Genomic DNA, 137,719 nt, shown 5'->3' on the forward strand with positions numbered 1-137,719 from the left:
CCAGCATTGCTGTAGTCAACAGGTCATGCAGAATTTCTAGGTCTCTCTTCCAGCTCCCTTGAAGAAGGGGGAATGTTCATCTCTACTACTCTGGCATTCCTCTAAGGAAGGAACACCAAGAGAATTTCTTTTCCACACTAATGGCCTTCAGCTTGGTTTCAATACTTAGGTGTCAGATATGGCAAAACCCAGCCACTTGTACTGCTTTCCTGCCTAAGGTTTAAGCAAAAGCAAATCTTGCTTCCTTCCCAGCCTGCATGTTACACCCACACCAGCCACCTGCTGGGAAAACATATGGAATGAGGCCCACTGCAATGCAGATACTTTGTAGGCTCCAGATCCCACCTGCACTGGCTCCAGCAGGCAAGGGCAAGCTTTGGTCGCTTCCCAGAAGCAGCCTGGCCATTCCCCCCTGCCTCGCCCCCTCGCCATCCTCCACAGCCCCTGCTGCCAAAGCCTTGCTAGGCAGAGCCATTTGCTGGGCTCGGTAAAAGAGTGACTTGGATTCTTCTTTGGCGCAAATACCAAAGCTGTGAGAAGTGAGAGGATCAGGTTCACAGCCGCTCTGCTTTAGCTAAGGACATTACTGGAGGCTCAGAGCCTGGTCCTTTAAAGAGAAACTGAATCTGAACTCCTGGTGTCTTTGTGGTACATGTGGATATTTCTTTTCTAGAATCAGAGAGGTTAGAAAAGTCCTCCAAGGTGCTCAAGTCCATCTGTCCCCCAAAATGAAACAAAGTTATGTTGCTGGGCAACAAAATGGCCTCAACCCACTACTTTTATCCCAGCAAGTACAGTGAGACAAGGGCACTCCTTTAGATCCAATGCACTGAATTCAGCAAAGCCTCCCCAGCCACTCCCAGCTGAGATGTTCAGGACTCAAAGCAGGAAGCTCCACCATGATTTCATTGGCAGTAATGGGGACACGCCTCTGGAAGTGCTGCCAGCTGAGCCAGGGGCTGGGCCTGGGGGGGACTCCTGTGCCCCCATTGCTCTCTCAGGGCAAATGCCGTGTGTGCAACACCAAGGAAATGTAAGGAATACTGCCTCCAGGAATTTAATACAGACAAGAAGGCAAAATGGAACAAACTTTGGTTTAATGATATAGACAGATCGTGCCTCAACAAAGACAAAAAGGGGAAAGTTGAAGCATAACAAACACCAAACCTTTTACATTTATTGCTAAATCTAACACTACTAATACATCTTTAAAATACTAATGTATCTTAACTAATAAACAGAGAGATTCCTAACAGGTAAACTAAAAGAAGAATAAAGAATCCTAAAAACTTGAAAAACAATCTTATTTCTATCTAGTCCTCTTGACGCCTGACTCTTGCTAGCCTGGGGCAAATGCAGGGCTAATTTGGCCTTTTCTTCTTGGGGAGAGGCTGTGCATCCTTGCGTGGGCGATGTCTTCTCCTGTGCTTGTTCTTTTCCTTGATGGTTTCAAACTCCCTGGAAGACAGGAAACAAACCATGCATTGTTAACTTCACACACACCATTAAGCCAAGCGCCGAGATCTCCCTTTTTGGATGAATTTCCATCTTTTCAGGCTGTTACGTGTTTATTAAATTGATCAGCACCATGAGTCTGATCTTTCTGGTTTCAATTCTTTGAAATGTCTTCCTCCTTTTGCTTGATCCTAGGTTTAATTGGATCAGCAGCATCAAAGCAAGCTTTGATGCATGTGTTCCTGCTTGTACGAACTGTGTCTTGTTGGGGCATGGCAAGGTTTCACTGGGAATGCTGGGTTTGAACGAAGCTGTTTGGGTTCCAAGTGGGCTGTAAGCTTGAGCAGGGCTGCCAGGGGCGATCCTGCAAGTGGCCTCAGCTTGCCCTGTGGTGCCTTTGGAAAGGGTCAGCGTGCTTTAGGCCAAAGGGGCAGCTGGGAGCAGAAGGAGGAGGCGCTTGCGCACCGTTGGCACTGCCCGCACGGAAAGGGGCCTCCCGCCGGCTGGGGCGGCTGGCGCGGTTGGCAGCAGGGACACTCCGCGCTGCCAGCCCGCTTGCGGCTTCTCTTCCCGGTCTCCCCTGTCTCCTTCCTGGGAGGGCTTTTCCTCCTCTTCCGTTTGCCCGCAGTCTGGAAATCAAAGAATCCTTATCAGTGCTTCCTTCCTCTCAGAAAGCTGAGACGCTCACAGCGTCCACCCCAAAAATCTATCGGCCTAAGCAATTTCTTCCAAACCCCGAAGAGCTGAGAAAAGGGCTGGATATGGCAGTGGGCTGCGGCAGGCTGCCAACCCAGCACTTGGAGGAAAATACTCCCCTTTCCTACAGCTCTAAGGGGGTGGGATAAATACGTGCCTATCTCTGGTTCTACATGTCTTATTTCTACCTCTCTGCCTAACATCTATTTATCTCTGGTTTTCCTTCCCACATGTCTAGGGCATGGATTGTACATTCAAACACACTAGTGAAGACACATGATTACCCATTTTCTGCTACCCAAAATAATCTCTCTCTCTCCCTCTCTCTGTCTCTCTCTGTGAAGCAAATTGCTGTTTGCTGGTAAGGAAAGTATTAAAGGTGCCATAGCACCAGCAGCTCCTTCTTGAGGATACGCTGGGGTGCTACAAAAGATCTCTAAAATTTGGCAGCATCTCCATGAAGGCAGACCAGATGGCTGATGTTAGCAAGCAGTGGGGAATGAAGGGTCTGATAGGAATCTGAGGGTGCCAGCCCTTGAGAAACCGATTTGTAGAGAGTCGAAGCCCATTTTGGTGGCGGTGCTGCTTTGTTGGGTCAAGGTTATGCTCCACAATTCTGTATTTCAGGGCAGCAGCACAAGCAAGCCCCGGGCAGCACCTGCTGTGCCTCTCCTGCTGCGTGGGACCAAGGGAGCCAGGCAAAGCGGTGTCTGGCATGGCTTGCCGCAGGGTTTGTGCCCTTCTGCCAGTTTCTTGACCCTGCTGGCATGTCTGGATTTTCTTCCCACTCACCTGAGCAAGAGTGCTGCTGGCAAGTTTCTGCTCTTTTTTCCAGCAGTAGTAGTACTCCACACACTGTGCCACGGTCTTACTTGGGATCTGTTGTGAAAAGCAAAAGAAGGAATCTGAAATGGCCATCCTGTAGGGTGCATTGGAGAACAATGAGAATACAGAGTAAAGTAGGAATTAAAGTCATGGAGAAAATTGAGGAGGGTGTAAAATGAAATCAATATGCAGGAGTCAGAGAGGCATTATGCAATGTAATAAACTGAGTCTTATGCTACGTGGTAACACATATAATGCACAGATCAACACCAAGTCCCCCTAGCAGAGTTCTTCTTTGCCCTGTTCACTGCGGTTATCCCAGCACAAGGTGTTGGGGAAGCAACAGCACACCTGGGAGACAAGTCTGACAGAACAGAGCTTTGTCTTCCAAAAGAGCCTGGAGAGAAGGGCTGCAGAGGCAGGATCACCATTTTCACGCAGGCCTTCCATGTCCTGTTCTGTGACTACTTTAACAGTTTTGGTACTTGAGAAGAGAGGGACATAGGTGCAGTATTTGGTACCAGCAATAATCAACATGTCCCTTCTGATGATCTGCCAAGGTGAGGTATGTCCTGTGGCTTTACCTGCTTCTGGATGAGATGGAAATCCTTGCCGTAGGTGTGGAAAGCCTTTTGGAAGGCCTCCTTCTCCTCAGCTGTCCATCTATCAGAGCCTGGCAAGAAAAAGCAGCAGCTGAATTGATCCCTCTAGCCACTTGAAGCAGATCCCACTGGCTGCTGAAAGCAAGCTGGCACCAGCCATCATTCACGTGTGTGCATGTCTGCTCCCTCAGAAGGTGATGAAGACGAGAGCAGGCATTCCCCAGGGAAAAAAGCATGGAAAACGAGTCAAGCTGAAGGAGTAGATGCTGGTGCTTTCCCCATCCCCAGAGAAGGCGAGATCTTGTGCTGGTTCAAAGCACAACTAATTGAAGCAGAAATGCTTGACACGGCCATTAAGGGCACGGCAGCATGTGTCAGTGAAGGAAGAAGCTGGGCTTAGGTTACCTGCATAATGATAATCAGCCAAGGGATGGTCTTGAGCTGTTGGAGGCCCCCCCGAGAGCAACATCTCCAGAGCCTCCTGCAAGATGCAAGGGAAAAAGGCTTGAGCTGCCCCACAACACAAAAAAGGAGCCAAACCCCACCCATGCTGCTTTCAGCCGCTTTGCCTCTTCAGCTGAGGATTCAGGCCACTGCCTCTCATATGGGTCAAAGATTGTGCTTTGCTCCCAGTCCCTCGTTTCTGCTGCCCAGCCCTTGGCTCCTGCTCCCCAAGGGTAGCATTTTCCTCTCCAACTCCATGATTTTGCTCCTCCTGCACCCCAAATTGCCTCAGCTGACTGCGGCTTCTGGGAATTGTCCCTCAAAATGTCTTAGAGAACACAGATCTCCAGGAGGTTTTCAAGGCAGCAGGCTGCAGGACCCTGTGCCACTGCCTCCAGGAGAGATCTTGTCCCTGCTGGAGCCATTTGGGCTCAGCCCTGCCGCAGCTGGACGAGACACAGCAGGCAGCGAGTGCTCTGCTGCTTGTGAACTCCCTTCTTCAAGGAGCAGCCAAGAAAGGCTGTCCCGCTGCCCGGGCCTTATCAATTCCCTGCCCACTCTTGCCCGCGCCCAAACAGCCGCTTCCTACCGGAACGCTGCCGCGAGCCTGGTGCAGGCAGTGCAGGGCGAGCTCCAGCTGAGCTGCTGCCCCGGGAAGGCCACGGGAGCTGGCCATGTCCAACAGTTCTCTGACTGCAAGCACAAGAAAAACCCACCCAAAGTCAGTCTTGAGCCAGCAAAGTGGAAGGCTTTCCATACAAGGCAGAAGGAAAGCACAAGAGCTAAAGCCTGCAGCTTGGAGAGCACGAAAGGGAGAGCAAAGCAAGGGGCAGCTGAAGCAAGCGCCCACCTAGTGCTGCCTCTCCCTTCCAAGCAGTTTTTGTCATAAGGAGTGGGGGCCAATCTCCCCTCTTCCAGTGGCACATGCCTCTGAACCATTTCGATAGCAGCACAGTTGCTCTTTTTCCTGCTCGGCTGCAGAAGCAGAGCATTGTCCTTACGCCTACCACTTCCACAAGGGAAGATGGGCATGACAAGGAGAGAAGCAGAGCCTGCCAAAAGCTGCCTTTTTACCCAAAAACCAGCATTTTCCATGCCTGACTATCTCAGGAGTGGAAGGAAAGCTAGACAGCTACCTCTGTCCGGTTTTTCCAGGTCAGGGTCGTCTTCCTCCAAGGGCTTCCAGACCAGGGTTGCAGGCTCTTCATCCTCACTTGGCGGCCCGGTCTGCAGCTCAGGGAGCTCGGCCTGAAAGTCACTGCCAACATTGATGTGTCTAGAGGAAGAAGGAGGTGGACGTAAGAAAGGCAAGTGGTCAAGAGACACCTGGTGTGCAACCACGGCCTTGGACCAATCCCACCCTGACTCTGAAAGAGCAGTTGTCCTGCTCGCCGTTCCTCAGGTTTGCTGTCCTTTAACCCTAGGCCAAAACTCACGGCTTAGTGTGGGCTCTTGCTTTCCTTTTCATTGTGCCTCTCCTTTCCACCTGAAATAGATCAAAACAACGCTCCAGATGAAACTCATTCTGACAAGATGTGTCGGTAGCCTTGCTTCTCATCCTCACCACTGAAAACCCCAAGCTCCTCTGTCCCAGCTCCTCTCCATTAGGTGTCATTGCTGTGTTTTTCACTTGGAATTTCTGAGGCAGGCCCCTCTAGCAGTCTGCAGCTTCCTGAAGAAGGAAAGCTGAAGGGCAGGCACTAGAGTGCCTTGAGTCTTGGGGCCAGTGAGAAGAGCCAAGAGAAAGGCATGGAAGATGCACTACTGCAGGCTTGGGTTGGATGGAAGGAAAAGGTTCTTCAGCCAGAGGCGGCTTGGGCACTGGAACTGCCTCCCCAGGGAAGGGCTCCCAGCACCAAGGCTGAGAGAGCTCCAAAAGTCTTTGGACACTGCTCTTGGGCACAGGCTGGGATTCTTAAGGCTGTCCTGAGCAGGCCCAGGTGCTGGGCTCCATGATCTTTGGGAGTCCCTTCCAGCCCAGAAAATGCTGTGATACTGTGATTGTGTTCCTGAGAAGCACCACTCAAGAGGGCATCTCACAGCTGCCTCTGACCGTGAGGCAGAGCCAGCCCTACACACATTGAACAACACAGACAAATCTATGGCAATATCTCTCTGGAAAAGAGATGCAAGGCAGGTGGAAAAAAATCAAAAAAGCTATGAAAATAGAATATTGTTCCAGTGTCTGGAAGTGATGTAAGTATGTGAGTACAAAAGAATTGCTGCAACCAGATCATTTTGGAGGATGAAAGCCAGTATTGCAGGACAAGCCCAGCAAACTCCTTGCATGCTCTGATGGGCAGGCATCCCAGAGGAGAAGTCCCATCCTTCTGGTTTTTGAAGCTTTGCAGCAGGTGTGACCAGAGTGAGGGCGTAACAGGATTTGTGGACACTGAACCCCTGAATTCCTTCGGAATGACCAGTTGGTTTTGGGGTCACCACAACGTAGTTTTAGGACTTAAATGGGTGCCACGAACTTCTAATCAGGCGATCAGTAAACGAGAATCTACAAGTGCACCGTGACAGCTCCCTACGTCCTCTATGGAAAGGTCTGTATTTCCCCTGGAGGCAGCATTATTCCTGGAGAAGTTGCAGCCTGCTTTCATGTGCAACCTCGTCTGGAGAAAGTGACCACACGCCGTGTCTGTGGTGGTTGGTGGCAGAGCCAGCTGGAGCCTCCTGCCGTTCTGTGAGTGCTTTGGGGCCCACGGGGATTTTCTTACCTTGCACAGTGCCAAAGTGCTGTGGGGATGCCTGGCGGCAGACGAGGAGATGAGGATGTCGCTGCAGAGGCCAGCTGTGGCGCCGAGTGCAGAAGGTGGCTGCTGAGGGACAGCCCAGGAGCAGATGCTGCAGCTGCTGCTCCAGCGCTGCTCCACCAGTGTTCCACCAACGGCCGCAGGAGCAGCAGACAAGGGCAGTTGCTATGGGCACAGCCCAAGATTCCATGCAGAACCCCAGGGGAACCATGGGACAGAAACAGGGACAGGCCAACTTTGCCCCTTCTACTTCTTCTGCTGAGAGTTTGCTCTGAGGAGCTCCCCATTGGGGCTTTTCCCCTCAGTCCTCTGGACATGGAAAAGCAGAGCCGGGACAGCTCTGGCTCTCCTCTGTGCTTCTCTGTAAAGTGCCTGCAGCTGAACAGGCACAGGAGGCTGGCTCAGTCCAAGGGCCCATTCCACATTTCCTGCACTGCAGAAACATGTTCTCCTCTGGCTCTGAGAGGAGCTAGAGCTTGCAAATTGTTCCGTGCAGAACCAAGTGCAAAGCTTTCTCTCCAAGTGGCAGCATTCATCCTGCCCCCTTTCTCAATTGTCTGGTGCCCAATAATGTCACTTGATGTTTTCCCTCCTTTGGCCAGCTGAGCTGGTCTCTCACCTCAACACTCCTTCCCTGAAACTTGGAGAAACGGGATGTTTCTCAGGGCAGCTGATGGGGACACACACACTGGGGCAGCGCACCAGTCAGCACGCCATGCAGAATTTCTAGGTCTCTCTTCCAGCTCCCTTGAAGAAGGGAGAATGTTCATCTCCACTACTCTGGCACTCTTCTAAGGAAGGAACACCAAGAGAATTTCTCTTCCACACTAATGGCCTTCACCTTTGTTGGAATACTTAGGTGCCAGATATGGCAAAACCCAGCCACTTGTACTGCTTTCCTGCCTAAGGTTTAAGCAAAAGCAAATCTTGCTTCCTTCCCAGCCTGCATGTTACACCCACACCAGCCACCTGCTGGGAAAACATCTGGAATGAGGCCCACTGCAAGGCAGATACTTTGTAGGCTCCAGATCCCACCTGCACTGGCTCCAGCATGCAAGGGCAAGCTTTGGTCACTTCCCAGAAGCAGCCTGGCCATTCCCCCCTGCCTCGCCCCCTCGCCATCCTCCACAGGCCCTGCTGCCAAAGCCTTGCTAGGCAGAGCCATTTGCTGGGCTTGGTAAAAGAGTGACTTGGATTCTTCTTTGGCGCAAATACCAAAGCTGTGAGAAGTGAGAGGATCAGGTTCACAGCCGCTCTGCTTTAGCTAAGGACATTACTGGAGGCTCAGAGCCTGGTCCTTTAAAGCGAAACTGAATCTGAACTCCTGGTGTCTTTGTGGTGCATGTGGATATTTCTTTTCTAGAATCAGAGAGGTTAGAAAAGTCCTCCAAGGTGCTCAAGTCCATCTGTCCCCCAAAATGAAACAAAGTTATGTTGCTGGGCAACAAAAAGGCCTCAACCCACTACTTTTATCCCAGCAAGTACAGTGAGACAAGAGCACTCCTTTAGATCCTGTGCACTGAATTCAGCAAAGCCTCCCCAGCCACTCCCAGCTGAGATGTTCAGGAATCAAAGGAGGAAGCTCCACCATGATTTCATTGGCAGTAATGGGGACACGCCTCTGGAAGTGCTGCCAGCTGAGCCAGGGGCTGGGCCTGGGGGGGACTCCTGTGCCCCCATTGCTCTCTCAGGGCAAATGCCGTGTTTCCAACACCAAGGAAATGTAAGGAATACTGCCTCCAGGAATTTAATACAGACAAGAAGGCAAAATGGAACAAACTTTGGTTTAATGATATAGACAGATCGTGCCTCAACAAAGACAAAAAGGGGAAAGTTGAAGCATAACAAACACCAAACCTTTTACATTTATTGCTAAATCTAACACTACTAATACATCTTTAAAATACTAATGTATCTTAACTAATAAACAGAGAGATTCCTAACAGGTAAACTAAAAGAAGAATAAAGAATCCTAAAAACTTGAAAAACAGTCTTATTTCTATCTAGTCCTCTTGACGCCTAACTCTTGCTAGCCTGGGGCAAATGCAGGGCTAATTTGGCCTTTTCTTCTTGGGGAGAGGCTGTGCATCCTTGCGTGGGCGATGTCTTCTCCTGTGCTTGTTCCTTTCCTTGATGGTTTCAAACTCCCTGGAAGACAGGAAACAAACCATGCATTGTTAACTTCATACACACCATGAAGCCAAGCGCCGAGATCTCCCTTTTTGGATGAATTTCCATCTTTTCAGGCTGTTACGTATTTATTAAATTGATCAGCACCATGAGTCTGATCTTGCTGGTTTCAATTCTTTGAAATGTCTTCCTCCTTTTGCTTGATCCTAGGTTTAATTGGATCAGCAGCATCAAAGCAAGCTTTGATGCATGTGTTCCTGCTTGTATCAGCTGTGTCTTGTTGGGGCATGGCAAGGTTTCACTGGGAATGCTGGGTTTGAACGAAGCTGTTTGGGTGTCAAGTGGGCTGTAAGCTTGAGCAGGGCTGCCAGGGGCGATCCTGCAAGTGGCCTCAGTTTGCCCTGTGGTGCCTTTGGAAAGGGTCAGCGTGCCTTAGGCCAAAGGGGCAGCTGGGAGCAGAAGGAGGAGGAGCTTGCGCACCGTTGGCACTGCCCGCACGGAAAGGGGCCTCCCGCCGGCTGGGGCGGCTGGCGCGGTTGGCAGCAGGGACACTCCGCGCTGCCAGCCCGCTTGCGGCTTCTCTTCCCGGTCTCCCCAGTCTCCTTCCTGGGAGGGCTTTTCCTCCTCTTCCGTTTGCCTGCAGTCTGGAAATCAAAGAATCCTTATCAGTGCTTCCTTCCTCTCAGAAAGCTTGGATTCGCAGCGTCCACCCCAAAAATCTATTGGCCTAAGCAAATTCTTCCAAACCCAGAAGAGCTGAGAAAAGGGCTGGATATGGCAGTGGGCTGCGGCAGGCTGCCAACCCAGCACTTGGAGGAAAATACTCCCCTTTCCTACAGCCCTAAGGGGGTGGGATAAATACGTGGCTATCTCTAGTTCCTCATGTATTATTTCTACCTCTCTGCCTAACATCTATTTATCTCTGGTTTTCCACCCCACATGTCTAGGGCATGGCTTTTACATTCAGTCACACTAGTGAAGACATGTGATTACCCATTTTCTCCTACCCAAAATAATCTCTCTTTCTCCCTCTCTCTGTCTGTCTCTGTGAAGCAAATTGCTCTTTGCCGGTAAGGAAAGTATTAAAGGTACCATAGCAATGGCAGCTCCTTTTTGGGGATACGCTGGGGTGCTACAAAAGATCTCTAAAATTTGGCAGCATCTCCATGAAGGCAGCCCAGATGGCTGATGTTAGCAAGCAGTGGGGAATGAAAGGTCTGATAGGAATCTGAGGGTGCCAGCCCTTGAGAAACCGATTTGTAGAGAGTCAAAACCCATTTTGGTGGTGCTGCTGCTTTTTTGGGTCAACGTTATGCTCCAGAATTCCTTATTTTAGGGCAGCAGCACAACGAAGCCTTGGGCAGCATCTGCTGCACCTTTCCCAGTACATGGGACTGTGATTGGTGTTACCAGTCACAGCTAGAAGATCTGCCTTCTGATTCCCCAGTGGGAGACAAGCCATACCAACTTGCAGAGCAAGCCAAATAATTGTTGATTAGACACTTCTTTTAGAATGGAGTGTTCTGTCCTTTTAGCTGTCCTGGTAATATAGGCCAAATCAGTTACTAGATTAAAAGGTTGTTGATCTAGATTAAAAGGAATTTTTTTAATGCTCTGACATCAGCAGCCAACTCAGGAATTTGGGGGGTTCCTTCAATGACTTGAACATCCGACTCCCACTTCTGAGTGTTTGGATCCTTCCAAGTGATAACCGATTTGTGTGATTTTCCAGAGCCATCTGTAAAAACTGTGAGGGCTTTAAGAGGAACCTTACCTTTTAGAGAATTTGGGACTAGATGGAATATTTGTTTTAGTAGCTTGTGTTTTGGATAATGAATAGAGACTTGTCCAGGATAGCTGTCTAAAGCAAACTGAAGGTGTTCATTTGTCTGTAATAGGGATTCTAATTTCTGTAGCTGAAATGCTACATAAATGTATGTTGGGTCACACGCTGCAGGGGTTCGGAGGCGGTTCCGGCCCTTAATGATTAATTGAGCTAAAAGCTCTTGAGGGATTGTAATAGTTTTTTTTGGTGTGGCAAAAATACCTATTCTATAATTAACAATTTTTCTGTAGAAGACGGGTCCCACTGAAAAAGCAGTGCCTGGAAATGTGGGGATTTACCAAGAATAGCAAACTGGGAGGTTAGAGAGCGGTCAACGCGGTGTGCTTTTCGAGATGAGATAGCAGGTGCTACCTTTCGCAGTGCGTCGTGGGCATCGGGAGTTAAGATGCGCTGGGAAGTCAGGTCATGGCTCCCCTTCAGTAGGCTGAACAAAGGGCACAGCTCTTCTCTCGTGAGTCCAAGCAGTGGTCGGATCCAGGTGATGGAGCCACACAACTGTTGTATATCCCTTAGCATTTGAGCGTTATCTTTGATGGAGACACTTTGGGGAGTAATGGCTGGCTGACTGATTAGGAATCCAAGGTATTTCCATGGGGAGGTGTACTGGGTTTTTCAGGAGCCATATCAACACCTGCATCTTAACTGCTGTCATAGTCTTTCTGATTGCTGTGTTAAGGTAAGTCTTGTCTTGGGAGAAAATTAAAATGTCGTCCATGTAATGTAGAATTATAGCTTCAGGGAAGGCTTTCCTGATTGGAGATAGAATCCCAGCCACAAACATTTGACATAAAACAGGGGAAGTTTTCATTCCCTGTGTCAATGTGACCTAATGATATCTTTTAAAGGGTTCTTGACAGTTGATGATTGGTATCGAAAATGTGAATTTGGGAGTGCAGGACAGAGAGGGATGTTGAATAAAGTCTTTGGTATCAAGGATTGTGAGCTGCCAGTCCCTGGGAAGCACAGAAGGTGAGGAGAGGCCTGGCCGCAAGGGGCCCATGTCTTCTAAAACATCATTTACTTTCCAAAAGTCTTGTAATAACCTCCATCTGTCTTTGCCAGGATTTTTATAAAAAGACAGGGGTCAGGGACTAGTTGATGGTACAATGTGTCCTTTTAATAATTGTTCTCGCACTAGGGCGTGGAGTGCTTCTAATTTGTCTTTTGGAAAGGCCCAATGATCCACCCACACAGGATCATACCCACAGGGAGGGATCATACCTTTTCCCACAGATGGACAACAGCCATATTGAGTGGTTTAGTTTTAATTTCTTTTTAATTCCCAAGGTTTCTTTTTTTTCAACATTGTAATACAGCATCTCTATTCAAATCATTATACTCTCCTTGGTTAATTAAATATTTATTAATTTATTTTCCCCCCATAATATCAGAATGGGACAAAAGCATAGGAAGAACAACAAGCAATTACAGAAATACAGAATCTTCCCTGAGAATCCCTTGGGAACCATGTTAAAACAATGGGAAGGACATCAGCTTATAAAGACCCACAGCTGAAGATTGTGCATTGCATGTTTGAATGGCCAAAGAAGAAATTAAAACAAGGTCTTCGCTGGCCGAAGCATGGGTCTACCGGGATGCAGATTTGCAAAGTACTTCACAATTATGTCCAAAATAAATTAACTGCAGACACAATTGAATTGCAATATGTGGAGGTCTGGTTTAAATATTGGAACATCAAAAACGAAGTAGAAACAGATAAAACAAACCAAATTCTCTCTGTAACGATCAATGATAAAGACACAACAAGGAAAACCAATCAGCCAAGGTGGGTCCTATTAAATTTCCTCCCCGCTACTGCACCTCCTAACGAACCAGCTGCAGTTGCAGCTGAGTTGTTGGAGGCTTCAAATGAGTCATGTAACTGAGAGGGCTGAAGAAGTTGAAGTAGAGGTGGACATCAGAAGAAACATATAATCTATCATCCTCCTCCAGGCAAATTACAAATTCAGCCATGCAGGAAGTTCCATCCAATCAAGAAGGTCCAGCCTTCTTCACTCGAAGGAGAACCCTGGCAGTACAAAAATGTTCCTCCTGCTTCAGCAGTAAAGATAAAACAAAGGTGCCACCCCTCAGAGAGGTCCCAATGGGGGGTGCACAAGGTGGAATAGGACATGGAAATGCACCCCTCACCTCTTCAGAAGTGAGGCATTTTAAAAAGGAAATGGAGATATCATTCAGTGACCCAGTAGGTTTGTCAGAACAATTTGACCAATTCTTAGGGCCTAGGATTTACCCTTGGGGAGAATTAAATTCAATCATGCAAACCTTTTCTCTCCAGAGAAGAGAAAAGTTATTTAGACTGCAGGGATCAATATATTGTACAGAGAACATAATTTAGGACCAACTGGAGAGAAGAAATTACCATTAACAGATCCAGAATGGAACCCTAACTCAGATGAGGGAAGAAAAAGTATAGCAGAATACAGAACCCGAATTTTAAGGGGAATAAAAGAGGCAGTCCCCAGAGTTAATAACATGAAGAAAGCCTTTGGTGATGAACAAGAAAAAGATGAGAGCCCAACTGACTGTATAATTCGCTTAAGTAATAACATCCAATTATATTTAGAAAGAGATTTAGATAGTGAAGGAGGGAAGACAATGTTCTAGGTCCACTTTGTGTTACATTCTTGGCCTGACATAAAACGGAAATTAGAGAAATTAGATGCATGGCCAGAAAGAAGTTTAGATGAGTTATTAGCTGAAGCACAAGAAGTTTATGCCAGGTGAAATGAAGAGAAAATGAAGACTAAAGCTAAGATGATGGCTGCTGTCCAAATTCCTAAACCAATTAGGCAGGATGGGGAGAATATTAAATTAAAGAAACCTATTTGCTTTTATTGTAAGAAAGAAGACCATATGCAATCCTGCTGTTTTAAGACATTGAGGGACTTAAGAGATTCTCCGAGTGGACAATCAGCCCTCAGAGAATTGAAGGGGTCAGGAGCTTTTCTTCTTGGGGCACAAAATCCATCTTCAAGAGCCCTTGATAAAATCAAGGATAGGACTCCTAGAACAATTAATGGAATTATTAGTAGACACAGGAGCAGAGACAACTTGTGTAATTGAAAAACCAAATGCATGTGCCATAAGCAAAGACACTTCCAATATTTGTGCTGTTAAAGGGGAATCCTTTCCCATTCCCATCATTAAGAATGTCACTATAAAGGGTAACGGACTAACCAGAAAGGGAGATTTGTTTTTCTGCCTCCAGCAGGTAACAACTTACTTGCTCGGGATCTCCAGATACCTTTGAAAGTTGGAGTAGTTCCACAAGAAGGAAGGATGAAGGTCAAATTGTTTACTTTATCCACACAAGATGAACAACTGATTAATCCTACAGTGTAGGCCCGACCAGGTAACTGGGATAAAATGAACTTTACACCCATTGTAATGAATCTCCTTCCAGACATTAAACCAGAAAAGTACCCCAGCACCCCCTTACAAAGACCAAAAGGTATGGGCTAAAACCCATAATAACCCAACTGTGACATGATAACATACTAGAGCCATGTACTTCCACATACAACACCCCATTCTTGCTATTAAAAAGCCTGACAATGGCTACAGGCTAGTTCAAGACCTACGTGAAGTAAATAAAAGAGTGTGAGCTGTGTGCCTGTTAGTACAAAACCCTTACACCTTGTTAAGTTATCACCTACGCACTCTTGGTTCTCAGTAACTGACCTGAAGGATGCATTTTGGTCATGCCCTGTAGATTCTCCTTCTAGACACCTGTTTGCCTTCACCTGGGAAGATCCAGACACTGGAAGGAAACAGCAGCTCACCTGGACCTGGCGGCTGCAAGGGTACATGGAGTCTCCCACACTCTTCAGTCAGGTCTTGGAGAGCCTGTTCATTTCCTTTTCTCCACCCTCAGGAATACAAGTAACACAGTATGTAAATGACATACTACTCTCCAGAGAGCAAGAATCCACTGTAAAATTAGGCACCAATCAATTACTGAACTTCTAGGAGAGAATGGACTAAGAGTATCTAAATCCAAATTACAATTTGATAAACCAAAGTAAAATATTTCAGACATGTAATTGGTCATGGTACCAGAAAATTGAGTACTGAAAGGATAGAAGGAATTTTAAATTTACAACCTCCACAAAAAAAGAGCGAGGTTAGACAATTATTAGGCTTAAGGAGGTATTGTAGAATATGGATTGATGAATACACACAAAGTATCACAATTTTATATGAAAAATTAACTACATCAGAACCTATTAATTGGACCCAAGAGGATAATAAAAACTTAGAAAATTTAAAGCAAAAGATGATTCAGACCCCAGTTCTCTTTCTTCCTTCACTAGAAGAAGATTTTCACCTATACATTAAACCTATATAGGAATTACTTACGGGGTCTTGGCCCAAGAGTGGTCAGGATTCCATAAACCTGTAGCCTACTTGTCCATATTGTTGGTCCCTCTGTCCCAAGGATGGCAAGCATGCATCCAATCAATCGCTGCAGCAGCCACCCTAGTAACAGCCAGCCAAAAACTTATATTTGAGAGAAATCTGATAGAATACATATCACACTCCATCCAAACCATTCTTAAACAACGAGCAGCCAAATGGCTAACAGACTCTCATATTACACAATATGGGAGCACCCTCATCCATTCCACAAATGTAACCCTGAAAACAACCACCCACACCAATCCCGCACAGTTCCTATGTGGAATCCCCAAAAACAAGATCTCATGCACAACTGCATAGTTTTTATAAACCTGCAAACAAAAATTCGAGAAGACCTCCAAGAGAGCCCATTAGATGAAGGAGAAATCCTGTTCATTGACCGATCATCTAGAGTTGTAAATGGAAAGAGGTCCTCTGGATACTCCACCAGAGATGGAAAAGAACTGTACATGACAGAAAAGGAAAACTACCACCTTCCTGGTCTACCCAGGTATGTGAATTAGATGCTTTGGAAAAAGCATTGTACAGACTAGATGGAGGTATTGGAACCATTTATACAGACTCTAAATATGCATATGGAGTAGTCCACACATTCGGGAAAAGCTGGGCTGAAAGAGGGTTTCCCACATCTAAGGGCAAAGACGTTTTACACAAAGAACTTATATTAAAAATTTTAGAGGCACTTAAGTTACCGAAAGAAATTACAATGGTACGTGTTCCAGGTCATCAAAAGGGATCTCTGGAGAAACTAGAGGAAACATCCTAGCAGACCATGCTGCAAAGGAGGCTGCTTTTGAGGGGGAAGTAAAGGTATACAGATTTTATCCAAGACACACACCCGAGAGTACACCAGACAACACTCTTCCCATCCCTATTTTTAAAGATGATGAAAAACAGAAACTCATATCACTAGGTGGAAAGGAAGATTCTGAGGGACAGTGGCATCCTCCTGATGGCCACCAAATGTTAAATAAAGAGCTCACTCGAGAAATTTTACAGAACTTCCACCAATCCACGCACTGGGGATCTAAAGCTTTAGCAGGTCACTTTCTTCAAAATTTTGGATGTCGGGGAATTGATGAATTAGCTAATCAAATTACCATAGGTTGGATAATTTGCCAAAAAGTCAACAGAAAATTAATGAGGAGAACGAGACCTGGAAGAATTGAAATTGCAATTAGACCCTTCCAAAGTATTCAAATTGATTTCACAGAAATGCCCCATGCCCAAAGATGGAAGTATTTCTTAGTGATTGTAGATCACCTTACCAATGGGGTTGAAGCATTTCCAACTGTTAATGCCACTGCTCAAACAGTAAGTAAGGTAATCCTAGAATAGACAGTCCCAAGATATGGAATTATAAATAACATTGATTCAGACCAAAGTACCCATTTTACATCATTAGTATTGCAACAATTGGCTCAACAATTTGGAATAACTTGGAAATTACATACCCCTGGCACCCTCAAAGTTCGGGAAGGGTAGAATGCATGAATCAGACTATTAGAACAACCTGGACCAAACTGATGTTAGAAATGAAGTGGACTTGGATAAAGTGCCTACCCCTTGCCCTTCTCAGAATCCAGAGCCAACCCAGAGCTGACTTAGGTTGTTCCCCATATGAAATGTTATACAGGCTTCCCTATTTAGCCACCCCGCATCAAGTAACTGCCAAAGAGTGAGGAAATAGAAATGTGCAAAGGTATATTCAAATGATTGCCCAGAATCTAAAAGACTTAATGCAGAGAGGTCTTGTACCCCAGAACGTTCCTTTAGACTTCTATTTACATAAGATCTGCCCCGGAGACTAGGTACTTATTAAATGCTGGAAGGAACAATCCCTGACTCCATCGGGGGAAGGTCCTTTCCAAGTTCGATTGACCACAGAGACAGCCATCCAAACACAGGAAAAAGGGTGCACTTCCATCAGCCAAGTAAAAGGTCCAGTAACACCACCGCAAGATAATGAGAAACCTCCATGAACTACTGTCTACAACAGTCCTCCCCAGTGTTATCCCTGAAATTATTATATCAATTGTTATTCTCTCACTGTTTTACAGAAAAGAATCTAATGGATGTTGTAGTTACTATTTAACAAGTTATTACAAATTTTCAATTCCATTTCTCCACCAGTGAAGAGTATCATTTCCCTGAGAAATGACCTTTCCTCTCAATAACTACGTCTTTTTTTTTTTTTTTTTAATTTCCTTAGGAGAAACAACATGAATAGAACCAAGGCCAGTTCGAGGAAGGACTTTCCTGCATTTAGGTCCCTTCCTGCATCCAGGTACACTCCCATGACAACCAAGGGGTTCGAACCCAGGAGAAAAACCAGAGAGCTTGAAAGGTCTGCACCACCTATCAGAGAGTACCACGGCACTTCAATCTTCCCACTGATCCCTGAGCGAGGGAAGGGAAGGTGCGCCCTACTCCTCATACTCTCCCTCTGGATCCTGTAGATCGCCCTTGTCAGAGCCTGCGTCTGCTGCCACCAATGCTAACATACAGTGTACCTGACCAAAGGGAACTCCTACCTCATAAAACACTCATTCCAGGCACATACTTATGTAGATCCCTTTTGTTATAATATGATGACACTGAATACATGCTGAGAATCAGGCAAAAACCAGTGGATTGGTAGAAATATTGGAAATGCAAACCAGAAAAGGAATGGAGAATGTCCTGATCAAGAGAATTGGCTATATGTCAATTTTAATTATATAGCCTAAAAGGAAGATTTTTTTTAAAAAAGAAAAAAGCTTGTGAAGTTGATTTGGTTCGAGAAGTTCTAATAACTGAAAGGGAGAAACAAAAAGAGGACAATCCACTAGCTACCAATAAAAACTTATTTATTGTTTTAGCAGAACAAATTAGTAAAAATCAAAATATAACCAATTGTTGGGTTTGTGGAGGCACCTTCAAATCAGAAGCCTGGCCTCAGCAAGGAGTCAGTACTGGACCCCTCAAATGACTTAAACTAAATTATTTCCCCTCCCAAACTCCAAGAGATCAAGACAATTGGCTATTGAGGGACACAGTTCTTGGAGAAGAATGTATCTGGAGAAAAGGAAAAAGGTACACTGAGGAAGTTGTAGAAACTACCTGTAAAAGATATTTATTAACTGAGGATCACAAGATGTGGTGGATACTGAACGAACCACATACCTTTTAGTCAAAGAAGAAAATCAGAAACAAGAACTGCATATTACATCCCAATGAACAACTTTATCAGTGCTGGGACCCTAAAAGTCAGCCTTATTCAGTATTACCCCAAGTTTCTAAGCATTGGACCTCCACTTTCATCACTCCTTCACATTTTTGGGAGGCCCCCCACGGTTTATACTGGAATTGTGGGCAAAGAGCATATTCTAAACTCCCTTCTCACTGGTGTGGCAATTGTACCTTAGGAGCAATACGACCTAGCCCCTTTCTACTATCAGAAGCAGCTGGAAACCAGCTAGGAGTTCCCCTAGATGATAAATTAAAGAGACAAAAAAGATATGAAATAGGGGGAATGCAACAATGGGGCGAGGAAGAGTGGGCCACCAGAGAGAATTTTAGAAACTTACGGACCTGCCACTTGGGCTCAGGACGGGAGCTGGGGCTATCAAACTCCCATTTACATGCTAAATCACATTATTAGACTACAAGCCCTGATTCAAGTCATATCTAATCAGGCCAAGAGTGCAATTGATTTTTTCAACGCCCAACAGAAGCAAATGAAAACAGCTGTATATCAAAACTCTTTAGCCCTAGATTATTTATTAGCCAAAGAGGGTGGAATATGCGGCAATTTCAACACATCAGACTGTTGCCTGCATATTGATGACCATGGTGAAACTATTACTAAAATTACCCAAAACATCAGAAAGCTTACACGTGTTCCAGTCCGGTTTTCCCTCACTACACCTGAATAGTGGAAAAACATGTTCTCTGGGGAGTGGTGGAAGAAAGCCTTAATTATTTTTGGAGTTTCCTTAGTTAGCCTTCTCTTTCTCCCCTGCTTAATCCCATGTTTCATTCATCTAATTACCTCAGTAGTACAAAGCATGTTCGCTAGTCAAAATCTTCAAACGAGACAACATTCTATGCCTACTGTCAAGAAAATCATAAATTTCAATCCAATCAAAAGCGATAGGAAAACGGGTAAAAAGGCCCAGCAAGTTTAGATTAATTTTAAACAATTAAACGCTATCAGCAAAGAACTTTTACATTTATGTAAATGCAAAAGCCAACGACTAACATAAGAGAAAGAGGGAGGAACTGTCATTTATAAAATCCCTTACATGGCTTTTGCATTTGTGACTGGTTTATATTTGTAACTGTTAATTAGCTTTTGCATTTATAACTGTTTAAAGTTACTAGTTTGATCAAATAAAAGTGTTCAAATTAATGAAGTAAATAATATAAAATCATTATCAAGTTATACTAGCTATTCAGTAGATCCCAACTGAATGTTTAACAGTCCTGTTAAAATAGGTAGCAAAATAAGAACTATATTATTTTTATAATCCTTTGTTCTTAACCTAATTACATTATTTGTAAATTTAATTATCTCTTTTTAGTAGCCTTATACTTTCAAAGGTCCCAGTGCAGTTTCCTCTCACCAACAGCATGCAGCATTTTACAGACAATTTCTAACCCACTCCAGGTTGAACTGGTAACTTGATGCCACAGCAATGGTGCATACTAATGAGAGAGCTTCCCATCAAAAACCTCAGAGAGATCATCCCACCCCAGTGACAGCACACTCTGGGAAAGAAGATCTTACCTCATCATCTACTAGCACCAATCACCTGAGACTATGGGGGCAGAACTGCAAGTACAGACTGAGGGGACCGAGAACATCAAAGGGGCAGCCTGGCCTGAAGAGCTGTCTTTGCTGTCTTTTACTGTTCCTGGGACTGTGACTTAGCTACAGCAGGGGACCCCACACTGCAGATTTCAGTCAGTATCTCTTTTTAGAGACCTTTTTCCAGATTTGAGGGCAGACTAAGTACATTCACTGCAATGCCCTTGGGTTCTGGCCTTGGGGCCAGAGGCCAGTTCAGCTAGAGATTTCCTCAATCCTTGGGCTTGGGACTTTATCCTTTTTTTCTTTCTTTCCTTTCTTCTTTTTCCTTACCTCCCTTTTTGTTTTTCCTCTTTAAATAAACACCCTATTTTTGTTCAAATCGCCAAAGCTGTATCTTTTTACCACATTCAGCAAATTTTCAGACTTCATGCCAGCTCCTCGGAGCAAAGCATGAAATTACTCCACCAAGGCAAGTATGTGTAGTACTCCCTTGTGTTGGCATCAGTTCCCGTGGCAGAACTTGTCTTCCCACTGGACACTCACCTGCACCTGAGCCTGTGGAGAAGCCCGGCTCCCTCCCCCTCTGCCCACAGCAACACAGACGCTCCCAACCTTTCCCAAGAGCTGCAACACAACCACAGGCACAGCAGCATCCCCAGCAGTGACACCACTGCTCTGCTCCATTCTGCCCTGCTCTGCTCCTCTAGTCACAGCTGCAAGCCTGTATCTCCACAAGAGGCTGTGGCCTGGAGGCGAGGAAGGAAAAAGATCTTTGCTCACAAACCGTGCCACAAACCCCATCCATGGGTCTTCCCACATAGCAGAAACACCTGACCATTCAGAAGCAAATTTAGAGCTTATTCACAGGGTGAGAACAAAAGGAAGCTTCCAACACGAAGGGTTTATTTATTTATTATAGTATTTATTCTGACTATCACTCATAACAAACTACAAACTACGAGCTATAAACTACAAACTACAAACTTCAAACAACAAACAACAACAAAGGCCTCTTCCAGGGCTAGTATCTCCTGTTGGTCATGAACTGCTGCGTGGCCATGATCAGAGGTGTCAGGGAGGAGGCTGGCTTGGCTGATGTTACAAACGGATGCTGCCCAAAGAGAAAAAGAAGCAATGAACTTCTACTTTCCCCACAGGCTGAAGCAGGCTTTCTCTGGCTACCAGAAAGATACAGAAAGGAGGGCATTCTGTGCACCTCTCTCTCCACATCCAGGACCTGCCGCCGCTTTGCCTTTACCTGCAGAAGTTCCTGGGCAGACCAGCGCCTGTCCTCGTCCCTCTCCAGGCAGCAGTGCAGAAAGTCTCGCAGCCACGCCGACTGCTGCCTGGGCTTCTGCAGCTTCAGCGGGGGGCCGGTGCTTATCAGCTGTTGAACCTAGAGAAGAAGGAAATGCCACACTCTACCTGTCTCCTTCGCACCCCAAACTGCTCACACAGACCCCACTGGACAAGCTCCACTCTCCAGTGGCACTTTACTCCCTGCCACAGGGTGGCAGATACCTTTCCTAGCCCTACTAAAACAACCCAAAGCCAGAGGCAGCCATAGCCAGTCCAGTATGCAAAGGCTCTTGCCTTGACCCCTGATTTCACTGGATGCTGGAATTAGCAGCAGCTCCATCAGCAAAAGCACACTTTGCTTCTCTGAGCACTGACACCACCTCTACAGGCGTTTTAAAAGAAGGACTTTGGTCTAACTCTACTATTTCCAAGGATTATTCCATAAAATGCAGCTCAGCACTGCTCACTGCTCCCTTAGGCAAAGCTTCTGCCAAGCAAAAGGCATCCTGATTTTTAGGTCCTGTTCATGCACAAAAATGGCAAGGGGATGATCTGGCCAAGAAGCACGAGAGACTGTGCAGCCTGAAACCTATCATTTTCAGTTGTTGGCAAGCTTCCCAGGCAGAAGAATGGGAGCAGATTTTGTTAGGGTGACAGCAGTGTCTGAGAGCAGCTGCAGCGTACCGTGCGGGAGGTTTTCATCAGGTACGGAGGCGCTCCTTCCACCATCTCGATCCCCACGATGCCAAAGGACCAGATGTCCACTTTGGGGCCGTAGGGCTTCCTGGTGAAAATTTCTGGCGCCATCCAGTAAGTCGTTCCAACAGCTGATCTCCGTTTGTTCTGCTCAGCAGTAAGCTGAGTAGCAAGGCCAAAATCAGCTGAGGAGGAAAAACCACTCTGATCAAGCCAGCGTGACTTAGGAAAGCAAACAAAAGAAATCCCCACTGTACCAATGTCCAAGAAGGCAGTGTGGAACCCAGCTGTAAAGGGGCCATGCTGCCATACCTCAGGCCTGCAGCCAAGGAAATACGGAATTGGCCACTTAGCAAAAGCCCCCAGTTTCAGGCAGTGGCTTTTAGTCCCCTGAAGCTATTAGACTGTAACTGCCTTGCTTGGGAAGGGACACACACAACCCAAAGCCACCCCTGACCCCTTTTTCCCAGCAACACCTCCCTGCACCTTGTGGCTGTGCTCTGTGCTTGCAGCAGGGCAGCCTGCACTGTCACAGGCCCCACTGCAGGGAACTGGAGCCACCCAAAGGCAGCCCCACACCGCAGCCCGCCACGGCTGAGACTGGCCAGCAACACCCACCCAACTTGACTGATCCATCCAAGCCCAGGAGAATGTTGTGGCTTTTGATATCTCGGTGGATCACTTGCTTGGAGTGCAGGAAATCCAGGCCTTGCAGGCACTGAGAGAGGAAAAAGAAACACGAGCCTAAGTGGACTTCATCCCACAAGCAGGGAAGTGGCACATCTGCAACACTGACTTCCTGGGGGATGGTGAGCCATGGCAGGACAGGCTGCTGGCAAGGGCAAGAGCCTGCTGCTCCACCACGAGAACAGCAGTGCCTTTCTAAGTGAGGGTGTGTTTGCTTCTGAAAGAGAAAGGGCAATTGTTCCTCTGGCCAGTGCCCTGCAAACACAGGCTGAAGGAGCCCTGCTGCAGTGGCTGTGCTCTCTCCAGCCAGACAGCAGTGGATGCTTTTGCAAACACCACTTTGGGTGCAAGGTTCTCCTTTGAGGCTGAGCTCTGTGACAGTCCTTTGAATATCTCTTCGTCTTTGCCCTTTGCTTTGTCTTTGTGCCACCAGCGCCTTTGCCCTTACAGGGAAGGAATGCAGCACACACAGGCTCCAGGCAAGTGTTTAGAGAGGCAAACACAAACACACTAGAAGAAGGGCAGGGAAACTGGCAGGCACTTCAGATGCTCTTGTTACTGCCAAGGACATAAGAGAAAGGCTTGGAAGATGAAATCTCTCCTCTCCTTTTCACCCATTTGGAAGGACCATCCTGACCAAGCCATGGGAAGCACAAGTGCCATCCCTTACCTCCCGAGAGACAGCTGCTATCTCTCCTTCTGCCATGCGAGTCTCCCTGATGACATCGTGTAAAGAACCTCCATCCATGTATTCCATCACCAGCCAGAGTTCCTCGTCCACCAGGTAGCTGAAAGGAGGAAACAACAGCCTGGAGATGAACGCACGCACTTACACAACCTGATGGATTCTTGTTTCTGTGTCTCTCTCAGAGGAACACAGGAGGAAGTGAGTAGTCATTCACTATGGTCTACAGGGCTTGAACTCTGTGCAGTTTAAAAGACTGCTCGGTATCCACACCAATGCAACAGGCCAAGGGAAATACAATAGACAGTGCTTTGTTAGCACTTCAGACCCATGGAAAAAATCAAACCCCAAACCCAACAAAACAATGTGGAGAGAGGACAGGAACTTGGAGTCTGTTGGCTCAGTAAGATAGGGCCCAGTCCTGTCTTTGAAAGTGCCCTTCACACTAGGTATGCCAGGAAAGATGAATGCAGCCCCAATGCAATCTCCTCCCAAGATGCTGTAAATCAGCCCAGAAACAGGAATTGACAGCTCCATCCTCTTTTGCCAGTGCCCAAAGGAGTGGTAGAACCTCTGGCTTGCAGGATGTGAATGACCTTTCATGGCAGAACAGCAGAACCACTCACCTGTCTACATAGTTCACAAGGTTGGCATTCTTACTGCCACGCATGACCTGGATTTCATTCAGGCACAGCTCACTGCTGCTCTCTTGCAGGAGACTAATTTTCTTGATGGCCACCTAAAACAACATGGAAAGCCATGAACCAAAGAAGTCTGTGGCACAGGTCCACAAGGGGAACATGGAGACAGTGATTATGGGATGACAGTAGCCCCAGCTGGGCTGGGCCAAACTGCCTTGTGACTGGACATCAGACCCCGTGCTTGGGCACCTCCCAGGACAGAGTGACAGATATCCTTTGCCTTGTAAACCTGGGAGAAACACGGTCTAAGCTCTCCACCTCAAAGCTCTAACAACTCACTGTGCCCACTGTCTTCCCCCAGGGCCTTCCTTTATCATTCCCATTGTCATTGACACACCTCTTGCAAGCAGGAAGCCATTTTTGTGCTGGTAAAAATGGAGCAAAACTGCTGGGAAACCTTGGGCACTTCTAGGGGGCTTGATCATTACTCCAGAAACCACTGGCATTCTCCATTGCACAACTACAAAGCAAACTCTTACAGACATGACTGATAAAATGCTGTTTGTCCTAAAATCATCCTGAGGGTTATTCCCCATAAGAAATACAACCCTACATATTTCACGGAAAAAATCCTGTGATGATGAAAACATCATTAAGGACACCTCCAAAAAACACAATCCTAGCACTTCCTCACTTCAGGAATTTGCATTTTATTCCACTAAAATACTTTACTTCACACCACTAATATTAGCAATTACTGCCTGATTGTAAAAAGAAATAAGCCATGCCTTGATCCTCTAGGGATATATCCCAGGCTCTGAGCAGGGCTTAGGCCCTTGACAGACTCCTTGCACACCTCTCTCTCTAAGCACAGATCCCAAGGGCAGCACTGCAGGTGGCTGCAGAACTACCAGCACCATTCCCATGTATTGGCTAACAGCCAGAAATGAGAATTCAGGGACCCTGCAGCCCCAAAGAGCAGTGCCATGCTCTGAGACACCACCTGGGCACTTAGGCCCAGCCCTGTGTCCTCCTCTGAAAGACACCGCTTGGCCTCCTTGCATCCCCTGGGGCAGCTGAGAAGGACAAAACCTGTCCCCACTGTATTTGGCAGGCAGACACTGCTCTGCACTCCATTTGCTTTCGCAGGAAAGCTCTGCTGGCGAGCCAAAGCTCAGCCACAGCTCACAGCAGAGGGGAGGGCACTCGAGAGCTGCAGAAGCTGCGGCGCTGCTTGAGGCTTACCTCTTCTCCTGTGGCAGTCTCCACTGCCATGCACACAGTGCCGAAACCCCTAGAAACAAAACAGCAGTGGAGAAATAAATCCTTTAGTCCCTGCAAGTGCAAAACACTGCAGCCCAACAGGAAAAAAGTCCTGGGGAAAACAGTAAATGGAACACCACAGATTCTTCTCTGGGTTTTTTCTCCCTTTTCTCTTTCTCTAGCTGTGCATGTGTCTGATTCTTCCAGGAATTTGCTGGTTGGGTCTCCTTACACCTCTCCTTGGAGTCTGTCTGCCAAACTCAAGCAGACACAGATCCCTTTTCCAGCTTGCAAGGACAATAGTGTCCAGGCACAGCCAGAGCAGGCAAAGCCTTCCATTGCTGCACACACAAATGGAGAAGTCCTCAAAACACAGGATCCTTAGGCAGCTGTGTTCTGGGTCCAGAGCCATTGGCAGCTGCTTCTCTTCTGTGCACCAGACACTGGAAGGACTCCACTTTTCTGGTGACTTCTTGTACATTTGGCTTCTGTTCTGGGGTGATGTTATGATGCTTGTACCCCCAGTCACCTGTTCTGTTTATACTGGATGTTATATTCTGTGCCTCCAAGACTGGATCAGACAGTAGGTGTCAGGAGAAGAGGGAGCACAGAGTTTTGTTATCAGCTGCACTCTCCCCCGCAGTCTGCTGGAACACAGAACTCCAGTGTTGTTGTCTGGGCACAGATGGGGCCACACACCACACTCCTTTTGCTTTTTAGTTAGTTTAGCTAGCTAAGGCAGTCTGAGTTTTCCCTTTACTGTTTTTCTTTCCCTTTTCTTGGAACCATTCAAACCTGCTCCAGACTGGGACCCGGCAAAACACCGAGAGTTCACACTTTGTAGCCCACCAGGGCCTACTCTGCAGCCTTTACCAGCACTGGAGAATGACAACCCCCAGGAGAGACTTTCTGAACTTGCCATCTCTTCAGAGCAGGAAATGAGTTTTGTCATCCATGATTGTTCATTTTGTATGCTGGGAAGTGCTTTGCCTGTTAAACAAACAACTTCTTTCCACTTCTCTCCAAGGAAATTGTTCCCTAATCGGCTGGGGGCAGTGGCCATGTGGGTTTGCTTTCTGGAGGTTTCCTGCCAAATTTGCCCTGAATCAGGACAGCCTACCCAGAGAAAATGCTGCAAGTCAATCCCATCTACAGTCAGCAGAGCTTGCTTTCAAGGGGAGCAGTTTGGTGGATTCTTTGCAGCAAAGGCCTAAAGCCCACAGGATCCATGAGGGGTCTGCCATCAGGCAGATGATGCCTTTTCCTCTAGAGTGCATTGGCACTGGGCATTCCCCTGAATCTTTGTCTTTTGCCATCTCAGCCACAAAAGACAGCTGCTGCTTTCATTTCTGCTTTTGGCTTCTAGACTAGGTGGTGGTCATCCTGACCACTGAATCTTGTTTTCAGCAAAATACTGGAAAGAAATGTTACTGAGAGCTGTTCCCAGACAGCTGTCAGCTGCTACCTTGACCTTTGAGGCAATGAGGTTTCTCCTCATTTCATTCCCACGTATTCTGTACTGTTTCAAGACACTCAAAAATTATTTCTCCTATGAAAAGCGGCAAACAGGTGCAAACACACTTGAGGGACAGGAGGTCTGCCAGGTGCTGCTCTTTGCCGCAGACAAGACATTGCCAGCATCCAGGTGCCTCTGCTGTGCCTTTGGACCACAGCTATAAATGCTGGCCAGCACTGAGAGATCACCTGGCATCATCTTAACGCAGTGTCTGAACAGCTTTGGAGCTTGCCTGATGTCACTCTGGGGAGATGGGACACCAGCAAAACACACTGCCCCTCCCTTTGAAGAAGGAACTGTGGCTGCACTCACCCTTTGCCAATAGTCTCCAGTTCTGTGTATTTAGCCTCAGGATCTCCCTCGCTCACCAGCATCTCTGTAAAAATCCCAAGGAAAGATGCTCACTTCAAAAGAGATCCCACCCTGCAGCAGGTCACAAAGGCAGCCCCACTCTCCGGGACACTGGGCCCTTTCAACTCAGTCAGTCGGGAAACAACAACACCACCGCACCAGCACCACCTCAAAAACAGCAGCAGCAAGACAAGCAGCCCTGCAGCACAGATGGCCTGCACAAAACTAAAAGTCTGAAGTAAAATCTAAGCACACGGAGAAACAGTCAGAGGAGACAGGGATCAGAAAACTCTAACCAAGAGAAGTGATTGTTGTCTATAAACATTAAGGGCAACAGGAAAAACAAAACCTTCCTGTTCTTGGCAATGAACACTCTGCCACATTCAACACAAGCTTTCATCCTTGCAAACATCAAAGGCATCTTGGGTTCTGGAATCAATTTTTGTCATCAGCTGCCCTCTCCAGAACAGGAATAATATTGCAAAGTGCTTCCAGCAGAGCCCAGATCTCCAGCTTTAAGCAGGACTTTGCCTAAACATTGCCCTTCAGCCTTTCAGGAGCAGCAGCTCATGTTATAAGCTACTGTGATGGCCTCAGGAATGAGGTCCCTCAGCCTTTAGGACAGGCTGAGTGCTGAAGATGACCTTGGCCGTGCCCACAGCAGCTGGGCCCCGCAGGAGCTCCTTGAGGCTTACTCATTCGCGAGGTCACAGCCTCCTGCTCAGCCAGAAACAATCTCTGCCTGGCCTTTTGCCCACAGGGAAGCTCAGGCAAAGCCAAACCAGGCCGAGCTGCTCTCAGAGGCAGGAGCAACACCCCGCTGATCCCTCACCACCTCAGAGCACAACAACAGGGCCTGTGTGGAGGAGGCCTCAGGACCTGGCACTCAGCTGAGCAGGAGCAGGAGGTGGGACAGCTCATGCCGACACACGCACACACAAGGCACTGCTCCGGCACACAAGGATCACAAAGGACCTACTCAGCATGGCCAGGTACTTGTCCTCTGTCCTCTCTTGCTGCTGCTCTCTGCTGCCAGATGAGCTGGTCGTGCTCCAGGTGCACGAGCTGCTCGTGCTTGAGCTTCCAGCCTGGGCACTGGAGCCTTCTCCTGAGCCTTCAGCTGCAGCTCGTGCAGGTGCCAGGACAGAAGAGGTGGAGCTCTGGGACAAGAAATGAATTTGGGTTACAAATGTGGCTGGCAGAGATGCCCCTCCCATCCCATTTCAAATGCAAGCCCCTAGAAAGATGCTGCTGGCCACACCCAGGGCTCTTCACCTCTCAGCTTGCGCACCCGCTTCAACAGCTCAAAGCACAAAATCCAAAGGCTGCTTTTACATGACAGACAAAATGACACCAAAGACGCTGCTACCCAAAGCAGGCACTTACTGGTGTTGTTTGCTCTGGCTGTGGGCTGACAGCAGGGCCAGGTTCATTGGCACCTTCCTCCTCTTCAGCCTCTTCCTCAGGTACAGAGGCTGCCAGAGCAGGTGCTGACGCTGCCCTTGTGCTCTGTGGACAGACAGCAGCATGAGGGACAGGAAAGAACCTGTCATTCACCACCTCACCTATATTCAGCTACAGGCCCCGCTGCAGCTCAGCTCTTCTTTAGCTACTGACTTTAGCTGCTCTGTGGGGAGGGCCAGGTCCCTGCTGGGGACAGTGCCTCCTCATATCCTGTAAGCTTGTGAACTGCATCTTTGCACTGCTCTCCTCACAGGGGACAGGGAGCCTGCACAGCCACTGGCCACCAAGGGCCTCACTTGTACCCCAGGAGCATCCAAAGACATCCTAATGCTACCTCTTGTCTCTTGCTAAGACAAATTCACAGCCCCTTTCAGAACAGTAGGAAGCTGGTGCATAAACAATCCAAGTTCCACTCCTCTTTTCCAGGCCCCACTGACTGGGGGAAGGGCTGGAAAGATTCTGGCCCACAGCATCTTCAGCCAGGCACAGGAGGTGCTGTCTGATCAGAAACTTGCAGCTATGCTTTGCTCCAGCCACAGCACGACCCAGAGCTGCCACTTACTGATGCTGGATGCTCAGGCCCTGCAGTGGCAGCAGGTGCAGTTTGGGGAGCATCTTCCTCTTCTTTGGCCTCTTCTGCAGGAAGACACGCAGCCAGAGGATCCTCCGAGGTTGGTGCTGGGCTCTGCAGACAGACAGCAGTGTGAGGGACAAGTGACCTTTTCTATGTTCAGCTCTAGACCCAGATGCACTAAGGAGAAATCATCTGCAGAGAAATGGGATTCTAAGTTGTTCCCACTGAAGTGAAAAGGCACAATTAGATGGGACTGCACTCTCTTGTGCAGGACAAATTCCATCATGGCTTAAATCACAAAGCAACCCCACTTCCAGCTGCTTAAAAGCTCTGAAAAGGAATTGGAGAAAACAGCCTGGGCTCCTCCTGCTGCTGCTGCTCTTGCTGCAAAGAGCCTGGACTGTAGTTTCATTCATCTAACCAGGCTGGCACTGGACTGCAACAGGCCCAGCTCACAGCTTGCTCCACAATTGTCAAATGCTACCAAGGCCAGAGGCTCCTTTCCCACTCACCCAAAGACTGGATTCTCTCCAGGCACGGGTGATGTGACCTGCAACACACAAGGGAAAAACAACCAGATGCTGTAAGAAAACTGCCTGTGCTGGGCAAGCCCACAAAAAGTCAACCCAAAGACAGAGCATTCTGCTTTCACTACACCACTCCAGCTGCAACCCCTGTGTCACACAGCAAGCAAGGCAACAGCACAAAATACTTCCTTGTCCTCCATGGCCACTCAACCCATAGAAACTTGAGACTCAGAAAGGCCCAGTGGTTCTGTAACAATCATTGCTTCTGCCCCACCCCACCCAGCAGGAGCTACAGCTCCTCCCTTTCCTGTGCTTCAGTTTTCTCAAGAGATTGCATGCAGCAATTGCCATGAGCTCACTGGAGCCTTTCCCCAGAAAAGCTTCACCCAAGTGCCCCTTAACCAGGGTGGCAGCTCTATCGTGACACAGCACAGGAACAGCTCCAGGGTTCGGGAGCATACAAGAACTCCTCTGAAATGTCTATCTCAGAGGCCTTTTCCAAGCTGATTCTGTGACTTCATCACAGAACACATGGCTCTTTTAGTGTGCAGGAAGTGTCAAGGTCCACAGGCACATGCTGGGATGAGGGAATATAGACAAGAAGACTTGAACTGAGGGACTTTCCCTTAGTCCTGGAGAGCAGTGCACAGCTTTTACAAGGACTCCTGACAAGCTCTCCCACTCTTCCTATCCTGGAAGTTGTCTTCCTTGAGCCAGCAAACTGAGGAGACTCTAAACTCCATAGCCACAGGCTGTGCCACGGGAGGAGTGAAGCCCCTGCAGGCCACATTACAAATGCTGCCCACTCCTCACTGGCTAGAGACACCCCCTTCTTGGCTGGAGCTGTTGACAGCGGCTTTACCCAACCAAAGGCCTCTTTGTGGCATTTTGGTTTCCGTATGCTGCAACATCTACTTACGTGCCAGGTGGGTGAGAAAGTACCCAGAATAAGCCACGGAAAAAGCTGTGCAAACTGCAGCACACACTCCCTCCATGGCTCGAGCAGCGCTGCTCAAGTCTGCAGCAGACAACGCCTGTGGGAAAATCAAAAATACTCTGAGTCCTGCTGGCAGAGACCTCATAGATCAGCAGGTTCTGCCCGCAGTGAGCGTGCCACAGAGCTGCTCTGCACACTGAGCCCTTCCGGGCCTCGGCACAGCAACTTTGCCTTGACAACGCCAGGATGCGGCCGCTGACATCACAATAGCAGCCGCCCTAGGCTGGATTGTGAATTCATGCATAGAACCAGACATGCTCTACACCTAATGCAAAAAAAGCCTGCAAAGTTCTCCTCTGCTACAAAGCAACACAAAAAGCCCTCCTAGTCCATCACCTGTTGCTCAAGGCATGTAAGAGTAGAAACACAGTGAGCCCCTAGAGCCCACACTGAGAAGCTGAGCACTGAGAAGGGACCAGGATGTGAGGAACCACATTAGTGGTCTTTGGCCACTATTTCTGCTGAGCAAAAATCAGAAGGCTTGTTCCTTTGTGGTAGAAATCAGAAAACAAGGAGAAGAAGCACTGCTTTAATTACATTTAGAGGTTTCTCCTAGGTACAGAGACATGGTCATGGATCTTTCTCTATATATATTATATATATATATATGTATATGTATGTATGTATATTATATTATTCAATACTATATATTAAAAAAATTTTACATCATAGCCACGGGTGTGATTTCAGCAGGGAAATGCCATGACAGAAAATGCAAGGAGGATCGTTCTGTCTGACTCACTCTAACAGGGAGGCCTTGGGACCAGAGCACCACCACCATTTTTTCCCCCATTTTTCTCCTTCCACAATATTGCTCAGGAGGCGGGGCTGAAATGGGTGGCACGGAAGCGGCAGCTCTGACACACAGCTGAAACCATCAGGGCCAGGGTGGCATGTGGGACTGTTTTTCCACTGCAACAGAACAAGGCAAGCCAGAGTGGTGACACTGATCCCAAGTGAGTCCAGCCAAGCCAAGTGGAGCCCAGCAGGGTGGTAGGAAGAGGCAGCAAAGTGGCAGATCCCATTCCCACACACATGCCCAGTGTGGAAGACTGATGGCAGTGGCAATGCCAAACAGAGCTCTGCAGGGACAGAGAGACACCCATCACCATTGCCACTGCCACCATCCCTGCTGCAGAGAGGGAGCAGGAAACTGCCACTGCACAGCTGCTCCAGGCAGCACCAGCAGCCCCCATCTACCATCAGAACCATTCTGTAAGCCCTCACCATCCTGTCTTTGTTCCAGGGGCCTCATGTGACACTTCACCTTTGTTGCTTAAGCCATTACCCCTTTTGCACAATTTTCTTCTTATTGTTGTGCACTGCTTTTTATTTCCTCACTACATTATAACTCTAATAGTTTTAACCTCTCATTTATTGTTTTCTCCATTGTCCCTTTCTATTGTCATGGAGAAGGAGAGAGAGGAGAGGCTTTACAAGGACTACCTCAAGAAGAGGACATAGAATGGAGGGAAGGCCTTAGAAAGAATAAACAACCCTCATGCTGCCGCTTTTGCAAGGAATAAATGTCCAAGTTACTTAATATCCAGCCACAAATCTGTGGAGTCTTGACAGCCAAGAAGCACAGGAACCTGGACACCTTGTTGTGAGAGACTAGAGGAGATTGCTGGCTCAACACTTTTCAGGGGCTTGTATGTGGGGAAGGGGGCAGATCAAGGCTTGCTCTGGTGAGGCCATGCCCCACTCTGCACGCCCCACACCCCCAAGCCTGTATCCCAGCCCAGCAGCGGCCGCTGATCCCTGGCACACCAGAGGCAATGCTCCACACCTGTGTCTGGAGCCCCTAACCCAGCTCCTAAATGGCCAGGTGAGTGGGAGCCCCATGTGGGGGAGGGACCCAGGAGAGCCAAAGGCTATTTGCCTAGGGATATGTGGCCACCACATGTCTTGACCCTACATCTTCTTGGAATTTCTATCAGCTGAACACCACTGGAACCTGCAGTGATAGCTGTGTTGGTTCCTTTCTGTCATTCTCTTTCTCTTTCTTCTCCCTTTTTCCTGCTCTCAGATTTTTGAGTAATTTAAAATCTTAACAGCCTTAATGATCTAAATCTAACTCAATTAACACATTTTGTTAGGTTGATAGGGCTAAGTTAATGCTTTATAGAATATTCTCTGTTATGTTTAATTTTTTTACCTTTCAAGTTCTTTGATTTTTGAAAGTTGACAGTGAAGGTTTTTTGTTGTTCCAATCTCTTGAGAACATCTCGTCAGTATTTTTCCTGCTTTTCTGTCTCAAGAGTACAGGAACAAGTTTAAGTCGTTTTACAGTATCCCACAGAGCAACGTTTTTGGGGCCTTACATTTTAATTGGCGCAGCAGGCAGGGTACTCTTGAGGTGACTTGGGCCTTTTATACAGCTGTAAGTGCTTGTGCCATAATAAAGGAGAAATAAATGTTCAGTCAAAGCTGCTATTTTCTGGCAGGAAAGTAATGGACTTGCACCCAGAAACTGATCTGAACTGCTCTCCAGTGACGCACTTGCTAAAAGCTTATATAGAAAACTTGTCCAGCCCTAAAGAGAGATGGGGACAGAGAGAAACTAGCACCATCCACAGTTTCTTCTGGAGAAAACATGAACTTTGTTAGAAGAAAATTAAAAACTCCCAGTAAAGGACCATGCCTGGTATCCATATGCATGGAGGTTTGACTCAGAGCTGTATGGTGCCCATCAGCTGGAAAAGGAGCTGCATCAGCTGCAAATTGCTGAGCCTGAAACAATAGCCAGCCTCAGGCCAGAGTAGGAATTGAATGCCAGGATGAAGCCAGCCCCCAAACCATGAAAAACCAGTGAAACACGCTCCTCCAAAGCCAAAGAGCTTTAGAGTTGCAATTTAACACTGCTGGGGAAGGCCTGGAAGCAGTGTTTTCCAGACTCCAGGAACAGCCAGGCCTCCCTGACTGCAAGGTCAGCCCCACAGCCCTTGGGAGGGCTTTAGTGCCTCAAAGTCCAACCCCGCCCCTCACCCTAAACTCTGCCAGCCCCTATAAAATACAGAGGCAGGATGCCCCGAAGATGATGTCACCTTCCTCTGCTCCCTGGAGGAGAGGTTCGGCTCTGCAAAGCCAATCTTCTTCCCTCCTCATCCCAAGCCCTGCTCACTGATAAAGAAGGAATTTGCTTATCAGGATGTAGTGTCTGGCAGTAATACCTCATTCTGCAACAGAAGTGGTTGAACTACACAGGAAAATAAGCAATGATCGCAAAGAAAGGGAAATGGAGAATGTTTTGCGAATTGGATTTGGGGGAATGAAATAGAACTTTTGAAGAAGGAAGCACATGGTGAAAATCCCTGGTCTTTTGCCTGGGGAACAACCTGTGATGTGACAAGTTTGGACCCCTTGCAGGGGAGAGAACCCCAAGCAACGCATGAGAAACAGCTGATGCCTGTTGACCTTCTTCTGTGTTATTGTAAGTTATTTCAACATTTAGGGATCAAACTCAGAAAACAAGATCTCAGCACCACCTCCAAAAAGTTATGGTTGTTGGGAGAGGGTGGTGGATTGAAATATCTGCTCTCTGGAGGCTCTCTGGAAAGAAAATGGGGATTAAATGGGGATTCGGTTTCCCTGGATTCTTAATGAAGCTTTGCAAACTGCTCCTGCCCTGCCTCCTTCTGGCAGCCCTGGCTATTGAGCCTTCTCTGCCACCAAAGGCTGGAAGCCGAAATGCTGCTGCTAGAGCATAACCCTTAGGAGAAAATGCTTTTATCATCGTGCAAGTTTGTTGTTTTGGTCTCACTAATAAGCCTGAATGTTCAAGAATGTTCTCACTAGTCAGGAGACTGGGTGTGCATCCAGACCCAGAAAGGAGAGCCACTTAACCAGAAGTGGAAAGGACTTTTGATCCCATGGCTGTGAGATTTACAGCTGGACACTCCTAAATTATGTGATTAAAGTTAGCTCTGGACACATGGAATTCTATTGGACAGTCCAGTAAATGTAACTCTGCTGCAGATAAAGCTGCAATGGAACATTTCTAAAGTGAAAAACATTAAATGTTTTCTCTTTCTGCCCATTTCCAGAGCAGCGTCCCTGGTATGGCAGCATGGCTGTTTGTTCCTGAATTAGTCAACCATCCTAGCAGGACCGTGTACCTAATGACTACAATAGCAAGTATGGCTTTGAGTGCCAGAGGGGTAAGAGACCAAGAAAGAAAAGAGAGCCATGTCTGTAGGAGTGTGCACCCTAATGGCAGAGTGGCAAAACTAGCCTTTGTCCCCCAGAAAAGGAAAGAAGGCCAGAAGTTTCTCTCAAGGATTAGGTGAAAAGCCACCTCATGGGACCTCAGGGACTTCACCAAATACTTGAGGACATCTAATTGGATAGAAGCCAAAAAGTCCCACTTGATCCATCAGGGAGAAAAAGAAGAGAAGAAAAGAGCTAAGTGCTTTTGTGAGGTGTTTTTACCAGGAGCGGACTGCTGCACCTGGCTCGAGTTTTTCTCTTTGTTATTATACCTTTTATTAAACCTTTTTGTTTCTGACACTGCAGCAGAAGTCATCCTGCTTATTTTATGCCCCCAAAGTAATAGATAAGCTGTCCTTGGGTGTATTATATTTCTTTTGAGGGCTTATGAGACCAGGCTAAGAAAAAGAAACATAATAGAGCAGAGCTGGGCAGCAGCTGGGGGTACTACAGTGCACTCACAGCCACCTGCCAACGCAGCTGGCCAAAACTAAAACAAGCACAACCAAAAACCCAAACACTACAGGTGCTTGGCCTAATAGCCTGGTTACTAATAACATAAGAAAACAACTATTAAAGATGACACCTGGGACACCAGCTGGCCAGAGCCAATTCCCAGCTATCCCATAACTTGCCTTTCTGTGCAAACACAGAGGTTTCAGTTGCCCACCTTTCAGAGAGAGGAGCCTGCCAGACCAGGCTGAACATTCAGCAATGTCTACTTGAATGATCTCAAGCTTTCAGTCCAGAAGCCCAAGCTTATGAAGTGTGATTCTTCTTTTAATTTCCTAGATTCAAAACTGATTATTCAGCTCTACGCATGAGGCAGTTCTCCAGATCTATTGAGGACATGGAATGGTTTGGAAAGCAAACTAAGGAACAAGGCACAGACCCAAATTTTATAGGACCAGGGAGAAAATGCTAAGAGCAAAAAGGGCAATTGTGTTTTTATTCCATTGTTCCTAGCTATATCTTGCAATTGCTGTGGGGTAGTTAAGAGTTTATTCAGGTTGACAACTTGAGTCAAAAGTTTATTTCATTCCTGAAGCTGCAGACTTGAAATGCTTCAAGTTCTTCCATCCCAGGGGAATCCTGTATGCAAAATACTTGAAAACACATTTTTTATCAGAAAGAAAAAGAGATTTAAGCATTGTTGCAAGTGTTTTATATATTCATAGAAATCTCAAACTACTAGGTTAATTCCTGAGACTATTTTTATCTTTTGCTCTTGTGCTTATTGTTGTCTTATTCCATATTCTCTTACTGCTTGTAACCCACACTAATTCTATCTCACTGCATGCAATAATAAAGCAAAGAATTACCTAAGGGATGAGAAGAACACATTCCTCACTATCTTGCATAAGGATGAAAACGGAACATTTCAGGGACTTCAACAACTCATTTCTCTGAATAGGACCAAAGAAATAAAAGGCAGCCAGCTTTAACCACTCCACAAATTCCAGCTCAAGTAAGCAGCTCACAAAGGGCACTAAGGCAGGGAGACATGTGGACACATGCACACCATCACTTCATCTGACAAAAATGAACCTGTTTCACAGCACCAGGCAGTTCATGGAGCCAAACTCCTTCCCCAGCCCCATGGGAAAGCAGTGTCAAGGCGCAGGAACCGGGAAGTGTCCCAGGGGGCAGAGATAATGCTGGCAGCATTTGAGCCAGCAGCACTGGCTCAGACACACTGAAGTTCAGCTGTTGCTGTGCAGCAGTTTCTTCACACTGCTAAGTTTCATGGGGCTGGCTGTATTTTTCACAACAGCCACTTCAGTACAGGACTGGTGTAGTGAAAAGTTCTGGAATTCTGTTTTCTCTCTTGTAAATTCCTATTTCTCTTCTTCTTTAGGACACCCACAACTTGAGACACCTCAGGAGGCAACACTGAATTGCAAGCAGTTCCCAAAGCAAGATTGTAAAATATGCTCTATGTTTAGATTATGTAATATGGGGATTTCAAAACTCTCTATTTCCAAAAACTGTTATTTTTCCGGTTAAGAATGCCTGTCAATTAAAAAGCTTAAACTTGGCCAGTTTTAACTACAGAGGAGAATACTCTCTGTCCCAGACTACCATCCAAACACACCTTTGCTTGGATACAGCTCTTGGACCTTTTAGGTAGCTTGACTACAGAACTCAAACATCCAAGAACAGGGGTACAAATACAAACCCTTATGTAAACGTCTGGAAGCAGCTAGGAAGTTGCTGGGTTGTTCTCATTCTGTAGGAAGAATTAACACAGCAGTAATAGAAATCACCCTTCTCCAGAAGCAGCTCTCACAGCTAGCGCACTCAAGACTGCAGCACAAGCAGTTCCTAGGTGTGGAATCTAGTTGTTACGTGCCACCAATAGCATGTGGAACTGCTGCAGGAAAACACCACAGACACTTTTTCTTCTCTTTTTCTTTCAGTTCCGAAGAGAGTCATAAAACCTGGCTGGCTGCCTGGGTAGCTATGTTAACACTAAAAACACGGACCAGCAGAAATTGCAATCACACCACTACAATGTTCCACAGAGGAGGGCAATCCTACAGATCAGAGTATGGTCAAATTGGCCCCGAATTCTCATTGTGTCCATCTACTCTGGATACCCTTACTTGGCATTTTTGTTTCTCAGCCCTCACAGAACTGACAGCTGAGAAAAAGAGAAAAAAAAATGAACAGTCCTTGGGTAAGTGCAATACTGGACTGTCAGGAACTAAAAATAGTTGATAGCATCTGTATCAGGCATTGTTTTTTTACTCTCTACCAGTGTCCATTTCAGGTATCCTGATAGCATGATTTAGGATTTTGCAGCTAAATACAATGGGCTGCAATTTGAGACGCCTACAAAAAATAAAACCTTATTAGACTTGGTTTTCCCCCAAATGACAGTTGCAAATTAGAAAATGAAAGAGTCTAGAAATAATTTTAGAAAAATATAGTATTTGCATCAAATTCCAAGGGGATAGAGATATTGGAGCAGCAAGGAAATGCTCCCAGAAATGTTTGTCTAGCCTGAAGAGACCAGCTAGCCACAGGAACAGGAGAGAGCCACTTCTTTTTAAAATGTGCACATTACTGAATGCAAGATCCATTGGCCCTTTCAGCTTCTGTTTGCAACAAAAAGGAAGATATTAACTTGTGTTTGTGAAGACTATAATTGGACTTCAATGTTTTTGAGACACTCTCTGAGCAAAACACAAAGAAACTACATTCCATGTTAGTAAATGCAGCATTTAGAGTAGCAACTAAATAGTCCTATCTCAGAGTTAAATGTTCAGTTCTTCATAAATGCAGTACCTAAACCAGTTAACTCCCACCTACACCCCAGACATCCACCTATACCTGCTTGTGTAAATAGTATTTTCCACTCCACTCCACTCCCTATTCCTTCTCTCAGCACAGTCCTCAAGCCCTCAACCAGGCACAAGCCAACTTCTCAATTACCAAGCAGCTGTTGGCAATTACCTGAGCACCTGCCCCACCCACAGCAGCTGTGCAGGTCCGCAGACCCCACCCACCACCACAGAAAAAAAAAAAAAAAAAAATAATTCTTACACCCTTGACTAGTAAAAGATCAGGACATAGAGAGACTTGTTTATTCCCTTCAGACCAATCAAGACAAATTTTATATCCTTCTCTGTAAAGGGAAGTCACGGCTTTTTTTTGAAGCAGAAGCATGTTTTATCCTCCCAGTTTCCTTCCTCATTTGTCCCTGCTCCCCACGAGGCCACTCACTAGGCATATATAGACATACCTGTGTCTGAAAACACATCTACATGAGTGCATGACTTGCACTGCAGCAGTTGAAGGTATTGTTTTTATTGCACAAAGATCAGAAACCTCTTCTAGAAGAACTGTAGAGTTCTTACTATGGAGCTGTAAGAACCCTGCCAGCACATCTGCTGCTAAAGCAACAATTCCAGCTTTGCAGTGGCTTAAGCGGGCTGAGACAGAAGTGTTGCTCCATCAATGCATAAACCACAACAAAGCAGTGGGGACAAGCCTTTGTTCCAAGCGTGACTGAAGCTTTGGGAAGCAGGTTTGCCTGCAGAGGGCACACAGAAGCAGGACACCTTTGCCTGCTGTGCACCTACAATTTCTACACCATCATTGTCACTGCTCGGGTGACTGAGCAAGCTGACAGTGTGTGACAGATTGTCTGTCGTGTACAGAAAGTCACAGACAGAAAAAGGGAGGGAGAAAACACAGAAGATGACAATGCAAAAGATGTTGAAGGAGTGTGGCAAGGATTGAGGATTAAGAGACAGAATAAAAAGAGACCATACCCCTAAACTGTCAAGTGCTGAGGGGAAACTGCAAGTACTTGCATATTTGAGCTCACCACTTGGGCTTGCATGCCTTGTCCACATTACCATAATTTCAATAATTTTGCTTCCTGGACAAGCTGCCAGGTCCCCAGTACCAGTCCTGCCTCCCTTCCAGCAGTCTCTCTCTGGGCAGAGTCGAAAATAGATCAGGGATTACCTTTTACTCCATAAGCATTCAAGACAGCCAGAGAGCTTCCAGGAAAAAGGCCATAGTGAGTGCCCAGGACAAAGAGATTGTAAGCAAGTGGAAGAAGGGGGTATTGATTGAGGATCACAGTTACGTTGAGGTTTAACCTTTCAAAGGTTTGCTTCTTTTGAAAGAGAGATTTTTGGAGCTCCCTTGAGTTAGCAATATGAATTAAGCATTTAAATTTTAGCTTGCAGAATTATGTGTTGAATTTTAACCTTTTACTTAAGAAACCTCTGTCATAGTACAAAAAAGAATAGAAAAATGCAAATTTCAGAAGCTTTTTGCATAAAGAACAATACTGGGAGAAGACCAAGGATGCAGAAACCCAGATAAAGGGGCTCCTCTGTCTCCAAGCACATCAAGACCAACAGACGTACTCAGATAAGCACCAAGATACCAAAGCACACGCGCAAAGGAGAAAAGTTGAAAAGTTCAGCCATTAGGATGACCACAATCTTCGGCCTCAGAGACCACCAAAGACTCCTATGTAACCCCCACCATGAACAAGGCATGCTCAGAAGGGCATGGATCTAATTATCATGCCAGGCGAGGACAGGCGGGGCCAGGGGTTGAATATGCATGAAAAGGTTGAGCAATGTCATCTATATGGAGCACCTTTGTGAATAAAAGATGGGGCTCAGACCAGGGCTCAAGGCACAAGTTTCCAGGAGAACTATCTCGCTTGTGCCGGGTGCTGACAATACAGACCCACTTCATAACTACATCAGGTTGTGGAGTCTATTTATTCCACCTATGGCTTCACTTTTCTACTGAAAACTGCAGGTGAGAAAGCCAGGCTGAAAAGGGAAGGAGAAGCCATGTAAACAAACCCATAGCTCTATACAAGGACAGAAGCAGATTTCATCTTCACTAGGCTGAAGAGACTTCAATTTGCTCTGGCATTCTTCACATTCATTCTCCTGTGGAAGAGCACGGGGCTCCCCTTACCTGAGAGGAAACGTGCTCTGCTCCTGGCCCAGGCACGGGCTGTACAACCTGCGGCCAGTCCCGTGCTGGTGTGGCTGGAACAGCTGCGCCGCGCTGTGAGCTCAGGAGAATGGAGCTGTAGCTGCTGCCACCCTTGGCTGTGTTTGGGAAGCAGAAGGTAGGAACATCAGTCATCTGCTGTGTTTGACTTTATTGTTATTTAAGATTGTAGTAAGTACTGAGCATGAGCTGGGGTGCAGATTGTAATTGCACCTACCTCACTGGGGGCTGCTGGGGAAGCAGTTGCCTTGAGAATCAAGCTCCTCTCCTCCAAAGACACTTCCCCAAATGTCTGCATTTCCCAGGGAACACCAACACACACTTCAGAAACCCTGGCAAGGCTGAATTCCTTCTGCTCCTTGCAGCACAGGCACTCCAGCTCGAGCTCATCTTCCTTCCCCCAGGTCTGTGTCACTTCCTTCCCCACACCCACGTGTCGCTTTGGGCGCGCAGCCCCGGGCCCCTACAAAGACGAGCTGCCCGCTGCCTCTGCACGTGCCTGAACTCCTGCCTGCGCTCACGGCAGCAAAACCAGGCTGTTCCCAGCCAGGGAGCGGAGCCCTGTTCCCGCAGGAGGCTCTGGTCAGCCCCTTGCAGGATGCTCCGCTGTGCACGCAGCACTTCTCCTGCCCGCCCAGAACGCTCCTGGCACAGCAGAGCACAAGCTGGCCAGCTCTGGGCTCAGCACACCCCAAACACGGGCACAGGACGCAGCGGCTGTTTTGCAGCCATGTCCAAGACAGCTGGGAAGGGTTCCCTGCCTCTGGTCTCACTTGGTTGGCTTTCTGAGTGGGCCTGAGGCAGGGACTGCGATTCCTCACTTGTGGGGAGAGCAGAGCTGCCAGAAGCGCACCCAGCCTGCAGGCACTGCCTGACAGCGCTGCGGCCACTGGGACGCTCGCGCCTCTGAGTCACAGCCACTGCACTGCTGCTGCTGCTGCTGCTTTATTTGCTTTGAGGCACACCCAGAGCTCACTGTTAGGCCACCATGGTGTCTGGTTCTGCCCTCTTCCTGTCCCTGTGTATGCATGGAAAATTGCTGTGCTTTCAGGAAGCTCTTGGGGAGAACTTCCAGCATGGCAAGCTCCTCTGCCCTTGGTGGATGTTTGCCATGGAAGAGCATACTCAAGCTGGCTTTCCTAAAACCCAGGATCCTTGTTCCCTTCAGTGTGCTCAACACAATCTTCAATTCCACGGTGCTGTGCAACTGGAGCAGCAGGACAGGGACCTTTGCAGCCTGAGCTGCCCTTGTTCCTCTCTGCCTGTGCACAGACGATGGCATGGAAGAGAATGGCAGCAGGGCCCTGCGTGTCCCCAGGCTCAGGATTTCTGCTGCTTCAGCTCCATGGACAGATCCACGAGTCAAATGAAAAAGACAAACTGTTTAATGAGGGAAGGCAAAGTGAAGGGGTGAACTGGGAGGGAAAAACGTGGATGGGCAGGGCCTGGGGTCTGGAGGGAGAGAGCTGCCAACAGGGAGGGAGATGGCAGGAGCTCCTGGAGCTTGCCACAAGCTCAGCTGTGAGCAGCAAGAGCTGGGCCTGGAGCTGCAGCTGGTCCCCTCTGCTCTGCAGGTGGTCCCATCTTCAGTGGGAACTGGGGGTGGCCAGAGGACACCAGTTCTTCTGATCCTGCAGATGAAGTTTGGCAGATCTCCTGGACAGGGACAGCAGATGGGACATGTGGGAAGCAAAGGGAACACTGAGTCAGTATGGGGACGTTTCCCTTGGCAGCAGCTGCACTTCCATCAGGGAAGAGGAAATGTCAGAGCCTCCCCAGGAGGGTCAGAAAGAGAAAGCAGCCGAGTGGGCCGGGCTGTGGTGAGCACCCACGCCAGCCTCAGCCCCACCCTGCCTCCCCGGCCCTGGGGCCTCACCCGGGCTCTCTCCAGGCTGGCAGCAGCAGGGCCCCGCTCACTGCTCCTGCTGCTGGCACTCAGCTTCTCCCTGCTGGCTCCTGGCAGTCTCTGGCTCTCCTCGTGGTCTTCATTACAGCTGTGGCCAAAGTGGAGGTTCTGGAATTGGTTCCAAGGCCTGGCAGAGCTGCAGTCGCGGAGCCCTCTGTGCTCCCTGCTGGCCCCTCCATCCCCTCAGCCCCGCCATGCTCTCGCCAAACCCCCAGCCCCCTTCAGCTTCTTCAGCCCCTCACAGTCCTCTCCCCCCCGTCAGTCCCTTCTGACCCATCCCGTCCCCTTAGACCCGCCACCCCCTCAGCCTGTGCCACTTGCCTGTCACCTCAGTGCCACCATGGCCCTGGGCTGCCCCACAGCCCTCAGCCCCAGCAGCAGCTCAGGGTCACCGTCCCTTCAGCGCCACCGCCCCCTCAGCCCCCTCAGCCCCCTCAGTCTCACCGTCCTTCAGCAGCTCCTCAGGGGACAGTGCCTGGGGCCACCGGCAGCTCCCAGCGCTCCAGGGACACTCGGGGCTGGAACTGCTGCTGCGCCCGGCCCGGCCGCCAGCTCGGACCCAGCCCAGGGAGAGGGGACACAGGGGGCACAGGGGGAAAAGCAAGAGGTGAGCGAGGAAGTAGAACAGGGCAAGAGGTTAAAAAGAGGTGTATATAAATACCAATCTATTTGTCTAAACCCCCATATACAAATATAAATATGCATTTACAAATGTATATATGTAAATGTAACTAACGACACAATTATAAAAGCAACTGGGCACATCTATAACCACAACAATACATCTAAAGCTATAACAATATATATCTAAAATAAAAAAATAATTAACTGTACAGCTCTCTAACAATAATTACATGAATCTATAAATACCACTACCTAAATAAACTATACACATCTATAAATATAACTAGAGACAGAGGAATTCTACCTGCCTGATGGTCACAGGCTCTCCCTCTGTCCCTTCCTGCCACATAGGGCAGCCCTTCTGGAGAGGTCGGTCACACGGGATCTGGGAAGCAAAGGGAACACTGAATCAATATTGGCCCTTGTGCAAATGTTCCTGGAGCACCAATTGTCCTTCTATCAGGGACTGTAAAAGATGGCCCGAAAGGCAAACTCTCACTTAGCAATTTGAAGCCTGCTCTTTAAAGAACAGGGATCCTTCCAAGTGTTCAAAACTTAACTGTGTGAAGTGTTTAAGTATCCTGATAAAGCCTCAGCAAGTCTCAAGCTCAGTGACAGAGAGACCCCAGTCCTCACTGAAGTGGCTGAAGCTGAAGGCTGCTGGGAGCTGAGTTATGAACCAAACTGGGACACCCAGCTTGGTGACACAACTGCCCCAAGGTCAGATTTATTCCCTGCTCTCTTGCCACAGCAGAGGACTCAGTGTCAGAGCCTCTGGAGAAGCGTGGAGGGCAGGGCTCGGGGAGGTGCCAGTGCAGGATTTGAACTAAAGGCACCAGGCAGCACCAGCCCTGCAGACAGGAACTCAGCTCTGCTCATCTCCCTTGCTGCCAGAGGCAGGCTCAGAGCAGCCATCTCACACCTTCTAAACCAAGGGGGGCTCTGTCCTTACCAGGCTCCTCAGGCTCTGGGGAACTGCTCCTGCAGCTCTCGGTGCCAGATGAAGTTTCCTCTGCTGCAGCTCTGTCCACAGCCTCCCCTCCTGAAGATTCAGGGGCAACACCAATATTGTCCTGAGCAGAAGCACAGAAAGAAGGGAACCCAAAGATCACTCACTATTTTGCTGGAATCACATCAGGGATACAATAACTCTCCTTCTCCACTCCCAAAGGACATGGAGCACAGGGGGAACACTGCCCACATGGTTTACATGACAAGCCTCTTAAACTCAGAATTTGGGTGACCAAGGTGAAACTGAAGCTCTTACAAAATGATCTCTGGGACAAAATATGAACACAGAAAACCAGAAGACACCAAGTGAGGGGATGTGGGGGAGGTGCCCTCACTCTCTGACCCTGGCTTATCTCAGGAGCTGTGAGAAACCAGCCAGCAGAAAGCCAGGGGCTCTCCTGGCTGCCAGCACAGCTGTCAGCAAGGGCAGAGCTCGCTCCCAGCCCTGCCCTGTGCTGCAAACCCACAAGCAAGGCACACATTTCTGCCTGGGAGTCCCACCAGCCCCACCCAGCCGCTCAGACAACCCATCACACCGTGGTGCTTTTTGGAGCCCTCTGCTGCTGCCCCATGTGTATGATCCAGGCAAGCATTTATGCAGCTAGGCTACTTCCAGGATCACATTCATGACCAGTGGCAAAAATGTGTAAATCAGGAGAGCAGGAAAAAAACAACCCAAAAGACAGGAAAAGCCAAACAACCAAGCAGTGTTCCTATTCCACTGAGGAAGTCAATGTCCACAATGAAGCACCTGCAAATTACCTTTGGGCAGAAAGATATTCTCACTAGGACCAGTTCCAAAATATTCATCTCTTCTGCGATTCTGATTCCATCAGAATCCTAAAGATACTAAAGATGGTTGCGAGCCTGCAATGTTTCCTTTTGTTATGGAATAAAATGCTTCTGAAAGCTGCTATGTGTGAGTTTACAGAAGAAAAAAGACAAGCTACTTGAGAATATGATATTGGGAAATCCAAAAAATCCCACTCCCCTCCTTGAGTCTGCCCTGCCTCGATCATGAATGTACTGCAGGCACTGGGTCAGCACATGAATAGAAAGAGAGACATTCTTTGGCCAACACACATAATAATCTGCACAAGGACAGAGAGCTGCAGCTCCAGCCCAGCCCCACACACGGCTCTGGGAGCGCCCACACGCCCAGCAGGGCTCACACAGCAGCAGCAGCTGCAGCTCAGCCCTCGCTACAAATGCCCCTGTAGGAAGGATTCTTCCCAGGAAAAGGAGCACTCAAACTTGGCCAACACAGGCTCACAATGCTCATCCTCACTAAGGGGGGGGGAAGACTTTAAAAAATTATTTCTTTACTAAGATTAATTAAATGATTAATTAATACTGAAATGAGTTCAATTAAAGAAGCTTTTGCTTCTGAGCCATGTAACAATGATCAAAAGCTCCCAGCCCCTTTGGTTCCCATCCAAGGGAGTTACCTGAGCAGAGGGAGATCTTTCAGACATGGACCTCCTGATCTCCCGAATCATTTTCTCTACTGCAAGGCCCAGATCTGCTGGTGGCCGTTGCTCTTCCTCAGGTGCGCTCTGTGATGACCTGGAGGCCATTGGTGCTGCACAACCTGCACGGCCAAGTGGAGCACTGGGTGCTGAAGTGCCTGGGGTGGCTGCAAGAATCCAAACAGAATGATCACACTCCACAATGTGGCTCTGGGACACAGAGTTCTATGGGTGCTATAGATCAAACATCACAGGAAGGAAGCAGGAAAAAAAAAAGGCAGAGAATTTTTTGGCCTCTTAAGTGCCCCCTCTTAATAGGCTTGACAATTGCTGGCTGAGAATGACAGAGCCTTGTGGAAAAATACTTCAAACAGCCACTTTTAATTACATTTTAGAAAAACAAGGCTACAACTGTTTTCCTACCTCGTGGGTCGAAAGCCGGGGGCTGGGGCTGCTGCTCCCTGTGCAGCTGCTAGAAGCTGCAGGGCTGGAGCCGGAGCACCTCCCGGTCGAGCAGAGGCAGCTGCCCCCCGTAGAGCTCCTGCAAGCGGCTGGGGGGCCCCTCCTGCCCGAGCGGCAGCGGCCGCTCCCCGTGGAGCCCGAGCAAGCGGCAGGGCGGCATCCCAAGCACCTCCCGCTCGGCGGGCGGCGGCCGCTCCCCGTAGAGCTCCTGGAAGCGGCTCGGCCCCTCCCGCCGGGCCGGCAGCGGCCGCTCCCGGTGCAGCAGGTGGAAGCCGCAGGGCGGGCGCCGGGCGAGCAGCGGCCGCTCCCCGGGGCGCTGCTGGAGGCGGCCGGGCCGGGGGCTGCGCAGCTCCCGCCCGTCCGGCAGCGTCCGCTCCCGCTGCAGCAGCAGGAAGCCGCTGGGCGGGCGCCCGGGCGGCAGCGGCGGCCGCTCCCGGGGCAGCGGCTGGAAGCGGCCGCGCCCGTGCCGCCCGTCCGGCAGCGGCCGCGCCCCGGGGAGCTGCCGGGAGCCGCGGGGCGGGCGCCTGCGGCGCTCCCGGCCCGCCGCCGGCCGCCGCCTGTCGGCCGCGCTCCGCCGCCTGAGGCGCAGCAGGAGGTCGGGGCGGTCGCGGCGGAAGCAGGGGCTGCTGTAGTGCAGCCAGCCCCCGGCATCGCCCGGCGCAGCCGCGCCCAGCCAGCCCGGCACCTTGCGGAAGCCGTAGCGGTAGAGCTGCCGGACGAAGCTGGGGAACTGCGTGGCCCTGAAGGGGCGCGGCACCGGCCCCGCCCCAGCGCCACCGCCCCCGCGGGCGGGGCCCGGGCTGAGCAGCTCCCGCTCGAAGAGGCAGCGGTCGACGAGCAGCCCCCAGGCCCGGCTGTCCCAGCGCACGGAGCAGACGCGGGGGCTGTTCAGCAGGCGCCACAGCTTGGCGGGGAAGGCGCTGGCGCTGAGCCCGGCGGGCAGCGGCAGCTCCGCCATGGCTCCGATCGCCGCCTGTGGCTCCAACGCCCGCGGCGCAACGGCCGCGGCTGCGCCGGCGGCGCGCGGCCTGAGGGGGGCGCTGCGCTGGCGCCCGGCGCGGCCCCGTCGCGGGCCGGACTTGGCGGGGACGAGCGCGGCAGAGCCGGGGCTGCGGGCACAGCGCGGGCGGGCGGCTCCCGGCGCTGGCCGGGCTCCGCACGGCACGGCACGGCACGGCAGGACTCGGCGGGCAAGGCAGGCAGGCAAGGGCAGGGCAGGGCACTGAGAGCAGCGGCGGGCTCTGTCCCTATGCTGCATCCCGTGCCTGGGTCACCATCGGTGGCAGGGAGGAAGGACATTGCTCTGTCTGGACTGGGGAAAGGATGAAAAGGGGGCATTAGAAAACATTCATTTGGTCTCCTTTTCAGCAGACTGGCTCTTTTTATCTCACCACGTGTGCCAGTCTTTGGCAGAGTTGGCACATTTCTCGTGATTTGGAGTCAGCTACAGCAGCAGGAAGGGGCAGCAATTTTGTCAGCATTGTCATCCAAGCTAAAGTGCTGGCCTGTGGATGGATGTTGCTTTACCCAAGGAATTGTAATGCCTGGGCAAGAAGACAATGTTGCCCCATCACCCTCCCTGGTTTTCCCCCTCCTGCTTTGCTTCCTTTTGGTGCCAAGGCAATGAGGAAATGCTTGAGCTGTGCTAAAAATTGTAGCTGTGCTGAAAGAAGCATTTACTTTGTAACAGGGGATGGGAATGAAGCGCTTTCTTGAAATCAGCAAATTTAGCAGAACAAGCTAACTGCAAATGGTACCACTTGGTGTTTGAGCAGACAATCTTGTAGATTCTGCAGAAATGAGAGGTGAGAAGTTCAAGCCCGAGGAAGCCTTCTGAGCCTTCATCCAAAACGACCAGCAGGAGAGTGATGACCACCTCGTGCAGAAACTGCAGTGTGCCATGAGGGCTTTTTAATCATGTAATTGGAAAATATGCTACAAGATCAAAGTTAGGAAAGTATAATGTGCCCATTAAGTAAAAAAACAGTTTTAAACTAGTACTGTATTAAGAACGGGCGAGTGAGTTTGTGGTGGAGCTTTCCCCTCACTGCTGGTGATGAACAAACCAATACCTGCCCTGTGGGCCCCACACTATGGAGCATTGTTTTATTACCTACTTTTTGGGCATCAAGTAATAGCCTAGAGTTGTGGGGAACTCACGCTGGTATCTTCCCAGATGGTGTTGCATTTTCTTTCCTCAGGAATCACCTCTTCATCCCCCCATCTGGGAAGAGTTCCAATGCAAATGCCTCCTGCAGCCAGCTCTTGTCACTGTAGACTGACAGAGGAGACCTTGCAATGGAGAGAGACTCCCTAGAGCTGCTGTGGAGAGCTGAAGGGGGAAGCTTTGTCCCTCAGCCTTGAAGTCTTGTTGGGGAGCTGCTTGTGCTCTGGGGGACGCACACCAATGATGTTTATCCAAGTCCTGCAGATTCATTCCTGAGCTTCCTGACTCGCCACAGAGACTTTGGAGCTGTCCTGATGGGGCACAAATTTCAGTCTGGGAACTTCTTGAAATGCTTCAATTATTCTGGTTTTTGGTTTTTTTTGTTTGTTTGTTTGTTTTGTTTTGTTTTGTTTTGTTTGTTTTTTTGGGGTTTTGTTTGTTTGTTTTTTGTGGGGGTTTTTTTTTTTTTTTGGTTTTTTTTTTTTTGGTTTTTTTTTTTTTTTTGGTTTGGTTTTTTTTCCCTGCAGAATTATTGCCATAATCTTTTGCTTCCAGAGAATCTTTTCCATGTCTTTAGGAAAATTCCCTCTGCTGGGCTCCCAGATTAGGCCAATTCCCAGGTTCCTTCCCAGAATGAGGTGTAGCCCATGGTCTCCACTCTCCAGCTGGAACAGAAGAAAGCAGAGAGTTTGCTGTTGTGGGAGAGCAGCTTCTCTTTCCTGCCAGCTTTCCCTTTGGGACAGGTCGGTGTGTGCTCATTAGATAAAGGCAGGTTTAAACTCTGGAGGAGTTGTGTTCCAAACTGCTCCCTCCTGGAGCTCTTCTGTGGGCATCCTTAGACAAAAGGCCTCTTGGTGGGAGCTCCCAGTGGCAGGTTAAGGAAGGAGGTTGACATTTCAGGGCTGTGACTGCTGAAAGCAGCTGGTTTCCAGAGGTGTCCAGAGCTGGGAGTGGCTCCTTTTCTCAGCTGCCTGCAGAAAAGGAAGTTGCCAAGTGGGAATTTCATTTGCAGAGATGGCCATCAGGGGTGTTTTCCAAGAGATTGGCTGGCAGAGAGGCAGGTCTGGTGCTAAAGTGGCTGTGTGTTTGTTTTGGTGGTGGGGAGGGTCAGAGATGCAGACACAGACACCAGCTGGAGGAATAGTGGCATTTACTGTAATGCAAAAGTGCAAGAAAGAGTCAGAAAAGGAGAAGCCAAGCAATGCACCCCAGCATTATTACAAAAGGTTGCCTCTAGTGGTTAAGAAAGATAGATCAGCAGATATCCCAATGCTTTCCCCTTCATCCAGAGCGGCACATCAGCTGGGGGAAGCTGTCCCAGCCAAGCCCTGGAGAGCCACGGCCGGGAACTGGGAAATCCTGCGGAGCCTCCACCTTTGGTGGCCACGAGGCTTCCGAGTGCACTGTGAGAGCAGCCCGGCTTTGACAGTGCTGGACAGGCAACGTGACAGAGCTTCTGCTGGGGGACAGCTGATTTCATTCTCCTCTTGATTTTCTCCCCAAGCCTGCCCAGGGCTCAAGGAGGAGCCAGGGCCAGGTGGCCTTGTCCATTTTCCTAATGCAGAAAGGTGCAGACGTGTTTCTCCAGTGAATGGATGCATTGATCCTTTTGATAGCAATACTTGGTTAAGAGCAGATACACAGCACATTTGGTTGGAAGGGTCACCTAGAGGGCAGCTTTGGCTCAGGTCCTGTTGTTGAGGCTTCAGCCAGAGTCTGAAGTTCAGCCTTCAGTCCTTCAGTATTTTGTGGTGCAAATCAATGCTGTGCAGAGCTGGAAACAAACAAGTCTGTCTTTAGCACATTTGAGACAGGGAAGAGGATTAGGCCTGCAAGGCCAGGCTAGGGCCCAGAGCAGAAGGCCAGCAGCCTGCATTTGCCCCCAGGGAGCCGTCCAGAGCAAGAAGCCACTCCTGGCCAGGGGCTGAGGTGCCCGAAGCTGCCTCCCCGCTGTGCAGCTCTGCAGAGCCCGCGCAGCGCCGGGTCCTGGGCAGCTGGGACAGCCCGGCTGCCCTGGAGCACAAGGAGTGTCCCAGAGAGAAGCTGCTGCCCTTTGCTTTGCAACTGTTTCACAGATCCTGTCATTAATCCACAGAGTCTGATATGTTTTCCTTTTGTCTCCCAAATTTAACCCAGCTTTTTGAGAAAATTGACTGATGTAGCTTCTGCTGGTGGTGGTGCTTTTGTCTGCAGGTGAGGGCAGGTGATTTGAGCTAAGGGCAGAGTCCACTGTTAACATCCCGGCTTTGCCACGTCAAGGAAACCACTCACAATTGGCCTGCTGGTACTGAGCAGTTTTCCTAGTTTTTGGAAAGCTTTGACCTTAAGAAACCCAACAGATTTTTCTCCATGAGGATCGTAGCAATAGCATGATGCCAATTTTTTCCACCTCTTCTCTGTGTCTTTGGTGCTTTTGAGAGTTCCTCAGTTCCCAGCAGTAATGAAAAGAGCTGTGATGATGTGATTTGAGAGCTCTGTATTGTTCCTTGCCACATGAGTGTACATGGCAAGCTGGACACCTCACTCGTGGCTCTGTTGAGTTAAATTCATCCCAGTTCTGTGCAAACAGCAGCCCCGAGGTGCTGAGGAGAGCAAGGACAGTGGGTGGGTGTGCATGCACACAGCCGGGGCTGACTGCTGTGTGGGCAGAAGGTTTTGGACTGCTGTACAACTTCACTCTCCCAGGCTGGAGGAATATATCAGATCTATACAAAATAAAAATATTTATCAAAATATATCAAAATGTATCACACAACACATATGAATTTATTATATATGTAATTTGTCATCTGTAGACTACATACTATGTATTTTAATATAGATACTGTAATAAATAGAAGATATAAAATATAGACTTGATCTTTTTCTCAGCCATTGCCTGTGGGTCATACAGACAATCTCTTCCTAAAGAGCTGCCCGTGGAATGGGGGGTGGATTTGTCCTCCCCAGGTGGTTCCTGCTTGGAGTTCTGCTCTCAGTGGAGTCCCGGAGTTTTCTCAGCAGGCCTTGGCAGTGAGTTCTGAGCCAACGTGTGGCTCTGCTGCCATCCCAAATCTGCGCTGCCCTTGCCCAGCCTGAGTGCAGGTGGGGCCTGTGCTGGGCATGGCCGGGGATTTCCATGGCCCAGATCCTGCAGGATTTCCATCTGCTCCTGGCTTTGGGTAGCACAAACCTACACTTCCTTCAATTGAATCATTGCATTTATTGCAGATAGCTACACCTGCACTAGTAATGTACAAATATGCAAAAAACCCTTTAGTTTAAAAATCAAATTTGTTTTATATTGCTACACTTGTGCTGCCAATGTATAAACATGCCAATATCAATTTAAGATCCAATTTTTTGTGAGAATCGTGCTTTGTAAATATATACAAATATCAACTTCAGTTTAAAAAATTAGTTTATTGCAACTCTACAACTCACTATACACAAATATGAAGTTTGACAATTAAATTTTTTGCACATTACTACCATGTTACAGTCCATATACAAATACAGGAATATCAATATCCCTCTCTAAAGAATCTCAGATCCAGAACTAAATAAATACAATTGTAGAACTATGCAGCTCCATATATATTTAAGTAGAAGTAAATACATATATATCCATAACAATATATAGATGTAAATATGTATTACATATTCCATTACATATATGACATATAATACACACATAACAAACATAAATGTACAAATATCAATGGACCATTAAAAAATCCATACAACCCCAGCAATAGAACTACACAGCTCCACAAATGTACAAGTATGTAAATATAACTACAGATGTAAGCAGATCAATATACCTGCAACAATATAACAATATACATACATAGATACCTACACAAATATCAGTCAATGTATGTAAATATCCCTACACTTGTAACTATCCAAGTCTAACTCTACCCATCCATAAACAGAACCAGATCAGGAGGGATTGCAGCCCCCCATGTTCCCAGGCTCTCCCTCGGTCTCCTCCTCCCGTGCAGAGCAGCTCTCCTGGACAGGGACAGCAGATGGGACATGTGGCAAGCAAAGGGAACACTGAGTCAGCATGGGGACGTTTCCCTTGGCAGCAGCTGCACTTCCACCAGGGAAGAGGAAATGTCAGAGCCTCCCCAGGAGGGTCAGAAGGAAAAGCAGCCGAGGGGCCAGGCTGTGGTGAGCTGTTCACTTCTTTCAGGCATCCCAGTTGCTCTGGGGGAACTCCCTCATGTCACGTTATTGAACCACCTCTGCACTTACCAAGACTGTGGCCTCCAGATCAAGCAGTATTTCTGTCTCCAGCTGCTTGCACCAATGACAGGGAACGTCCTCTGACAGCGCTGGGGCACAAAGTTACCTTCCACAGCTCATCTGACAGGGCCTTGTTCTTCCTCTGCTTCCTGTCTTTCTCCTTATTTCCACTTGGAATTTTCACAGGATTTTCTTTTTCTTTCCCTTTGATCAGTGCTAAAATGAATATTTCTCTTCCAAACTTGAGTTAGTTCAGTGATCCTGTCAAGCATTTTCTCAGAAGCTTTTCTCACAGAATTGAGTGTTAATTTCAGCAGTTTTGGTGATTTTCTGTGTGATTTCTGCAAGTCTCCTGTTCATTATTGCACCACTTAGGAAGGTACAAAGAGAAAAAGGATGTTTCTGTATGTCAGTCCACTAGTGGAATATTCATGGGTAGAGAGAGTGATTAGCTGCATTTTACATGTACTCCTAAGCTGAAAGTGCAACAGGTAACTTGGGGAGAAATCAAAGCCAGATCTCTCCTTCTACCAGCCTGTATTCAAATGTAAAGTAAATAGAGCAGGCTGAGAATGTTAGTGCTCCATTAGTGCATCCATAGATTCCTGCTGTGCCTGGGAACCTGATGCTCGGAGTCTTCTGCGTTTAGGGGAACTGCATTTCAGCGAACTGCATTTCAGCAAAGAGAGTCCCTGTGCACAGGCACCAAAGGGAAGAGGGTCCCACGGAGAGTCGGCCGAGGAACGACACTCACAGCCCATGTGGCTACATGCTGCTCCCCTTTGTTAAGCAACTTTGGCACATTTATCCTTCTCTAGACACTGTCTCACGCCACTAATGCTTAATGCTCCTTGGTTCAGTAGCTGCATTCACACATGCATGTTAATTACTGATTGGCTGTCACACCATAAGCATCTTTAGCTAAGGTGTGCCAAATTAGCAGCTCCCACTTGTGTGTGCTTGGCATTTGGTTTCATCTGGGCACAATGCTCCTTCTTCCTTGATGTATCTGTTTGAGGACAGTACATGGTCTGTCTCGTTCTGGGGACAGTACATGGTCTTCAGAGTAACTCTGTAAACTGCAGACCAGATTTTCCAATTCTCACAGGAGAATGCCATGGCCTTGTTCAGCCAGGAACCCTTCTACAGTTTGTGGACCCATTTTCTGTATGGCCAGAGGCTTTTCCTTGCCACAAAAAAACCCCAACAGAAAAACAAAAAAACCCCACAAACTTTCAAATACAAAACCAAAACAAAACAAAGCAAAAACAAACAAACAAACAAACAAAAGACCCAAAACAAAACAAAACAAAACCACCACCCAAAATCAACGATAGCAACAATAGCAAAAACCCAAACAAACAAACAAACAAACAAAAACCCAAAAAACCAAACCAAAACAAAAAGGTAAAAAAAATAAAAATCAAAAAACCAAAAACCAAACCAACTCAAAGAATTACCTCAAGTAATAATAAAAGAAAAACTACTAAGATTAAGATTCATTGATTCCTTTTGGAATGTCATCCATAGAGATTCTCATTTCAGAGCTGAAACTGTACAAAAGTTATGTAAAACACTCCCAGTTAAATGGGACCTACTCAGCCCATGGAGGTCATTCCCAGCAGCAAGGCTGAGTGAACAAATCAGAGTCTAAAACCAGAAATGAATAAAAGTGACCAGGAAAACTCACTGAAGTGGCCACCAGTGCTTCCCCTTGCTCTCTTGAGGTTCAGAATTCCAGTGGCTTCTAAAGAAAAAGTGAGCCCATAGGAAATGCTCTATGGAAGGCACTATAAAGTTGCAATGCTTTCTAGAGAAAATCATATGATAGGAAATGATAATTTCAGTCCCTTATCATCTTCTTGGAAAATGCTCTCATCTTTCCACAAGTCTCTGCTGTGACCAACCCTGGTGACTTTGGATACTCAGGTACATCCTCATCAACCTGGGGACTGTGTCTTGTGTCAGAAAGCACAGCAACAAGCCACCTAAAGAAAAGTGGAAAGGACCATTTGAAGTGTTCCTAAGCACTCCTGCAGCAATAAAAGGGGATGGGATCAGTACATTGATACACCTGCCCCTGAGGGAAGCCAGCCCCAACACATAAGGGACTTGGGGAAGGGAATATAGATAAGAATTTGAAGCCTCAATTTGTTAAAGCATGGAAATAAAACTTTCTAATGCAGTGTAGAGTGAGTTAGAAGAAATCCCATCAAGGGAAAGATATGTCATGAAGGGGTAACCATGAAAAGTCCTCAGTCTCAGCCCAGCCTGGGCAGCAGCACTCTGGCACGCTCTGTCAAGCAGCAGCAGCCAGCAGGCCCAGGGGAGGCAGCCCAGCACAATTCACCCCATGCCCCCCACGGCAGCGTCCCTGGGGCTTCTGCACTGCAGAGCTGGAGGAGCACCCCCTGAGCCAGGCAAAAATGGACCCAAGTCTCAGGGTTTAGGAGGTGACATTTTCTTGAACTTGGCTTGAAGGAGAGCAGAAGGGCAACAACGGCTCAGGTGTTCAATCACAAAACACCCCAAGGGCTCTGAGGTACAGGGACTCAACATCGTTGGCTTGGAGACAATGGAGGAATTTGTAGAATGCTCTGCAAGGAAGAAAGGGGCATTCCCAGCCACCTTTGAGTGTTCCCAAATATTATCCTCCCTCAATCAATTTCATATCCTTTCCCTAAAGACGCTTACAGCCTTGCTGGCAACAGCTCTACCATGTCAGCTGAATGAATACATGGAGGAAACTTAGGAAAAGTCTCAAACATCAAAGTCCCCATAGGTTTGTGCTGGAATCACGATCTGTGTCTCTCTAGAAAGGCTGCTTGAGACAGATTAGTCTTAAAAATGCTAAGAAATTGACAGCATTTCCATAGGGACACTTGAACTGAATTTCCATTTAAAATCCATTGAAGTACCTTGCCTCCAACATTTCTCCAAGTGTTTTAGAAAACTCTTACAGAGATCTGGATCTTCCCTGGCTCACTGACAAGGGGAGGCCATGATCTCCAAGCAGTCCTGAGAGCTGCTTCAGCTGACAGCTTAGAGCAGCCCATGTGCACTCCTCTGCAACCCTCCAAAACAAGGTCATTTGAGGACAGGTTTGTCCAACTTCTAAGCCTTTGCCAACTTTGGCAAAGAGTTTGAATTAACAAGAATGGTCAAAAACCACCCCTACACTTATCATAAAGAATTTCCATCCACTACAATCTTTTCTTAAAATGAGCTCAACTTCATAGTAGAGGTAGTGGGCTTCCACCCTCTATTGATCAATTTCTTTCAGTGGACAAACTTAGGACTTGAAGAAAACAAGTGACCAGAAGAAACCCAATGCAAATGATACAATCAACAAGGAAAGAAGGAATTACCGATAGTGAGATTTCTTTATTGTTAAATTTCAATACTATCATCTTTCAACTTTGACTTAAACTTATTAAACTTCTTTGAACTAATCCTACATTTATAAGAAATCACCTACTGCTCAGTGCTAAGATAACCTATTGTTCTGTACTAATTTAAAGAATCCTAAAAAATCTAATCTTCTAGTTGAAATGAAAAATCCTGATTTCAGAGATGTTCCATGCTGAAGCCGATGTCTGGTGCCAGTACTCCACTCACTGCTGCTAAAATTCAGAAATGCAGCTCTGAATATGGGCCAGCTTCTTGTGGAGGTACTGGCACCCACTCTTCATTTCATAATAGCTGGGGCTACTCTGTGAAGGAGAAAGAAAAGAAAATCAGGGCATGCAAACACTTCTGCAGAGCTTAGAATCTGATGTCCTTTGCTATAAAAATGCCTTGAGGCAAACTTAGCAGTTGCCATGGCCCTGCAGGTCTGGTGTCACACGTACCTGTTGTAACTGCTGATAATCTGCTAGGATTCGATAATGCAGCATCTGCAGGAAAAACAAAGAAACAAAAATAACAAATCATGAAGAATGTTTCACTGGCACCATAAAATGCACGCTTTGGTAAAACACTAAAAGTACATTCAGTCTGACTCTATAGAGATTTTCTTCTCTGTGAGCCACCACTCTTCTGGGAGCTCTGCAAAACAAATCTCCACCTCCCAGCATCACCCAAGATCTGTAACTAAGCCTCTCAATAGGCAAGAGAAGCAGCCCATGCTCTAAGACTCTGCTTTGGACACCTCTCACAAACAGCTGTTTCTTCATAGACAGCTCAAACAGGGGCTTTTGGGCAGGGTCTTGCCAAAATCAGACCCAGCCCAAGCAGTGTCTGAGCATATTTGCCAGTTCCACAGTTTCCCTCTTCCACAGCTGCTCCCTCTGAGCAGCTCCAGGGAATCCAAAACACTGCTGTGATGAAGCACAGTCTTCATGGTTTTATCCTTCTTTACCTGATAGGCTTTGGAGCCTGGAGTCAGAGACTTCCATTGTTCCTGAAAATGTCTGAATTTCTTGATGATCTTGTCAATCTTAAAATATAAATTCCAATATTCCTCATAATCTGCATTGAAGGCATCCTTGTAGTGCTGGCGTTGCTCCAAGGAGACAATGGCTCCGTATTTTCTAAAGGAAAAAATGAGACCATTTTTCTCTGAGTGAACTCTAAGAGAACATTTGAGTGTGTTTCAATTCCATAAAACACACATATAATTTGACACCAAGCACAGGGAAATCTCAAACACAGACAACCAAGCTTTGAGTTAGTGGCTCTGGGCCTGACAGTTTTTGCTTTCAAGCTCATGTGCATCAAGAGAATGTAGTCAGGTAATTCTGGGAATCTGCCACATTTCTATGTGGCCCATTTCTAGTTCAAAATCGTTGACATTGTAGAGGTTTCCTTCATGAGCAGGTGGAGCACATTTAGAAATTATGTGCCCTCATTTCAAATGTCAAAGGAAAAACAAACACAGCAGCTTCAGGAAGACAAGACATAACTAAATTATAATCTCTTCCTCTGTAGGAAAAACTTAATTGAGTTACATGTGACTGCGAAAATTCATCTGCAAAATATTTTTGTAAAGGAATGTATTTATGGAGATGAGTGAATTTTTGAGCTACATTCTTTTCTGTCTAATGGTAAAGCAGAGTCAATGATAATATTTGATTCTTCTAGTGGAGAGCAAGTTACATCACTGACCTGGGAACTGAGGCATTTCTAATACACAAAAGGAAACAAAGCCACAAAACCAAACTCTAGTCAAGTCAGAATTTACAAGAAGAAATACCCAAAGCACATCAGCTCCTAAGGAGGGAAAAACTCATTAATGCTTAAAGCCACTGTTGGGAGTCAAACCTTCTTCATTCCCTTCTCCCTCAAATCAGCAGGTCTGAGGTTTATCAAGCTCATGATAAAAATCCAAGATGAAGTGGCAATGAGAGCAATAGATGCCACTTGCTAACACTCTCACACCAATGCTTCTGCTCCTCTGGGCCTGAAGGTCTGGTTCTTATTGGATGACAAAAACTCCTTCGGCGTTGGAATGAATCCTTCATACCACTATGAGATTAATATTTACAAGCAGTAAATTGATAACAAGTTGAAATTCAGTAGTAAGACAGACAACAACTTGTGCCAAGGATGCATGCCAGGCCTGATACACCTGACTAGTATGCAGGATAATTTTGAAAAGAAAACCACAGATGCCTTTCCACATTTGGGAGGTCCCGGAGCAATGTGAGCCGGGGCCCTGCCGCGCCTGCTCCAAAGGCCGCAGCTGCCCCAGAGCCCCAGAGCTGCAGGAGGCCTGGCTGCCCCTGCCAACATCACTGCCCTGACACAAGCTGCGAGCAATTTCCAGGGCTTTATACCACACACACACTTCTCCCTCCTCTCCTGGAAATGCCATGAGGGGATGCAGCAGCACTGCTGCAGCTGAGCCTGTGCAGCTGCACTGCAGGAAGGGAGGGCCCGTCCGGGCCTCACCCACCTCAGTGTTCATCTCTGCTCTGAGCCTTGCAGGCCCAACAAAGCCTGCTCAAACTCATCCTTTCAGCACAGCAAAGAGATGGACACTGCACCCCACTGAGAGTGGCAAGAGTGAATTGCTATTTGACTCACCTCAAGTAGTCTGCTTGGTTGCTTGTTGCAGAGCATGTGGAGGCAATGGAAGGATCTGTTCTTTTTCCTGCAGAAAAGCAGAATTTTGACACTCTTCATCAGGAGATCATTAAAAGATCAAAAGATCCCCATTGGACAGTCTTGAGAAAAGTCCTTCAGACCTTTCTTTTCACAAGAAATTATTCAGAAGAAGCAGTAACATTTATTAATGGGGCACACACAACCTTTTCCACAGTAGCCTGTCCTGGGGTTTAGAAAGAGGGAATGGCCACTTTATCCTACAGGTTGTGCATTCCCACAGTGTTAGCCCCAGCTACATATTTTCTCATCTATAAAACATGAGGTGTCATCTACAGAGCCATTCAATTCTTGCAGCAACAGATGCAGCTTCACAAAAGACAACAGCTTGAGAGAGACCAACATTGATGTTCTAACAAGAAATGAAGAAGGAAGCTGAGTTCTTCTCACACCATGTTTTATCCCCACTTCGCTGCCAGTTCCAGAGGCCCAAAGTTTGGAGAAGTACCTGCACTCTTGTCAGCAGGAAAGCCAATTCCATTCTATTGGGCTTACTGGCACTAAGGCTCTAATGACCTGCAGCCAAAACCGATTAACGTGGCAGGATGGGGTTGGAAACAGCTCTGCACTTGTGAATTGCCCTTTGGCTCTTTCCAAAGGCATTTGGGAAGCATTGCACACATAACCTCAAAGCCCACTTTCCAAAGAAATGTTGAAGAACTACAATGATAATAAAAAGAGCTGCCATAAGGAAAAGACAGCAGAAACAGGAAGGAACACTCAGGATCTTGGAAATCTCTGCTTTCCACTTGAGGTTTTGTGCCAAGCATCAAAGACCCAGAGGATCCTTTATGTTCCTTATGAGCTTCCATTGCCCTTATTTACACAAAGTAATCTTGTTCAAACTCAGCCATTCTTGCCAATCTTTAGGCCACCTAAGCTTTAATTTTTGAGGAAAGAGCTGTCATGTGATGTTCCATTTGCTTTTGTTGATTTCAGTGTTCAAACTATTACATGGTATAGCAGAAATATAAAAAGAAGTGTAAATATAATAATAAAACTGGACAGAAATACCAATAGTCAGAGCATGTTGAATACAACTTGCCTTTGCTGTGAGCATTTCATTTCCAAAAGTGCATTTGCTCTCATGGCTCAGTCCACAAAAAAGCTTCAGCCTGAGCCCCAACTTGAAACACAGAACAGATTTTTCCTTCACCAGCTGGGCAGAATTTTGTTACTGCCTCCTGATAAAAGCTGCTCATGTGTTTATGGATTCAAGCAGAAATCCTTCCAAAGGCATCCCAAGGTTTGCAGGTGCTGTGTGCATGTCCAGAAGAAATGTGGGAAGACCATCTCAAAGCACCTGTCTCTGCAAGCACACCAGCACTTGCAAGAGGCATCTGCACACTCTAAACCTGCCTCCAGGCTAAACCCAGCTTGGAATCTGCAAGATCAACCTCCAGAAGAGACAAGCCACAGATTTAACAAAGCAACTGAACTCTGCCCTACTGCCTGTGTCCCTGTCATCAGAAATCAAGTGTTCTTTATGCCTTTATCTTTAGCTTTTCAACACTGTTTTCAGTCTGTACTACTTCCACAGCTTTTGAAGAAGGAAATTCTGCAGCTGGGATGGAGAGGAACTCACAGCCTCATTCAAAGTAGATCTCCAGGAAACCACACCCCAGGTTTTGGGCTTTTGGTGTTTCCATGAAAAGGCTGAGTTCAGTGAAAAACCATGGCATCACGGAGATTTGACTGTTTCAGTAAACTAGCCTGAAATCAATGTGTGACAGGTTTGTGCATTCAGCATGCAGTCTTGGAAATCTGCTGATGGAAAAAGCGGTGTCTCAGTCAACTGTCAGTTTACTAGAAATCAAATGGAAAGAAATAACCCATTCCCTGTGGTTTTGTAATGCCTGGTTCTTCCTTTTAATCAGCTTCTCCCAACAGCAAGCAATTTCACATTTCTTTGTCCTCGACTGGTTTTTGCATTATTTAGAGGGAGAATTTCTAAAAATTAATGTCATTTTAGACAAGGTTCCAGCAGCACAGGTTCTGGGCTTTGCTGTTGTTGTCTTTTAAAGCAAGAGATACAATCTAATCTAACGGCAGAAAAAAAAAAAAAGATTCTTGATTTTTCATGACCATACAGCAGGGGTAATGGTAGAGCAGTGATGTAGAGCAGTGCCTTTGTGTATCCAGAGCCAGCTTTCAAAGCTCCCTTGTCACAAGGTGCAAGAGCACAATTAACTGTTTCCAAACACTGTCAAAGAAGGATGTTTCCATAAGATGAGCCACCACAAAAGGAATCTGTGCTTCTGAGAGAAGCACAGATGGCATGAAGAAAAGCACTAAGTCTTGGCCTAGCAGAGGTGAAGGTTTGGAATTAGGACACCAGACAGAAACTCCACTGTAGAGAGTGTGGGTAAGGAGAATCACTGCTTCCACGGCTTCTAGCCCAAGATGTGGGGACAGCTGTGACCACCCTGTGGATACCCCAGTCTTGGACAGTAGAAAGGTGGTACCTCCAGAGAGACTTGGGGCCTCCACCACCGAGAAGACAAAGGGTGAGGAAGGACCAGCTGGATGACAGAGGGCCCATGTGGGGATGATATCTTCCTGCTGAATGTCTCTCTCTTCCCCTCACCCTGCCTCTCTTCCCTTATTTCTTTCCATCTGCCTAGTTTGTGTTTACTGTTCAGTAATATTTTTACTGTTGACTGTGGAAATAGGTGCACTTGCACCTTAATTCAGGCAGAAGCTTCACTTAATAACCAAATCTTTACACCACAGTTATGCACACAGGAGTCAGGGAAACCAGCACATTAATACCTTCATCAAAATCCAAGGGATGCAACTGCTTCAGCCTCCCCAATTCATTTTTCTTCCTGTTTGAATTGGGGATCTCCTCTGCACCCTGGCAGGCGCTGGGATGACGGAACACTGAAATTTCTCTGGGTTTTGCACCACATGGGTGCAGGGGGAAATGGAGCCAAAACTTGGAAGCATGTCCAAAAAGCAAAGGGATGTGGAAGGCAGAAAGAAGGAAGAAAAGTGGCCACCAGCTGCTGCCTGGACATGACTGGGCTGGTGACCAATTCTCCTCTTCTTGCTCATCACAGGACTGGTCAAGTCGGAAGCCAGAGGCCGTTTCTGCAACAATAACAAAATAATTAGTTCATGAACTTATGAGTAGGGTCAGCTTTTGCTCCCATTCTGAAAAGGCAGCATTTCTGAACTGGCCAAGGTTGAAAACACATCTTTCTTAACTAAAAAGAGCATTCAAACCGGCAAGTACTGCAGGTAAATACAGGCTCTATCTCATCCCTCCTTTCTCATCTTAGCACTTAGCAAGTCCTACTTCAAGTCTGGAGCTAAAATGCTTTGGGAGAAAGACATTCCCATTCAGGAGCTCCATCAAAGTCTTTCCCAAAAGGGAAGGTCCCGTACATTCACATCACAGCTTTTACATCACCAGCAAGTCTGCTAAAATTTACCATACAGTCCAGAATAGTAAAAATGCACAAAATACCTGAGCAGGTCTTGCTGGAGTGTCTCTCTCAGAAATTCCCAGAGATGTCACTTGGCTGGTGTTGGTGGGGTTCTGAGATGGAGCTGATTTTCTGTATGGATGATCCAATAGTTCATGTTAAAAAGCCTAAATATCAACTGTCATAGTTCTTTCCATGCAAGGAAAACAGACCTTCAGTATCAGGACTCAAAGAAACAGCATGAAGCTGAATTGAGGGAGCTTTAGGCAGGCTATCATGAAAACATTCATGGCCCAGAGGGTGCTTGAGCACTGCAACAGGCTCCCCAGGCCAGTGGTCACTGCAGAAAGAGCTCAAGAAGGATTTGGACAACTCTTTGGGCACAGGGTGTGATTCTCGTGGTGTCTGTGCAGGACCAGGATCCTGGCAGGTCCCTGCTACCTCAGCATATTCTAAGAATCTTGGCTTCATTTCCAGGGCTTTTTTTTTCCCGTTCTCTGAACCACTGAATGTTATCTTCAAATTCTCTCTGTCTATGTCAGTGTAGCCAGGCCAATCAGTCTGAAGGGTTTGAAATAGATGTTCCTTCAGACTGAAGGAATTCTCCTTTGGATTCCACTTGGCTACCTATGGGCAGACATTTCAGAAAACAAATCTTCATTATGGTTGCTGCATGCACACTAGAGAAATATGATTGTTCCTGAATTGGGTGTGAGCACCCAATTTGGACTCAACAATATCTTTTTGCACAGAGCTGAATTATTCCCCTGCCACATGAGTTTTAAGCCATATTAATGGTTCACCAATTGGAAACAACCAAGTATCTCCATTCATATCCAGCAAGAGTTCCTTAAAAAAAAACGCATTTAGTGGTTTAGCCACAATATGTAAGGAGAGGGGGTCATGGTACCCCTGGTGGATGGCACCTTCTTCCCTGAGAGCCAATTCCCTTTGCCCTGCCCCTTGCTACTGACCCTGCACACACCCCTGCTTAAACCTTGTGCAGAGGACATGGCTCATCTTTTGTCTCTGGTTCCCCTTTGCTCTGCTCCAATAAACCTCACTGGAAGTGACCTTATAAAAGGCCTCTCTGTTTCTCTGCAGCTATTACTAGTTGTAAGAAGCAACTCATCTGTACTGCAGAGTCACCAAGGCCTTGGTGTGCTTTCCTAGAGTGCAGGAATCTGTGCAGGGATTGAGGCCAATGCTTAGTATTCCAAGAGTGTTTACCGGCTGGGCATTAGCAGTGACAAAGTGCCTGCTGCTGGAGGAACACGCAGCAGAGGGGCTGCAGGCTTCCTCCTGAGAATTGCCTGCAGGGCAGTTCTATCTGGAAATGCCACATGGATGTGTCTCTTTGATGCATCTCCCTAAGCATACAACTAAAATATCAAACAGGGATTGTAAAAAAATTGTGCTGGTTTTCTTCTTTTGGGGCACTTTGAAAACAACACTTCCTATCTGATACCTCGGGATTGTTCTAACAATGTAATGTTTTAACTTTTAGGGCACATTGAAAAGACCTCTTCCTCTCTTATTTGTGCTATCAAATGATGTTATCTTCCAGGAGGTCAGGCTAACCAAAATGTAGAATTCTTATCAAACCCAAACTGTAGAAGGAACAGTAGAAGTACAAACAGTCATAAAGACAACACCAGCATTAAACCAGTCCCACAGACAAACAAGTTCTGGGAAGTATTTTGTCCCCAATGACTGGTGACAAGTCAGAGGTCTAAAGGGAATCCAGGAAGCCAAGTGTTCTCATCAGTTTGGCCAGACTAGCACACACACCTTCACAGAGTCATTGGCTGGGTTGCAGCCTTCTGCTGCTTGCAAAACAATCCCTGCTTTTGTCTTCACTGCACAGGGAAGCTCAGGCAAAGCCCACCCACTCCCAGCTGCCCTCAAAGGCAAAAGGAATGCGCCAAAGTGCTGCCTGGCTGTCCCCGAGCACAACACTGGCTTCTGAGGGAGTTCACAATGTCTGTCTGACACCAAAGGCAGGAGGAACATGTGCTCCAGGCCATGCTGAGGCACACACACCATGCACTGCTCCATCAGACAAAGAACACACAGGACGTACTCAGCAGCTTCAGGCACCTCCTCACCAGCCTGACAGCCAGCCTGCTCCCACAGCTCCAGCCTGGCTCTGCAGGGAGCTTCCTGGGGGACCTCCCTCCTTCTGAGACACAGCTCTGCCTTTCCCATTCTCTTTGGGCCTGCTGTGCCATTCCTGCCTTCCTCAAACCTGCACTCTGGTAGCCTCTCACCTGGCCAGTCCTTTCCCTCATGGCACAAAGGTCTCTCCAGCACTGTTTACCAAGGGCCAGCATGGAGACAAAGCCACCCAGACAGACAGAGCCCAGAGAAACAGTGCCCATAAGGAGTGCAGAGCAGCCCAAAACAACACACAAGCTCTCTTTTCACACCCTTTGCCTTTTGACTGCCTCTGCTTCGTACCTCTTCTTGGTCAGCTTGCATGGTGGCAACTTCCTGCTTCATCTCAAGCAGCCTTTTCTCCTGCTCCTTCTCTACCTCTGCCAGGAAGTTTGCCCCTTGTGCCAGCAGCTGTTGTGCCTCCAAACGCTGCCCTTCCAGCTCCTGGTGAGGGGAGGAAGACACTTCCAATGAAGTTCCAGCCAAGTTCCCCAAATAATCAGTGGAAGCTTCATGCCTCACACCACCCCCCACCTGAAAATGCACGTCAGTAGTGACTCTGTGCCCTCCAGCAATGCTGTCCAAACCAGAAATTCAGAAGGAGGATCAGCAGGTGGGACAAGAGGAGATGCCACCTTCCTTTCCTGCTCTGATGGCTGCCTCTTTCCCGGCCCCTCTCTCCTCTGGATTCCTACGTGCTCTCAGAGGCTCTGTTCTCCAGTGCTGAAGTGGTCCTTGTCATCTCCTTTGCTTCCTGCATTCCCTTGCTGCAGGGATGGCAGTAATCAGGCTGTCAGAAGACGCTTAAGAGAGGCTCCGCTGATTGCAGAAATGGATGCTGCCCAAAGGGAAAAAGAAACAAAACTAACCAAATTAAAAGAGACAAAGGAAAAAGGAACCATTCTTTTCCAAACTGAGCTCCTAACAGGGTCGAGCTGGATTCCTCCAGCACCCAGAAATACACAGACATGGGACTGAGGGCACCAGCAGCACATCTGCCTTCATGTCCAGCATGCTGCTGTCACAGACAAACACGGCCCAGAACTGCACTAGTCCATTCCTCATGGTGCCGTCACTTGCTGGGATTTTTGTCCTGCTGTCACTGTGGGATTGCTGCTTGCTGTCCTGAGGATTTATTCCTTTCAGGAAAGTCAACAGACTTATTCAGGCACCTCTTTTCTACAGACATGGGCTCTTTGAGTGTCCAGGAGAGATGTGGGGCATAAAGCATCCCTCAAGAGACTCCCAAGAGCTCTGAAAAATGTTGATCCCACGTGTTGATCTCAGGAAAGCTGGACATTCAGGTTTTCAGCAGCAAGCCAGGAGCAAGGACACAAGCAGCAGGGTGCAGATGTGCTCAGCTCTGGCTTGCAGGAAGAGCAGTGTCTGCCTCAGCACACCCCACTCCCTCCTGTGCTGGCTGGCATCTTCCTTCACAGCAGGCACAGCCAAGGAAGTGGCCCGGTCACCAGCTCCTTGTCTGCCACCAAACCTGGCAGCAAAGCCACAGCCATTCTCATCTACTTGATGGGGCAAGGCAGCACATGGGGCTGGCACAAATCCTGCATAGCTGTGCCTGTTTGGCTGGCAGAAACCTCCAAGGGTGGGCCAGGAGGGACAAGCTGGCTGCCCTCGGATGCTCACAGTGAGCTCCACCCCAGCTCCCCCATTCCCACAGACCAATCTAAAACCACTTGGCAGGGACTGCTTTCATTGTGTTCCTCAAGCCCCCATCCCCAGCATTGCAATACTTCAGTTCCTTTGCTACCAGGCAAACCTGAATACAGCACCTGAGAGCAAAAGAGGGACACAGAAATGACCAGAAGGTGGGAGCTCTCCTCTGAGGAAGGGCTGGGAGACTTGTGCTTGTTTAGCCTGGAGAAGAGCAAGCCCCAAGGAGACTTTTCAATAGTTTCAGGGGCTTCTAGGAAAGTTGGGGACATATCTTTTAGCAGGGCCAATTGCAAGAGGACAAGGAGGAACAGCTTTAAGCTAAAAGACACTCAATTCAGATTGGCTCTGAGGAAGAAACTGTTTGTGAGGAGAGTGCTGGAACACTGGCACAGGCTGCCCAGAGAGCTGGGAGGAGCCCCAAGCCCAGCAACATTCAAGCTCCGCTTGGATGGGACTCTGAGCAACCCGATCTACTTGAAGATGTCCTTGCCAGTGGCTGGGGTTTTGGGCTAGATGACTTTCACTGGTCCCTTCTAACCTCAGCAATCAAGATCCTACTTAGTTTTCATTTGAAAAGCATCCAGAGCAGAGATTACTCTGTGGGGGGCCCATCTGATTCCCTGGAGTTTGGCCAAGGAGCAAACCCTGGCAGGGAACAGCTGTTTGGCCTGCAGCCGCTTTGCCTTGTACCTGCAGAAGTTCCTTGGCAGAGCCTCACCTGTCCACATCCATCTGCAGGCAGCAGCCCAGAAATTCACACAAGCCAGGGGGTAGCCTGAGCTGCTGCAGATTTGGAACCCCTTGCTTGCCTATCAGGTAGCTGGCCTGAAGCAAAAGGAAACATGAGACTCTACGTGATTCTTCCATATCCTTCAGGGCTCACCTAGACCCCATCTTTAAAACTCCAGTCTGCAGTGGCAATTTCTTGCCTAGCAGATGCTTAGAGATGAGCCTTGTCTCGCAAAGGAAAAAAGGCCCCAGTGCAGCCCCAGCTATTCCAAGCTGCACCAGGTCTTGCCTTGACAGCTGATGTGAGCCCCAGGGACCTTTTGAGAAGTGGCCCTTGCTGGAAGCACTTCAAGCTGTGGGAATGGGATATTCTCTAATGGACTCGGAGCAGAAGGACACGGCTATCTGAGCACATTTGCACCTTACCTTGACACTGGTCTCCTGCATATAAGGAGCCTCTCCTGTGGCCATTTCTATTCCCACAATGCCAAGGGACCAGGTGTCCACTTTGGGGTCGTAAGGCTCTCTTCTCACCACCTCGGGTGCCATCCAGTAAGTGGTCCCGACCATCGACCTCCGTTTCCTGTGCTCAGGGCTGAGCACAGCACAGAGGCCAAAATCAGCTGAGTAGGAAAACAAACACTGCTTCAAGTAGGAAACCAAGGAAAAGGGCTTCTCACTCTCAGTCCCAGAACGCAGTGCTGAATCCAGCTGGAAAAGCAGCTGGGCTCTCCTTGCTCAGGGCTGCAGCCAAGGTCATGGGCAATTGCACAGCTAACAACCCGCCCACGATTCCCACAAAACCTTGGCTTTTCCTCATTCCCCTGAACGTTTACACTGTAACTCTCTCCCTTTGGAAGGAACACCCACAAACCAAAGTTACTCTGGATACCTGGTTGCTCTCCAGACCACTCAGCACCTTCCAGCTGCGGCCTGGGCTTGCGCAGCGCTCCCTGCACTCTCAGCAGCCACTGCTGGCACCCGGCACCTCTCCAAAGCAGCCCCACACCGCCTCCCCGCAGCGCTGCGCCTCAGCAGGAATACCCACCCAGCTTGACGGAGCCATCCCGGCCCAGAAGGATGTTGTCACTTTTGATGTCTCTGTGGATCACCTGCTTGGCATGAAGGAAAGCCAGGCCTTGCAGGCACTGCCAGGGGAAAAAGAAACAGGAGGCCAAGAGTTAGCCTGATCTGATTTCATCACATGCAAAAGGAGGCTGCTCCTGAAGATTCACAGATCTCCAAGGAGCAGTGAGTGCTGGCAGGAGGAAGAGCTTGCTGCTGCAGCACTAGGAGAGCAGGATCTTTCCAAGGGAAGGCATATTAGCATTGGAGGGGGAAGCATCAGTCAGTCGTTGCTGGAGACTGTCCCCTGCAAAGCCAGTCAGAATGAGCACTGCTGCAGTGGATGCGCTCTCCCCGTCCGGACGACAAACAATGGTTTGCCAAAAGAGGAAAACGTCCCTGCCTTGGATACCAAGGGGATCACTGTCGGGCGGGAGACTGGAGGACAAGGGTTCTATGGCTGCCTCGACAGCAGACTTGGAAGTAGCTCTTTTGTCAGTTTGCAGCAGCAAGCACCATGCTGGGTGCCATGCCATCCTTTGGAGTGGAGACCTGTGACAGATGAGTCTCTCTTTGGCTTGGCCTCTGGTTTAAAACTCTCACAGCAGCACCTTTGCACTTTCAGGCAAAGAAGGCAGTGCAGAAAGGCTCTGGGCAAAGGCTTGGGGAGGCAAAGTGCAGAACAGAAAATAAAAAGGAAAAAGAGACAGAGAGTTCAATGATGGTGGATAAGAGTGAAGAACAGAATACAGGAAGGGCAGGGACACTGGCAGGCAGTTCAGTCCAGATGCTCTTTCTTCTCTGAAGCAGAAGAGCAGCACAGAAAGAAAGCTCTGAACATGGAATCACTCACTTTGCAGTGCTTTCAAAGGATGAGCCTTGTCCAAGCCATCCCAAGCACAAGCAGGACCCCTTACCTCCTGACACACTGTTGCTATGTGTCCTACAGCCATCCTTCTCACAGTGACCACATCAGCTAAGGAGCCTCCATCCATATATTCCAACACCAGCAGGACAGCCTCATCCACAAGGTAGCTGCAAGAGGAAAGCAACAGCGTAGAGCTGAACGTGCACAGCTAAATTGCTGTGGGGAAGAAAAGACTACAGCTGAGTTTTGTTTCCAGGTCACTGGTAAATGAAGATGGAATCAAATGAAGACACACTCCACCTAGGCTAGCCAGTGCCTGCCATCTGTGCCACCTAAAGGAGGAAGGCACATCCATGGAAAAGGAGACGGCTTAGGTGGCAAGCAGGGGAAAAAGGAGGTTTAGTGAGGAAAAAGATCAATCTGGAAGTGGACACATCCCAGCAGCTGCTTCATCATCTTCAGACACAAATTGCCCCATTCCCTCCAGCAGCAAGGAGACACAGTTTTCACAGCTTTTACTAAAGGCAAGTGGGTGTGCAGCACTGCCAACACCCTTTGGAAAACCTTGCAGAAAGGACAGTCACAAACAGGAAAATAATTTCAGACCTGGCAAATTATGTGTCTCCTAGCCTAGTCTTTTGGCATGCAAGGCTATGGAAAATAGTGGGAACAGCACAAGGTACATAATCTCTGGCATGTTTTCTCCTCCAACACTTGGAAAAAATCATGCCCCAAACCAGCAAAACCACATGCAGCAAGTGAACATACAGGCTGCTGGCTTAGTAAGAGAGCCAGGTTTCTGAGATCCATCTTCAAGCTGTTTATGTCAGGAAGCATTCATGGGGACAGAATGCAAACTCCTCCCATGCCTGGTGCAGGAGTGGATTGATGTTCATTGAAAGATCCATTTTCTGCCAGTGGCTAAAGAGCTTTTAAATCTTTGCCTTGCAAGTATGGAAATGAACGTTCCCAGAAAATCACCAGAACTACTTACCTTTCTAAGTAGCTGACAATACTGGCGTTCTTATTTTCTCTCATGAGCAGGATTTCTTTTAATATTCCCTCACAGCCCTGGTGCTGGAGATAAAGTTCCTTTACAGCCACCTACAATGACATCAAAAGCTCTTAGGGACAGACATGACCAGAGCCTTTTTCTCCGGGCACTCACGGGCCCGGATGCCTTGTCACCTCGGATAAAAGGGACTCTAAACCATCAACCACAAAGCGCTGACACCACCCTCTGCACCCGCAGGCTTCTCAAATAGACTTTGTTTAGCACTACTATTATCATTTACACACGCTTTGAAAGCCAAAAGTAATTTTTCTCCTGTGAAGAGACGGCTGCCAATTCAATTGTGTGCCAGAGTAAACACATACAAACACGATGGGGAAAATGCTGTCAAAAAAGAACTGCAAAGTGACTCAAGGTAAAGTTACAATCCCAGCACATCCTCACTTCTTCAGTTTGGCTTTTGCAACTTTGAAGAACAATCTTTAGACTTGAAATTATTGAATGGGTTTAAAAATGAATAACCCTTTCTGTGGTACACTATGGATGTGCCCCAGGTTCTAAGCACAGGGCTCAGGGCTTTTGGACGCCTCTGAAACCTCCCTCCAAGTGCAGTTCCTGAGCACAGCTCTGCAGCTGGATAAGGAACTACCTTCTCTAATTCCTTACTATCAAGGAAGATGGAATGTATTTCCTGAGAGTCAAAAAGGAGAATTCAGGACTTGGAACTTCTAGCCCCAAAGAGCAGCAAGACTCTCCAAGACACCACCATGCCTGGTCAGAACAGAGAGCATCTCTCTAGTGGAACACAGGATCAACACAAGGTTGTATTATTTAAGGCTCTTCATCAACTTCTTCTCATTCATCTGTGCACGTGTCTCTCTGTGTCTCTGTGTGTGTAGGTGTGTGTGTATGTGAACTAGGTTCCCTAGGACTGAAAGGCAAAACTGTGCTCCAGACAAGATCTCTCTTTCTGAAGGGCTTGCATTGTATTTTCCAACTGAATCACGTGATAGAAAACAAAATATCTGTGTCTGATCCTGGGCTTAAGAGGAATTGGGCTGGAATGATGGCTCTTGCCATCAGCTAATCTATGCACATTTATCCAGTAAGTCCAAGCTAGCGTGTCCTCTGAAAGACACCACGGCCATCCTTGCATTCATTCAGGTAAGTAGGAAGGACAAAGTCTGTCCCAAATGCATTTTGCAGCCTGCCTCTAGACAGACTGCTTCTGCAGAACAGCCTCTGCAGCAAAGACAGGCAGGCCAAAGCTCTGGCCACAGATCACATCACAGGGAAAGCACTCAAGAGCTGCAAGATCTGCACGGGCACTCACCGCTTGTCCTGTGGCAGTGTCGAAGGCCTTATAAACAGCTCCAAAGCCCCTAGAATCAGAACAGTAGCAAGAACAGAGAAGTTGTTCAGTGCTGAGGAGCAAAAGGCAGCCCAGGCAGGAGCTCTCTGCTGCCTGCAGTGTCTCTAAAACACTGGGCTTTGTCTACTCTTCAGCCAAGGGCACAGCAGCCCAGCAGCCCTCTGCCATGCAGAATGTCCAAGAGAGAAGCTGGCTCCCACAGGAAGAAAAAGGGCTGCTAGAAATCTCCAATGTACACACTAGCTTATGCATGTGGGGGGGTTTTCTCTGCCTTTTTCTTCTCGTGTCTGTGCCTGTGACGTGCCTTTCCAGGCAATGAAACACACAGTGCTGCTGGGCCTTCTCACCGCTCTCTTTTCATCCTACCTGCCAAACTCAGGCAATGCCACACAGCCTTTCTTATTTTCCTGACCAGTGAATATTGTTTCCAGAAAAATACTACTAAGAAATGCTACTGAGAGCTGTTATCTGACAGCTATCTGGTGGGAAACAACAGACAAAACCTGCTCTCTCAGGTTTTCCTTCCTTCATGAGTGTGGCCATATTACTTTGAATCATACAAAACCATGTCTCCTGGGAAAATAGGCAAACTGGTGCCCCATCTTGGAGGGACAGGAGGGCTTCCAGGTCCTGCTCCTTGAGGCAGCCAAGACATTGTCAGCATCCAGTTATCTTTGATGATGCCTTGTACTGCCTCAGTAGTGAGACAGGGACAATCTGCAGCCAGGCTCTGAAGATGCTTGCAGCTTGCCTGACTCCCCACATGCTATTGCACCACCAAAACTCCTGGCCCGTGGTTCTGTACTCCTGGCTGCACTCACACACTGCCAAGATGTTCCCATCCAGTGTACTTCTTTTCTGGATCTTCCACACTCACCACACACCCTGAAAGAAACAAAATGCAAGAAGCAAAGTTCAAAACAGAGAGATTGAGCTTGCAGGAGATCTGAAACCCAGCTCCACTCTCTGGGGCTCTGAGCAATTTGTGGTCTTTTAGCTAATGATAACATCAACAAGAACAACAACAGCAGCCCCAGCAAAACAGGCAGCTCTGCACAGAGTCTGATTCTCCCACACTCCTTTGCAGGGTTGCCTTGAGGGGAAACTAAGCCCATGGAAAAACCATCAGAGCAGACAGAAATCAGAAGACAAACAGGCACCAAGGCAAGTGGCGGTCATCTACAAACGGGAAGGAGGGCTGAAAAATCAGGAGTCTTCATTTTCTTGGGAAGAAACACTCTTGGGAGATTCAGCACAAGGTTACATACTTCCAAAGATTCAGTGCACCCTGGGATCTGGAATGAATTTTTATCAACATCTGCTTTTTTTGCAGAGCAGAAAGAATATTGCAAAGTGAATTCCAGGAGAGGAGGGGATGTTCCCTTCCTCTCAGCAGTTTGCCTAAAGAATGCCTTGACATTTTCAGAGAACAGCAGCTCATGCTACATCCAAGAACAATGGCTCTAAGAATTAGAACCCTTTTCATGTAGGAGCAGGCTAAGTTCTGAAGACCACTTTGCCCGTTCCTCATTTAGTGAAGAACTACAAGTGCTGGTCTTCATCCTGGGCTGCAGCAGCCACGGGCACTGGACTTGGCCCCTTGAACAGCACCCACGTGCCCCATCTTCCCAAAGGGCACAGCCCAGACGGGTCACAAGGACAGCGCCGCTCCTCAGGCGCTGCCGTGACACAGACACCTGCACAAAGGAGATGCTGATCCTCTCACCAGCCCAGGCAAAGCTGCAGCAATGGGGCGGCAGCTGCAACCCCACAGCTGAGGAAGGCTCCAGCCCCTGCAGGCACAGCAGCTGTCAGTGGCAGGGCAGGATGACAAAAAGCTTGGCAAAGCCCACGAACGGCCACTGACAGCCACTGTCAAGAAGCCAGAGGCACACCCAGCTCTGTTACAAGCTGTTGACCCCACTCAAGGTAGAACATGGTTGTCTTTATGTTCAGACCCACGGAGGAGTCAATCAATCCACCTTTTGTCCCAACAGCTGATGGCAGACACTGAGTAAACTGGGCTCTGCTCTGTGCCTGACCCGTTAGTCTCTGACAGCACTGCACTGGCAGCTCTTACTAGTTGTAAGAAGCAACTCATCTGTACTGCAGAGTCACCAAGGCCTTGGTGTGCTTGTGTTCCTCGAGTGCAGGAATCTGTGCAGGGATTGAGGCCAATGCTTAGTATTCCAAGAGTGTTTACCAGCTGGGCATTAGCAGTGACAAAGTGCCTGCTACTGGAGGAACACGCAGCAGAGGGGCTGCAGGCTTCCTCCTGAGAATTGCCTGCAGGGCAGTTCTGTCTGGAAATGCCACATGGATGTGTCTCTTTGATGCAACTTCCTAAACATACAACTAAAATATCCAACAGGGATTGTAAAAAAACGTCCTTCTTCTCTTGAGGCACAATGAAAACAACACTTCCTATCTGATACCTCGGGATTGTTCTAACAATGTAATGTTTTAACTTTTAGGGCACATTGAAAAGACCTCTTCCTCTCTTATTTGTGCTATCAACTGAAGTTCTCATCCAGAAGGTCAGGCTAACCAAAATGTCGAATTCTTATCAAACCCAAACTGTAGAAGGAACAGTAGAAGTACTAACAGTCATAAAAACAACACCAGCATTAAACCAGCCCCACAGCCTATCAAGTTCTGGGAAGTATTTTGTCTCCAATGACTGGTGACAAGTCAGGAGTCTAAAGGGAATCCAGGAAGCCAAGTGTTCTCATCAGTTAGGCCAGACTAGCACACACACCTTCACGGAGGGATTGGCTGGGTTGCAGCCTTCTGCTGCTTGCAAAACAATCCCTGCTTTTGTCTTCACTGCACAGGGAAGCTCAGGCAAAGCCCACCCACTCCCAGCTGCCCTCAAAGGCAAAAGGAATGCCCCAAAGTGCTGTCTGGCTGCCCCCAAGTACAACACTGGCTTCTGTAGAGATCCACAATATCTGTCTTGTTGCCATGATAATTTAGGGAAAAAGCCTCTGCTAGGATTTTTCCTGTCCTGAGGGGCTGAGAGCCTCAGGAAAGAAATGTAAACAATGGCTATCTGCTGCTGTGGAATGCCATGGGTGCATCTTCCATTAGTTCATGTAGATTGTTTTCAATCAGTGACCAATCACAGCCACCTGTGCCAAGGCTGTGAGCAGTCACAGGTTTTTGTTATTGATTCCTATTCTATTCTTGTCTTTGTAGCCTTCTGATCTTCTTCTCTCTGTTCTTTTAGTATAGTTGTAATGTAGTATTTTAGTGTAATATAATAAACCAGCCTTCTGATGAAAATGGAGTCAAGCCTCGTGTCCTCGTCCAAAGGGTCGCAGTTTAAACAAGAGAGCCTCTCACTGGTTTTGCTTTCAAACTAGGACACAAATCCATCTCTTTATTTGAACACAGGAATGGGCCATTGCCTACCCTGCAAGCGGGAGTTGGAAGTGGGGGGAGGGTGGGGTGGGGTGGGGTGGGGTGGGGTGTCACCTTCAGTGTTGCCTAGAGGGCAAGGCCAGGGGGCTCAGGGGCAGAGGAAGGGATGTGTTGGTCTCAGGAGGTGCTGGAAGGTGCTGGGCTGGTCCTGGGGTCCCTAGCGGAACTCAGGTTGGCTGGGATGGGACAGACGGAGAGAAAAAAAGGAATGAAGGCAGCTTGGGGAGGCCAATGGGGAGAGCAGGTGGCAGTGGGATCTACGGGGCAATAAGAGGCTTCCTTGTCGACGGTTGTTCTGGGGTCCTCTTCACAGAACACTTGAGAGGGCTGTCCAGGCCGTTCCTGCTGCTGGAGGAGCTGCTCACGCTGTCTGGGTGTGAGGTGCAGCCACCGTCTGCCAACTCTGTCCCGGGGTGCTCCTGTGCAGAGAGGAGGTGGCTGAGGCCCCAGCTGCCAGTGGCACACAGGGACCCTCGTGCACAGCAGGGCCCAGAGCTGGCAAGGCTCCCCAGCACGGCTGGAGCTGCTGGCACAGCTGGGCCCAGCTGGACAGCTGCCCCTCAAGGCCCCGGCCAGCAGGGCACGGCTCTGGGCAGGGTCCCTGGCCAGGAGCGGGCCCCAGAGCGCCTCTGCCTTTCAAGGGCAATCTCGGCCCTGCTCTTTCTCCTCCCCACCTCCCTCTGCCTCTGCCCCGTGCCCCTGGGGCTGCTCTTGGCCAGGCAGACTCAGTGGGAGCCAGCTCTGGCTGCAGCCCCAGCGGGGCCCCCAGGACAAGGCCCAGCAATTGAGAGGCCAATGGAAGCACTGGGCAGCAGCAGAACCCTCAGCAGAGTTATTTGGACAATCATGGACTGGCCACAACCCCACTGCAGTCTCAATGGGAATGTTCCCTGACCACGTTAGACTTTCAAAAGAAGCTGTTTGAGGGGGAGAGCAACAAAACACTCACTGTTTTCTCTTCCAGGAATACCCGATTCCAAAGCAGCCCAACATGAAGACAAGCTCCAAAGAAAGCACGCCTCCCAGTAACCCTAGCCAGCAGACTGTTCCCTGACAGAAACCCCTTCCGAGGCCATCCTGGGCATTGGGAACAGGTCTTGTGGTGCCGGCTGCATCTGTGGGAGCGATGGGGAGCGTGAGCCCGTGCTGTGCTGCACTGCTGAGCTGGCAGCACGGTGGATACGGGCAGGACGTTCTCTGTTTCCCCCAGAGCTGGGGCCTGCAGGCACCTTGCCGGCCCTTGGCACAGGCTGTGCCAGCCAACAAAGCCCAGCAGGCCGGGAGGAGAGCCCGGGGGCAGTGCAGCTGCTTGGGCAGTGGCTGCTGCCAGGGACACGGGCCAAAGCCATCCCTGAGCAGCCAATGCCAGCCCTGGCCCTCCCTGCCCCGTGACAGCACCCCCAGCCCCAGGGGACAGGCTCAGGCCCTGTCAGGACCCAGCGCAGCCCCTGCCCAGTCGGGAGCCAGGGCTGGCTCTGGCCCTGGGCTGGCGGCAGGGCTCCCGCTCGGGGCTGCTCCTGTGCCTTGGGCCTCTGGGCACTCAGGGCCAGCTCCGCAGCAGCTGCAGCGCCAGGGACGTTGCTGCACCCGTCCCGTTTCCCCGGGGCTCTGAACCAGCTCCAGAGGCCTGGAAGCCCAGGCGCCTCCAGCTTTGGCTGCTGCTGGGCCGGGCAAGGGCAGGCCCTGGGGGAAGAGCTGCTGCCACACAGCCCCGGCCAGGGCTGAGCCCGGCACAGCAATTACCTGCTGTGCCTGTGCCCGTGTCTGGCATCGCCTTCCTTCCCGCAGCAGGGGCTGCCCATGAGCCACTGCTTCTCCCTGAGTGTTCCTCCTCCTGAACAGCCTTTTGGTCCATCACTTGAAAAAGGAAAAAAGGGACAACTGGATCAAATGGAAATATTCCCCCCTGGGGAGGTGGCACCTTCAGGAGGCAATGCTTGTCTAAGTCACAGGTAAAGATCAGGAAAAAGCCCAGGTAATTGGGGCTGGGCCAGTGCACTCCCTTGTGCAAACAGCTGCACCACCTGATCTTCTCAGAGACTGGGAAATGGCAGGGGATCTCAGGCCCACAGTACAGTTGGGGCACCCTATCAGCTACTGCCAAATTCCATCCTGCAGAGGCTGGGGAGGAATTGCAGCCAGGCCAGGCTGGGAAACAGCCCTGCAAGGTGTGAAAGCAGCAGCGGGGCAGCGAGGCTGCCATGGATCCCTTCCCGCTGTGCCGGGCACGGCATGTCCAGATGTGCAGCCAAAGCCCGCGGCTGCTGAGTCCCAGGGGAAGCATGAGGGAAAGGCACCCACCTTGTCCTCCGGGTGCTTCCTTCTGTGTTTGTCTCAGGAATTCATCTGAGTCATGAGAATTTTTGGCTGCAGTATCTTGGGTCTTTCCTTTTGGAGGACCTTAAGAGAAAGTAGTTCCATTTCCCAGGAATGCATCCCACAAAAGCGGGGCTCAGCCTGTGGGGTCAGCAGGGACACACTACTCACCCCTGCCATGGGAGCTGGGTTGGGGCCAAGCATCCAGCCCTGGAGCTGGAGAAGTCCTCCCCATAGACACACCTGTAACTCAACAGCCACAGAAGCTTCTGCCATCTCTGCTGATCTGCACGGGCACCACTGAGCCGCAGCAGCCGTGAGGGGATCGTGCAGGGCGCGGGCACACACATGCATGGTTCTGTGCTGGCACCTGCAGCGCTGCCTGCCTGGCCCAGCTTTGGACTCTGAGCTGGCAGCTCTCCCAGGGGAAAGGCCTTGACCTACCCTCAGCATCTCCCTGAGCCTCAGTCCTGGATGTGGGACCTTCACCGGCAGGTTCAGCTGCAAAGAAGGCAGGACAGAAGAGCTCCTGTGGCACTGCAGGAGATCCTCAGGCTGCCCACAAGGCTCAGCCCTGGGGCACAGCCCTGGGCCCGGCCCCTTCCCTCTCTGCTCTTCTCTTTGACTGCACAGAGCACACGGAAGGACACACTGGCACAGCACACAGGAGGAGGACTGAAAGATCAATGCTCCTTCCTCCCACTGACAGCGATCCTGTGGGATCCCTCAGGGATCCAGAAGGGAGCAGGGAGGGAACCAGAAGGGAGCAGGGAAAGATTCTCAGAATCCTTCAGCCCTTACATAATGTTAAGGGAAATGGTTTATAAATGAGCTTTTGTTGCATTGATCCTGATTATTCACTCAGGAAAGGCAGAATGAAAACTTGCCTCCAGCATCCTCCAGGAACTTCAAACCATCCTTCATCAGGACTTCCTGAAAACCCATGTCACGATTCCAGGCTAGAAGGGAGCAGAGATCAGAACCATTTCCATGGTGTGCTGGGATCCCCTTCTGCTACAGGGAACTGGGCAATGCAGGGGTGTTGGGTAAGGCTGTGGGAGCCAGATGGGAATGGACATGGCCAAAGCTACACAGGGGCCTGGGGAGCTCTGGGCTGGCTCCTGGTCACTCTCCACACTCTTTCCCTGCCCTCAGCAACATCCCTGGGAAGGGTGGCTGGAGTAGCCCAGGGCCCTGGGGCTCTCTCCCTCAAACTCACAGAAAATCCTCCCTAAAGCCCTGGGGCAAACTGCAGCAGGCAGTGCCACAGCTATCCATCCCTCCTACACTCCCTCCTGCCCTCCTTCTGCTGGGACAGCTCCCAGATCCCAAGGGCAAACAGCCAGCCCCTCTCAGGACACACTGGAGCCTTGCTCTCCCCCTCTGTCCTTTCCCCACCGTGGGCACCCCATGCAGTCACTGCCAGGTTTCAGGACATGTCTCCCAAGGAGGGACCCCAGCAGGACTGCTCAGGACCCGAGTGCCCTGAGCCTGCTCGGGATAATTCCCCTGGGCTGTGCCGCTCTAGTCCAGGCTGTGCCCGCACTGCCAAGCAGCAGAGAGGGCAGCTCAAGCCTCAGCAGGGCTCAGGCCCAGAGGCACAGCAATTACCTCCTGTGTCTGTGCCTGGCATGGCCTCCCTTCCTGCAGCAGAGGCTGGCACAGAACCACTGCATCCTCCGGGAAATGCTTCCTTCTGCACAGGCTCTCCTTTCATTTCTGGAAAATGGAAAAGAGACAGCTGGATCAGATGGAAACATTCCTCACTGGGAATGGGGAAGGTGAGGCATCACTTGTGAAAGGAATGGATAAGGATCAGAAAACACCCAGGATTTTGGGACAACCCAAGGCTGCTTTCTTCCTCAAACAGCCCCAACATCTGATCTGCCTGGACATCAGGAAATTGCAGGGGATCTGAGGGTGGGCATGGACTGTGGTGCAATTGGGGCTGCCTGTCAGCTGATGCCAAATGCCTTCCTGCAGAGGCTGGGCAGAAGCTGCAGCCAGGCCAGGCTGGGAAGCAGCCCTGCAGGGCGTGAAAGCAGCAGCGGGGCAGCGAGGCTGCCATGGATCCCTTCCTGCTGTGCCGAGCACGGCGTGTCCAGATGTGCAGCCAAAGACCCCGGCTGCTGAGTCCCAGGGGCAGCATGAGGGAAATGCACCCACCTTGTCTTCTCTGCAGACATTCCTTCAGCATTTGCCACATGATTTCTAATGGGTCCTGGAATTTCTTGCCGGCCATGTCTTTGGTCTCTCCTGTCGTAGGACCTTAAGAGAAAGTAGTTCCATTTCCCAGCAATGGACCCCACAAAAGCAGGGCTCAGGCTGAGGGGTCAGCAGGGACACACTACTCACCCCTGCCATGGGAGCTGGGCTTTTGTGCAGCATCCAGGGTAGGAGTTGGTGAAGTCGTCCCTGCAGACACATCTGTAACACAACAGCCACAGAAGCTTCTGTCACCTGGTCCTGACCAGTCAGTCAAACATTTCGCCTTGTTGGGATAGTGAGAACATACCTGCAGAATGCTCGGAGGGCTTCACAACTTCAGAGCGCCAGGCTAATGGGGAATCCTTCCCAGCCTCCCAGTCTGGAAGCAAACCAAGATGAGAACTGTTTCCATTGTGTGCCAGGGCTGGCTCTGGCCCTGGGCTGGCAGCAGGGCTCCCGCTCGGGGCTGCTCCTGTGCCTTGGGCCTCTGGGCACTCAGGGCCAGCTCCGCAGCTGCGGCAGCATGACGGAGGTTGCTGCACCCATCCCGTTTCCCCGGGGCTCTGAACCAGCTCCAGAGGCCTGGAAGCCGAGGCACCTCCAGCTTTGGCTGCTGCTGGGCCGGGCAAGGGCAGGCCCTGGGGGAAGAGCTGCTGCCACACAGCCCCGGCCAGGGCTGAGCCCGGCACAGCAATTACCTGCTGTGCCTGTGCCCGTGTCTGGCATTGCCTTCCTTCCTGCATCTGGGGCTCGCACCGAAGATGGAGTGCTTCCTTCAAGAAATGCCAACTTCCACTGAAGCATTATGTCCATCTCTTGACAAAGGAAGTGAGACAGCTGCATCAGATGGAGCTGTTCCCCACTTGGGCGGTGGCATCAGAGGAAATATTTGTGAAATTTATGGAGCAGAAAAATGGCCAGATTACAGTGGCATGATGTGAGCACTTCCACCTCCAAACAGACACCCTTTTCCTAATCTGCAGGGCTGGATATAGTGGGGGATCTCAGGGTGTGTTACAGTTTGGGCTGTCTGTCAGCTGATGCCAAATGCCTTCCTGCAGAGGCTGGGCAGAAGCTGCAGCCAGGCCAGGCTGGGAAACAGCCCTGCAGGATGTGAAAGCAGCAGCGGGGCAGCGAGGCTGCCATGGATCCCTTCCAGCTGTGCCAGGCACGGCGTGTCTAGATGTGCAGCCAAAGTCTTCCCCAGCTGCTGAGACCCAGGGGAAGAATGAGGGAAATGCACCCACCTTGTCTTCTCTGCAGACGTTCCTTCAGCATTTGCCACATGATTACTAATGGGTCCTGGAATTTCTTGCCTGCCATGTCTTTGGTTTCTCCTGTCGGAGGACCTTAAGAGAAAGTAGTTCCATTTCCCAGGAATGGATCCCACAAAAGCAGGGCTCAGCCTGTGGGGTCAGCAGGGACACACTACTCACCCCTGCCATGGGAGCTGGGTTGGGGCCAAGCATCCAGCCCTGGAGCTTGAGAAGTTTTCCCTGCAGACACACCTGTAACTCAACAGCCACAGAAGCTTCTGCCATCTCTGCTGATCTGCACGGGCACCACTGAGCCGCAGCAGCGGTGAGGGGATCGTGCAGGGCGAGGGCACACACGTGCATGGTTCTGTGCTGGCACCTGCAGCTATGCCTCCCTGGCCCAGCTTTGGGCTCTGAGCTGGCAGCTCTCCCAGGGGAAAGGCCTTGACCTACCCTCAGCATCTCCCTGAGCCTCAGTCCTGGATGTGGGGCCTTCACCGGCAGGTTCAGCTGCAAAAAAGGCAGGACAGAAGAGCTCCTGTGGCACTGCAGGAGATCCTCAGGCTGCCCACAAGGCTCAGCCCCGGGGCACAGCCCTGGGCCCGGCCCCTTCCCTCTCTGCTCTTCTCTGTGACTGCACAGAGCACACGGAAGGACACACTGGCATTGCACACGGGAGGAAGATTGAAAGCTAAATGCTCCTTCCTCCCACTGACAGTGATCCTGTGGGAGCCCTCAGGCCTCCAGAAGGGAGCAGGGCAAGGTTTCCAGATTCTTTTAATCTTAAGATTTTGTTAAGGGAAATGGTTTATAAGTGAGCTTCTGTTGCACTGACCCTTATTATTCACTAAGGAAAGGCAGAATGAAAACTTGCCTCCAGCATCCTCCAGGAACTTCAAACCATCATTCATCAGGACTTCCTGAAAACCCATGTCACGATTCCAGGCTAGAAGGGAGCAGAGATCAGAACCATTTCCATGGTGTGCTGGGATCCCCTTCTGCCACAGGGAACTGGGCAATGCAGGGGTGTTGGGTAAGGCTGTGGGAGCCAGATGTGAATGGACATGGCCAAAGGTGCACAGGGGCCTGGGGAGCTCTGGGCTGGCTCCTGGTCACTCTCCAACTTCTTTGCAGACCCTTTGCAACATCTCTGTAGGGGTGGCTGGAGTAGCCCAGGGCCCGTGGGGTCTCTCTCCCTCCCACAGAGGAAACCCTCCCTAAAGCCCTGGGCAAAACCATCCCCAGCGCTTCCCAGGGAGCCGGGAGCGCTGTCCCGGGAAAGGGCAGCCAGGCTGCCGGCTCACCTGCTCGCCACGCTTGCAGCGGAGCAGCCTGGGCAGCCCTGGCAGGCAGGGCCACGGCCAGGAGCAGCAGGAGTAGGAGGCGCAGAGCAAGGGCCATGGTGCCTTGTCCTCCGCCAGTCCCGCAGCTCTTGCTGCCACCGCTGTCCCGACACCGCTGTCCCAACGTCAGCACCGCTGCTGCCACCGCCGCTGCTGCCGCAACAGTTGTGCTCAGGGACTGAGTGCTGGCTCCTTGTGCTGCTGTGCCACCACGGGGCTCTGTCACCTCTGGCACCTCTGTGACCTCAGGGCCTGCTGAGAGCTCAGCCTGCTGTGACCCCAGAGCCCTGCTGTGACCTCATGGCCTCAGCTGTACCCCCAGAGTGTGCGCCCGTCCGCATGAATGGACTGCCCTGATTGTAAATGTTTTGCTTCATCAAAGGGCCATTGCTCAGCAAAACCTTTCTTTTGCCTGCTGACATTGCTGGTCAGGCTGCGTCCCTCAAGATGCTCTTATTGTTGCAGTTCAAATTTATTTTATTGATTTCATTTTAAGTGTTGTTTAAGGGCTCTGTTATCCCCCATTTTTTTTCCTGACTTGGTTCACCTGTGGGTTTTACCCTCCCTCCAAACTGTCCCTCGTGCCCTTCCCCACCCCTTGTTCCAGCTCTTTCCCTGCCTGTCAAGGCAACCCAGCCCCTTGGTTGACAAACCTTTGGGCCAATCCCTGACTGCAACTCCCCTTTGGAATTCCCCTACTCCTGGGAGCCCCATTGGCCCTTGTGACCCATCCTCTCCACCCTCCTACCCCAACTGGCCCCAGACACTTGATGTAATCCCCTCACTCCTCTCCTGAGCATTCCCTATGGGTTCATTGTTTGCACCCACCCCATGACTTGTATGTGTACAAAACCCCTTGGGCAGTACAGCTAGGGGCTTTTCATCCTGTTCTCTTCGCCTGGACTAAGCTGTTCCTTGCGGAACCTGAAGACGGGACGCCTCCTCCTTTCTCCTGTGCTTCGTCCCTGTCGTGGCTTGTGTCTGGCACTGGAGAGCAAGTGGCACTACAGGTTCTGCCTCTGGTAAATCCCCATAGCGAGGCAGTTCCCGACTCCTGCCGTAGTGCCGGAGTTCCAAGAGCTAGCCCAGGTTCCAGCACTCACTTCACTAATGTACCGAATGCCCCTTCTTCAGAGCCTGCTCTGGTGCTCTGCCATCTCACACAGCAGAGTGTGATTCACATACTGCAGCCCAGAGTTAGGTTGTTGCAACATTGAAATGGGTGTGGTTGGCAGGATGGCTGGGCATAAATCACTACAGAACTAAAGCAAAGGTGTGCACTGTCCCAGGCTGGACTTGAATAGACACAGGACTTGTGGAAAGATGAGGACAAGATAGCAGAGAAAAATGGAAAAACCAGCTGAAAAGGAGGATATGCGAAAGGAGTTATTTGTGCACATTTGGGGGTATATTTTTCTTGGGTGCAAAGCAAAATGAAAAGCTCCTAAATGCCCAAAAGATGAGAACTGTGTGTGGTAAATAGATATGATTCATGCTGACAAAATTGAAAGAGTAATCAATATTAATAAAGTAATTAATATTTGGAAATAATAAAACAGTTAAAGGTGTCATGCCAAGCAAGAAAGGGAGAGGAGGGGTTATCCCTCTCCCCACCGTTCTCCTGCAGCTGTTCAGAACAGGAAGAAGCAAGAGATAACAATTACTGAATTTAGTTGGAAGGGAGGAGAATTTGGTTGGACACCAGGAAAATGTTGATTATATGAGATCCACTGCTTTAATGTTAGAACACAATATTGGTTTATACAGTACCAGCTTGGTGCACATGTGTAATCCAAAAGATGAACTCCAGGACATGGAGGAAGAGGAGAGGCCTTCCTCAAAGAAGATCCCCAAAGAGTGGTGCAACTTACTTAAAGAATGGTGGAGCATGAGTGGTAAAGGTGATGATGAGGGCGGTGATACAAGTGTGATGAATCGAAAATGGGAGGAGATGGTAATGACATACAGCATAAAAAGGGGAATTTTGTCTTGACAAGCTAGTCCGTGAGGTGACGGGGGTCCAAAAGCCCTGCACTCCGTACCCCACGCATACCCCGCATGGTTAGTTTTCCTCATACGCTATTATCAGGACCAAATTATTCGTAATTTAAACCAAATTATATAGTCAGTGTTTTGAGTTTATTCAATTGTATATATATTAAGTTATATAATTAAAATTGCTGTTTTATTTAATTTTGTTTGGGTTTGTTTTTTTGGTTTTTTGATTGGAAAATTTGGCAAATATAACATGTGGAATGTCCTCCACAGCAGAGTGTCAGACCGCTGGATCTTTTTAAACAATTTTATCAAGGTGGAACTGTGGCAGCTTCAGCTGGTGCCTCTGGAGGACCTTGAACAAAGACCTCCTGAGCTTTTCTACCCTCCCAGGTGAAGTGTGATAGTCTGGGGTCTTCCTGCTGTGTCCGAGTGCCGGGCCACTGGCTGGCACCACAGGTCCCCAGACCCTCTGCTGAGGCATCCCTCTCCTAGAGTCAAGTTTAGTCTGTCACATTTGGCTTTTCTCTCTGATCCACCACCAGGACCAAAGATCACACGGTCGTGAGGATGTAAAAATGCCTGTTCCTTCTGGAACATTGCTGTTGCGTGACAGCTGTGCAGGCAGAGCGGGCAGCTGTAGGGACAATGACTCGTTTCCCTGGTGCCAGCCGTGCTGCATCCATCGAGCTGCTGGGTGTTGGTGCTCGCTGGGACGCGGCCCAGCCCGGCACCACGGGAGTTAGGAAGGGTCTTGAAGGAATCCCCACGCATTAAAGCAGACGATTTAGCCTGGGATTTTAAGTTGTTTCTCAGTTAACCTTGTAAAAGGCCAGAACAAGTCTCCTATGAATTCTGTCCCTGTCAAGTTCAGTTCTGCCCCGAAAGCCCCTCAGCATTCTCAGGGCAGTGGCAGGAGCCGGGTGCTGGCCCGGAGCCTCGCTGGCTGGGGAGAGCACGGCCCAGAGCGAGCCCCTGCTGCCCGGGATGGCCACAGGCCCGGGGGAGCCGGGCGGGCAACGCCAGGGCCCTGTCCAGGGCTCCTGGAGCTCCTCTGGCATCTGTTCCGTCCCCTCAGGCGCTGAGCGGTGCCCGTCCCACGGGGCTGTCTGTGCCCGGCCCCAAAAGAGGCAGGGCCTGGGCTGTGGCCCCTGGGCTGGTGGTGCCGACTGCCCGGCGCTCAGCACCGCCCGTGCCGTGCCGGTGCAGCGTGACCCGGCGGGGCAGCTCCGCCTCGGCGCCTCGCCACCGCCATCCCGGCACGGCGGCTGGCCCTGGGCCGCGGCAGCCCCGAGCCGCACGGGCCCGGGAGGGACTGCCGGAGGTCCCCGTCCCCTGCGTGCCTCAGCAGACACTCCAGCCCCACTGTGTACAGCAGGAGGGACACAAAGCACCTGCACGCTTACGAGAGTCCACAGCCCATTCTACATGTGAAATGAGACCCCAGGACCCCGACATGTGCCTCAGGAGAGATCCCAGCACCCTGCACACCTTGGGAGAGATCCCAAACCCTCTACATGCCTCACACAGGATTCCAAATCCCTTGCATGACTTGAAGTGGACCCCATTGCCCTCCCTGCCTCAGAGGAAACCTAAAATATCCCTGGGTGTGTCACAAGGGGCCCCACTCCGTCGTGCACCTTACGGGGGACTCCAAAGCCCCCACGTGCCCTACAGGGAAGTCCAGGCCAGCTATGCCGAGTGTTTCGACCTGGAAATCAAGTCTGGTTGCACCTGGGTTGTTGTGTCTCTGGGGCTGCTAACCAGCCCTGTCGGACCCTGAGGCTACACAGCCCTTCCCTTCCCTTCCCTTCCCTTCCCTTCCCTTCCCTTCCCTTCCCTTCCCTTCCCTTCCCTTCCCTTCCCTTCCCTTCCCTTCCCTTCCCTTCCCTTCCCTTCCCTTCCCTTCCCTTCCCTTCCCTTCCCTTCCCTTCCCTTCCCTTCCCTTCCCTTCCCTTCCCTTCCCTTCCCTTCCCTTCCCTTCCCTTCCCTTCCCTTCCCTTCCCTTCCCAACGCTGGTCACACTGAAGCCATATGCAGAATAAATAGACTCCACTGTCGCCCTGGTTTTTAATGTTCTGTCCTGGATTAGGGTCACTCTGGGAGAAAACCTCCAAAGGGGCCCCCCAGAAAGCAACCCCACATGGCCCCTTCCCCCCAGCAGTTCGGGTAGGATTCCTTGCAGAGAAGTGGAAAGAACCTGTTTATTTGACAGGCAAAACACCCCCAGCACACAAAATGAACAATAGCAGATGACAATGCTTTCACCCATCTGAAAAGGATGACAAATTCAGAAAGTCTTTCCTGGCAGTGGTGGCTTTGTTGTCGCTCCCTCCGGTGCTGGGGATAGCTGCTGCAGGCCACAGGATGCAAACTCTCGGTGTTTCCCAGGTCCCAGTCTGGAGCAGGTGTGAGTGGTTTCAAAAAGGGAAAGGAAAAACAGTCCAGGGAAAAATCTGTACTGCTTAGCTAAACTGACTAACAAGCAGAAGCCAAAAAGCAAAAGCAAAGCAGGAGCACAGCAGAAGCAAGAGCAAAGCAAGCAACAGCAAGCAAAGCAAAAAGCAAAAGCTGCACTATGAACTGCGCCGTCTGTCTGTCCTGCCAGCCGTGGGGGAGCAGGCTGATAACAAACCAAAACAAACCTTGCTCTTCAGGGCCAGTCGTGAAGGCACAGTACGTAATATCCAGCATTAACAGAACACACGATTGGGGATGCAAGCATCATAACCTCACCCTAGGACAAGTTTTTCTAAACCTTCTGATGTTTACATTCTTGTAACAAACTTTCTCACACACGTTATGCAAATAACGTATTGTTATGCATTCTTTTCTGCAGGAGGAGAAATTTGATGGACTGTTGGTTTGTCCAGTGTCATTGGAGAAGTGGCACTTTCACCCTCCAATCCACTGTCACTTTTGGAAATCTGTAAATGTTGGAGTCAGAAATTCAACTGCCCCCTTTTCTACCTTGGAGAGATGCGTGTCTGCGTTGTTACATTTCATGTCCTGTAGCGCCACTCCACAAACTGATGTAGTTATGAAGTGGGGATGCGTGTCAGGGCCTGGCACAGGTGAGATGGCTCTTGTGAAAACTTGTGCCCCGAGCCCTGGTCCGAGCCACATCTTTGTTCACAAACCTGTTCCATATGCAATGCATTACACAATCTCTTCATGCACATTCAACCCCTGGCCCCGCCTGTCCTCCCCTCACATGGCGATGAGATCCACGCCCTTCTGGGCACGCGTTGTTTCCTGTGGTGGTCACACTGGGGTCTTTGGTGGTCTCTGAGGCCGAAGGCTGTGGTCTTGGTCATGACTGAACTTTTGAACTTTTCTCCTTTGTGCGTGCACTGTGGTCCCCTGGTGCTTATCTGAGTACGTCTGTTGGTTTGGATCAGCTTGGAGACAGAGGAGCTCCTTAGTCTAGCCTTCCTGCATTCCCTGGTCTTCTCCTGGTGTTATGAGTAAAAAAGTTATCTGTAGCTATGATATTTTATTAAAAATCCTTTCCTAGGATTTTTCCCCTCCTGAGGAGCTGAGGGCCTCAGGAAAGAAATGTAAACAATAACTATCTGCTGCTGTGGAATGCAACAGGTGCATCTTCCATTGGTCCATGTGGATTGGTTTCACTTGATGACCAATCACAGCCAACTGTGTTGAGCCTGTGAGCAGTCACAAGATTTTTGTTATGCATTCCATTCTATTCTTCTTCTTTGTAGCCTTCTGGTCATTTTTTCCTCTCTGTTCTTTTAGTATAGTTTTAATGTAGTATTTTCATAGAATATATAATAAATCAGCCTTCTGAAATGGAGTCAAGCCTCGTGTCTCCACACCTGGGGTGTTCGCCCCAACAAATTATCCATTTTTTTTAAGGCTGCAAAGTTAAACTGGTTGGGCCAGTTGTTGAGAGTTGAAGGGTTGACTATTTGTTGTTGATAGCTTCATGTTGCAATCACCTCTTGTTAACAGTTTTTCTTCAATTACCTGTTAATGGTTAGAAATCAAGCGCAGTTGTCCCCCTGCTGCTTCCCAGGAGCCTGCAGGTAGCAGGAGGAGGTGACATCAGAGCTAGTATGCAGATGAGAATGCATTTCACCAAATTTTGCAATTTTCCAGGAAAAAAACCCCTAAAACCAAGAAGCCAACATGGAATTATGAAACCTAAGTAAGGTCTAAAGGTGAGGAACTTAATCCAGTACCTGCTAAGATCCTTTTTACTTTTCACCCTAACCTGAAAGGATGTCAGCTAGGAAGAGGACCTGGAATGTTAGACCAAAAAAGCGGAATTCCCACTACTCCCTCGAGGACGGAAGCCCCAGCTCTGCCTGCATACCAGCGGGCACAGCTGCATCATCCTCCTCCTCCGTGCCACTCCTGGGAGCAGCGGGACTGCGGGCGACCTGTCGTTTCTCCCCAACCTGAGCTGAATTTTTAAAATAAAGGCATTAAAAAGGAGAAAGATCTCCTGCCCTATTTATTATGCTAGGGTCTCGTCCAGGAGATCCACACCTGAAGAGGACACCAGGACTGGGACGGCCGCCCGCCCTGGACCTGCAGGACAGCTGGCTCTCAGGATCAGAGAAGATCGGCTTGGGACAGTGACAGGGAGCAGCGCCGGACTGGTGAGAGTATCCGGCGGCAGGAGAGGGAGGCGAGCGAGTGTGTGTGAGTGAGACGAGGGCCGGCAGCTCGGGCCCTCGAAGCGAGTGAGGACCCCTCAGTACCGCGGTTCCGCACCCCCGCCAGGGGGCCGGCCGGGAACAGGGGGAAGCGAGTGGAATTGGTGATTGAGGCGCCTCCAAAGGGGTAAAGAGGACCCCCCTCGGGGCATGGGGAGGAAATAGTATGTGAGTGGCACGCATCCCAAAAGCCCTGATACAGGTCCTAATGAAAGAAGTTATGCAATTTAGAAAATCAGGCAGTTTTGTTATTAAGTCCTGACGACGGAAGTCAAAGCACAAGGTCTGGCAGAGGAAGCCTATCCCGAGTTTTTTAAAGCTCTGGTAATGTAAGTCCTGACAGGGGGAAGTCAGGCAAACTAAAAATCAGGCCATACTTTTGTTTTAAGTCCTGACAAGGGACGTCAGGCAAATTCAGAAGTCCTGAGTAGGATTTGGGCAAGTCCAAAAGTCCTGTAGGCAAACGAAGTCCTGACGAAAGGAGGTCAGGCAAACTCAGCCTCAGAGGCCAGGGTCTTGAGGTTTTTTTTGTTGAGTCTTGGCAAAGGAGGCCGAGGTCTCAACAAAGTCCTGACGAAAAGGGTCAGGCATATTGGAGTTTCGGCAGAGGAGGCTGGGACTTCACAAATAGGATTTACTTTTGAGCTGCCTGTCAGTAGCAGAAGCACCTTTGTAATTTTTGAGGCCCGAAAAAATGGAAGGGTGTAATAGTAAGGAAAGTGGCCAGAGACTGGGGAATATAACTCCCCATATTCCCCTAGGTGAACTGTTAGAGAGATGGGACTCTATAGAGGCCACAGAGGGCTTAGATAAATTTAAGATGATTCACTACTGTTCAGAAGCGTGGCCAGAATTGGACGTGCAAGGTGGATGGCTCTGGTGTGGGACAAAAGACAAGTGGATGTGTCAACAGCTGAGTCAGTGTGTGACAGCTCGAGAGGATACTGATCCCCAGCAATTATTATATGTAGCTTGTTGGTTAAAGAGTGCTTTCGAGGATGAAGGAGTGCGAATTTGTAAGGTGCAGAGGACAAAAGAGGGGAATGAAGGAGGGGATGCTGGAATTAAAGAGATTAGTAAAAGGTGGCACTCCCTGGACTACTTGCCTCCTGATGCCCCTCCACCTTAGAACCCTCTCCTTCGGGCACCTCAAATAGCAGATCCGTCTCTTCCCCCGGCGGCCATGGGGGCCATTCCCTCACCACCCCCTTCGACTCCTTTAGCTGCTTCTGCACCCCCACTAGTGCCTACTTCAGCTGCTGCACGCTCCACCCCTTCTCCAGCTCCACTTAACATGCACTCAAGCTCTTCTCCCCCTCCTACTGCTGTCCCTCCACCTCCTCCTAACTGGGAGACAAATGCCTCCTTACCTGGTAACCTCTTATCACCAGATACAGCTGTTGGCCTACAGCAGGTCCAGGTTAATGCTAATACCCCTCAAATGAGTAATTTTGTGTCTGAAGATGGGCCACACTGCGGTACCCGATCCATGACCTCCAAGGTAGAGAGACTTTTTCCCCTTAGAGAAGTTCCTATGGGAGGAGTAGCAGGAGGTGTTGGTTTTGTGAATGCTCCTCTAACTGCTTCTGAGGTGAGAGGATTCAAGAGGGAGTTAGGGAATTTAGTTGAAGACCCTGTGGGTATTGCAAACCAAGTGGATCAATTCTTAGGTCTAAATATCTGCACTTGGGGGAAATGAATTCCATTCTAAATATATTATTTTCCCCAGAAGAGTTCCGAATTATTAGAGGTGCTAGCATAAGAATTTGGGACAAAGATAATCATCCAGGGCCCCAAGTGCCATCAGGTGCAGAAAAATTGCCACTAGTGGATCCCAATTGGAACCCTAATCAGGAGGAAGGAAGCAAGGAAGGCCATGATAGAGTACAGGTCTTTGATAATCAGGGGGAATCAGAGAATCAGTTCCCAATGCAACTAATACAAAATTAGCATTCAAGAGTGCACAAGAGAAGGATGAAACTCCTGCTACTTGGCTTAATTGCCTAAAGCAGAACTTCCAGTTGTACTCCAGAACAGACCCGGACACCAAGGAGGGTCAGGCGCTACTAAAGGTCCAATTTCTTACTACATCTTGGCCTGATAAACAGAGAAAACTGGAAAAGATTGAAGATTGGCCAGAGAAGGACATTAATGAGTTATTGAAAGAAGCATTGAAGGTATATTTAAGGAGGCAAGAAGAAAAAGCAAAGGCCAAGGCTAGTATCATGGTCGCTATAGCTAGAGGAAATGTGGGGGGCAAGCAACTCTATCCTACAATCCAAGGTAACAAAAGAGTGGGAGAGTCCACCACCAGGAGCAGGCAAGGAAACGCCAGTACCGTCAGGGACAGGAGGAATGGAGAGGCCTCAAGCCCCTTTGAGCGAAAGGCGCTGCTGGTACTGTGGAGCAACTGGACCCCCAAAACTGTTCAGCCTAAAGTTGTGAAACCGTGGCTAGCTGATCAGGAGAGCAAAGGAAGCAGCTTTAGAACCAGGGGATCCGGTAGAAGTTTTTAAAGCAGAAACCATGCCTGAGGAGGGAGGAAGATAAGAACCTATATTTAGTAAAAAAAAAAGTAAAGGCTATAAAAGATTTAAAGTTGCACCAAGGGCAGCGAGGGGAGTGGTTAAGATCAGATGGACGGGTGTTTCTAAACAAAGCACTTGCTGGGACAGTGCTAACAGGACCACATAATTTAACTCACTGAGGAGTCCAAGGACTATGTGATCATTTCCTAAGAAATAACTTGTGCATAAGTGTATATGACCTAGCAAAAGCAATTAGAAAAGGCTGTTTAATTTGCCAAAAAGTGAACCAGAAGGTTATGAAAAAGGTAGCAGCTGGAGGGAGGGAATTGACTCTCAGGCCTTTCCAGAGCATAGAGATGGATTTCACTAAGATGCCCCCAGAGTAAGGATAGAAGCATCTACTGGTTATAGTAGATCATCTCACCCATTGGGTAGAAGCCTTCCCGACAAAAAAAGGAAACAGCCCAGGTTGTGGCAAGGGTAATCTTGGAGAACATCATCCCCAGATATGGAATGGTGAATACCATAGACTCAGACCGAGGTCCACATTTTGTGGCCCAAACATTGCAAAATATAATTGAAGTTTTAGGAATAAAATGGAGATTACATACTCCGTGGCACCCCCAGAGTTCTGGGAGGATGGAACGGATGAACAAAACTCTCAAAAATTAGTATTAACTAAACTGATTGAAGAAACAAAAATGAATTGGCTAAAGTGTTTGCCCCTAATGCTTTTGCGCATCAGAACAAGACCCCGGTCTGATATAGGGATTTCACCCTATGAAATGATGCTTGGACTGCCATTCTTGTTAACACCCTGGAGCACAGGAGACTATTTGGAAGAAGAAGCAGCTACCAGAAAATATTTAGAAGTCATTGGAAGAACCCTGGAAGGACTTAGAAAAAGAGGATACCTCCCCCAAACCTCCCCTCTTGACAGAAAAGCACGTAACATTAACCCAGGAGATTGGGTTTTGAAATAATCCTGCAATAGTAGACCATTAATGCCTAAATTTGAAGGCCCCTTTCAGGTACTCCTCATCGCTAATTCAGCTGTGCGGACCAGAGAAAAGGCTTGGACCCACATCACGAGAATTAAAGGACCAGTCCCACCCGCCAGCATTGGACAAGATTGGTCAGTGTTTCCCTCTGGTATTGGATCAGATTCCACACCACCCTCACCCCCTAACTCAGGACAGGATTCAGCCACATCAGGAGTTAATTCAGCTGAGTATACCATTGTAAAAGGACCAAAAGACTTAAAGTTGACACTCAAAAGGAAGAGCCAAAAAGACTGATGAACTGCATAAGAAAAGAGTTTAGAATCATAACATATCCTAAAGTGTTTTAAGAGATTTGTAAAAGTTAAAAATTGTTAATAGGTAATTCTGGTGAAGTCCTCCCAACTTAGTACCAAAGACTGAGGGTTAATCTTCTGCAGAGTACTCCCCTAAGAGAGACCAAATCAGTAAGGACAGATCAAGAGAGGTTTAACCAGGGAAGCAAATAGAAGAGACTCTAAAGAGCTTGGGAACTTCTCCTTAGTAAAATCCCCAAGAAGCAAGGCCGGGTGGGCAGGCTGTGCAAGATGACCCATACCGGACTCTTGGGAAGGGTAGTAATAATGGCTTTCATTGCTAGTGGTGCTCTGGGGAGCCCAAGAGAGCCGTGCAGTGAGTACTACCAACCCCTCTGTGAGGAAGAAGAAGTAAGTTCTTTGTTGAGAGTCCACACCAATTTAAGCCGTAATTGTGTTAACCTCTCCCAGTTGATCTTTTATCAAGAGAATGAGAAAATCTATTGGATGGCCCGGAACACCGCCACCTCTAGGCAGCAACTCCTGGCAGAGCACCCTGTAGAAGAGGCCTGGTGGTACTTTGAACATGATGGTACTGAAGCAAGCCTGGTAAATCTGGTCAGAGGAAAAGAAATAGTAAAAGCAAGAAGAGAACAAGACCATTTAGCAACACCCCCAAGTAAAAATCTAATAAGAGAAGAATGTATGTTAAGGAAAGGAAGGGGTACAGTACGCCAGTAGGAAGAATGGCTTGTAAAAGGTATTTAGCAGTAAAAGACTCTGCTACGCGGTGGATCCCAAGAGATCCAAATAGAATTTGGCCTGTTAAGAAAAAAGAGAACAAGTGCATTTACAATAAAACATATAGACTTTATGAGTATGATAAAAAAGAGATAAACCTCTTTTGGAGAATGAAAGAAATTTCTAAATATTGGCAGGGCCCAACAGAAACTAATCATACATTTCGGGAGACCCCTAAACACCTGTTTTGGATCTATGCTACTACAGCATCCACTAAATTGCCAAGAGACTGGTCTGGCAGTTGCATCATTAGGATTATAAAACAAGCTTTCTTTATATTACCCAAAGAATCTGGATCAAGTTGAACAGTTCCTATATACAGCGATTTAAGAAAAACCAAATGGAAGAAGCAATATATAGTAAACAAAATTATGAAGCTACAAGCAGTATTAGAGATAATATCTAATCAGACCGCATTAGCTCTTAATCATATTAATGACCAACTCACCTAAACCAAAACAGTAATTTATCAAATCAAATTAGTTGTAGCAGTCGTTTGAAGCATCTTAAACGAAATAAGAAAACTAGCATATGTAAGAAATCAAGAAAGGACTCCTGCACTGGATTCCACTTGTGGGATAACCCATGGACTTTCAAAAGAGGTTGGAAAACTAAAGCCTTCTTCACAGTGTGTACACATGTTAGTTTGCTCTTCTTATTTCCCTGCTTATTTAAAATAGTGACATCTGCCGTACAGAATAACCTACGGATCTCTAAAGAAATTAACCTGAAAAAAACCAAAAAAAGGAATGAAATTGAGTAACTATGATCACCAAAGTGCTCAGGAATTTTATAATCAATATAAAAATTATAAGAAATTCTATGCTAATGAGCCAAAAACTGCAAGTTGATGCAAGCTTAAGCTTCAGCCTGATCAAAGAAAAAAAGGGGGGACTGTTATGTGTAAAAAAGTTGTCCTTTTTTTTTAAGGCTGCAAAGTTAAACAGGTAGGGCCAGTTGTTGTGAGTTGAAGTTTTGACTGTTTCTTGTTGGTAGCTTCACATTGCAATCACCTCTTGTTAATAGTTTTTCTTCAATTACCTGTTAATGGTTAGAAATCAAGCGCAATTGTCCCCCTGCTGATTCACCTGAGCCTGCAGGTAGCAGGGTGGGGGGGATGACACCAGAGCTAGTATGCAGATGAGAATGCATCTCACCAAATTTTGCAATTTTCCAGGAAAAAAACCCTAAAAACAATGAGCCAACATGGAACTAAGAAACCTAAGTAATGTCCAAAGGTGAGGAACTTAATCCAGTATCTGCTAAGATCCTTTTTACTTTTCACCCTAACCTGAAAGGATGTCAGCTAGGAAGAGGACCTGGAATGTTAGACCAAAAAAGTGGAATTCCCACTACTCCCTCGAGGACGGAAGCCCCAGCTCTGCCTGCATACCAGCGGGCACAGCTGCATCATCCTCCTCCTCCGTGCCACTCCTGGGAGCAGTGGGGTGCGGGTGACCTGTCGTTTCTCCCCAACCTGAGCTGAATGTTTTTAATAAAGGCATTAAAAAGGAGAAAGATCTCCTGCCCTATTTATTACGCTGGTATTGTCCTTCATAGCAAGAAGCTTCAGAAATTTGCATTTTCCTATGCCCTTTGTACCATGGCAGAGGTTTCTTAAGTAAAAGGTTAAAATTCAACACATAATTCTACAATTTAAAATTTAAATGCTTAGTCCATATTGCTAACTTAATTGAACCCCCCAAAACCTCCATTTCAACAGCAGCCCCTGCCTGGCTTCTGCCTGCCCACACCGTGGGCATCCACGGCTCCTCCTGGGCATGGAGCTCAGTCAGTGCTGGTGCTGGGTGGGCTTTGCTGCTGCTGCCACCTGGACACTGGGGTGACCGCTTGTCCTGGGTTGCAGTGTAAAGATGTATTCTAATGCCATCCTGAAGAGCTGCTGAAACCAGGAGGGGCATGGTTTCTTCCTTATCTCCTGTTAATGGGCCCATCAATGTCTTGCCACATGACTCAGAGATAACTCCCTCCCAGAGCCATTTCTGTTTCATGGCTAATCAAGGACCCACAGCATGAGGCAGAATGATATCAGCCCACTGTGAGATGCTCTGCCCATGGGGGAGGAGCTAAGCATCCCCAGCTGGATATAATCTGGGTTTTGGGACACAACAAGCAGTCTCTCCACTGGATTCCCAGAGGAACCGCCGCCCTTACCCACTGCTTTTCCAGAGGATGAGAGCTACCAGATTGTTTCGACAGGATCACCACTTCCACAAGTCCATTTCATCTGGACTGCTACCACCACCCTAACTAGCAGGGTGTCAGGCTGTATTCTGACCCTGTCAGTGGTTTTTCTTTTGTATTATTGCATGTATTTTAGTTTTTTTCCCCGTTTCCTAATAAATTGTATTTCTGACTTGGAGCCTCTCACTGGTTTTGCTTTCAAACTAGGACACAAATCCATCTCTTTATTTCAACACAGGAATGGGCCATTGCCTACCCTGCAAGCGGGAGTTGGAGGGGGGGGGAGGGTGGGGTGGGGTGGGGTGGGGTGTCACCTTCAGTATTGCCTAGAGGGCAAGGCCAGGGGGCTCAGGGGCAGGGGAAGGGATGTGTTGGTCTGAGGAGGTGCTGGAAGGTGCTGGGCTGGTCCTGGGGTCCCTAGCGGAACTCGGGTTGGCTGGGATGGGACAGACTGAGATAAAAAAAGGAATGAAGGCAGCTTGGGGAGGCCAATGGGGAGAGCAGGTGGCAGTGGGATCTACGGGGCAATAAGAGGCTTCCTTGTCGACGGTTGTTCTGGGGTCCTCTTCACAGAACACTTGAGAGGGCTGTCCAGGCCATTACTGCTGCTGGAGAAGCTGCTCACGCTGTCGGTGTGAGGTGCAGCCACTGTCTTCCAACTCCTGTCCCAAGGGGCTCCTGTGCAGAGAGGAGGTGGCTGAGGCCCCAGCTGCCAGTGGCACACAGGGACCCTCGTGCACAGCAGGGCCCAGAGCTGGCAAGGCTCCCCAGCACGGCTGGAGCTGCTGGCACAGCTGGGCCCAGCTGGACAGCTGCCCCTCAAGGCCCCGGCCAGCAGGGCACGGCTCTGGGCAGGGTCCCTGGCCAGGAGCGGGCCCCAGAGCGCCTCTGCCTTTCAAGGGCAATCTCGGCCCTGCTCTTTCTCCTCCCCACCTCCCTCTGCCTCTGCCCCGTGCCCCTGGGGCTGCTCTTGGCCAGGCAGACTCAGTGGGAGCCAGCTCTGGCTGCAGCCCCAGCGGGCCCCCCAGGACAAGGCCCAGCAATTGAGAGGCCAATGGAAGCACTGGGCAGCAGCAGAACCCTCAGCAGAGTTATTTGGACAATCATGGACTGGCCACAACCCCACTGCAGTCTCAATGGGAATGTTCCCTGACCACGTTAGACTTTCAAAAGAAGCTGTTTGAGGGGGAGAGCAACAAAACACTCACTGTTTTCTCTTCCAGGAATACCCGATTCCAAAGCAGCCCAACATGAAGACAAGCTCCAAAGAAAGCACGCCTCCCAGTAACCCTAGCCAGCAGACTGTTCCGTGACAGAAACCCCTTCCGAGGCCATCCTGGGCATCGGTAACAGGTCTTGTGGTGCCGGCTGCATCTGTGGGAGCGATGGGGAGCGTGAGCCCGTGCTGTGCTGCACTGCTGAGCTGGCAGCACGGTGGATACGGGCAGGACGTTCTCTGTTTCCCCCAGAGCTGGGGCCTGCAGGCACCTTGCCGGCCCTTGGCACAGGCTGCGCCAGCCAACAAAGCCCAGCAGGCCGGGAGGAGAGCCCGGGGGCAGCGCAGCTGCTTGGGCAGTGGCTGCTGCCAGGGACACGGGCCAAAGCCATCCCTGAGCAGCCACTGCCACCCCTGGCCCTCCTTGCCCCGTGACAGCTCCCCCAGCCCCAGGGGACAGGCTCAGGCCCTGTCAGGACCCAGCGCAGCCCCTGCCCAGTCGGGAGCCAGGGCTGGCTCTGGCCCTGGGCTGGCGGCAGGGCTCCCGCTCGGGGCTGCTCCTGTGCCTTGGGCCTCTGGGCACTCAGGGCCAGCTCCGCAGCAGCTGCAGCGCCAGGGACGTTGCTGCACCAGTCCCGTTTCCCCGGGGCTCTGAACCAGCTCCAGAGGCCTGGAAGCCCAGGCGCCTCCAGCTTTGGCTGCTGCAGGGCCGGGCAAGGGCAGGCCCTGGGGGAAGAGCTGCTGCCACACAGCCCCGGCCAGGCCTGAGCCCGGCACAGCAATTACCTACTGTGCCTGTGCCCGTGTCTGGCATCGCCTTCCTTCCCGCAGCAGGGGCTGCCAATGAGCCACTGCTTCTCCCTGAGTGTTCCTCCTCCTGAACAGCCTTTTGGTCCATCACTTGAAAAAGGAAAAAAGGGACAACTGGATCAAATGGAAATATTCCCCCCTGGGGAGGTGGCACCTTCAGGAGGCAATGCTTGTCTAAGTCACAGGTAAAGATCAGGAAAAAGCCCAGGTAATTGGGGCTGGGCCAGTGCGCTCCCTTGTGCAAACAGCTGCACCGCCTGATCTTCTCAGAGACTGGGAAATGGCAGGGGATCTCAGGCCCACAGTACAGTTGGGGCACCCTGTCAGCTACTGCCAAATTCCATCCTGCAGAGGCTGGGGAGGAATTGCAGCCAGGCCAGGCTGGGAAACAGCCCTGCAGGATGTGAAAGCAGCAGCAGGGCAGCGAGGCTGCCATGGATCCCTTCACGCTGTGCCGGGCACGGCGTGTCCAGATGTGCAGCCAAAGCCCCCGGCTTCTGAGTCCCAGGGGAAGCATGAAGGAAAGGCACCCACCTTGTCCTCCGGGTGCTTCCTTCTGTGTTTGTCTCAGGAATTCATCTGAGTCATGAGACTTTTTGGCTGCAGTATCTTGGGTCTTTCCTTTTGGAGGACCTTAAGAGAAAGTAGTTCCATTTCCCAGGAATGCATCCCACAAAAGCGGGGCTCAGCCTGTGGGGTCAGCAGGGACACACAACTCACCCCTGCCATGGGAGCTGGGTTGGGGCCAAGCATCCAGCCCTGGAGCTTGAGAAGTCCTCCCTGCAGACACACCTGTAACTCAACAGCCACAGAAGCTTCTGCCATCTCTGCTGATCTGCACGGGCACCACTGAGCCGCAGCAGCCGTGAGGGGATCGTGCAGGGCGCGGGCACACACATGCATGGTTCTGTGCTGGCACCTGCAGCTATGCCTCCCTGGCCCAGCTTTGGGCTCTGAGCTAGCAGCTCTCCCAGGGGAAAGGCCTTGACCTACCCTCAGCATCTCCCAGAGCCTCAGTCCTGGATGTGGGGCCTTCACCCACAGGTACAGCTGCAAAGAAAGGCAGGACAGAAGAGCTCCTGTGGCACTGCAGGAGATCCTCAGGCTGCCCACAAGGCTCAGCCCCGGGGCACAGCCCTGGGCCCGGCCCCTTCCTTCTCTGCTCTTCTCTGTGACTGCACAGAGCACACGGAAGGACACACTGGCACAGCACACGGGAGGAGGACTGAAAGATCAATGCTCCTTCCTCCCACTGACAGTGATCCTGTGGGATCCCTCAGGGATCCAGAAGGGAGCAGGGAAAGATTCTCAGAATCCTTCAGCCCTTACATAATGTTAAGGGAAATGGTTTATAAATGAGCTTTTGTTGCATTGATCCTGATTATTCACTCAGGAAAGGCAGAATGAAAACTTGCCTCCAGCATCCTCCAGGAACTTCAAACCATCATTCATCAGGACTTCCTGAAAACCCATGTCACGATTCCAGTCTAAAAAGGAGCAGAGATCAGAACCATATCTGTGGCATTCTGGGATCCCCTAATGCTACAGGGAAAAAGGCATTGCAAGGGGGTCGGGTAAGGCTATGGGACCCAGATGGGAATGGACATGGCCAAAGGTGCACAGGGGCCTGGGGAGCTCTGGGCTGGCTCCTGATCACTCTCCACACTCTTTCCCTGCCCTCAGCAACATCCCAGGGAGGGGTGGCTGGAGTAGCCCAGGGCCCTGGGGCTCTCTCCCTCAAACTCACAGAAAATCCTCCCTAAAGCCCTGGGGCAAACTGCAGCAGGCAGTGCCACAGCTATCCCTCCCTCCTACACTCCCTCCTGCCCTCCTTCTGCTGGGACAGCTCCCAGATCCCAAGGGCAAACAGCCAGGCTCTCTCAGGACACACTGGAGCCTTGCTCTCCCCCTCTGTCCTTTCCCCACCATGGGCACCCCGTGCAGTCACTGCCAGGTTTCAGGACATGTCTCCCAAGGAGGGACCCCAGCAGGACTGCTCAGGACCCGAGTGCCCTGAGCCTGCTCGGGATAATTCCCCTGGGCTGTGCCGCTCTAGTCCAGGCTGTGTCCACACTGCCAAGCAGCAGAGAGGGCAGCTCAAGCCTCAGCAGGGCTCAGGCCCAGAGGCACAGCAATTACCTCCTGTGTCTGTGCCTGGCATGGCCTCCCTTCCTGCAGCAGAGGCTGGCACGGAACCACTGCTTCCTGCGGGAAATGCTTCCTTCTGCACAGGCTCTCCTTTCATTTCTGGAAAATGGAAAAGAGACAGCTGGATCAGATGGAAACATTCCTCACTGGGAATGGGGAAGGTGAGGCATCACTTGTGAAAAGAATGGATAAGGATCAGAAAACACCCAGGATTTTGGGACAACCCAAGGCTGCTTCCTTCCTCAAACAGCCCCAACATCTGATCTGCCTGGACATCAGGAAATTGCAGGGGATCTGAGGGTGGGCATGGCCTGTGGTGCAATTGGGGCTGCCTGTCAGCTGATGCCAAATGCCTTCCTGCAGAGGCTGGGCAGAAGCTGCAGCCAGGCCAGGCTGGGAAACAGCCCTGCAGGGCGTGAAAGCAGCAGCGGGGCAGCGAGGCTGCCATGGATCCCTTCCCGCTGTGCCGGGTACGGCGTGTCCAGATGTGCAGCCAAAGTCTTCCCCGGCTGCTGAGTCCCAGGGGCAGCATGAGGGAAATGCACCCACCTTGTCTTCTCTGCAGACATTCCTTCAGCATTTGCCACATGATTTCTAATGGGTCCTGGAATTTCTTGCCGGCCAAGTCTTTGGTTTCTCCTGTCGTAGGACCTTAAGAGAAAGTAGTTCCATTTCCCAGCAATGGACCCCACAAAAGCAGGGCTCAGCCTGAGGGTTCAGCAGGGACACACTACTCACCCCTGCCATAGGAGCTGGGCTTTTGTGCAGCATCCAGGGTAGGAGTTGGTGAAGTCGTCCCTGCAGACACATCTGTAACACAACAGCCACAGAAGCTTCTGTCACCTGGTCCTGACCAGTCAGTCAAACATTTCGCCTTGGTGGGAGAGTGAGAACATACCTGCAGAATGCTCGGAGGGCTTCACAACTTCAGAGCGCCAGGCTAATGCAGAATCATTCCCAGCATCCCAGTCTGGAAGCAAACCAAGATGAGAACTGTTTCCATTGTGTGCTAGGGCTGGCTCTGGCCCTGGACTGGCGGCAGGGCTCCCGCTCGGGGCTGCTCCTGTGCCTTGGGCCTCTGGGCACTCAGGGCCAGCTCCGCAGCAGCTGCAGCGCCAGGGACGTTGCTGCACCAGTCCCGTTTCCCCAGGGCTCTGAACCAGCTCCAGAGGCCTGGAAGCCGAGGCACCTCCAGCTTTGGCTGCTGCCGGGCCGGGCAAGGGCAGGCCCTGGGGGAAGAGCTGCTGCCACACAGCCCCGGCCAGGGCTGAGCCTGGCACAGCAATTACCTGCTGTGCCTGTGCCCGTGTCTGGCTTTGCCTTCCTTCCTGCAGCTGGGGCTCGCACCGAAGATGGAGTGCTTCCTTCAAGAAATGCCAACTTCCACTGAAGCATTATGTCCATCTCTTGACAAAGGAAGGGAGACAGCTGCATCAGATGGAGCTGTTCCCCACTTGGGCGGTGGCATCAGAGGTAATATTTGTGAAATTTATGGAGCAGGAAAATGGCCAGATTACAGTGGCATGATGTGAGCACTTCCACCTACAAACAGACACCCTTTTCCTAATCTGCAGGGCTGGATATAGTGGGGGATCTCAGGGTGTGTTACAGTTTGGGCTGCCTGTCAGCTGATGCCAAATGCCTTCCGGCAGAGGCTGGGCAGAAGCTGCAGCCAGGCCAGGCTGGGAAACAGCCCTGCAGGATGTGAAAGCAGCAGCGGGGCAGCGAGGCTGCCATGGATCCCTTCCCGCTGTGCCAGGCATGGCGTGTCCAGATGTGCAGCCAAAGCCCCTGGCTGCTGAGTCCCAGGGGAAGCATGAGAGAAATGCACCCACCTTCTCTTGTCTGCAGGGGTGCCTTCAGCTCTTGCCTAATCTGTTTGGATGGTTGCAGGGACATCTTATCTGTTGTATCTTGGACTTTCCCTGTTGGAGTACCTTAGAGAAAAATATTTCCAATTCCCAGGAATGGATCCTACAAAAGCAAGGCTCAGCCTCTGAGGTCATCAGGGACACACTACTCACCACTGTGATGGGAGCTGGGCTTGCGTATAGCATCCAAGGTAGGAGCTGGAGAAGCTGGAGAAGTCCTCCCTGTAGATACATCTGTAACACAACAGCCACAGAAGCTTCTGTCACCTGGTTCCTGCCCGCTTGTCTACAATTCTTCCTTGGTGGCACACTGAGAACATACCTGCAGGAGGCTCCAAGGGCTTCAAAACTTTATTCATCCAAGCTGATGGAGAAGCCTTCCCAGCAACTTCATCTAGAATGGAGCAGAGATGAGAACACTTTCCAGGGTGTGCTGGGATCCCGTTTTGCCACAGGAAACTGGGCACTGCAAGGGGGTCAGCTAAGGCCGTGGGAGCCAGATGTGAATAGACATGGCCAAAGGTGCACAGGGGCCTGGGGAGCTCTGGGCTGGCTCCTGGTCACTCTCCACACCCTTTCCCTGCCCTCAGCAACATCCCAGGGAGGAGTGGCTGGAGCAGCACAGGGCCCTGGGGCTCTCTCCCTCAGACTCAGAGGAAATCCTCCCTAAAGCCCTGGGGCAAACTGCAGCAGGCAGTGCCACAGCTATGCCTCCCTACCTCCCTCTGTCCCTCCTGCCCTCCTTCTGTGGGGACACCCCCCAGATCCCAAGGGCAACAAGCCAGGCCCTCTCAGGACACACTGGAGCCTTGCTCTCCCCCTCTGTCCTTTCCCCACCGTGGGCACCCCGTGCAGTCGCTGCCAGGTTTCAGGACATGTCTCCCAAGGAGGGACCCCAGCAGGACTGCTCAGGACCCGAGTGCCCTGAGCCTGCTCGGGATAATTCCCCTGGGCTGTGCCGCTCTAGTCCAGGCTGTGTCCACACTGCCAAGCAGCAGAGAGGGCAGCTCAAGCCTCAGCAGGGCTCAGGCCCAGAGGCACAGCAATTACCTCCTGTGTCTGTGCCTGGCATGGCCTCCCTTCCTGCAGCAGAGGCTGGCACGGAACCACTGCTTCCTGCGGGAAATGCTTCCTTCTGCACAGGCTCTCCTTTGATTTCTGGAGAATGGAAAAGAGACAGCTGGATCAGATGGAAACATTCCTGACTGGGAATGGGGAAGGGGACAATTTCAGGAGGCATCACTTGTGAAAGGAATGGATAAGGATCAGAAAACACCCAGGATTTTGGGACAACCCAAGGCTGCTTCCTTCCCCAAAGAGCCCCAACATCTGATCTGCCTGGACACCAGGAAGTGCAGGGGATCTGAGGGTGGGCATGTCCGGTGGTCCAGTTTGGGCTGTCTGTCAGCTGATGCCAAATGCCTTCCTGCAGAGGCTGGGCAGAAGCTGCAGCCAGGCCAGGCTGGGAAACAGCCCTGCAGGGCGTGAAAGCAGCAGCGGGGCAGCGAGGCTGCCATGGATCCCTTCCAGCTGTGCCAGGCACGGCGTGTCTAGATGTGCAGCCAAAGTCTTCCCCAGCTGCTGAGACCCAGGGGAAGAATGAGGGAAATGCACCCACCTTGTCTTCTCTGCAGACGTTCCTTCAGCATTTGCCACATGATTACTAATGGGTCCTGGAATTTCTTGCCTGCCATGTCTTTGGTTTCTCCTGTCGGAGGACCTTAAGAGAAAGTAGTTCCATTTCCCAGGAATGGATCCCACAAAAGCAGGGCTCAGCCTGTGGGGTCAGCAGGGTCACACTACTCACCCCTGTGATGGGAGCTGGGTTGGGGCCAAGCATCCAGCCCTGGAGTTGGTGAAGTCCTCCCCACAGACACACCTGTAACTCAACAGCCACAGAGGCTTCTGCCATCTCTGCTGATCTGCACGGGCACCACTGAGCCGCAGCAGCGTTGAGGGGATCGTGCATGGCACGGGCACACACGTGCATGGTTCTGTGCTGGCACCTGCAGCTATGCCTCCCTGGCCCAGCTTTGGGCTCTGAGCTGGCAGCTCTCCCAGGGGAAAGGCCTTGACCTACCCTCAGCATCTCCCAGAGCCTCAGTCCTGGATGTGGGACCTTCACCGGCAGGTTCAGCTGCAAAGAAAGGCAGGACAGAAGAGCTCCTGTGGCACTGCAGGAGATCCTCAGGCTGCCCACAAGGCTCAGCCCCGGGGCACAGCCCTGGGCCCGGCCCCTTCCCTCTCTGCTCTTCTCTGTGACTGCACAGAGCACACGGAAGGACACACTGGCATTGCACACGGGAGGAAGATTGAAAGCTAAATGCTCCTTCCTCCCACTGACAGTGATCCTGTGGGAGCCCGCAGGCCTCCAGAAGGGAGCAGGGCAAGGTTTCCAGATTCTTTTAGTCTTAAGATTTTGTTAAGGGAAATGGTTTATAAGTGAGCTTCTGTTGCACTGACCCTGATTATTCACTAAGGAAAGGCAGAATGAAAACTTGCCTCCAGCATCCTCCAGGAACTTCAAACCATCATTCATCAGGACTTCCTGAAAACCCATGTCACGATTCCAGGCTAGAAGGGAGCAGAGACCAGAACCATTTCCATGGTGTGCTGGGATCCCCTTCTGCCACAGGGAACTGGGCAATGCAGGGGTGTTGGGTAAGGCTGTGGGAGCCAGATGTGAATGGACATGGCCAAAGGTGCACAGGGGCCTGGGGAGCTCTGGGCTGGCTCCTGCTCACTCTCCAACTTCTTTGCAGGCCCTTTGCAACATCTCTGGAGGGGTGGCTGGAGTAGCCCAGGGCCCGTGGGGTCTCTCTCCCTCCCACAGAGGAAACCCTCCCAAAAGCCCTGGGCAAAACCATCCCCAGCGCTTCCCAGGGAGTAGGGAGCGCTGTCCCGGGAAAGGGCAGCCAGGCTGCCGGCTCACCTACTCGCCGCGCTTGCAGCGGAGCAGCCTGGGCAGCCCTGGCAGGCAGGGCCACGGCCAGGAGCAGCAGGAGTAGGAGGCGCAGAGCAAGGGCCATGGTGCCTTGTCCTCCGCCAGTCCTGCAGCTCTTGCTGCCACCGCTCTCCCGACACCGCTGTCCCAACGTCAGCACCGCTGCTGCCACCGCTGCTGCTGCCGCAACAGTTGTGCTCAGGGACTGACTGCTGGCTCCTTGTGCTGCTGTGCAACCACGGAGCAGTGGCACCTCTGGCACCTCTGTGACCTCAGGGCCTGCTGAGAGCTCAGCCTGCTGTGACCCCAGAGCCCTGCTGTGACCTCATGGCCTCAGCTCTACCCCCAGAGTGTGCGCCCGTCCGCATGAATGGACTGCCCTGATTGTCAATGTTTTGCTTGATCAAAGGGCCATTGCTCAGCAAAACCTTTCTTTTGCCTGCTGACATTGCTGGTCAGGCTGCGTCCCTCAAGATGCTCTTATTGTTGCAGTTCAAATTTATTTTATTGATTTCATTTTAAGTGTTGTTTAAGGGCTCTGTTATCCCCCATGTTTTTCCTGACTTGGTTCACCTGTGGGTTTTACCCTCCCTCCAAACTGTCCCTCGTGCCCTTCCCCACCCCTTGTTCCAGCTCTTTCCCTGCCTGTCAAGGCAACCCAGCCCCTTGGTTCCCAAACCTTTGGGCCAATCCCTGACTGCAACTCCCCTTTGGAATTCCCCTACTCCTGGGAGCCCCATTGGCCCTTGTGACCCATCCTCTCCACCCTCCTACCCCAACTGGCCCCAGACACTTGATGTAATCCCCTCACTCCTCTCCTGAGCATTCCCTATTGGTTCATTGTTTGCATCCACCCCATGACTTGTATGTGTACAAAACCCCTTGGGCAGTACAGCTAGGGGCTTTTCATCCTGTTCTCTTCGCCTGGACTAAGGTGTTCCTTGCGGAACCTGAAGACGGGACGCCTCCTCCTTTCTCCTGTGCCTCGTCCCTGTCGTGGCTTGTGTCTGGCACTGGAGAGCAAGTGGCACTAAAGGCTCTGCCTCTGGTAAATCCCCATAGCGAGGCAGTTCCCGACTCCTGCCGTAGTGCCGGAGTTCTAAGAGCTAGCCCAGGTTCCAGCACTCACTTCACTAATGTACCGAATGCCCCTTCTTCAGAGCCTGCTCTGGTGCTCTGCCATCTCACACAGCAGAGTGTGATTCACATACTGCAGCCCAGAGTTAGGTTGTTGCAACATTGAAATGGGTGTGGTTGGCAGGATGGCTGGGCATAAATCACTACAGAACTAAAGCAAATGCGTGCACGGTCCCAGGCTGGACTTGAATAGACACAGGAATTGTGGAAAGATGAGGACAAGATAGCAGAGAACAATGGAAAAACCAGCTGAAAAGGAGGACATGCGAAAGGAGTTATTTGTGCACATTTGGGGGTATATTTTTCTTGGGTGCAAAGCAAAATGAAAAGCTCCTAAATGCCCAAAAGATGAGAACTGTGTGTGGTAAATAGATATGATTCATGCTGACAAATTTGAAAGAGTAATCAATATTAATAAAGTAATTAATATTTGGAAATAATAAAACAGTTAAAGGTGTAATGCCAAGCAAGAAAGGGAGAGGAGGGTTTATCCCTCTCCCCACCGTTCTCCTGCAGCTGTTCAGAACAGGAAGAAGCAAGAGATAACAATGACTGAATTTAGTTGGAAGGGAGGAGAATTTGGTTGGACACCAGGAAAATGTTGATTATATGAGATCCACTGCTTTAATGTTAGAACACAATATTGGTTTATACAGTACCAGCTTGGTGCACATGTGTAATCCAAAAGATGAACTCCAGGACATGGAGGAAGAGGAGAGGCCTTCCTCAAAGAAGATCCCCAAAGAGTGGTGCAACTTACTTAAAGAAGTGTGGAGCATGCGTGGTAAAGGTGATGATGAGGGCAGTGATACAAGTGTGACGAATCGAAAATGGGAGGAGATGGTAATGACATACAGCATAAAAAGGGGAATTTTGGCTTGACACGCTAGTACGTGAGGTGACGGGGGTCCAAAAGCCCTGCACTCCGTACCCCACGCATACCCCGCATGGTTAGGTTGGCTCATACGCTATTATCAGGACCAAATTATTCGTAATTTAAACCAAATTATATAGTCAGTGTTTTCAGTTTATTCAATTGTATATATATTAAGTTATATAATTAAAATTGCTGTTTTATTTAATTTTGTTTGGGTTTGTTTTTTTGGTTTTTTGATTGCAAAATTTGGCAAATATAACATGTGGAATGTCCTCCACAGCAGAGTGTCAGACCGCTGGATCTTTTTAAACAATTTTATCAAGGTGGAACTGTGGCAGCTTCAGCTGGTGCCTCTGGAGGACCTTGAACAAAGACCTCCTGAGCTTTTCTACCCTGCCAGGTGAAGTGTGATTGTCCGGGGTCTTGCTGCTGTGTCCGAGTGCCGGGCCACTGGCTGGCACCACAGGTCCCCAGACCCTCTGCTGAGGCATCCCTCTCCAAGAGTCAAGTTTAGTCTGTCACATTTGGCTTTTCTCTCTGATCCACCACCAGGACCAAAGATCACACGGTCGTGAGGATGTAAAAATGCCTGTTCCTTCTGGAACACTGCTGTTGTGTGACAGCCGTGCAGGCAGAGCGGGCAGCTGTAGGGGCACTGACCCGTTTCCCTGGTGCCAGCCGTGCTGCATCCATCGAGCTGCTGGGTGTTGGTGCTCGCTGGGACGCGGCCCGGCCCGGCACCACGGGAATTAGGAAGGGTCTTGAAGGAATCCCCACGCGTTAAAGCAGACGATTTAGCCTGGGATTTTAAGTTGTTTCTCAGTTAACCTTGTAAAAGGCCAAAACAAGTCTCCTATGAATTCTGTCCCTGTCAAGTTCAGTTCTGCCCCGAAAGCCCCTCAGCATTCTCAGGGCAGTGGCAGGAGCCGGGTGCTGGCCCGGAGCCCCGCTGGCCGGGGAGAGCACAGCCCAGAGCGAGCCCCTGCTGCCCGGGATGGCCACAGGCCCGGGGCAGCCGGGCGGGCAACGCCAGGGCCCTGTACAGGGTTCCTGGTGCTCCTCTGGCATCTGTTCCGTCCCCTCGGGCGCTGAGCGGTGCCCGTCCCACGGGGCTGTCTGTGCCCGGCCCCAAAAGAGGCAGGGCCTGGGCTGTGGCCCCTGGGCTGGTGGTGCCGACTGCCCGGCGCTCAGCACCGCCCGTGCCGTGCCGGTGCAGCGTGACCCGGCGGGGCAGCTCCGCCTCGGCGCCTCGCCACCGCCATCCCGGCACGGCGGCTGGCCCTGGGCCGCGGCAGCCCCGAGCCGCACGGGCCCGGGAGGGACTGCCGGAGGTCCCCGTCCCCTGCGTGCCTCAGCAGACACTCCGGCCCCACTGCGTGCAGCAGGAGGGACACAAAGCACCTGCACGCTTATGAGAGTCCACAGCCCTTTCTACATGTGAAATGAGACCCCAGAACCCCGACATGTGCCTCAGGAGAGATCCCAGCACCCTGCACACCTTGGGAGAGATCCCAAACCCTCTGCATGCCTCACACAGGATTCCAAATCCCTTGCATGACTTGAAGTGGACCCCAGTGCCCTCCATGCCTCAGAGGAAACCTAAAATATCCCTGGGTATGTCACAAGGGGCCCCAGCCCCTCGTGCACCTTACGGGGGACTCCAAAGCCCCCACGTGCCCTACAGGGAAGTCCAGGCCAGCTACGCCGAGTGTTTCGACCTGGAAATCAAGTCTGGTTGCACCTGGGTTGGTGTGTCTCTGGGGCTGCTCACCAGCCCTGTCAGACTCCAAGGCCACACAGCCCTTCCCTTCCCTTCCCTTCCCTTCCCTTCCCTTCCCTTCCCTTCCCTTCCCTTCCCTTCCCTTCCCTTCCCTTCCCTTCCCTTCCCTTCCCTTCCCTTCCCTTCCCTTCCCTTCCCTTCCCTTCCCTTCCCTTCCCTTCCCTTCCCTTCCCTTCCCTTCCCTTCCCTTCCCTTCCCTTCCCTTCCCTTCCCTTCCCTTCCCTTCCCTTCCCTTCCCTTCCCTTCCCTTCCCTTCCCTTCCCTTCCCTTCCCTTCCCTTCCCTTCCCTTCCCTTCCCTTCCCTTCCCTTCCCTTCCCTTCCCTTCCCTTCCCTTCCCTTCCCTTCCCAACGCTGGTCACACTGAAGCCATATGCAGAATAAATAGACTCCACTGTCGCCCTGGTTTTTAATGTTCTGTCCTGGATTAGGGTCACTCTGGGAGAAAACCTCCAAAGGGGCCCCCCAGAAAGCAAACCCACATGGCCCCTTCCCCCCAGCAGTTCGGGAAGGATTCCTTGGAGAGAAGTGGAAAGAACCTGTTTATTTGACAGGCAAAACACCCCCAGCACACAAAATGAACAATACCAGATGACAATGCTTTCACCGATCTGAAAAGGATGACAAATTCAGAAAGTCTTTCCTGGCAGTGGTGGCTCTGCTGTCGCTCCCTCCGGCGCTGGGGATAGCTGCTGCAGGCCACAGGATGCAAACTCTCGGTGTTTCCCAGGTCCCAGTCTGGAGCAGGTGTGAGTGGTTTCAAAAAGGGAAAGGAAAAACAGTCCAGGGAAAAATCTGTACTGCTTAGCTAAACTGACTAACAAGCAGAAGCCAAAAAGCAAAAGCAAAGCAGGAGCACAGCAGAAGCAAGAGCAAAGCAAGCAACAGCAAGCAAAGCAAAAAGCAAAAGCTGCACTATGAACTGCGCCGTCTGTCTGTCCTGCCAGCCGTGGGGGAGCAGGCTGATAACAAACCAAAACAAACCTTGCTCTTCAGAGCCAGTCGTGAAGGCACAGTACGTAATATCCAGCATTAACAGAACACACGACTGGGGATGCAAGCATCATAACCTCACCCTAGGACAAGTTTTTCTAAACCTTCTGATGTTTACATTCTTGTAACAAACTTTCTCACACACTTTATGCAAATAACATATTGTTATGCATTCTTTTCTGCAGGAGGAGAAATTTGATGGACTGTTGGTTTGTCCAGTGTCATTGGAGAAGTGGCACTTTCACCCTCCAATCCACTGTCACTTTTGGAAATCTGTAAATGTTGGAGTCAGAAATTCAACTGCCCCCTTTTTTACCTTGGAGAGATGCGTGTCTGCGTTGTTACATTTCATGTCCTGTAGCGCCACTCCACAAACTGATGTAGTTATGAAGTGGGGATGCGTGTCAGGGCCTGGCACAGGCGAGATGGCTCTCGTGAAAACTTGTGCCCCGAGCCCTGGTCCGAGCCACATCTTTGTTCACAAACCTGTTCCATATGCAATGCATTACACAATCTCTTCATGCACATTCAACCCCTGGCCCCGCCTGTCCTCCCCTCACATGGCGATGAGATCCACGCCCTTCTGGGCACGCGTTGTTTCCTGTGGTGGTCACACCGGGGTCTTTGGTGGTCTCTGAGGCCGAAGGCTGTGGTCTTGCTCATGACTGAACTTTTGAACTTTTCTCCTTTGTGCGTGCACTGTGGTCCCCTGGTGCTTATCTGAGTACGTCTGTTGGTTTGGATCAGCTTGGAGACAGAGGAGCTCCTTAGTCTAGCCTTCCTGCATTCCCTGGTCTTCTCCTGGTGTTATGAGTAAAAAAGTTATCTGTAGCTATGATATTTTATTAAAAATCCTTTCCTAGGATTTTTCCCCTCCTGAGGAGCTGAGGGCCCCAGGAAAGAAATGTAAACAATAACTATCTGCTGCTGTGGAATGCAACAGGTGCATCTTCCATTGGTCCATGTGGATTGGTTTCACTTGATGACCAATCATTGAGCCTGTGAGCAGTCACAAGATTTTTGTTATGCATTCTATTCTATTCTATTCTATTCTATTCTATTCTATTCTATTCTGTTCTGTTCTGTTCTGTTCTATTCCTCTTTTTTGTAGACTTCTGGTCATTTTTTCCTCTCTGTTCTTTTAGTATAGTTTTAATGTAGTATTTTAATAGAATATATAATAAATCAGCCTTCTGAAATGGAGTCAAGCCTCGTGTCTCCACACCTGGGGTCTTCGCCCCCACAAATTATCCATTTTTTTTAAGGCTGCAAAGTTAAACCGGTTGGGCCAGTTGTTGAGAGTTGAAGGGTTGACTATTTGTTGTTGATAGCTTCATGTTGCAATCACCTCTTGTTAGTAGTTTTTCTTCAATTACCTGTTAATGGTTAGAAATCAAGCGCAGTTGTCCCCCTGCTGCTTCCCCAGAGCCTGCAGGTAGCATTGTGGGGGGGGTGACATCAGAGCTAGTATGCAGATGAGAATGCATTTCACCAAATTTTGCAATTTTCCAGGAAAAAAACCCCTAAAAACAATGAGTCGACGTGGAATTATGAAACCTAAGTAATGTCTAAAGATGAGGAACTTAATCCAGTATCTGCTAAGATCCTTTTTACACCTCACCCTAATCTGAAAGGATGTCAGCTAGAAAGAGGACCTGGAATGTTAGACCAAAAAAGCGGAATTCCCACTACTCCCTCGAGGACGGAAGCCCCAGCTCTGCCTGCATACCAGCGGACACAGCTGCATCATCCTCCTCCTCCGTGCCACTCCTGGGAGCAGCGGGGGTGCGGGTGACCTGTCGTTTCTCCCCAACGTGAGCTGAATTTTTTAAATAAAGGCATTAAAAAGGAGAAAGATCTCCTGCCCTATTTATTACACTGGTATTGTCCTTCATAGCTGACACGATCCTTCCTAAGGACGTGATTCGTGTAGGTTCTTTTTCACTGATCTCAGGGTGCAAAAACTGACACGACAAGGGGATTTGCAGTAAAATCAAAATACATGTACTTTTATTAAATAGCCATAGCAAAGATGCGTTAGAGAGAAGGGGAATGAAGAAAGGGAAAAGAATAAGGAAAAGAAAAAGAAGAGAGGGAGGGCAAGGAGGTATATAGCTACCAGAGTTGCGGATGACAACGTCCCTCGAAGTCCGGACGACAAAGAGGCCTGTCATCTTCACGTCAGGGGAGATCTCCAGGGTATCAGTCAGCTCTAAACCTTTTTATAGTCCTTTTGAAATGGGGGAAGGGGACCCATTTCAAAATAGTCTATTGATAAAGGGTACAAGGAGTCCATCAGTAGTCCATCAGGAGCAGGCGTCGTCAGCAGCAGATGTCGTAGGCCGGAACCATTGTGTTCTCGGTCCAGTGGTCGCTTGCAAAACTTGCTCCGGTCCCCACGCACGCCTTCCCTCACCCTACGGTGGGGATTTCAGTCTTAGTCCTTTTGGGAAGAAGAGGGGAGCTTTTCCATGTAGGGGTCGCATGTCCCAGTCCTTGAGGGGAGAACCTTCTCCCATCTCAGTCCATCTGTCACAGTGGTTGATGTACAGTGAATGGAGGGTCCTTTTGTGGTGACCTCCAGAAAGGTCATTCCAGAGAGAAAGTCCAGCCAAGTCAGAAGGGTGGAGAAATTCCAGCACTAGCGTTGCTAGGTGATGCAGGCGAAGGAGAGCACACTGCCCCTTCTTGGGTGCAGTGTTCCATGAGTTGAGCAAACACACCCGTAGGCAATAATCTGGCTTGGTGGACCAGACAGACCTGGATTTTCAGAACAGGATCCTTCCCTTTCCCCGGTGGTCTTGGCTTTCATGACGATCGAGAGGCAAAAAATGAGGGAAGTTTCGGACAGACTCTCACACGACCCCGTGACTCACGATTGTCTTGAAAGGATCTTCATCAGCAGGTCTTCAAGTCTCCTTCATGCTGGTAGCATACCTCAGAAAATAGGGACAGTACGACAGAGGGAGAGGAAAAGAGGAAAAAAAAAGATAAGAAGAAATAAAAGAAGGGCGAAAAAGAGAAGCAATTAGCAAAACAAAATCAAAACAACTTTTTTAGCAAATAATTAAATAATAATTGAAAATGATCAAAATAATAATTGGAACAAAATCACAAATTATTATCTTAAATAATTGAAAAATCACAAATGGTAATCAAATAATCAAAATAAAATCACAAATGGTCAAAAGTAAAAGCAATAATCAAATGAATATAAATTTAACAAAGTCACAAAATGGAAGATAAAAAGTTATTTCAAAACACATCTACTGATTCATAATCGTCTTGTGTCAATTGTCTTGGGGACGTCCATAGTAAAAAGGACATCAGCCAAATTGTGTGCATTAATTATGGACGTCAGTCTTGTGAACCGTTTCATCATTCTCCAATTCATGACAAACAAGATTGCTGACAAAACAAAACCAATCGAAACCAGGATCAAAAGGACAACAATAGGATGACACATGGTGTTCAGGACACTTGTGGCAGTTGGTGACCACCCAAAAAGAGTATCCCACCACTTGTGCTCGGCATCTCTCTTTACTCTTTCCCATGACACGGTGTATTTGTTTTACATTGTGATGAACAGTTACTAGGGTCTTCTGCCCATCTTTCTTGATCTTTCCCAGAATCTCAGCCAAGTCTTGGTGGAGCAGCAACTGCTTTACCAAAGTGAGGTTCATCCCAATTGGAGTAGGTATCAATTTGTGAATCAGGGTGTAATTAGATTGCAAAAGCTGGTGAGAGGTAACTGGAGCTACATAAGAGAAATCACATCCTACAATTCTGGTAAAATTACAAGCACAGAAATTTGAATGATTCCTAGTATCCACTACTACATTTTCTACAAATACAAGATCACAGGCAGTTCTAAAGCATGCACATCCATTGTCTATGTATATGAGAACCGTTTCAGAAGTCTCGTTAGGATGTATTTCAAAGTGACAGATATTCTGCTCTCTGTCCAGACAGATGTCCTGGGCTATGATTGCATTGCTTTCACAGATGAACCCTTGTTGTTCACGGACAGTACAAGATTCCAGATTGACAGTTTGCCATTTGTTGTTAATCTGACGGGCCCATTCCTTATGCTCCGAAGGATAGAGGATAGCTCCGTCATGATTTATCCCTAATGCTATAGTAGGAAAAACCAAATGTACTGAAGCACTACGTATGGTTAACATAAAAGCTGTGGCCGTGTTTGAAATGGGGTTATAAGTGAAATTCACCAAATTCCACCAGGATTGGAATTCTCTTTCAAAGTCAGTAGCACTGTCCCAGATTATTTTTCAAATTTCAGTGGGAAAAGTGCCTTCTTCACCTTCTTTTATAATTGAGGCAGCAACTGACTGCATCCACAATTGAGCCTGAATACAGCTGAGAGACAAAGAAACATTATTTTGTGTGGCATTGAGTGCATCAATCACCAATTTGTGGTCGTTTACATTTACCTTTTCCCAATTTGGTAGTATGTTTGATAGCAGCCACTGATGTGTTAAGGATGATTGCAGTGGTTGCTGTAATTTGGTCAGATTTTCACTCATAGCGGCCAATTTGTTCAAGTTTACTTAATTTACATGTTAAGTGTAATATTATCACTTTGTGTTACCATAAAGGGAAAGGAAAACATTATATTTGTTGTATAATGCTAGTGTTATCATGGTTTCTCAGGTCTTCATGTCCCACAGAGTTCTTCTGTAAAAAATAAGCACAACAGAATCTGCCACGAAGAGGCAGAAAGAGTTAGAATAATGGGATTGTCAGAGAGGTTTTTAACACCAGTGGTACTTCCCCTACAATAGGGGGTGGTCCACCAAAAACAGGTTGTCCAGGGTAATGTGCTGGGTTCTTGAAATCATCTGGTCCGTGTAGTGAAGGAATTATGCTTGGAGCTGTCAGGCAAAAAGCAGTGATTTTAGGACACCCATTTGCCCCCCATCTATCGTAAGGGGTGTGAGAAGTCCATTCAATCCCTTCACCTTTTGCCCAATCCTGCGCGCTTTTGACCGTAAAGTGAGAAACATTATCAGATTGAATTTCCTGTGGGGTTAGGAAAATTCCAAACCATCCCTGTATTGCTTTAACAGTATTATTTCCTGTAGCTCTTTTAAAAGCATCGGCCTGAAACCACACAAATACAAGTGCGGCATAGGACTTGATGTTAATACCGACAAGAAAATAATTCTGTCCCTTACACTGGAAAATACTACAAATGGTTAACAGTTCCTCTACCTGAGCACTGCCTTCTCCCTCTCTGTTAGCAGAAGTGGGGAAGAAAGGAGGGGTTGCTTTAATCACAGAGGCAAGCTTGTTTTGGCTGCTACCCAAGCTCTCAGTTTCTTGTATTGCTAAGTTTTTTTCTACTCCTGTGAGAGTTAAGCCAACCACAGACAAACCTCTTTCCCAGGTAGAGTATCTTCTCTCAGCATCTTTGAAACCATGGGAATAAAAACCAACAGGCCTTGTCGGACCCTCGGGACCCCGCTGCCCAATGTGTACTGATAACCCTGAGGAGGCAAATCCCCACTCTACCTGAAAGGGATCTGTAGGATGGATAGGGTCCAGTGGTTGGTGAGCTGTTGCTTCAAAAATCAGCGATTGCAGTGCTTTCTCTTGAGAAAGACTCCAATCCCATTTTATCCCTTTTCTCGGCAAGTCATAAGAGGGAACAAATGGGTTATTCTGGTTACTAAGAAGTTTATCTGGTGTTTCTATAGGGGACATAGCTGCTATGGGTTTTTGAGGGAAAATTGCTATAGGTTTAAGTGTTTCTGTAAACCTTTGAATTAAAGAGGTCATAATTTTAGACTTTACAGGTGATTGCATTGGTGACTCATAGCTTGTAGTTGGTTTTCTTTCATGCATTATTTGCAAGCAGGCAGCTTTGTGAATGTTTTCCAGGAGTTGGTCAGGGGTACCAGCTATGGTTAAAAGGTTTCCCCTTTCCGAGGGGTTAAGCCCCTCTGTCCAATAAGCTATATGCTGAATTAGGGACCATGGGATGCGTCTGTCTCCCGTTGTTAAGAACACTCCATGTCCCCAGTACCCACCGGCTTCTTGTTCTGACAAATGTGTTTGAACTTTCCCAGTGAGAGATTTTGTTTCAGTTTTGTGGGAGAGAAGCCCATACTGCTTTGCAAGTTTTGTTAATTCAGTAGCAGTGTATGGGGTTTCTTTAGTGATTATATGTGGGTCAAAGTCCTCATCACTAATATAGTTGCATTCTGTTTTAATTTGAGGTTTCATGCTATTGCAACAACAGTGTTCCCCAAAATTTTTCATCAGAACTAATTCTTTTTGGGGGTAATTTTGATTAAGGTGAGAAGTTTCCTTCTCCTCTGTTTCTTTTGAGGAATCAAAGTTCTGTGAATTTTTAACATGTACCTCTCTCAAGGCAGCCCGTAATAAATTATTTTCATTTCTTTCTTCATCTAATTGTTTTTGCAAAACTCCAACTAAGTTTTGAAGGGAGTCTATTATAGCATTTTCCTCACTTCTTCGCTTAAAGCGAGTTTCTATGGCTGCTGTGAGGCAGGCTCCCAAAACTGAGCAGAGGATGGTTTTATCTTTACCAAGTTTAAATTTTGTTTCATGCTGCAGAGAACATATTCTACCAACAACATTTTCTAAATTAAACCAATTGTTCTTTGCCCAGGCCTCTCCGCCTGGTGAAGGTTTTGCATTGTGTTTAGCAAGTAGTGTGTAAAAATCAGTTTTTGCCTTGGCACCAAAATATTCATTCATTTTGTGAAGGGACTAGGGACCACAACAGGGAGGTGTTTTCGGTTACACAATCACACACTGTGTTTTCCCTTCACTCAACTTTTTCCCTGGGTGGCTGAAGAGACAGAGTCAATCTGGGAGGCCCTGCTTAGTTTCTTCAAGGTGTCTCTTCCTTCCCAGACAGTTAAACACACACACACACAGTTGAAGAGACAGTATCAATCTGGGAGGCCCTGCTTAGTTTCTTCAAGGTGTCTCTTCCTTCCCAGACAGTTAAACACACTCTTACAACAGAAACAGTTTGGTTTGTTTTTTTTTTTCCCCTTTTGCACCAAGAGATCTTTTGTGATATTCTGGAGACAGAACCCTCAAAAAGAGTTTGGAGAATGCTTTTTCCGCCTTGGTTCGTGCAGTATGCGGGAAATTCGAATCACAGCCCTTGCTTTCTAAATCCATTCAACCCCTTTCGGGAAACTTGACGGTTTAGGTGCGGCTGCCGTGAAACGTCCTTCCCCTGTTACAAACTACACGTAACCTGCAGACTCCTCCGTCCCCAGAACCCAAGATCCGTGACCAAGATCCAATTTATGACATGATCCGTCCTAAGGACGTGATTCGTGTAGGTTCTTTTTCACTGATCTCAGAGTGCAAAAACTGACACGACAAGGGGATTTGCAGTAAAATCAAAATACATGTACTTTTATTAAATAGCCATAGCAAAGATGCGTTAGAGAGAAGGGGAATGAAGAAAGGGAAAAGGATAAGGAAAAGAAAAAGAAGAGAGGGAGGGCAAGGAGGTATATAGCTACCAGATGTGCAGATGACAAAGTCCCTCGAAGTCCGGTCGATAAAGAGGCCTGTCCTCTTCACGTCAAGGGAGATCTCAAAGGTATCAGTCAGGTCTAACCTTTTTTATAGTCCTTTTGAAATGGGGGAAGGGGACCCATTTCAAAATAGTCTATTGATAAAGGGTACAAGGAGTCCATCAGTAGTCCATCAGGAACAGGCGTCATCAGCAGCAGATGTCATAGGCAGGAACCATTGTCTTCTCGGTCCAGTGGTCGCTTGCAAAACTTGCTCCGGTCCCCACGCATACCTTCCCTCACCCTACGGTGGGGATTTCAGTCTTAGTCCTTTTGGCAAAAGAGGGGAGCTTTTCCATGTAGAGGTCACACGTCTCAGTCCTTGAGGGGAGAACCTTCTCCCATCTCAGTCCATCTGTCACGGTGGTTGATGTACGGTGAATGGAGGGTCCTTTTGTGGTGACCTCCAGAAAGGTCATTCCAGAGAGAAAGTCCAGCCAAGTCAGAAGGGTGGAGAAATTCCAGCACTAGCGTTGCTAGGTGATGCAGGCGAAGGAGAGCACACTGCCCCTTCTTGGGTGCAGTGTTCCATGAGTTGAGCAAACACACCCGTAGGCAATAATCTGGCTTGGTGGACCAGACAGACCTGGATTTTCAGAACAGGATCTTTCCCTTTCCCCGGTGGTCTTGGCTTTCATGACGATCGAGAGGCAAAAAATGAGGGAAGTTTCGGACAGACTCTCACACCTTGTCATCTCCTTTGCTTCTTGCATTCCCTTGCTGCAGGGATGGCAGCAATCAGGCTGTCAGAAGAGGCTTAAGAGAGGCTCCGCTGATTGCAGAAATGGATGCTGCCCAAAGGGAAAAAGAAACAAACAAAAACAAATTAAAAGAGACAAAGGAAAAAGGAACCATTTTTCCAAACTGAGTTCCTAACAGAGTTGAGCTGGATTCCTCCAGCACCCAGAAATACACAGACATGGGACTGAGGGCACCAGCAGCACGTCTGCCTTCATGCCCAGCATGCTGCTGTCACAGACAAACACAGCCCAGAACTGCACTAGTCCATTCCTCATGGTGTCGTCACTTGCTGGGATTTTTGTCCTGCTATCACTGTGGGATTGCTGCTTGCTATCCTAAGGATTTATTCCTTTCAGGAAAGTCAACAGACTTATTCAAGCTCCTCTTTTCTACAGACATGGGCTCTTTGAGTGTCCAAGAGAGATGTGGGGTATAAGGCGTTCCTCAAGAGACTCCCAAGAGCTCTGAAAAATGTTGATCCCACGTGTTGATCTCAGGAAAGCTGGACATTCAGGTTTTCAGCAGCAAGCCAGGAGCAAGGACACAAGCAGCAGGGTGCAGATGTGCTCAGCTCTGGCTTGCAGGAAGAGCAGTGTCTGCCTCAGCAGACCCCACTCCCTCCTGTGCTGGCTGGCATCTTCCTTCACAGCAGGCACAGCCAAGGAAGTGGCCTGGTCACCAGCTCCTTGTCTGCCACCAAACCTGGCAGCAAAGCCACAGCCATTCTCATCTACTTGCCTGGGCCAGGCAGCACATGGGGCTGGCACAAATCCTGCACAGCTGTGCCTGTTTGGCTGGCAGAAACCTCCAAGGGTGGGCCAGGAGGGACAAGCTGGGTGCTCTCGGATGCTCACAGTGAGCTCCACCCCAGCTCCCCCATTCCCACAGACCAATCTAAAACCACTTGGCAGGGACTGCTTTCATTGTGTTCCTCAAGCCCCCGTCCCCAGCATTGCAATACTTCAGTTCCTTTGCTACCAGGCAAACCTGAATACAGCACCTGAGAGCAAAAGAGGGACACAGAAATGACCAGAAGGTGGGAGCTCTCCTCTGAGGAAGGGCTGGGAGCCTTGTGCCTGTTTATCCTGGAGAAGAGCAAGCCCCAAGGAGACTTTTCAGTATTTTCAGGGGCTTCTAGGAAAGTTGGGGACATTTCTTTTAGCAGGGCCAATTGCAAGAGGACAAGGGGGAACGGCTTTAAGCTAAAAGACACTCAATTCAGATTGGCTCTGAGGAAGAAACTGCTTGTGAGGAGAGTGCTGGAACACTGGCACAGGCTGCCCAGAGAGCTGGGAGGAGCCCCAAGCCCAGCAACATTCAAGCTCTGCTTGGATGGCCCTCTGAACAACCTGATCTACTTGAAGATGTCCTTGCCAGTGGCTGGAGTTCTGGGCTAGATGACCTTCACTGGGCCCTTCTAACCTCAAGCAGTCAAGATCCTACTTGGTTTTCATTTGAAAAGCACCCAGAGTGGAGATTACTCTGTGGGGGGCCCATCTGATTCCCTGGAGTTTGGCCAAGGAGCAAACCCTGGCAGGGAACAGCTGTTTGGCCTGCAGCCGCTTTGCCTTGTACCTGCAGAAGTTCCTTGGCAGAGCCTCGCCTGTCCACATCCATCTGCAGGCAGCAGCCCAGAAATTCACACAAGCCAGGGGGGAGCCTGAGCTGGTGCAGATTTGGAACCCCTTGCTTGCCTATCAGGTAGCTGGCCTAAAGCAAAAGGAAACATGAGACTCTATGTGATTCTTCCATATCCTTCAGGGCTCACCTAGACCCCGTCTTTAAAACTCCAGTCTGCAGCGGCAATTTCTTGCCCAGCAGATGCTTAGAAATGAGCCTTGTCTCCCAAAGGAAAAAAGGCCCCAGTGCAGCCCCAGCTATTCCAGCACCAGGTCTTGCCTTGACGGCTGATGTGAGCCCCAGAGACCATTTTTGAAGTGGCCCTTGCTGGAAGCACTTCAAGCTGTGGGAATGGGATTTTCTCTAATGGACTGAGAGCAGAAGGACACGGCTATCTGAGCACATTTGCACCTTACCTTGACACTGGTCTCCTGCATATAAGGAGCCTCTCCTGTGGCCATTTCTATTCCCACAATCCCAAGAGACCAGGTGTCCACTTTGGGGCCGTAAGGCTCTCTTCTCACCACCTCGGGTGCCATCCAGTAAGTGGTCCCGACCATCGACCTCCGTTTCCTGTGCTCAGGGCTGAGCACAGCACAGAGGCCAAAATCAGCTGAGGAGGAAAACAAACACTGCTTCAAGTAGGAAACCAAGGAAAAGGGCTTCTCACTCTCAGTCCCAGAACGCAGTGCTGAATCCAGCTGGAAAAGCAGCTGGGCTCTCCTTGCTCAGGGCTGCAGCCAAGGACATGGGCAATTGTACAGGTAACAACCCGCCCAGGATTCCCACAAAACCTTGGCTTTTCCTCATTGCCCTGAACTTTTACATTGTAACTCTCTCCCTTTGGAAGGAACACCCACAAACCAAAGTTCCTCTGGATACCTGGTTGCTCTCTAGACCACTCAGCACCTTCCAGCTGCGGCCTGGGCTTGCGCAGCGCTCCCTGCACTCTCAGCAGCCACTGCTGGCACCCGGCAGCCTCTCCAAAGCAGCCCCACACCGCCTCCCCGCAGCGCTGCGCCTCAGCAGGAATACCCACCCAGCTTGACGGAGCCGTCCCGGCCCAGAAGGATGTTATAGCTTTTGATGTCTCTGTGGATCACCTGCTTGGCATGAAGGAAAGCCAGGCCTTGCAGGCACTGCCAGGGGAAAAAGAAAGAGGAGGCCAAGAGTTACCCTGATCTGATTTCATCACATGCAAAAGGAGGCTGCTCCTGAAGATTCACAGATCTCCAAGGAGCAGTGAGTGCTGGCAGGAGGAAGAGCTTGCTGCTGCAGCACTAGGAGAGCAGGATCTTTCCAAGGGAAGGCATATTAGCTTTGGAGGGGGAAGCATCAGTCAGTCGTTGCTCCAGACTGTCCTCTGCAAAGCCAGTCAGAATGAGCGCTGCTGCAGCGGATGCGCTCTCCCCGTCCGGACGACAAACAATGGTTTGCCAAAAGAGGAAAACGTCCCTGCCTTGGATACCAAGGGGATCACTGTCGGGTGGAAGACTGGAGGACAAGGGTTCTATGGCTGCCTCGACAGCAGACTTGGAAGTAGCTCTTTTGTCAGTTTGCAGCAGCAAGCACCATGCTGGGTGCCATGCCATCCTGTGGAGTGGAGACCTGTGACAGATGAGTCTCTCTTTGGTTGGCCTCTGGTTTAAAACTCTCACAGCAGCACCTTTGCACTTACAGGCAAAGAAGGCAGTGCAGAAAGGCTCTGGGCAAAGGCTTGGGGAGGCAAAGTGCAGAACAGAAAATAAAAAGGAAAAAGAGATAGAGAGTTCAATGATGGTGGATAAGAGTGAAGAACAGAGTACAGTAAGGGCAGGGACACTGGCAGGCAGTTCAGTCCAGATGCTCTTTCTTCTCTGAAGCAGAAGAGCAACACAGAAAGAAAGCTCTGAACATGGAATCACTCACTTTGCAGTGCTTTCAAAGGATGAGCCTTGTCCAAGCCATCCCAAGCACAAGCAGGACCCCTTACCTCCCGACACACTGTTGCTATGTGTCCTACAGCCATCCTTCTCACGGTGACCACATCAGCTAAGGAGCCTCCATCCCTATATTCCAACACCAGCAGGACAGCCTCATCCACAAGGTAGCTGCAAGAGGAAAGCAACAGCGTGGAGCTGAACGTGCACAGCTAAATTGCTGTGGGGAAGAAAAGACTACAGCGGAGTTTTGTTTCCAGGTCACTGGTAAATGAAGATGGAATCAAATGAAGACACACTCCACCTAGGCTAGCCAGTGCCTGCCATCTGTGCCACCTAAAGGAAGAAGGCACATCCATGGAAAAGGAGACAGCTTAGGTGGCAAGCAGGGGAAAAAGGAGGTTTAGTGAGGAAAAAGATCAATCTGGAAGTGGACACATCCCAGCAGCTGCTTCATCATCTTCAGACACAAATTGCACCATTCCCTCCAGCAGCAAGGAGACACAGTTTTCACAGCTTTTACTAAAGGCAAGTGGGTGTGCAGCACTGCCAACACCCTTTGGAAAACCTTGCAGAAAGGACAGTCACAAACAGGAAAACAATTTCAGACCTGGCAAATTATGTGTCTCCTAGCCTAGTCTTTTGGCATGCAAGGCTATGGAAAATAGTGGGAACAGCACAAGGTACATAATCTCTGGCATGTTTTCTCCTCCAACACTTGGAAAAAATCATGCCCCAAACCAGCAAAACCACATGCAGCAAGTGAACATACAGGCTGCTGGCTTAGTAAGAGAGCCAGGTTTCTGAGATCCATCTTCAAGCTGTTTATGTCAGGAAGCATTCATGGGGACAGAATGCAAACTCCTCCCATGCCTGGTGCAGGAGTGGATTGATGTTCATTGAAAGATCCATTTTCTGCCAGTGGCTAAAGAGCTTTTAAATCTTTGCCTTGCAAGTATGGAAATGAACATTCCCAGAAAATCACCAGAACTACTTACCTTTCTAAGTAGCTGACAATATTGGCGTTCTTATTTTCTCTCATGAGCAGGATTTCTTTTAATACTCCCTCACAGCCCTGGTGCTGGAGATAAAGTTCCTTTACAGCCACCTACAATGACATCAAAAGCTCTTAGGGACAGACATGACCAGAGCCTCTTTCTCCGGGCACTCATGGGCCTGGATGCCTTGTCACCTCGGAAAAAAGGGACTGTAAAGCATCAACCACAAAGCGCTAACACCACCCTCTGCACCCGCAGGCTTCTCAAACAGACTTTGTTTAGCACTACTATTATCATTTACACACGCTTTGGAAGCCAAAAGTCATTTTTTCCTGTGAAGAGACGGCTGCCAATTCAATTGTGTGCCAGAGTAAACACATAAAACATGATGGGGAAAATGCTGCCAAAAAAGAACTGCAAAGCGACTCAAGGTAAAGTTACAATCCCAGCACATCCTCACTTCTTCAGTTTGGCTTTTGCAACTTTGAAGAACAATCTTTAGACTTGAAATTATTGAATGGGTTTAAAAATGAATAACCCTTTCTGTGGTACACTATGGATGTGCCCCAAGTTCTAAGCACAGGGCTTGGGGCTTTCGGATGCCTCCAAGACCTCCCTCCAAGTGCAGTTCCTGAGCACAGCTCTGCAGGTGGATAAGGAACTACCTTCTCTAATTCCTTACTATTAAGGAAGATGGAATGTATTTCCTGAGAGTCAAAAAGGAGAATTCAGGACTTGGAACTTCTAGCCCCAAAGAGCAGCAAGACTCTCCAAGACACCACCATGCCTGTTCAGAACAGAGAGCATCTCTCTAGTGGAACACAGGATCAACACAAGGTTGTATTATTTAAGGCTCTTCATCAACTTCTTCTCATTCATCTGTGCACGTGTCTCTGTCTCTGTGTGTGTAGGTGTGTGTGTATGTGAACTAGGTTCCCTAGGACTGAAAGGCAAAACTGTGCTCCAGAGAAGATCTCTCTTTCTGAAGGGCTTGCATTGTATTTTCCAACTGAATCACGTGATAGAAAACAAAATATCTGTGTCTGATCCTGGGCTTAAGAGGAATTGGGCTGGAATGATGGCTCTTGCCATCAGCTAATCTATGCACATTTATCCAGTAAGTCCAAGTTAGCGTGTCCTCTGAAAGACACCACGGCCATCCTTGCATTCATTCAGGTAGGTAGGAAGGACAAAGTCTGTCTCAAATGCATTTTGCAGCCTGCCTCTAGACAGACTGCTTCTGCAGAACAGCCTCTGCAGCAAAGACAGGCGGCCCAAAGCTCTGGCCACAGATCACATCACAGGGAAAGCACTCAAGAGCTGCAAGATCTGCATGGGCACTCGCCGCTTGTCCTGTGGCAGTGTCGAAGGCCTTATAAACAGCTCCAAAGCCCCTAGAATCAGAACAGTGGCAAGAGCAGAGAAGTTGTTCAGTGCTGAGGAGCAAAAGGCAGCCCAGGCAGGAGCTCTGTGCTGCCTGCAGTGTCTCTAAAACACTGGGCTTTGTCTACTCTTCAGCCAAGGGCACAGCAGCCCAGCAGCCCTCTGCCATGCAGAGTGTCCAAGAGAAAAGCTGGCTCCCACAGGAAGAAAAAGGGCTGCTAGAAATCTCCAATGTACACAGTAGGTTATGCATGTGGGGGGGTTTTCTTTGCCTTTTTCTTCTTGTGTCTGTGCCTGTGACGTGCCTTTCCAGGCAATGAAACACACAGTGCTGCTGGGCCTTCTCACTGCTCTCTTTTCATCCTACCTGCCAAACTCAGGCAATGCCACACAGCCTTTCTTATTTTCCTGACCACTGAATATTGTTTCCAGAAAAATACTACTAAGAAATGCTACTGAGAGCTGTTATCTGACAGCTGTCTGGTGGGAAACAACACACAAAACCTGCTCTCTCAGGTTTTCCTTCCTTCATGAGTGTGGCCATATTACTTTGAATCATACAAAACCATGTCTCCTGGGAAAATAGGCAAACTGGTGCCCCATCTTGGAGGGACAGGAGGGCTTCCAGGTCCTGCTCCTTGAGGCAGCCAAGACATTGTCAGCATCCAGTCATCTTTGATGATGCCTTGTACTGCCTCAGCACTGAGACAGGGACAATCTGGAGCCAGGCTCTGAAGATGCTTGCAGCTTGCCTGACTTCCCACATGCTATTGCACCACCAAAATTCCTGGCCCGTGGTTCTGTAGAAATAAGTGTGGCTGCACTCACCCACTGCCAAGATGTTCCCATCCAGTGTACTTCTTTTCTGGATCTTCCACACTCACCACACACCCTGAAAGAAACAAAATGCAAGAAGCAAACTTCAAAACAGAGAGATTGGGCTTGCAGGAGATCTGAAACCCAGCTCCACTCTCTGGGGCTCTGAGCAATTTGTGGTCACTTGGCTAACGATAACATCAACAAGAACAACAACAACAGCAGCCCCAGCAAGACAGGCAGCTCTGCACAGAGTCTGATTCTGCCACACTCCTTTGCAGGGTTGCCTTGAGGGGAAACTAAGCCCATAGAAAAGCCATCAGAGCAGAGAGAGACCAGAAGAGAACAGGCACCAAGGCAAGTGGTGATCATCTACAAACGGGAAGGAGGGCTGAAAAATCAGGAGTCTTCATTTTCTTGGGAAGAAACACTCTCTTGGGAGATTCAGCACAAGGTTACATACTTCCAAAGATTCAATGCACCCTGGGATCTGGGATGAACTTTTATCAACATCTGCTTTTTTTGCAGAGCAGAAAGAATATTGCAAAGTGAATTCCAGGAGAGGAGGGGATGTTCCCTTCCTCTCAGCAGTTTGCCTAAAGAATGCCTTGACATTTTCAGAGAACAGCAGCTCATGCTACATCCAAGAACAATGCCTCTAAGAATTAGAACCCTTTTCATGTAGGAGCAGGCTAAGTTCTGAAGACCACTTTGCCCGTTCCTCATTTAGTGAAGAACTACAAGTGCTGGTCTTCAGCCCGGGCTGCAGCAGCCACTGGCACTGGACTTGGCCCCTTGAACAGCACCCACGTGCACCATCTTCCCAAAGGGCACAGCCCAGACGGGTCACAAGGACAGCACCGCTCCTCAGGCGCTGCTGTGACACAGACACCTGCACAAAGGAGATGCTGATCCTCTCACCAGCCCAGGCAAAGCTGCAGCAACGGGGCGGCAGCTGCAACCCCACAGCTGAGGAAGGCTCCAGCCCCTGCAGGCACAGCAGCTGTCAGTGGCAGGGCAGGATGACAAAAAGCTTGGCAAAGCCCACGAACGGCCACTGACAGCCACTGTCAAGAAGCCAGAGGCACACCCAGCTCTGTTACAAGCTGTTGACCCCACTCAAGGCAGAACATGGTTGTCTTTATGTTCAGACCCACGGAGGAGTCAATCAATCCACCTTTTGTCCCAACAGCTGATGGCAGACACTGAGTAAACTGGGCTCTGCTCTGTGCCTGACCCGTTAGTCTCTGACAGCACTGCACTGGCAGCTCTTACTAGTTGTAAGAAGCAACTCATCTGTACTGCAGAGTCACCAAGGCCTTGGTGTGCTTTCCTCGAGTGCAGGAATCTGTGCAGGAATCTGTGCAGGGATTGAGGCCAATGCTTAGTATTCCAAGAGTGTTTACCAGCTGGGCATTAGCAGTGACAAAGTGCCTGCTACTGGAGGAACACGCAGCAGAGGGGCTGCATGCTTCCTCCTGAGAATTGCCTGCAGGGCAGTTCTATCTGGAAATTCCACATGGATGTGTCTCTTTGATGCATCTCCCTAAGCATACAACTAAAATATCAAACAGGGATTGTCAAAAAAAGTGTGGTGGTTTTCGTCTTTTGGGGCACTATGAAAACAACTCTTCCTCTCTGATACCTCAGGATTGTTCTAACAATGTAACATTTTAGCTTTTAGGGCACATTGAAAAGACCTCTTCCTCTCTTATTTGTGCTATCAACTGATGTTCTCATCCAGAAGGTCAGGCTAACCCAAATGTAGAATTCTTATCAAACCCAAACTGTAGAAGGAACAGTAGAAGTACTAACAGTCATAAAAACGACACCAGCATTAAACCAGCCCCACAGACAATCAAGTTCTGGGAAGTATTTTGTCTCCAATGACTGGTGACAGGTCAGGAGTCTAAAGGGAATCCAGGAAGCCAAGTGTTCTCATCAGTTTGGCCAGACTAGCACACACACCTTCACAGAGTCATTGGCTGGGTTGCAGCCTTCTGCTGCTTGCAAAACAATCCCTGCTTTTGTCTTCACTGCACAGGGAAGCTCAGGCAAAGCCCACCCACTCCCAGCTGCCCTCAAAGGCAAAAGGAACGCCTCAAAGTGCTGCCTGGCTGCCTCCAAGCACAACACTGTCTTCTGTAGAGATCCACAATACCTGTCTGACACCAAAGGCAGGAGGAACATGTGCTCCAGGCCATGCTGAGGCTCACACACTATAAAACACTGCTCGGTCACACAAGAAATCCCCAGGACGTACTCAGCAGCTTCAGGAACTGCTTCTCTCTCTCCTGGCTTGAGCGGGCCGAGCTGCTCATGCTCTGGTTTTCAGGCTGTGGAGAGGAGGCTTCTTGGCAGGATGCTGCTGCACCAGCAGCTTCGATGGCAGATCCTGCGTCCACCTGGGAGAAGAAATTTGTTTATGTCAGAAAGGTGCTTTGCAGAGATGTCCCAGACAGAGCATTTCAAAGGCAAGCCCTTAGGAACAGCACTGGTGTTAGGCTGCAGGCTGAGCTGTCAACTCTTCCTCCTCAAGTCAAACCCACACAAGCAGTCAGAGACTACAGCTTGTCACAGCCAGCCGTAGAGGAGAGTGTGAAAGGGAAAGAGCAACTTTAGACTTCAGCCCGTTCTGAGGACTGCAGTCACCATGGACAGGGACAACTTGCTCAGAATCTGTGTGGGTCACCATGCTCACCTGAACAAGCCCCTCAAAAAACAAAGGGAGCACTAAGAGGCCAGCAGAAATACATTCACAGGATTGCTGGCCCACTGGCCACAGCACTAGCCCTGCTGCCCAGGGCAGCAGCTGAGATTCAGCAGCCCAGGAAGTGTCCTTCTGTCCAGCTGCCATGGAGCCCACAGAGCACAGCAGTCAGAGACATTGCCCCCATCCACTGCTGCTCTGCAGGGGAAAGGCAGCAAGGGCAGAGACCACTTGTTGCAGGACTGCAGTGCCTCCTGCTCTTTCACTCACCTGCTTTTCTTCAGCCAGCCTGCACTGCAGCAGGACCTTGTGCATCCTTTCCATTTCCTCTTGGTGCCTCTTCTCCATTGCCCTCATCTTCCTCTCAGCTTCCTGCAGCTCAGCCTGCAGCATGACCTTGATATTCCATCAAGAGAAATCTTACTGGCACCTGCTATCACACTCAGGTTTCCTCTTTTCCAGTCTCTAAAGCACTTCTATTCAGCCACTTCTTTCTGCTTCTCTACCCAGCTCTAACCCTTGCATCCCAGCTCTTCTTCCTGCTGCTCAGCACTGGAGCCTGCCAGGCTCTGTGCTTCCAGGGCCTGCAGTAGTCCTTGCCTCCCCTTCCTCAGATCTCCAGTTCCTGCCCCCATCACTGCCCTTCCCTCTGCTGCCTGCCTACTCAGGCTCACCTGCCCGTTCTGCCACTGCTCATTCAGCTTCTGCCTCAGCTGCTCACTTTGCTTCAGCTCTCTCTGCAGCTGGTACACCTTGTGGATGACAGCAGCCTTCTGACGCTGCTCTTCCTGCAGCACCTGCACACAAAGGAAGAGAAGATGGCTTTAAACTTCCCACACTCCACTTGTGTGGCAACCAAAACTGATGTGCTCTCGCTTTCCAAAAGCATTTTGTTCTCATGCTCGTATTTCTATGGGGCCACCTAAGAGACAATGCCACCCAGACAGAAAGTGCCCAGGGAAGCAGTGCCCATAAGGAGCCCAGAGGAGTCCAAAACAGCACACAAACTCTCTTTCCACACTCTGTGCCTCTTGACTGCCTCTGCTTAGTAGCTTTTCTTCTTCAGCTTGCATGAGGGCAATTTCCCCCTTCATCTCAAGCAGCCTTTTCTCCTGCTCCCTCTGTACCTCTGCCAGGAAGTTTGCCCGTTCCTCCAGCTGCTTCCGTGCCTCCACATGCTGCTCTTCCAGTTGTCTCTCCTGATGAGTGGAACAGACAATTCCTGATGAAGTACAAGCAATGCTCACCATAGAAAGAGATGGAAGCTTCATCCCTCCACCAACCCCCCCACCTGGAAAGTGCACATGAGTCATGACTTTGTGCCCTCCAGCAATGCTGTTCTAACCCAAAATGTAGAGGGAGTGTCAGCAGGTGGAAGGAAGGAGATGCCACCTTCCTTCCCTGCTCTCATGGCTGCCTGTTTTCTGGCCCCTCTCTCCTCAGCATTTCTGCCTGTTCTCAGAGGCTCTGTGCTCACATTCCCCCTGCCCTTTGATCAAGGAAGAGCTGCACATGGACTGCAGGATGAGGATGAGGCCAGCGCCTCAATGATCCAGTCACAAGGCAGGCCACCAGCTGAAATACCAGCAACACGGGGCCTCTTGCATATGATTCAGGCCCAAAGACATCTGTCCACCATGGGAGGACTGAAAGCAAGGAAGCCAGTTGCTGGGACTGCAGTTGGCAGCAAGGTCAGCAGCTGCCTGCTGCATGGCACAAGGCTGTGGGCAAGATCCTGCCCCTTCGCTGCCATGCTTTGGGTGGCGACCACCCAGCCTCCTGGGGAACTTGGCTGATGCCCATCCTCAACCTGTGCATGCATATTCTGTCCCAGCATTGTCCTCTGGCTCTTCACAGGCCTTCAAGTATGAGCCCTTGAAGGCCCCTGCTGCCTGGCCCAGCAACGTCTGGCCTACAGCAGATGCTTGTGGCCATGTCACATACTCAGGCTGCTCTTCTGCTGAGACAGCCCACCAAACCCGCCTGAAATCTTCAGGTGCCTCTTGTTTCTTACCAGTTCTTGCACGAGATTCCTTTTTTCCTCTTCCTGGGCAGACTGCCAGAGTCTCAGAGCCTTACAGCACTGCTCTTGTGCCCAGCGGAGCTGTTCAGCCATGTCTTCACGTTGCTGCTGGCTGAGAGCTCTTACAGCCAGCAGCTCACGACGAAGGCCCCTCACATCCTCTGCAAACATGACACACGGCAGCAGTCAGACACTCCACAAGCAGAGCAATCTGCTGGCCTTAAGCCCTTCCAGTTTCAGGCAAGGAGGGACCTGCCCTCAGCTGCTTGACTGCTCAGAAGCCCTGGGCACAGAGCTGCCTTCGCAGCCACTGCACTGGGCAGGGCCTTCAGCAGAAACAAAGTGCACCAGGCTCTCACCCAGTATCGCCTCCTTGGCCTGCCTGGCCCTGCGCACTTGGGCTTCCACACGGCTCCTGGCCATCTCCAGCTCCCATATGTGCTGCTCAGCCTCCAGCAGGCTGCTTTGCAGGCTCTCCTTCTCTGACCTACAAGGCGTGAAGATGAAGAGCAATTGCTCCTGGCACACAGGGGCAGCCTCTGCAGTAAGATGTCCTTAAGATCCCTACACCTTAGTACGCAAAATGGCTTGCATGGAAACTCAGATACAGCAGGACTATTTTGCCACTTTACATAGCAAAGCAGGCCCCTCCAGGGCAGCCTTTCCTCATGACCTAGCCCAGCTCAGTTTGGTCTCAGCAACCAAAGCTGAAATTGCTGTTGCCTGACCTATCACACACGGGTGTGCCCACCAAGTATCTGCAAAGGGACAAAAGCCCAGCCTCTGCTCACAGCCCTGAGCTCATCAGCACTTCCAAGTCACTCTGCAGGTGCAGGACAGAACAGGGCTCTCCTGGCTGACTCCTCAATGCTTCATGCCATTCATAGTGGACGTATAGGTACTTTGTTGGCCAGGCACTCTCTAAGTAAAAGGGACTAAAGGAATTCACCAAACCATATAGCAAAACCTCTGGCTTCTAGCAGCATGAGTAGGAAACCAGAAGTAGGTTTCTATCTGCACAAGAACTCTCTAGGAGGAGGGACAGATATCCAGCCAATTAAATTACTGGAATTGGATGAACAAGACCACTTGCTACCTTTATTTTTGGCTAACTAAGCTGCAGTGCCCAAATATCTGGGCACTCTTTAAAAAGGAAGAAGGATCAGCCAAAAAGATCCTTGACAGGTTACAGAGGTGACTGGACAAGTGGGCAAGAATCAGTGTGCAGCAAGAATCCCCAGACACTGTCAAGAAGTCACAAGACCTTTCCCTTCTGCTGCTGCTGCTGTTTGTAAGCAGTTCTAGGTTCTGCACCATCCTTCACAAGAGTCAGCTCTGCAGGCTCTCAAGATTTTCAGCATGACCCTCCAGCTTCACCTGAAGCGTCAGCGCCCTGCTCACAACCTTCACATCTAAGAGCCTTGAATTCCAATAACCCCATGTCAAACAGCTTGGCAAGCAAAGACTGATGGTCAGATGCACTGAAGGAGAAAGCAAAACCAGAGGGAAACTTCTGGTTTCAGCAAACATCTGCACAGTGTCCCTGGTCCTCAACTGAGTGCCAAGTTGGCTTGCTTTGCACTTGTCACAGGAATGTGCAAGGGGTCCCAAGCAGGCACCCAAAAAAAGCTTTGAGAGCTTGAGCTGGCAGAAAAGTAATATTCACATCACAGTATCCTTCCCTTTTTGCTTGTATCTCTTTGCTTCTCTGCCCAAGAAACATCTGGAGAGCACACAGCAGGCAGTAAATCCTGGCATAATGCTCACCACTTTTGTAACTACAGACCTTCAGTAATGTCCCGCCCAGGGTCTCCTCCCTGCCTTTACCTGGCCTCTGCCAGCTGCTCTGAAAGGCCTCGCAGGTCTCGCTCCGTGGCTGCCAGTCAGGCTTCCAGGGCAGCGTTCTCTTGTGCCAGCACTGCCTTCTCTCTGCACACCTGGGACAGGGTGTGCCCTTGGCGGGAGAACTCCTGCAGCAGCTTCTCCAGGCCCCTGTGGGCTGGCCGCTGCCGCCGGAAAACCTGGCAGTGGAGGGGCACCATTTTTCAAGAGGAACAACAACAACAACAACACAGGCTCGGTCTCAGCTTGCTGCCAGAAGCAGCATTCGGGGGGGTCTTGCTAGGACAAATCCCTCTCCCACAAGTGCTGCCTAGGAACAAGGTGAGCGTACCTTTGGCACGGCCAGAGGAACCGCTTCCTTCAGCAGATCCCTCTGAGGCTGCCATTCCTCCGCTGTCGGTGCCGCCACTTCAGACGCCCTCTCTAGTGAGGAGTGGCGCTTTCTCTCAAATGCAGCCAACTCCTTCCACCTACGGCAAGCAGACAGACAAACAAGCCTTTAATTGCAACACAGTCTCCTTGCAAGACCAGGACTGCATAGCATGTCCCACACAAGGCAGTCTCAGGGGCTTCCAACAGCCCTCTACTTCCACTTCAAGAGAATGCTGCAATTCCCTCCCTAGACCAGCATCTCTCTTTGTTGTTCATGCAGGTGAAGGAGTCACCACTGAGGAAGTCAAACAAGCTTCCAGAAGCCACAGAACACTTCCAGAAAGCTCAGGTACTCTCAGTGTAACAGCTTCCTGCCTGCTAGCTCTTACACTCCTTTCTGATTACAGTGGATACTGGACTTGCAAAAGTTCTTCTATGGCTAAGACATGCTTGCTAAGTCGAGATGAGTACTGCCACAATTACTCTTGCTTTCACTAGTGAAACAAGGAAAGAGCCTGCAAGCCATAGCTTGGGGAGGAGGTGGGGACGATTTTCCAATCCAATTATCAAAGGATGGGTTAGGCTGGCAGAGATCGCAGGAAGCCTCTAGCCCAGTCTTCAGTTCCAAGCACTTGGGGTCAGCATCTGGACAGGCTGCTCAAGGCCCTATCCAGCTGGGGCTTCGGAATGTCTAGGGCTGGAATCTGCACAAGCTCTCTGAGATGTTTCTTATGCTGCATGACTGCCTTTGCAGGTCAATGCTTTGCTCTCCTTAAGCCCAGCCTGAGCCTCCCTTGCTTTTACTCTGGTCTAGTTTGGAATGCTTTTTGTCAAGGTTTAAGGAGTGAGTCCCAGGAGGCATCTGTGCTCTAGGTTGCTCAGCAGCCAGACCTGTCCTGGGCTGCCTTCCCCCGTCTGTGCTGAGCAAGTCCAACAATGAGAAAGCCAAATTTGTTCTTTGACACTGGGCCTCCTAAAGCCCAGCAATGCCCAGCCCTGCTCAGAGAAAGCGAGAAAGCTCAACACACACCTGAACTCCTGGGCGCCGTGCACTCCGTCCGTGCTCTCCTGCCGCTCCGCCTTTCCTGCCTGGGCCCAGGAGTCCTGACTGGCAAGATCCTCTCCTCGCGGGACCTGCAAGGAATAGGCAGGGAAAAAACACAAACAAGCAGAGCTGGCAGCACCTGTGAGGTGAGAGCGGGCCCGTCCTTGGCTGGGGTGCAGCCCCAGCAGAGGCCTGGCAGAGCCCGGAGCAGCCTGAGCCTGGGCAGAGGCAGGCTGGAAGGAGGCCCTTGGAGCTGCATGAGGCAGCAGCCGGGCCCTGGGTGCCTCTTCCTGGCAGCGGGCGAATCCTCCGCTCTCAGAGCCCAGGTGGCAGCTGGCTGCTCCCGAGGGGAAGCGTAGCCGTGCTGGGCACAGCCCAGACTGGAGGCATTGGCCGTCTGGAGTCTGCCCAGGAGCAGAGAAAGGCCAGGGGCAGCCCAGGGCCGGTGGCCTGGCTGAGGATTCCTACTCTTGTGCCGGCTGCCCTGTGACTCCTGGCAAAGGGCAGCAGTGTGTGCAGCACTCTGGGCAGCGGCGCAGGGAGCCGGGCTGCTGGGCAGGCTGGAGCACAGGGCAGCGTCCTTCAGGCACGGCACTTGTGCCAGGGCAAGCCAGGCCAGCCTGAGGCACTGACAGCTTGGCAGCTCACATCTGCAGGAGCCAGTGCCTCCCACAGCTCTGCCAGGAAGCGCCTGCAGGCCTGCAGTTCTGCCCTGAGCCACAGCAAAGGTGTGAAATGCAGAGTGTTCTGCAGAAATATTCAGGGCCACCAGGCCAGCCTGCTTTGTGCTCTCTGGAGCACAGCAAGCGCTGTGCAATGCTGCTCTGAGCTGCTGGGAGAGAGGGAATTGGGGATGTGCCTGAGGGTTGTACTTGAGTAGTGAACTGATTTGGAAGAGAGCTGAATAATTTCAGCAGGCAATCTGTGTTTTCATGATTAATTTCTGAAAGAAAGTCACCATGTGTTGCACACAGGTAGGGGTATTAGGAAAGAAAGGCCTTATAAAATCAGGCCTTGCTCTGCTCAATTACCAGCTGGCCTGTTATGTCTTCTATGTGCAGCTAGCTAACTTCCCATGTGAAAAGTCATAAGAATGAGTGCAGTTAACACAGCAAGCTGTTGTGGTTAGAAAACAGTTTGCATCTGTAATAAACAAGAAATCTGACCCCTGAGAGTCCACAGAGGAAAAATGGAAACACCTGAGTAAAAGAGAAAGTCTTAGCATGTACACACAAAAACACCTTCTAAGCAATGAATTGTGTGTCAAGGAAACTACCAGGCAGTTGGAATTGAACACGAGAGCTGTGAAAAATGTATAAAAATGTGTTATATGAATAAAGAATTGGCTTTCCCTGCGTGAAGAGACAGAGTCCCAGCTGCTTTATTGACATAGCAATGTGGTGTCACTCAGCAAGAGCACTTGCAGGGTGTATTCATGAAATGCTTGTGTTTGATTCCCAGAAAAGGAAGGACAGGCGTTAAGTGTAACAAATAGGGCTTAGTCTTGTGAATTCCTTTAGCTTTAATGGGCAGTGCTGAACCCTGTATTCCCCCATTGCAGTGATCAATGTGTGCAAGTGGCTATCTTAGCCTTGAGAATAAAGAGAGAGGTCCTGCTAAGAAGATAGCTGGAATGCATTGAATGGGAAGGAAGTGGTTTTAGGAGTCTCTTGACTAGCAGAGGCGAATTTGAAGATTGAGATATTTCCTAAATGACTGTGTGAGGAACAGGAGTCGTGTTGGAGTGTCAGAACCCAGGACATCCCTCTGGGTGCCCTGGATGGCTCGAGCCCTGGCAGGGGGCTCGGAGATCCTGTCAGGAAGCCAAAGACACTTGGGATTTTGATCTTAAGCCATGGAGCAAATTAACAACCTTGTACGAAGAATCCCAAGTCACAGAAGTTGAAGTAGCATAATAGTAGTTGTCACAGGGTGAAAAGTAGAATTTTGGGATTTTTAGAACAGGGGCTTGGATTCCCAAGATGGAGGAATTTGGGTGTTCCCTGTCCTTCTTTCTCCTTCCTAACGTCCATGTTCTGGGTGATGCTGGCACTCTTGGATTGGTTTAGAGTAGAAGTAGACAGTCTAACATAGGTGATAGGTATTGGAAAATAACTGTAAATAAAGTACATGTAGTTTTTAGTATCAAGAGATAGCAATTCCTCAGGGCAGGGCAGTGTGCCCTTGACAGACCTGCAGATCAGACCTCTGTGAATCTGAGAGAAAATATTTTAGATACTAGATAATGAACCATCTTGGGAATCAGAGCCAAAGAATTCCGACTCTTCCTTTGACCATCGGGCAGGGAAAAGGGACACTTGGATCATCCTGACAGTAGGAAACCCAAGATCCGAGGTCCTGCCATATTTGATCCATGTTTGAGCAGGTTGATAAGACAATGAAGAAAAGTGTATTGTTTAAAGGGGGGAACTTGACCCTTGAAAGAGAAAGAATGTATTGGTGAGTGGGTGGGCAGTTCAGCCTTGAAAGGGGAACAATGCATCATGGAGCCCTTGTTGGCAGGGAGTCATGGAGTATGGTGAGCCATGGTGGCCTCATCTCACACGCCGGCCGTGTGTGAGCTGATGCTGTAACTGGGAAAATCCCACTCCTGAGCAGGAGATAGAAGGCCTGGTTCTGGGGTGGAGGGGTGAGAAGGATGAGATGCACACCGTTTTGATCCAGGGGATGTCCTGGAAGTGCACTGCCTACCTACACCTCCTACCGAGCACCACGCTCCAGCTCCTTCTCCCACTCAGCGGATTTTTGGTATCCAGGGGTTGGTATGTATTATTTGCTACTGCAGCTAATGGAATGAATTTGCTTTGCAAGCCCAGTTGTCTTTTAGTTATTTTCTGCATGGGTCTCCTCCTGAACCTGTGGGTCTCCTCCTGAACAACCACCAGGGACCTACAGGACACTCCTACTCTGATGTCAATAAATTCTGAGAAGAGGTTTAAATATGTCAAATAAAGTGGAGTAATGTTTAGCCTGTGAGTTTCAGCAAAGTATTGAATATGTCTTAGTTCCATGGATACAAACTAGTAAGTCAGATTGCTGGGAGTGCAGGTGTTAAGGAGGTGATTCCCTACACACCCAACACTGAAACAAAGTATTGCTTTCTTTCTAACCCTGAGCTGGCAGCAGGGATCAGGCCCTGCTTGGTAACCTTTCATTTTGGCAACTTCTCTTACCAGGTAAGAAAGGTCCCAATGAAACCTTTTCCAGCTGTTTCCCTCTGGTTTCTCTTCTTAGGCTCCAGAGCTCTTTGCTGCAGGTGTCCTGGGTGTGTGCAGAGCAGAGGAGCCCCACAGAGCCCTTGGTTCCCCACAAGTTGTCCTGCCTTGTTCCCAGGTGTGCCCAGCTGTGGCAGGAGGAAGAGCCCACAGCGCAGAGGGCACCGTGCCCTGCCCAGCCGGGGCTCCCTGGCACAGAGCAGCAGCAGCGCCAGCGCCGTTCAACCCGCTCCTGCCTTGCCTTCCCCTGGCACACAGAAGCCTCTGGAAATCAGCACCTCCAGTCACGTTCCCAGCTTGGAGCAGCTGCTGCTGCTGGGCAGATGCTGCCAGTGTGAGTGCTTCCAAAGGGGACTAAAGGCAGAGATGTACATGCACAGGAGCACTGGGCATGTCCGATAAACGTGCAAATATATGGGGAGATTTGTTAGCAATTATTTCAGCTGTTCTGCCAACAGTGGCTTCTCTCCTGGCTCTGTGTGTTACAGATGAGTAACGTAATGGTTGGCTCTCACAATTAAGAGATAGATATTATATGGATGTAAAAATATAAAGTGATGTTATCGTAATATATCCTCCCATTGTCCTCTTTCCCCTCCCCCTTGTAATAACCTTGGTAGTCAGGGCATTTGGGGAGGGCTGGCTTGTGACCAGGAGGCGAGGTGTAAAACACCTGACCTCCAATCAAGATGTAAGAAAGTAATCTCCAGCAATGGATAGCAGAGAAAGAGTTGACTGACCAAACTTTTGGAGGGGCTAAGGCTATCAAAGGCAGAGTATGTCATTTGTAGATGAGGATGTGGCTGCAAGTCACAGAGACTGCCAGTTCTGAACATTTTTCCTTGTTCAGTCCTTTGTTAAGGTTTAATAAACCTTTAAAATGTTCAAAGTGAGAGTCGTTTCTCACATGTGCAATGCTGTGGGCCATTTTCTCGATCTGGTTTCCTTTACATGGGTCCCATCTGAGTGCTCACTTGGGCTACAGGCTGTAGGTGCTTGGGGCACTCTTGGAGTTGCTCTTGGATCCCTTGAACGATGGGGTTTGGCCCAGGAGGGCAATTTGTGCTGCTTTGTGGCAGAGGAGAACTTCCCAGGCTATTTTGTGTTTGCTGTGGGGAAGGTTGGTTATTGCTTTGCATAAAGTCACAGACCAGCATGGAGCGTTTGCTTTGTGATGTCAGGGCATGGTTGCCACGTCACAGTGGTGACATGAGAAGGTTGCCTTGGTGCACGGAAGGCCTCAGTGTCAGAGCAGCCCTAGGGCTTGCTCAGAGCAGGAGCACCCTGCGCCTTGAGGCATTTGTCAGTGGGCAGCTGCACACTGACAGGAGCCTTGTTTGTTCTAGTGTTGGAGCACAGCGTGCAAACTTGCACAGAAGTGCTACAATGATTCAGCAGCTTGCTGCTGCAGTGGTTACTGTTTATGGCGTGACTTATTCCGGCTATTTTCTGACTCACCTGGCACGTAAGTAGAGATTTCCCCTCTACTTAGGTTAGGGTGTAACATAACCGGCTTTTGTATGTCTTCCTGCTCCTTCTTAGTGACTGAGCTGATTTAGAAACAGAAAGAGCATTAGGATGCCACTGGTTTAATAAAGCTCCTGTCAATTTGTTCAGCTAAAAAGGGGGTGTCTGTAGCCACAGGGGCAGCATTGCCAGGGAACCTGCAGGGGTTCCCTTCCCTCCACGGGAGAGTCTGTGGCAACAGGGTCTGTCATTTCCTCAGTTTGCTGGGACAAGCAAGACAGCTTTGAAACTGTAGACTGGGAGAACTTCTCGGAAGGCCTTCTAAAAACTCTGTTGTTCCCAGTTGCAGTTGTTCCCAGAATTCAGGGAAAGCTTCTTTCTTTCTAAATTTGGTCATGAAAGAATTTGATTGTCTAACTTGACCCTTTACCTAGTGCTAAAAGAGTGATTCCCTTTGCAAAGAAGTGCAAACTCCAAACCAGTGAGTGTCTCCTCCTGACCCCTGCAGCTGCTGCTGTGCTGTTTCACAATAGAACAGCCAAAGCTCAGAGGAATTTTGGGGAAGCTTTACTGGGCAACTGTTTACAGCAAGTTAATGAGAATTAGTGCATGCAACTGATTTTTTTTTAAAAGCACCTGAAGGAGAGGATTTTAGAAGCTATTTTAAGTGTTTACTAGAACAGGAATATTGAGTGTTAAAGAAGAATTTGTATTTTCTTGATCGTGTTTGTATTCTTTTGCTGACTAAAGAGGTTGAAGTGTAGGCACAAGCAAGAACATTGTCCTGATCTCTTGGTGGCTTTGTGAATGAAATGTGTCTCCTGGAGGGATGTTGTGAAAGGGAAAATAATCTCTGTTTGGATTGACCTCTTGTGTGGGATTCACCAGGCCAGGAACTTTTCTCACAGCATCTGATTCATTTTCCCTGCCCACTACAGGTCACATAAAACATGTATTCAGTGGAGCTGCTCCTGAGGTGAGTGAGAAAGGAAGATTTCATGTTCCTCCTATTTAAAAATTCCGGAGCGAGCTGTCACCTTGACTAGACACAGAAGAGTATAGAGGGCCAGCAAGGATGGCCAAAAGAAAATCCAGAGAGAAACGCCCAAAGAAAATAATTCCCATGACTTCAACAACAACAACAACAACAACAAAAAGGAGTGGATAGTTCCTAATTTCAATCTCAGAAATCTAAAGAAAGAGAACTGAAGAATTTCCATAGATGCCCATATGACAGTGCTCAGCACAAGGGCTGTTGCCCTGCCAAACCTGCCCTCAGTGCATCCAAGTGCTTTAGACACTGGAGTGGCTCACTTGCATCCTGGGGCTTGTAGGTGTTTTTGGTATGCCAGGAGAAGAAGCCCTCTTCTTTTTGTCTTTCTCCAGCCAGCAAGGGGGCTTCTGCACAACATCTCCTGCCCTTTTCCAGCACTGGATGGGATTCT

General features: G+C 49.5%; 5 protein-coding genes and 9 long non-coding RNA genes across 17 annotated transcripts in view; 3 read left to right on the forward strand and 11 right to left on the reverse strand.

Moving 5' to 3' along the window:
* Positions 1 to 9,589: 9,589 nt before the first annotated feature.
* On the forward strand, positions 9,590 to 20,367 carry LOC135293093 (uncharacterized). Its single transcript, XR_010355228.1, has 5 exons — positions 9,590 to 14,133; positions 14,494 to 14,615; positions 15,923 to 16,010; positions 17,413 to 17,619; positions 19,852 to 20,367. It is a non-coding gene; the product is annotated as an uncharacterized LOC135293093 (long non-coding RNA).
* Positions 20,368 to 20,786: 419 nt separating this feature from the next.
* LOC135293094 (serine/threonine-protein kinase PAK 3-like) lies at positions 20,787 to 28,287 on the reverse strand. The gene is made up of 9 exons (XM_064407094.1): positions 28,113 to 28,287; positions 27,095 to 27,158; positions 25,249 to 25,297; positions 23,989 to 24,101; positions 23,348 to 23,465; positions 22,609 to 22,708; positions 21,979 to 22,175; positions 21,254 to 21,391; positions 20,787 to 21,106 (listed from the first exon to the last, which is right to left on the reverse strand). Exons 1-9 carry the CDS (start codon positions 28,117 to 28,119, stop codon positions 21,017 to 21,019), a joined length of 876 nt encoding a protein of 291 aa, XP_064263164.1. The 5' UTR covers positions 28,120 to 28,287; the 3' UTR covers positions 20,787 to 21,016.
* A 232-nt stretch (positions 28,288 to 28,519) lies between these two features.
* On the reverse strand, positions 28,520 to 30,567 carry LOC135293096 (uncharacterized). The gene is made up of 3 exons (XR_010355230.1): positions 29,684 to 30,567; positions 29,160 to 29,282; positions 28,520 to 28,642 (listed from the first exon to the last, which is right to left on the reverse strand). It is a non-coding gene; the product is annotated as an uncharacterized LOC135293096 (long non-coding RNA).
* A 367-nt stretch (positions 30,568 to 30,934) lies between these two features.
* Positions 30,935 to 32,506, forward strand: LOC135293095 (uncharacterized). Its single transcript, XR_010355229.1, has 3 exons — positions 30,935 to 31,251; positions 31,446 to 31,910; positions 32,112 to 32,506. It is a non-coding gene; the product is annotated as an uncharacterized LOC135293095 (long non-coding RNA).
* A 23,213-nt stretch (positions 32,507 to 55,719) lies between these two features.
* Positions 55,720 to 61,602, reverse strand: LOC135293075 (RNA polymerase II elongation factor ELL2-like). The gene is made up of 6 exons (XM_064407082.1): positions 61,560 to 61,602; positions 61,153 to 61,473; positions 58,303 to 58,369; positions 56,636 to 56,807; positions 56,127 to 56,171; positions 55,720 to 55,988 (listed from the first exon to the last, which is right to left on the reverse strand). Exons 1-6 carry the CDS (start codon positions 61,600 to 61,602, stop codon positions 55,899 to 55,901), a joined length of 738 nt encoding a protein of 245 aa, XP_064263152.1. The 3' UTR covers positions 55,720 to 55,898.
* Positions 61,603 to 66,249: 4,647 nt separating this feature from the next.
* LOC135293098 (serine/threonine-protein kinase PAK 3-like) lies at positions 66,250 to 69,089 on the reverse strand. The gene is made up of 4 exons (XM_064407096.1): positions 68,354 to 69,089; positions 67,420 to 67,519; positions 66,798 to 66,994; positions 66,250 to 66,467 (listed from the first exon to the last, which is right to left on the reverse strand). The coding sequence occupies exons 1-4, from the start codon at positions 68,429 to 68,431 to the stop codon at positions 66,357 to 66,359; spliced, it is 486 nt and encodes a 161-aa protein (XP_064263166.1). The 5' UTR covers positions 68,432 to 69,089; the 3' UTR covers positions 66,250 to 66,356.
* Positions 69,090 to 75,854: 6,765 nt separating this feature from the next.
* Positions 75,855 to 97,823, reverse strand: LOC135293084 (uncharacterized). Its single transcript, XR_010355217.1, has 4 exons — positions 97,762 to 97,823; positions 97,489 to 97,560; positions 76,413 to 76,511; positions 75,855 to 75,968 (listed from the first exon to the last, which is right to left on the reverse strand). It is a non-coding gene; the product is annotated as an uncharacterized LOC135293084 (long non-coding RNA).
* Positions 78,781 to 79,440, reverse strand: LOC135293092 (uncharacterized). The gene is made up of 3 exons (XR_010355227.1): positions 79,334 to 79,440; positions 78,943 to 79,014; positions 78,781 to 78,854 (listed from the first exon to the last, which is right to left on the reverse strand). It is a non-coding gene; the product is annotated as an uncharacterized LOC135293092 (long non-coding RNA).
* A 363-nt stretch (positions 97,824 to 98,186) lies between the features above and the next one.
* LOC135293088 (uncharacterized) lies at positions 98,187 to 99,547 on the reverse strand. The gene is made up of 3 exons (XR_010355221.1): positions 99,466 to 99,547; positions 98,908 to 99,015; positions 98,187 to 98,255 (listed from the first exon to the last, which is right to left on the reverse strand). It is a non-coding gene; the product is annotated as an uncharacterized LOC135293088 (long non-coding RNA).
* Positions 99,548 to 99,652: 105 nt separating this feature from the next.
* LOC135293085 (uncharacterized) lies at positions 99,653 to 101,024 on the reverse strand. The gene is made up of 5 exons (XR_010355218.1): positions 100,941 to 101,024; positions 100,752 to 100,853; positions 100,206 to 100,322; positions 99,815 to 99,886; positions 99,653 to 99,726 (listed from the first exon to the last, which is right to left on the reverse strand). It is a non-coding gene; the product is annotated as an uncharacterized LOC135293085 (long non-coding RNA).
* An 814-nt stretch (positions 101,025 to 101,838) lies between these two features.
* LOC135293067 (uncharacterized) lies at positions 101,839 to 103,362 on the reverse strand. The gene is made up of 5 exons (XR_010355207.1): positions 103,290 to 103,362; positions 102,868 to 102,924; positions 102,595 to 102,666; positions 102,406 to 102,507; positions 101,839 to 101,945 (listed from the first exon to the last, which is right to left on the reverse strand). It is a non-coding gene; the product is annotated as an uncharacterized LOC135293067 (long non-coding RNA).
* A 7,039-nt stretch (positions 103,363 to 110,401) lies between these two features.
* On the reverse strand, positions 110,402 to 119,378 carry LOC135293099 (uncharacterized). 2 transcript variants are annotated; one of them, XM_064407097.1, is made up of 3 exons: positions 118,880 to 119,378; positions 118,419 to 118,553; positions 110,402 to 116,893 (listed from the first exon to the last, which is right to left on the reverse strand). In XM_064407097.1, exon 3 carries the CDS (start codon positions 115,258 to 115,260, stop codon positions 113,260 to 113,262), a length of 2,001 nt encoding a protein of 666 aa, XP_064263167.1. In that variant the 5' UTR covers positions 115,261 to 116,893; positions 118,419 to 118,553; positions 118,880 to 119,378; the 3' UTR covers positions 110,402 to 113,259. The 2 variants fall into 2 exon arrangements, with proteins under 2 accessions (XP_064263167.1, XP_064263168.1); XM_064407098.1 differs by lacking the exon at positions 118,419 to 118,553.
* Positions 119,379 to 122,605: 3,227 nt separating this feature from the next.
* On the reverse strand, positions 122,606 to 130,354 carry LOC135293076 (centrosome-associated protein CEP250-like). The gene is made up of 9 exons (XM_064407083.1): positions 130,250 to 130,354; positions 128,672 to 128,831; positions 128,304 to 128,473; positions 127,417 to 127,488; positions 126,964 to 127,086; positions 126,560 to 126,685; positions 125,843 to 125,984; positions 123,592 to 123,655; positions 122,606 to 122,774 (listed from the first exon to the last, which is right to left on the reverse strand). Exons 1-9 carry the CDS (start codon positions 130,352 to 130,354, stop codon positions 122,606 to 122,608), a joined length of 1,131 nt encoding a protein of 376 aa, XP_064263153.1.
* Positions 130,355 to 135,080: 4,726 nt separating this feature from the next.
* The window catches only part of LOC135293097 (uncharacterized), a 5,222-nt gene continuing 2,583 nt past the window's right edge, over positions 135,081 to 137,719 (forward strand). For 2 of the 3 annotated variants that reach the window (XR_010355233.1, XR_010355231.1), the window contains exon 1: positions 136,280 to 137,719. This exon is cut by the window's right edge and continues 645 nt beyond it. This is a non-coding gene — a long non-coding RNA (uncharacterized LOC135293097). The other variant, XR_010355232.1, reaches the window with a different exon arrangement.

The sequence above is a fragment of the Passer domesticus genome, unplaced genomic scaffold (assembly GCF_036417665.1).
Source record: "Passer domesticus isolate bPasDom1 unplaced genomic scaffold, bPasDom1.hap1 HAP1_SCAFFOLD_67, whole genome shotgun sequence".
Taxonomy (NCBI): domain Eukaryota; kingdom Metazoa; phylum Chordata; class Aves; order Passeriformes; family Passeridae; genus Passer; species Passer domesticus.

Excerpts from the sequence above, each read along its gene's own strand:
- LOC135293075 (XM_064407082.1), bottom strand. The coding sequence starts at position 61,602 with ATGCTCTTTTTAGTTAAGAAAGATGTGTTTTCAACCTTGGCCA. Across the intron at positions 56,172-56,635 it reads CAGGCTCCAAAGCCTATCAG|ATGCTGCATTATCGAATCCT; the intron begins GTAAAGAAGGAT and ends TTTTTCCTGCAG. Across the intron at positions 55,989-56,126 it reads ATTATCAGCAGTTACAACAG|AGTAGCCCCAGCTATTATGA; the intron begins GTACGTGTGACA and ends TCTCCTTCACAG.
- LOC135293098 (XM_064407096.1), bottom strand. The coding sequence starts at position 68,431 with ATGGATGGAGGCTCCTTAGCTGATGTGGTCACTGTGAGAAGGATGGCT. Across the intron at positions 66,995-67,419 it reads GGATGGCTCCGTCAAGCTGG|CTGATTTTGGCCTCTGTGCT; the intron begins GTGGGTATTCCT and ends TTTCCTACTCAG. Across the intron at positions 66,468-66,797 it reads TGCAGGAGACCAGTGTCAAG|GCCAGCTACCTGATAGGCAA; the intron begins GTAAGGTGCAAA and ends CTTTTGCTTCAG.
- LOC135293076 (XM_064407083.1), bottom strand. The coding sequence starts at position 130,354 with ATGGTGCCCCTCCACTGCCAGGTTTTCCGGCGGCAGCGGCCAGCCCAC. Across the intron at positions 128,832-130,249 it reads AAGGGCACACCCTGTCCCAG|GAGCAATTGCTCTTCATCTT; the intron begins GTGTGCAGAGAG and ends CCTGTGTGCCAG. Across the intron at positions 123,656-125,842 it reads GCAGTTCCTGAAGCTGCTGA|GGTGTGTGGTGAGTGTGGAA; the intron begins GTACGTCCTGGG and ends TGTTTCTTTCAG.
- LOC135293099 (XM_064407098.1), bottom strand. The coding sequence starts at position 115,260 with ATGAATGAATATTTTGGTGCCAAGGCAAAAACTGATTTTTACACACTA.
- LOC135293094 (XM_064407094.1), bottom strand. Across the intron at positions 22,709-23,347 it reads TAGCAGCTGTCTCTCGGGAG|TGCCTGCAAGGCCTGGATTT; the intron begins GTAAGGGATGGC and ends TTCCTCTCTCAG. Across the intron at positions 22,176-22,608 it reads GGATGGATCAGTCAAGTTGG|CTGATTTTGGCCTTGCTACT; the intron begins GTGGGTGTTGCT and ends TTTCCTCCTCAG.